General features: G+C 38.4%; 3 protein-coding genes and 4 long non-coding RNA genes across 21 annotated transcripts; 3 read left to right on the top strand and 4 right to left on the bottom strand.

Moving 5' to 3' along the window:
* Positions 1 to 1,220: 1,220 nt before the first annotated feature.
* On the bottom strand, positions 1,221 to 27,441 carry tmem41ab (transmembrane protein 41ab). Its single transcript, XM_008429115.3, has 5 exons — positions 27,302 to 27,441; positions 5,573 to 5,723; positions 5,333 to 5,494; positions 3,779 to 3,917; positions 1,221 to 3,685 (listed from the first exon to the last, which is right to left on the bottom strand). Exons 1-5 carry the CDS (start codon positions 27,439 to 27,441, stop codon positions 3,465 to 3,467), a joined length of 813 nt encoding a protein of 270 aa, XP_008427337.1. The 3' UTR covers positions 1,221 to 3,464.
* Positions 7,081 to 15,058, bottom strand: LOC103476646 (uncharacterized). Of its 3 annotated transcripts, none has more exons than XR_014091325.1 (4): positions 12,874 to 15,058; positions 12,462 to 12,776; positions 12,301 to 12,353; positions 7,081 to 11,944 (listed from the first exon to the last, which is right to left on the bottom strand). It is a non-coding gene; the product is annotated as an uncharacterized LOC103476646 (long non-coding RNA). The 3 variants fall into 3 exon arrangements; XR_014091326.1 differs by having other exon boundaries at positions 7,081 to 12,353; positions 12,874 to 12,963; positions 13,150 to 15,058; XR_014091324.1 differs by having other exon boundaries at positions 7,081 to 12,353.
* Positions 15,168 to 15,501, top strand: LOC145555223 (uncharacterized). Its single transcript, XR_014091327.1, has 2 exons — positions 15,168 to 15,252; positions 15,389 to 15,501. It is a non-coding gene; the product is annotated as an uncharacterized LOC145555223 (long non-coding RNA).
* On the top strand, positions 20,383 to 22,163 carry LOC145555224 (uncharacterized). Its single transcript, XR_014091328.1, has 2 exons — positions 20,383 to 21,914; positions 22,051 to 22,163. It is a non-coding gene; the product is annotated as an uncharacterized LOC145555224 (long non-coding RNA).
* A 52-nt stretch (positions 27,442 to 27,493) lies between the features above and the next one.
* Positions 27,494 to 60,579, bottom strand: gpr155b (G protein-coupled receptor 155b). Of its 9 annotated transcripts, XR_014091323.1 has the most exons (22): positions 60,435 to 60,579; positions 60,283 to 60,338; positions 58,482 to 58,701; positions 58,250 to 58,397; positions 57,244 to 57,373; positions 56,995 to 57,173; positions 56,776 to 56,928; positions 56,620 to 56,687; positions 51,809 to 51,980; positions 45,291 to 45,446; positions 44,558 to 44,641; positions 44,340 to 44,463; positions 44,150 to 44,234; positions 43,862 to 43,949; positions 42,632 to 42,851; positions 42,424 to 42,486; positions 41,590 to 41,744; positions 41,357 to 41,452; positions 40,771 to 40,835; positions 40,552 to 40,689; positions 31,667 to 31,772; positions 31,111 to 31,405 (listed from the first exon to the last, which is right to left on the bottom strand). XR_014091323.1 is itself a non-coding variant. In XM_081616713.1 (21 exons), exons 2-21 carry the CDS (start codon positions 60,308 to 60,310, stop codon positions 27,494 to 27,496), a joined length of 2,532 nt encoding a protein of 843 aa, XP_081472839.1. In that variant the 5' UTR covers positions 60,311 to 60,338; positions 60,435 to 60,579. The 9 variants fall into 9 exon arrangements, 8 of the variants coding, with proteins under 8 accessions (XP_081472839.1, XP_081472840.1, XP_081472841.1 ...); XM_081616713.1 differs by lacking the exons at positions 31,111 to 31,405; positions 31,667 to 31,772 and adding an exon at positions 27,494 to 27,653; XM_081616714.1 differs by lacking the exons at positions 31,111 to 31,405; positions 31,667 to 31,772 and adding an exon at positions 27,494 to 27,653 and having other exon boundaries at positions 58,482 to 58,698.
* A 10,041-nt stretch (positions 60,580 to 70,620) lies between these two features.
* wipf1b (WAS/WASL interacting protein family, member 1b) lies at positions 70,621 to 129,640 on the bottom strand. Of its 4 annotated transcripts, none has more exons than XM_008429116.3 (10): positions 129,489 to 129,640; positions 98,524 to 98,631; positions 84,603 to 84,705; positions 83,159 to 83,288; positions 81,353 to 81,505; positions 80,532 to 81,261; positions 78,927 to 79,027; positions 78,587 to 78,805; positions 77,810 to 77,923; positions 70,621 to 71,831 (listed from the first exon to the last, which is right to left on the bottom strand). In XM_008429116.3, the coding sequence occupies exons 3-10, from the start codon at positions 84,660 to 84,662 to the stop codon at positions 71,779 to 71,781; spliced, it is 1,560 nt and encodes a 519-aa protein (XP_008427338.1). In that variant the 5' UTR covers positions 84,663 to 84,705; positions 98,524 to 98,631; positions 129,489 to 129,640; the 3' UTR covers positions 70,621 to 71,778. The 4 variants fall into 4 exon arrangements, with proteins under 4 accessions (XP_008427338.1, XP_008427342.1, XP_008427340.1 ...); XM_008429120.3 differs by having other exon boundaries at positions 78,587 to 78,778; XM_008429118.2 differs by lacking the exon at positions 129,489 to 129,640 and adding an exon at positions 100,478 to 100,948.
* On the top strand, positions 72,716 to 76,442 carry LOC103476648 (uncharacterized). 2 transcript variants are annotated; one of them, XR_014091125.1, is made up of 5 exons: positions 72,716 to 72,804; positions 73,888 to 74,007; positions 74,189 to 74,256; positions 74,335 to 74,450; positions 76,325 to 76,442. It is a non-coding gene; the product is annotated as an uncharacterized LOC103476648 (long non-coding RNA). The 2 variants fall into 2 exon arrangements; XR_014091124.1 differs by having other exon boundaries at positions 74,331 to 74,450.
* Positions 129,641 to 131,777: the final 2,137 nt, after the last annotated feature.

The following is a 131,777-nucleotide window of genomic DNA, read 5'->3' as shown; positions in this document are numbered from 1 at the left end:
ATCGCTCCACTCCTTGTAGTAAGTTGTAGATGTTTTTATGTCAATATATCCCACGCAAACAGTCAGTGAGAATTGTTATGAAAAAGTAAGAAAATGTACAGAAAGGAATCAGCATTGACTATCCTCTACAGTGCTTAATTTAAAACATGATAACCCCGCTCAGTAATAAAATGCTCTGACCCAGAGCTCGGATGAGGAGGAGGAGAGGGGAAGGGGTGCGGCAAAACAGCTGACATTGATTCAACATTGATGAGATGTTGATCAGACAAATGCATTTCAGTCATTAGATTTCAACGACAAAACAACATTGATTCAATGACACAGTTTCAACGTTAGTTACTTGACTAGAGCTGGATGGTTGTTTGATTGTTGATCCACCGTCATTTGTGGACTTCAACCAAAAATCAATGATTATCTATATATATAACCCCCCCCCCCCCTAATTTGTTCTGAAGATTTTTCTGATTTGTTCTCCCATAATTGATTTCACAACCTGTTCAACAACTTTTCCAGGGTGCCAATAATATCGGACACGGCTGTGTTGCCCTGCGACAGACTGGCGACCTGTCCAGGGTGTATCCCACCTCTCGCCCGGAACGTTAGCTGGAGATAGGCACCAGCACCTCCCGACCCCACTAAGGGACAAGGGTGTAAAGAAAATTGATGGATGGATGGATGGATGGATGGATGGATGGATGGATGGATGGATGGATGGATGGATGGATGGATGGATGGATGGATGGATGGATGGATGGATGGATGGATGGATGGCTGGCTGGCTGGCTGGCTGGCTGGCTGGCTGGCTGTGTTTACTGAGTGTGTCCATCCCCAGCTTTTAGAACCACTGCCGTGTACTTCACCAGTCAGGTTGTTATTATGAGTTTACTTTTTATTTTTCTATGTATTGAGTTATTGCTGAATTCATATTGACTGCCTCTATGGAAGTATGTGTGTGTGTGTGTATTTGCATGACCGATATTGGATGGTTGAGGGTTATACAGAAGACTATTTTGTGTGTGCGTGTGTGTGTGTGTTGCTGGTAAACAGGATAATTATCAATCTGGTTTATAAATGTTCTCAAAACGTCCACCATGGGGAGTGACGGAAGAATAAGAAAATACATGGACGCCAATGAAATATTATTTGCGTCCCAAAATGGCTTAGTTTCGCTTTGTCAGACCGCCAAATAATTATTGTGTCCCGTCCCAATAAAGACAAAATTGAGTGAACTGTATTTTATTGCATTTTCCATAGAAAACAGGCTGAAAGATGCAAAAAGCAAAACATCAAAACAAGAACTTTAAATTGGTATAATCAGAAGAAGACAGAAGATTAATAAGACTGGTAAAAGACTCTCCAAACAAAGTGCCTTGTGTTATATTAAGCATTCTGAAACCATTAAAATTTGAAATGTGGCATTTTTAAATTTCTCTTTAAAAGTCATAATCCCAAACCTATCTGAAAAACTGAATTTCACATAGAAAGTTCTCCATGATGTGATTTTGCAACCACTGAGTTTAATTTAAGTGGCAAAACAAGGTCAGAAGGATGCTAATATGGGAAAAGATCATAAGTTTCTGCAGCCATATTAACGTCTGCAGGGATTAAATATGCAGAGTGAATCAGAGGGAAGTCTCACCTCATGATGGGAGTTCAAAATGTCCAGGTGCTTTTCACCTGCTACTGTTAAAAATACTTATTAAAATAGAATACAAAATAAAATAGAACAGATTCAGATGAAATCAAACCTAAAGTAGCTCAGTCAGAACCATCTATTTAATTTTGTTTAAGACGTGTTTAAGTGGTTTAAAACCCCCTCCCTAAAAACAGTAACTAGACTACACTGTAAATATGTAAACAAACCGAAACAGGATTGCCACTATGAAGTTTAGACAGCTGCAATGAACACAATCACTGAATCATGTAAAAACAGAAGTTTCAAAATCAGAACAGAAGGAAACATCTGGAGCCAGATACATAAATCCCAGAGGAGTTTTACATCAAATGTGTTTGAGCACATTTTTCATAATATATGTTTTTGAACACACTTTTCATTGTACTTTTGCTTTCAGCAATAATCAGTCTATGGCATGATTAGTCATGTTTTAAATAGTGCTGCACAAAATAAAATTCTAACTCCAAGGTTTTTGTTTTTTTAATATAATTACATCTGATTCAACTCCTGATTTAAACAGTCAGCCCTTAAAGCCACAGTAAATAATTATTTTAAGTATTTTTTTTTACATTATATGTGTCGCTCTGTCATGGCAGCCTAACATGAAACAGATAATCTGTGAAAATAAAAAAATCACATTTGTAGAAATCCACCGCTTGGTCAGAAACAACCAATTCAAAAGAAGACTGAATTCTTTTGAATAATAGCTTGATTCACAACGTTAATCAAGCTATTATAATAAACTGGTCGTTTATTATTATTTTAAAAGAACAGATTTCAGACTAAAAAATGTAATATGCCTTTTTCGAATCTTCCTGTAGATTTTAAAGGAAAGTAGCATCTAAAATCTAGATGTCTAAGAGTTAGTAAAATATGTATGATAAATGCAAAATAATAATAATTAAAATACTTTACAACAGTCTTTGTTTTTGAACATGTAGCCAAATAATCGCTAACCGCGATTTACGTAATAAAAATGACAGAAAAAATTAAGTAAAAAAACAACTTACTGAATATTTCTATATGTGAAAAACTAGTCGCTCTGAGTCACTGCAATGAGACCGCTCCCATTTTACAGAGAAAACACATAAACCATTCAACATACTGCAGAATAAGTGACGATGAAGCTAATCATGATTAGCAACCTTAGCACACTGCAAAAACATCTCATATCGTTCTCTAGTTTCTACTGCAAATATCTTCATTTTTTCTCATTTCATGTTACAAGAACTTTTGAGTAAGTTGTACGAGTTTTTGTACTGATTATATATATGAAAAAAGTACTAACTCCCCTGGCAGATTTTGCTACTTTTAACAAGAAATAATTTGCCAGTGGAATTAATCCATTGTTTTTATTAATATTGACAAATTATTTACTTGAAACAAGCTCATATATCTTTTGTGATCTTACTTGTGAGTCCGTGTGTCGGATTTTAAGTTTAAATTACTAGAGAAAAATACGCTGTAATATTTAGTGTTTTTGCGGTGCATGTATGGGATCTTTAACAGGAACAGAAAGATTTGTTCATCCCGAAGGTGACACTTATTCAGCTCTGTGCAAAATAATTACAATTTCTTGCAAAATGTGACATTCCATCCATTCAAGAGGAGGATTTTCACCACAGTAACTTCTAAGATGTTTTAAGGCAATGAAGACTAAGCACAACCTGATAAAAATAGAAGTTCAAAATAAGCACCACCCTGAATGTCTGGAGTCTCCAGTGTGACCTAGCAGAGGTCTAGAAGTCACAAGCGTCCATCTCTACCTGAGCAGCGTTGGCATTCAGTGTCATCTGCTCTTCCTGTCCTGGCCGGTTCCATTGCTGGTGACGGCATCCAGCTTGAGGTGAGCTGAGCCATAGCGTTTGATGAGCGCTCCAGGCAGCAGAGCCATGAGAGCAATGGCCAGCAGCTGAGCCAGCGTCCCCCATGAGAAGATGTCGTCCAAAGAGGACAGTTGTGACAGGACGGAACCCGTACGCACACAGATGAAGTTGTACGGGATTAAACCTTGGAGGAGAAAGATAAGACGGGAACAGCAGCTGTGTCATTGGATCTGCGACACATCTGTTTGTTTATTCATTTTTATGATTTTTAGCTCACCTATTAATACAGAGAAGAAGAAAATGGATAGAGGGATGTTGAGGACAGGACAAGTGATGTTAAGGAACCAGTTAGGAGTCATGGGGAAAAAACGAAGGAAGAGGAGGAAGAAGAATAAGCTGCTACGATTCTCCTCCACCTGACAGGAAGACGTGAAGAGGAGAGTTCAGGAAAGAAAAAATAACAAAGAAAAAGGTTTTGCAGGGATTCAAAGGAAAAGAAAAACAAGACGTTAGAAAGAAGTTGTGAGAAAAATGTTCAGTTTTAATCCACCGATTCTAAGCAAAAAAAGCTTCATTAGTGCAACACTTCAGTCCAACAACTTTATTATGAGTTTAGTTTAAATTGAAAGAGATTTTCATTAAACCAAAACGTTTCTGATGGAGAATAAAAAATGTCAATCTGCAAGCATTGGAACTTATAGATTAATTTGACACTTTTAGATTTATTTTGCATTTTATTGAGTTATTTATAGACCAAAAAGATGAACAGAAAACTCAGAATCATTTTGTTACACTTTCATGTTTTTCCTTAGACCAGGTTTAACCTGGTTATCGTTAGCTTTATCTGCCCCCTGCCAGGTTAATTTTTCAGTCATATTTGCACCATGTTATTCTTTAATTTAAGTGCCACAGCTTCAAACTAAACATTTATTAGCAAGCTAAATAGTTAGCTTCAAACTAAATATTTAGCTCTGAGCAAATTATTTAGTCTGGAGCTACATATTTAGCCTCAAATTTAATATTTAGTTTGCAAACTCTGTTTGCAAGCTAAATGATTCATATTTAGTTATTTTTATTTAGTTATTTAGTTAGCAAGCCAATTATTTAGCTTGCTAACTAATTTTTTAGTTTTGAACTACATGTTTAGTTTGTAATTTAAATATACTGCTCAAAAAAATAAAGGGAACACTTCAGTGTTCACTTAAATGTTAAAGTGTTCCCTTTATTTTTTTGAGCAGTGTATTTAGCCTGCTAACTAACTAACTATTTAGTTTGGAAACAAACTACCTGGCTTGCTAAAGGAATATTTATTTATCTAACAAAATATGTGGTTTGAAGTTAAATATTTAGTTGATATATGAAATATTTATCTTTCTAATTAAATATTTAGTTTGAAACTATGAGATTTATAAATTAATAAGTAACTTCTATTTTTTTTCTTATGACAGGTTAATAATCCAGATTATTGTTGTTCATTATTGATTGTGTATCTTCACAAACTCCTAGCATTATGAACATGAATGAATCCATTTTGATCTGGCTGCAGTTTCAACGAGTTTTGCTTGACAATGTATCAACATAGGACCGGCTGCAGGTTCATCTCAGATATGAGCTGCTTGTATTGTACCAGATGTCAGAATGTCTGTCTTAACCTCCATGTTAGATTCATTTTTTCCTGCTTCATTTCCAGTTGGGTCAACATTTCTGACACTCGGAAAACATCCAGAATATCACCAGAAAACAAGTTAAATCCTTCAACAACAAAAAAAGTGCACATTCTCGTTTACCACGCAAATAAAGGATAACTGACCAATCTGGTGAAGATACCTACCTTCATCTGCAGCAGAGCCACTTTTTCTGGGAAGAAGTGAACCACATACTGCTTCCCAAATGCTGAGGACAGCAGGAAGCAGAACATGGAGCCGAAAGTGGCGAGCAGGCAGGTCAGCATCAGACCCACCCAGGGTCCGAAAATTGCCCCCCCCAACATGTTCTGAAACAGGACAGATTACATGGGGGGAAGTGTTTGTTTCCCTGATTTCTGTTCAGCTTCTGTCAGTGTGTGGCTCACCAGAAAAGAGGAGCCAGGTATGGCGAAGGACTGCTTATAGAGGTAGGCGCTACAGAACAGTAGCAGAACATAGCTGTAGTTCTCTGTTTTGTAAAACTTGAGCATCTTGGCCAGTTCCTGTAGTGACTCCAGGTCTGATGGGAACTTCAGCCTGAATGGAAAACCAGAGGAACACACCATAGTACACTAATGTGAGTTTTTTCATTTGCTACTAAAATCAAGTTGTGATATGACTGATGGAACACAATAACAATTAACCTAAAACACAGCAAAGACATTTTACAACAGATTGACTGAAAAAGAGAACAAAATGGTCCATTCAAAGGTCCAATCTTAACCCGATTCAAATGGAAAATCATATTAACTGTGCAGTACTTTCAAGAACCTTTGCATTTATTTTCCAAAATTTTGGGTTGATTTGAAAATGTTCCTGCATGTTTTAGCATAAACGTGTTATGCTAAACGTTTATGGTAAAATGTTCAGCACAATATTTTCTATTTGTGACGGAAAATCTAAATATAATGTCACCAATTTACAGCAGGGAGACGCTTCTACAAAGCAAAAGTATTGGTTTATCTTAACATACCTGATGGTCAATCTGGAAACTTCAGCCGTCTCTAAATTAGTCACTTTGCTATTTGCAATTGTTAACCTGGTTGTATTTTTCTTTTGTTACAATAACACAAAATGTCTTTTTTGTTTGGTTATTTGTATTGTTCTTTACCTGACTGAAACACCTCTAAAAACTCTGTTGTTTTTTTACTTTAAGATTTGAAGATTTGTTTTTTCTTCTGTGGTTTTGTCTTTAAATTGTTTGCACCCTTTACACACATGGGCATAAACATAGACATGAAAACATCAATGCTTCATTGAGCAGGTCGGTCCGTTTGCTGCGATACGTCACAGCATCCACCATATTTAATGTGGCATATCTGCCAGTAAGCTAATACAAGTGAATGGACTGAACTTCACAAAGTGCCGTTCTACAATACCTATCACTGACACATTCTCTCACACACACTAATATATGTACTAGTCAAAGAAAGCACTAAAGACAGTGTTTCTAACTTTTGATGTGATTATTTAATTGTTATGGGAAATTTACACCCTCCCCTTTTGTCATGTTGTCCTGCGGGAGAGGTGTGTGGTGTTTATTTTTCATCTAAATACATTCAGTTTATTTATAGATCTACTAAGTTAGTTTTTGTATCAATATTGTAATATATTAATCCATTCTGTAATGTAAATATTTAAGTGAAGCTACAATCACAAATTACCAGGAACTAACTTTTGTTCTGTGATGTACTTTTGTGTTCCTTGGAGCAGGAAGCCATAACACGGTTGTTTTTGTTTGTTGTTATTGTTACCAGCACCAGATCTAGGGGAATCTGAGCCAGTATCAAGTGGCACACAGGCAGAAGAATTCTGTGCAACCAATATCTGTGGATCTCAGAGGAAGCGAGTTGTTATAATGTTACTCCGGCAAGAGCTTGTTTATTCTAACAACATTTTCAATTAAAGAAAAAATAAATTAACAAAATACAATTACAGTATAATTCACATTCAGTCAACATCCGGAGTCTTTACAAGAAAATAAAATAAAACATGCATAAATAAAATAAAATAATTACAAAAAATGAAGAAATCTGATCCTAAGTTAATATAACCAAACTGAATACAACATTCCATCTACAAAACACTGAAAATACCAATGTTTGGCAGTTATAACCATTATAGCGGTTATAAAGGAGATTAAGCTTATCACAAAAAATATACCTTTATGAGAAAAAAAAAATACTACACCAAGCATTTCCCAAATACCAATATGGCAATAGTGCCCAAATACAAATATAACAGTTACTAATTAAGTAATTTAAATAAGTTCAAAATCTCAATGGCTTAAACAACAAAAATCAAGATAGGACTGCTATGGTACTTCTAAAGTTTGACACAGGTCAAAGCTTAATTTAAAACTGTCTAAAATTACACAATATATTTAAAGAAGCTGTTTTTATGGGTTTACAGGAGTTGCCTTTTATCCTACCTGTGGATCAGAGGAAGCGAGTTGTTATAATGTTACTATATATATATATATATATATATATATATATATGGGAAAAGAAAGAAGAAAAAATGAAGACAGAACCCAGGACTAATTCTAATTCAAAAATAGGGGTGTATTTTATTTTATTTTTTTTACTTTCTCAACCTACATTATTGTCAAGTATGTTGTGCAAAAAATATTTATTTTGATTACTTAAAAATTGTGAGACATCGTCCCCTTTTGTCATGTTGTTCTGTGGGAGAGGACTTGAAGCGGGCAGCGATAACACGATTGTTTTCTGTTTGTTGTTCTCGTCAGAAATAAATTGAGAAACCATCAGTTTCAAAGAAATCTCGTGTCACAGCCCTGATCATTCAATAAAACCAGCACAACGCATAAAGGATCCGGTTATTCATTTAACTTCAAAAAACAAATAATGTTTTCAGTCTTAGAGATTTTCCGTTATAATAGTTACTGCTCAGGATAACATTCAGTTACCTGCTGAGTAACATTAATATTGGCTATCAATATCGGCCCAAATTTTGACATATGTGCATCCCTAATCTTAAGTAGAAAATGGCTTTCATCTCAGTTTAAATTGTTGAAATTCAAACAGAGGAAAAACTTGAAACCAGACAGAAAAACAGAACTATAGAAGAATAAGTGACCATGTTGTGTGTCTTTGAGTCAAAGAGTAACTGGATACATTCAGTTCAAAGATAGAAATAGCATCACTGCTTGCAGACTTGAGAAGAGACTAGAAGACACTTCTGAAAACTCACACTGCAAAAAGAAAATCTCCCGTCTGTCTGTCGGTCCGCCTCCCCACCCTGACTTGAAACTCAAGCTGCCGACTTTCCTCTGCCACCTGCTTTCACGTCCAGCACAGCTTATTCTTACTAGTCAGAGGACAAACATCCAGCCCTCTTACTGGTCCACTGGGTGGTTGACATGGAAACGGCCCAACACGTGAAACTGAATGGATGTATGTACAGTATTTGAGGAGGGATACTTACAGCTGACTCTACGAAACATGTTCTGCCTCAGCAGAACACGCAATACACACACACACACACGCGCGCGCACACACACACACACACACACACACACACACACACACACACACACACACACACACACACACACACACACACACAGAGGAATGGACAGATGTGGGATCAACCCACCAATCACATCAGGGTTAACATCACTCACCCTAACATGAACAGTTAACCCTTCAGTTTCCTTTGACTAAGAAAAAAAAACTACTAAAGGGAATTTAGTTTACAAAATGCCTGGATCAGTTAGTCATGATCGTGAGTAATATCAATTTACTAGGCACAAGCACACTCATACACACACGCGCGCGTGCGAAAACCCACACACATAAATGCTTTCTGCATTTGGCCTCAGAGAGTCTGGCTCAGTGTTATTCTATCATCCCTCTGCCGTGTCACATTTAACTATACATTTCAACTCCCCAAGTGTTGGGGTTTTATTTAGTGCACAAGATCTTAAAGTTTAACTTTAAGAATAATCCCCTAAATAGCTTAGGGGATTATTTTGGTATTCTGAAATGTGTGAAACATCATTTCTGGTTTTTAAGTTGCTGAAATCTCCTGGTAGTGACCCATTCATTTGGATTACGGGTCACCTTGTCTCAGCTTCGGGGAATCCCCTTCGACTTTTGAAATAGATACAACTGGCTCATCAGAAGATTTGCTGCTTCCTATTATTTACCTTTTTATTCCACTTCAGAAGGTCAAATAGTAGTAAATGTAGTCATTAATTGCGTTTCCATTGACCATGCAGTTGCGCAATTTGACATTTCGAAAATAAATTTAATCATAACGGAAACGGCATTTTCGAAAAATCTTAGTGCTAGAATGAGGTGGGTTTTTTTGTCGTATTGAAATTGGTTTATTCCTCAAAAGTCCAATGGAAACACTTTTTCCACATCACATGATCAACAATCAGATGTTACTGTTAGAAATTTTTTGGTATTATTTTGTTATTACTTTAGTTCATATTCAGTCTAATGTTAATCAATAGTTAATCAACAATAGTTAATCAACATTCAGTCTATAGATTATTGTGATTTTCAATTTAAAGTGTTCTCTTCCTTCTGTGTGTATAAACTGACCCGGAGGCCACATCTGCCTGTTTGTCTTTATGTGAAACAGTTAATTGTGTGTTTCCCAGACCTTAAATTATGTTTCCACAGGTGCCTTCTTATCAACTGGAATACTCCCTACCTTAGAAAATGCCTGTGTGCAGTAATATTTTGTCTCTGCTGTCTTCCTTACCTATCCTCCCTCTTAGTTGCTTGATAATAAAAGACAAGCTGTAACCAAAGGTCTTCAGAACGCTCAGTGAACGGCTTGGAGGAGCAGTTTGCTGAGTCTTCTCCTTTTGCAAAAGCTTGGCCATAAAATTCATATATGTTGTCTGTGGTTCTTCTATGAAGGTTCGAGAAAAATACCTAGCAGTTACCACTGACAAAAACCACAAAGAAGAAGATGACAGGAAGTATTTGGAAGATTGTGGCATACAATGTTTTTTGATGAACAATCTTATTCATGTCTGATTTTAATTGTGTTTCTTATTTAATAGAAACAAATCCGGCTCTGGCTGGCAGAAAGAAGGCTAACACTTAAAAGAATCAAAACATTTCTTGACAGTCATGGTGTGAAACTGATCTAATCTCTGTTAAGCTAACAGAGAATAGAGTTACGTAAAAGGTTTAGGGGCATTTTTTTCTAAGCAGCCACAACTGTTAGTTGGACCAGCTCAATTAACCCACTAATTGAGCTGGTTAATCAGCCAGTTGAACTAATTAGTATCTTATTCTTGTTTGATGGTAACTGGAACAGTAGATAAATGATAAATCTAAAAATCTAAATGAATGAGGTGTTTTGAATAATAAACCCTTGAAAAAAAACTACCAGCATTAAAAGCAGTTTACCATTTATATTTTTAGCTTGCAAACCATAAAATAACAAGAAAATAACACAAGATGACATTAAAAACATCAACTACCAGTATTATCTTTCAGTTTATTTGTAATTACATTTTTTTAGTAGAAACAATAAAAGCGTCCCTTTGTATAATTATTAATGCTGTTATTTACTTTGATTTCAAGTCAAAGTTGATTTGGAAATTGACCCCCAGCGGATTTCTGACCGCAACAAAATACATAAATTTATGACATTGTGAACCATATCTACAAAAATGCCTACAATACATAATAGCACTTTGGCTTATTAAACTGAGGTCTACAGGCTGATGACTTTCATTTAAGTTAAAAGATAAAATCAAAATATCACAATTGAAAGTATGACTTCTATAATAATAAAAAAAGGTAAAAAAAATGTGAATTTTATTTATACATCACATTTTCAGCAACGAGGCAAGTGCACTTTGTAAAGTGCTTTACAGGAATTAAAAGGAAACACAAACAAAATAACAAACCAAAAGAAAGAGCAAAAGACGAAAAAGCGAATCCAAAGTAAATAAACAAGCACAAGAAGAAAAGTGGGATTTTTGACCCTGTATTCTGACGCGAACGCAGCTTGTGAGCGACAGATATCGACAGTTTGCATTTTCACTGTCTCACGACTCACGGGACTCGAAATCTGTCAATTGCGGAATCTCCCACGAGGGGGGAGTGGAGGTGCTGAGGAGCGGGAGGTGTTAACGACTCTACTTAGCATACGAATACCCTAGCGTATGCAAAGGCGCTTCATTGGATGAAAAACAATGACATCACAGTTCATCATTGACATGTGACTGGTTGGTTGATGTGTGCCCATTGGATAGCACTTATGTCTTTATAAATAAACCCCGCCCCAATCATTAATATTTTTAATGCTGTATTTTAAAAAATCTATATAAAAAATAAACGCTGTATTAAAATATATTCATTTGATATTGCTTATATGCAACATGTTCATATATGAGGAACATAAATGAGGCACAGAAGTTTTTTTTCTTTATTTCATTTTTTTTTTACTGTTTGCACACAAAATAAGTCATAAATGCTTGTCTATTTCTGGACCACAAGCAGTGTTTTTTTGTCCAAACAAGATCAAACCTTATGCTGCGTTCAGGACATGACCGACGTCTCTAATGTAGCGTAGACCTGACGTCTCTCCTGTAGCGTAGACCCGACGTCACTGAGCTCCTGGTTGGGGGAACTTGGGGTCTCAACCTCACCACAGTCCATTCTGACACCCCCTCTTAGCTGCCATCTTCCCAGAATGCCAGCTCCTCTGCTGCCAGTACTCTCTGCCTTCCTCTATCCAAACATGGTCAATGATTGTCTGTTCTGTTAACACAGAACAGACAATCATTATGAGCTACAGGCATCTTTTTGTCATTATGAAACTACAGTGAAAATGTTTGGCAACTTCCAGAATAGTATGCACACATAAGACATTAAAACAAAAAAAGAAAAACAACAACAAAAACATTATATTAATACATTCTTACAAAAAATTAAAACTTTAATGAAAAAGAGAAAACACTTGGAAAGAATTGGAAGAAAAAAAGATTTAAAAGCAGTTGGTAATAAATAGTAAAACATAATTCAACAAACTTTGAGGCAGATCATTTGCCTTGATGGATTTTAATAAACCACAGTACTTTAATCATTCAGGGAATCGTGACATCTCTAGATCTTACCTGCTTCTTTCTTGAGCTACATCTGGATGACTGGCAGTAGGTCCTGGATGCAGCTGGAAAACATTTTTGTGCATTGTCAATACACAGCATAATTACATTATGTATATAAACAATATTGATGCATAAAATATCATCAACATTCTAAAATAGTAGATACTCACACACAGTTGCATCTCTGTCCTTATCACGGACATCAGAACGTTCCTGAAGAGTCTGAGTGGCACAAATGTGACTCCCATTCTGTGGTGTCTGTGGAAATAAATGTAAAATTAAAAAAATATTGTAGCAAATATATCGCTTTCTCAAAAATACATAAGTAAATAAGTTAAAATTATTCTCAACCAGCCATTGTACAATTGGGAATCAACGCAGTGACTGTACATAATACATACCGGCTACATGGCTCCGTCCTTATATCCATCCTCCGTCCGCCATGTTGTCGATCTCTACTGCTTACCACACTCTGCCTTGCTGTACTGCGTTATAACAAAATAAATAAAATAACCGGAAGATCAGTTTTCCTTACAAATATGCGAGTGTTCATGATTCACTAAATGTGAAATCATAACTTACTGAATTTCACTTTGTCCTGGTGGACTCCGTAAGAGCGCCTCGGTACCGTGGTCTGAGGCCTGGCTGTTGAGACTTGGCCATTTTTCAGATCTGAAAAAAAAAGAAGATGCGAGTATTTTTAAGAGTTCAGAACATCACATGTAATAAAAAATACAATACAAAATCTCACCCTACACTTGTTTTGACATTATGAAAACGACAGACCACTTTCTGTAAGAAACAAACAAAGCAACTCGCCCCGCTGCACGTGCTCGCTATTCATAAAAGCTTTCTTACCGTAAGTTGAGTCTTGTTGGACCGCCGCGGTGTCATCTGTTGTTTTCCGCCGGGACTTTGCTTAATATCAAAACGATAATGAAAAAGTAACTCTGTGAAATAGTACTTTTTCCACCATTTCACACAACGGACGGGTATTTTCATTCATGTTGGGTTTAGCAGTAGCACCCGTTAGCGACGGTGCAAATCTTCGTCTGGAATTTAATGGCGGCTGCTTGACCGACTATGAAAGCGCATTACTGCCATCAACTGGACTGGAGTGTTACATGAAAGTTGACAGAAGTTATGTGACAGTATATTTTATTTTTTTTTATAATTAATGGCTAAAATGTTTTTAAATGTGTAGATGTTTATTTACTCAAATCTACTTTGAGCTATCTCCTTTTTAGTTTATACAGAATATAATGATTCATCATCTGTGAGTTATATTTAGTGCTTAACTAACAAAACTTTAAAAAAAAGAATACAAATGTTTATACTCTATCACAGTGTTTCTCAACCTTTTTCAGCCCAGCGCCCCCCCAGCCTTTATCCAGGTCCCTCACCGCCCCCCACCAAAGAATTTGCAGGCTACTTTGCACTGACCATTATTTTATCATTAATATTACTATCACTATTGTAGATGTTTTGATTGTTATGCATGTTTCTGCATTTATCATCAAAAATAATTTCCCAGAGAACAAATAAGTCATGGGAATAGAAATTATTTTCACAGGTGTCTAAGAAAAATGCAATGAACATTCAAGTTAAACTTTGATCTATTTGATCTATAATGACTGAGCTCTGCAACATTAAAACAAGGATAGAACTGTAACTACATTAATCATAGCTCTTCTTCTCTTCAGTGTTTCTGTTGGTTTCTGGTGGTGCAGCTCTGTGCTCCTTTCAGGAGAATGGGACATCAGAGTATCATCCATAAAATTTCACCCACATGGCATTTATTGTGCAAACCAGAGCTTTCAGTGGAAAAACAAAAGTTCCAGGTCCTTTTAATGCCATAAAAATATGAGACAGAAACATGGATTATATCTTTATATAGACCTGCCCAAGGGCGTAGGAACGAGGCTGTCATTGGGGGGGACGCATATTGGAAACCTGACAGATCAGTAAATAGCTTGAGCAGAAATGTCATAAACTATTATGCCATCAACACATCAGTAATGCGTTACTCTAATCTGACCCTTGTTTCAGTAACAAGTTTTCTAACATGTTATTATTTACAATCCAATAATCAAATTAAAGTTATGCATAGTATAATGACCGTCATTCCAGGATGAACACTCACTTTAGAATTTGCCTCACAACTAGCAAGATAAATACTCTCGTAGCAAAGACAAGCTACCAGATTCTGATATATCTTATTGGTCAAAAGACATTTGATTATTGGTCATAATGCATTGATATAGATTGACTGGTAACCGAACTGGTTCTACCTCTTTCTAAAATCAAGGTAGAAAACAGCTCATATAATAAGACTCAGCAGTTTTAAACTCAATACATCAGTTTGACCAACAAAACTAAAATCTAAAAAACAAGTTTTGTTCTTATTGAACATCTCTCTACATCAGTGCAACAGTTTGATCTACAAAATAAATAAAAATGATACTTTTCACGTCTATCAGACCTTTAGCTCCTCACTGTTAACTCAGTCTCTCTTTCCAGCTCTGCATTCAGTAACTTACCAAACATGAAACATAAAAACACTGAGGCAAAAAGCCTAAATGTTTTTTTTTTCCTGTCATTTTCAGCAGCAAACATTTAACTAAAATATCTAGATATGTGTTTCTGTCTCTGCCTCCTTCTGACTCTCTGCAGCCTGATGTTCCTGCATGGATTCATGGATTTACAACAGACACTACAGTAATTTACAGGATCAGAATGTGAACTAAATATAAAAAGTATGTGTTAAGTTAAAACAGCGATTGATGTATTTGAGTGCATTACCATCTCCACCCAACTGGCACACGCCTCACAGAAAATCAAGCGCACCCATCTCTCTCATTCAGGCCTTCAGGAGTTTATAAAGTAACCGGGCACACCTGTGTTCAGTATGTACCCTTCAAACAAAGAACTCAGCTTCAAGCTCCTGCAGAGACACCACTGGTATGAGTTGTATATTAAATCATTGAACTTGCTTTCAGAAGAATTAATCGAACGTGTTGAGGAAAGTTTGTTTGTTTGTTCATCAACTTAAAAAAGTAGATTGGAATTTGTAATTAATTTTGTCATTTGTTTGTAGGTTTTCAACCTGCTTGGTGACTCTGTCTACTGTGACCACTTAATATAAAATCATGGTGGTCCTGTATGTGATCTAAAGACAAAAGAGAAGAGAAATAAAAAACATGTCACTGAGATGAGTTGTTCCGGCGTCTCTTTGATGGGAGCAAGCCTTTTCAAGTTTGGGCAGAAGCTGAGGAGGCTTGGGCAGACCAGAAAACTTGACAGTTGAAAACCAATGCAAAACCAATTGGAAACCAGTCGGAAACCAACTGACCAGATGACCAGGAAATCCTGATTAAGGAGGGCTTCGACGGATTAACTCAAGGAGGACATCAGGTCGTCGCAGCTGTACAATTCACAATGGCTGAAGAAATGTTTGGAAAGTCACTGAAACAATTGAAGCTGGATCGCACCATGGCAAAATCTTCCTTCACCAAGCAAGCAAACTTCCTAAGCAGAAAAGCTGCCAACATGACAGAGATGGAACTGCGAGAGGAGTTCAAAAAGCTATGCTCTGATACCAGACATGTAAGTGATTCAAATGATGATTACAAAGCTGGACTATTAGCAGAGCTGGAAGATGAAGCTGGTGAGCTTGATAAACAGCAAGAAGCTGATTTTGAAAAGACTATTAATGACTGTGAATCAAAATTTGATGAAGTCAAACAAATAGTTCAGTCTAATTTGTGGGAAAAATATGGTCAAGATAGGCTCTATACTGCAATCCAGGAGGCAGAAAAGGCTTGCAATGTTGCTTCTGACATAGAGGTCTTGACTGTGAATAAAACTGCATATGAAGTGCAGCTGTCCTTTGTAGAGGATATGATCCAGGAATCTGTTAAAGGTTTTGTGACCTGGGAAATATGGATTCCAGTAAAAGAAAGGGGCAGTATAGAGGACAGAATAAAACAAATTAAATTGATGAAAAATAAACTTCAAACAAGAAAGTCACAGTTTGCTATAGCACAAACAATTTCAGAGGAGAAGAGAAAATCAGATGCAGCTCAGGGAAATCTTGCATCTTTACCTCTACTAGCTCAATCTGCACCCATTGTAAAGATCAGACCTATTTGTCTACCAAAATTTCATGGCTGTAAAAGAAACTTTCACAGATGGAGGAAAGACTGGGAAAGCCTGCAGAAGCAGGGAGAACCAAGTGGCTCAATTGAAGTGAAAAAGTTCCAGTTATTGGATAGTGTAGATGAAAGGATCTGTCATGAATTACACCTGTCTGCGTATGATACTGCGGCGGATATGTTCCGAGTCATGGAAAATAGGTATGGCGATAAGTCAAGTATTGCTTTAGAAATCATTGAAGAGCTTGAGAAGATCCCACCCCTTAAAGCAAACCAGCCAAGGAAGGTGATAGATCTTATACAAAAAATTGAAAGGGCTCTAGTTGATTTAACAGAGCTAGGAAACATTGGAGCCATGAAAAACCCTCTGGTTATTAAATCTCTAGAGAGCAAACTACCTGATGTTATAAAGAGAGACTGGCTAGTTTTTATGGTTAACCCTGCTAATGCAGTAACTCCAGTTAATCATTTTGATAGTCTTCTTAGATTTCTGAAGACACAGGAGGAAGTTCTAGAAAAACTAGAGCAACTTGGAGTGAGTGAAAAAGTTGAAAAGAAGTTTGAGAGGCGACATGCTTTTACTCGAGTCGCAAGAACCAATCATGCCTGTATTGTTTGTGGAGACACAAGACATGGAGATAAGATATTCTTCTGTAAACAGTTCAAAGCAATGAATGTAGCTGAAAAGCTCAATATTGTGAAGACATTGAAAACATGCAAAAGGTGTTTGAGAAAGCATGAAGAGGATGCTGGATGTATAAACACTTACCTTTGTAGGAACAAAGATTGTAAGAAAGGGAGCTTTTCAGACCACCATTTCCTCCTTTGCCCAAAGGGTGAACTTACAAAGGCTGGGGGTGATAAGCCAAAATGGAAAAATAGACTGACAGAAGAACAGGAGAAATTCGTAGCTGAACTTTCACCAGAGCTAGCAGAGGAATGCAGAAAAGCCTTTTCAAATGTGACTGCATCAACAAGCAACATAAAGGGTGAAGTCCCTGGTCTTATGGAGTCATATGGACTAAAAGAGCAACCTGTTATCCTAATGCTGTTGGAAGTTACTGCAAATGCAGGCCAGAAAATTGGCACTTTGATTGACCTGGCTTCTGATACTAATTACATTACTCACCAAGCAGCTCAAAAATTGAACCTAGAAGGTGAGAATATAACATTAGTTGTTCATGGTGTTGGGGGAATGTCAGTCAAAGTTAGAACAAGAAGATACCTGTTAAAAGTGAGAGTTAAAACCCCCAAAGGGACAGTGAAAGCTCACCAACTCATTTGTTATGGACTCAGTGAGATTGCTAAAGTGCATAAAGTCATTCAACCACTGCAGCTACAAAAGTTCTTCCCAGATGTTGACCTGGAGGACCTCAAAAGACCAGATACCATTGAGCTACTAATCAGCCACAGAGAAGGCAGACTGGCCCCTCAAAGAGTCAAGGTTGTTGGAGACCTGGTCCTGTGGAACAGTCCACTCGGCATAACCGTGGGAGGAGCTCATCCAGATCTTTGTGAAGTCGTCGACGTGGCAGCACACAGTTCAGAAACACACTTTGCTCGTTCCATGCGCACTGCTGCTGTAAAGTATGAAGAAATCTGCAATCTCAAAGAAGTTAAAGCAGAAAGCAAAATACAACTGCCAATAAAGAGTTTATTGATTGGTGGAAATGGGAGAGCATAGGGGCCGCTTGTGAACCAAAGTGTGGTGGATGTCGCTGTGGGACATGTCAACCAGGTGGAAAAGAGATGACATTAATGGAGGAGAAAGAACTTGAAATAATTAAACAAGGTCTTACTTATGTGCAAGGAGATGCTCACAGTGATACTCCCCACTGGGACGCAAAGTATCCGTGGATTGTAGAACCCACTAGTCTTCCCAACAACAGGAAAAGTGTTGAGTCAACTTTCTTAAAAACAGAAAGACGATTAAATAAAGAGCCTGAATGGAAAACTGTCTATGCAAACCAGGTGCATGAAATGGTGCAAAGAAAAGCAGCAATAAAGCTAACAGAAGAAACTTTGGATGGCTGGAAAGGACCAGTATGGTTCAGAAGGGGTCTGCATGCTGCCTTGGGAGACATCAAAAAGATGTATAACTCTGTGTGGCTAGAGGACCTGGAGAGACATCTACACAGGTTCCTCTGGAGAGACAGCTCAGAGGAGGAGATTGGTGAGTTTGCCATTACCAGAGTTAACATTGGGGATCGTCCTGCAGGATGTATTGCCCAAGTAGCAATGCGAGAGACTGCAAAACTGCCCATGTTTGACAGCTGTAAAGAGGAGCGGAGGATCCTGGAAGAAGACTGTTATGTTGATGACATCTTAACATCTGACAATGACCCAGAACTTTTGCACAAACGCATTGAGAAGGTGGAAGAGGTCTTAAAAGTTGGGGGATTCTTTTTGAAACCATGGGTCCTATCAGGTCAAAGTGGGAGGCAAAAAATGTCCTTACCTAGCAGAGACAAAATCCTTACACTCCCCAATCAGATGAAAGAGGATGATAATAAGGCCTTGGGAGTGGGATATCTGGTAGAAGAGGATAAATTGTATGTGATGACATCAATCAACTTCTCAAAAAGAAGGAAAAAAATGAAGGTGGGACAAAACCTAGAGGAAGGAGAAGTGAGAGCAAATACTCCAAATCCTCTCACTAGGAGAGAACTCCTTAGCCAAGTAGCTAGCCTTTTTGATCCCATTGGCCTAGTCACACCCACCAAACAGAAAGGAGCCATTCTTGTTAGAAAGGCTTTCCAAGAAACCAGAACTGCAGGCAAAGCAGGTGAGACGTGGGATCAAGCACTTTCTGATGAGCTTAGAAATGAAGCCATTGAATTGTTCCAGGAGTATGTGCGCCTGGGCCAGATTAAATTTCACAGGAGTTTAACACCAATCAGTTGGATTGGAAAGCCCCTAGGGATAACTTTTTCTGATGGGAGTGACAAAAGTTATGGTGCAGTTCTATACTTCAGATGGGAAACAGAGCAAGGGATCCAAGTGAGACTTGTAGAATCCAAAGCAAAACTCACTCCACTTGACCAGAAGGGAGAACCTGTAAAAGCAGAAATTTGTGGTGCAGTGTTTGCAGCTCGTCTGAGAAAGTATGTTGAAAAACACAGCAGAATGGAGATTGGAGGCTGGTTCCATTTTCTGGATAGCCAAACTGTGCTAGGAGCCATTCAGCGCAACAGCTATGGGTACCAAACTTTCTTTGCCAACAGAGTTGGTGAAATACAGAAAGCTGGGCCAGTTGCAGATTGGTGGTGGATCCCAGGTGATCTCAATGTCGCAGACATTACATCAAGAGGAACATGTCCTGAGCACCTCCAAGAGGACTCACAGTGGCAAAATGGACCAAAGTTCCTGTTGCAACCTATTGATCAATGGCCGATGAGATCAGCCAAAGACATTGCTATATGTGCAAAAGAAAGTGTTGCAAAGCTCCAAAGAAAAGCTTTCTCAGCAGTGACGACCAGAGCACAGTCTAAGCAAATTAAAGAAAAAATGTGTGAAGGTGTGACAAAGAATCCTTTAGAAGCTACAGAGTGTAAAGAAAGGGGTGGTCAGCTCAAAATCTCTCCTCTTACATTCATTGCCAAGCAACTAATTCAAGAGAGAAGATACAGTAGTCTTTCTAAACTAGTCAGAGTTATTGCATGGGTGAGAAGAGCTATTGGAAACTGGAAACTCACTTTGGAAAGCCAGCAAAGTGGCAAAAAAGTGAAAGTAAAAATTTCAACAGATGTCAAACAGCCAACCATCCATCCCAGGCTTAGTGTTAAAGAGTGTGAGAATGCAATGAAAGATGTTTTCCTGGCTGCTCAAGAGAGTACTTCGTTCCATGACACAACTTTAAACAGATTAGTTGTGTTTAAAGAACAAGATTCTGGACTTCAGGTTTGTGGGGGTCGTATTCAATCCTTTAGTGAAGACAAAAAAGTTGTCCCCATTTTGCCCTTTGACTCATGGGTATCCACATTGGTTGCTCTTGAAGCTCATGAAGTAAATCACGAAGACATTGCTGGAACATTACTCCAGATGAGAAAAAAAGCATGGGTGGTGAGAGGCAGAAGATTGGCCCAGAAAGTTGTGGATAATTGTGTAACATGTAGGAAAAACAGAGCAAAAAGATGTGAGCAGATAATGGGTGATCTTCCACCAGAACGAACACAGCCTGCCAGACCATTTGAGTTTACTACCATTGATCTATTTGGTCCCTATGAAGTGAGGGATGAGACCCGGAAAAGAGTTAAACTGAAAGTGTGGGGTATCATCTTCTGTTGCATGTCATCTAGAGCTATTCACACAGATCTTGTGAGTGATCAGTCGAGTGAAGGATTCTTGTTAGCATACCAAAGATTTACAGCCTTAAGAGGACATCCCAGGAAATTATGGTCAGATGGTGGAAGAAACTTTATTGGAGCCAAACCTGTCCTGGCTGATCTTTATCTGTTTTTGGATCAACTAAACAAAGAGAAAATTCAACAGGAAGCTTTAAAACATGGAACTGAGTGGAGCTGGAAAATACATCCCGCAGACTCCCCCCATAGGAATGGGGCAGCAGAAGCAGCTGTAAAGATAGTCAAGCAAGCATTGCATAATCTAGGATCAGATGGAGTTTTCACATGGAGTGAATTTCAAACATTCCTGTATATGGCAGCTAATCTAGCTAATGAAAGGCCAATAGATGCAAGAACTCAAAGTAGAGAAGACTGCATAAGCTACATCACACCAAACTCTCTGCTGCTTGGAAGAGCTAGTCCAAAAAGTGATAACTGTGGATTTGACTTTAAAAGTTATCCACTGAAGAGATTAATGTTCATCCAAACAGAAGTGGACAGATTCTGGAAAAAATGGAGTCAACTAGCTGGACCAAATTTGTTTGTCAGAAGCAAATGGCATTCAAAGAAGCGAAATGTCGCTGTCGGAGACATCATTTGGCTTGCAGACCAAAATGCTCTGAGAAGTCAATATAAACTTGGCAGAGTGATCAGTGTAAACAGTGATGGAACGGGGACTGTAAGAGATGTGCATGTACGAACTTATCCAAGTTACCCTGTACCACTTGTGAAAGCAGGAGGACAAACAAGGAGGATGAGAAGAAAACTTCAAAGGAAGATTCCCTCGACAATACTTCATAGAGATGTCAGGCGCATTGTTGTATTATTGCCTGTAGAAGAACAAGAAAACCCTGCAGGGACAGGACCTGGTGAAGAAAAAGAGGTGTGACCTCCTTGGGTTCAAAACCAGGAGCTCAAGTGGGAGGTGTTAAGTTAAAACAGCGATTGATGTATTTGAGTGCATTACCATCTCCACCCAACTGGCACACGCCTCACAGAAAATCAAGCGCACCCATCTCTCTCATTCAGGCCTTCAGGAGTTTATAAAGTAACCGGGCACACCTGTGTTCAGTATGTACCCTTCAAACAAAGAACTCAGCTTCAAGCTCCTGCAGAGACACCACTGGTATGAGTTGTATATTAAATCATTGAACTTGCTTTCAGAAGAATTAATCGAACGTGTTGAGGAAAGTTTGTTTGTTTGTTCATCAACTTAAAAAAGTAGATTGGAATTTGTAATTAATTTTGTCATTTGTTTGTAGGTTTTCAACCTGCTTGGTGACTCTGTCTACTGTGACCACTTAATATAAAATCATGGTGGTCCTGTATGTGATCTAAAGACAAAAGAGAAGAGAAATAAAAAACATGTCACTGAGATGAGTTGTTCCGGCGTCTCTTTGATGGGAGCAAGCCTTTTCAAGTTTGGGCAGAAGCTGAGGAGGCTTGGGCAGACCAGAAAACTTGACAGTATGTTTTTATCATACAGAATGAGAATTTAAACAACTTAATTTTCAGATGTTTACATTATTATACATCTCAACTCTATTTACTGTGTAGCAAAAATTTTCACTAATTTATTTTTAAACCTCTCCTCAAGCACTTTTCTTATTGTCTCCTAACCATTAACCTTATAGTGTGGAAATAATGAAAAAAATATTGAAACGTTGAAAGAAATCAACCTGACATCAGTCTTCACCCGTTCTCCTTTCTGGTTTTATTGAAATTAATATAATGTTTATATCTTCACACTCTGAAACTCCACCTGACTCTCCTATGTCTTCCCTGCTCCTCTCATAATAAAATAGTTTAGTTTATTTAAAAATTAAAAACAGTTAATACATATTTCAATAAACTAAACGAAGACCTCACCAGAGCTTCTTCACCTTTCTTCATCATTCTAGCACTGCTGTTCTCCTAAATATCTAAATAATATAATATAAATACATATTAAGTGGTCAGTATGATCAGGTGTTGCTCACTTTAAATAATAAAAAGGCTCATTTTGCTTCTAAATCATTGTGACTAGACTAGCTAACTTTTAAACAGCAGTAAAATTTTGAACATGTGACGATCCCAGAATTAAAACCGCTTAACCAAAAAGATTTAGTTCTATATATAAAATTAAACTGACAACAAGATGTTATAAACGATCGATATTCATAGCAACATTCCTGACAGATGGTTTACCTCATTCAAACGGAGTTTCTCTGACTCTGTGCTGCTGCTGCCTTTACTTTGAGCCGTTCAGAGGGGGAGGGGGAGGAAGCGCTCTGCTGAATGCGCTGTTGTGCGCCTTCAAAATAAAAGCATGCGAGTGGAAGATTTAAAAATTCTTCGCAACTGCAGTGAAATTATTGGGGGGGGACATGTCCCCCACGTCCCCCCCGCTTCCTACGCCTATGGACCTGCCTATTGATTTATAGATTAATAGTTTTACTGGACAGAAATTACAAAGAACAAATCTTGTTCTTAATCAAATCCTAATGAGTCAAATTGAAAGTGTCATGGAGTCATCAGCCTCATAACATTAACACTGACATGAAAAATAATATTGAAGAAATAAATATCTAAAATCTAATTAAAAACATAAATAAGTGATAAGTTCTTTACTGTTATGGTCTGTAAGATATATTTATTCACAGTACTAGATATGGTCTCAACAAACCCATGGCACTTCAACAATATTATTTTACCTTTTATCTGGAAATAGTGTCTGTTTATTCTTGCCATACAGTCCTCTGTATTAATTATTGCTCGAAAGGTCTTGCCATACCAGTTTATTCCTCTGTATTTACTTTAGTTTCTTAGTTTATTTTTGCATTTTGTTCTTCATTCATTTCCATTTAGTTTCATTTGATTAGTATTATTATCTCTTGGTTTATTGCTATGTCCACATTAGTTTCTTTCCTGTTGCTAGATTTATTTGATCATTTATTGACCCTCTGTAATTTTCACTCATCACCTGCTGTGCCGCCTAATTTTTTCACTGTTCAGAGTCGGATTCTCTGTTTTTATGCCATAATTCACATCTAGTTCATCTCTCCGTTTTATGTCCCGCTTCTCCTGTTTCAGAGTTTTGCGGAGTCTTTTTTTTTAAGCCCCTAAGGTGCAGGGCGGTCGGGAAGCGTATTGATGGGGAAAAGGCAGACTGACATAAACCTTTTAAAACAACGGAAACAATTTCTGCATTCTGATTATTGAAATTTAAAAGTGCTGTGTTGTTCTATCACCTCCGTTTTATACCGGACCACTTACAGCACCGGTGTTAACGCTATAAAATGAACGCTCTCTATCATGGTATCACCCATGGAGGGATTTCTTTATTTAAATGGGTTCATTTTTAAGAGGGATACACAGTGAGGGTATCGTGATTTTAGCTGCCAGTAGCAGGAGAACGGAGCTGCGCCAAGAACCTAATAGAAGCTAACAAACACTGAATAGAAGAAGAGCTGCCATCGATACAGTTGCAGCCAAGCATAATTTAATGTTACACAATACAGTTTTACCAAGTTGCTCAAAGTCTAAACTGGCATTATTATGCATTTAAGGTGTAAAGTTTACCTTCGACCAAATGCACCTATCACGTGGGTTACCGGCTCACAAACTCATGCTAATGTACATTGTGGACTACCAGACCGACAGAAAGTTTTTGCGTCAGGAATCGAAAAAAAATGGTTCTCCATCAGTGGGGTATCTGTACAGGCGATGTCAGGTATCCTGATCGTATTTGTGGAACTAAAATTCACAAATTTCCAAAATCTGAAACGGAAAGCCTTGCTTGGATCAAAGCTTGTTCACGACCACATTAGCAGGTCAACCGTCGTAGAATCAATAAGAACAAAGTGTCTGCTGGCGTAAGTATTATTGCTTTGCTTTCTTTGCGTTTAGTGAATGAAAACAAATTCTCAATAATAAACACATCCATTATGAAAACCTTTTAGCCAAGTACAGCATAATGGCAGTACCGATACAACTTCTACATCCTGAAGTCTGTCTGTTACACAGCCTTACGTTAGCTGAACAGATCAATATGCAATGTGTACCGTATCTGACATACATTAAAGATTTTATTTCACCTGAAAAGGCTTTTTACTAAACTGTAATCGTGTTAGCCACGCTAGCTTTTACTAAACTGTAATCGTGTTAGCCACGCTATCACAGAGTACCGTGTATAAGTCCTAGGCACATTCGAACCCTCAAAACCATGAATGCCCGACTTACCCAGCCTTGCAAGAACAATAGGCATCAGCGATCTTGTCCACAGCTATATTTATGCTGAGGATCTGAGGATCTGCTGTTTTCCTCATCGACTGGTAGCATTTAGCTGCAGCTCGCACAATGTTAGAGGCATTGCGTGGCTAAAACATCTTGATGTTGTCCAAAAAAGATGACCTGAACTTGTTGGTTCCCTTGTCCATTGTCGTGGCTGATATTTTGTGAAAATTCGGCAGAAATACTAAACTAATTGACTCAGAAATACTCTGCAGTCAGTCGAAACGAAAAATCCCATAGAAGCAAAGCTCTGCGAGGAGGTTAATGTGAGACATGAAGTCACGTGGGACTTTTGAGGGGCGTTTTTCTGGGCGGAGCTTGGTAAGGTCCATTGTGATGTGGAATGGTGTCACTACCACTCCAATATAGCATGATTCTGGGACCAATATAGCATGACTCTGGGTCTTTAAAGCAATCAGTGAACATTAACATTAGTTTGAATATTATTCACAAAAATACTTTATGTACAATGAACCACTCAGGAACATGTTTTTTTATTATTATTTTTGATTAAGTTGTGCAATTCCTCCCATCACAAGATAAATCTTCAGATGGGAGAAATGTCAAAGTAAGATCACATTTAACAAAAGTCTACCGTGTGTATTCATGCATATTCTTCTTTTATATCATCAATTCAACCAAAACAAAGTTTTTCAGTGCTCCCAACACACATGTAATATATATTTTAATGGATAAGATAGATTATTGTTTTAATATTCTTCTTCTGCCATACTTCATGGCAGAAGAACATACTTCTTCTGCCATGAAGAAGTATGTTCTCCAAACATACTTCTTCATGGCATACTTCTATAACTGAACAATACCTACAGATGTCTCAAAATGTGTTAAACTGTTTGGCCCATTACACTGCAACACCAACATGTATTTACATCCCCATATGAAGGAGTACATGTTAGAATACAGGCTTTTTTGAGCCAGTATTCCAGTATTTGTGATTAAATACTGAGAATGTTTAATAACAAAGTCCAGATTAGGAGACAATTTCACAAGAGTCAACAACAACTTAGTATGCCATGAACATCTGCCTGTGATACTATAATGACCAAAATTTTATATGTGCAAATGATTGGAACTTTGTCATTATGACACAACTGATGCTTTATGTAAAGCTCAGTGTTTTCACTTTGGCAGAAACACTTCTCTTGGAAATGTGTACAGCGGCGGCTCTATCTGCATTCCACCACACAATCTTGGATGAGCTTGACAGACATGCAGTGTTGACAATATATCAGATTTACCCTGAAAACTATACTTTGATATGCACACTTAAGTGTTAAGGTTTACATCCCTAAGTTGAGCTAAGTGTGTTCTGTGCTGGATGGTGAATGTCACACTAAATTTGTTCCATTTGTGTGACTTTGTAACATTAGAATATTTTCAGCATTAATGCCTGTTTTATACTTAAATCTCATTATTTCTCAATTAATAACACTGAGGGGAATTGGCCAGGTCCTGGGTCTAGTAAACAGGTGAGCAGAAAGTAAAATGGGTTCTACAACAGGAATGAGAGTCAAAAGCCCAGTGCTCAACAGTTGATTTGCATTTGCATGGCTCTCAGCAACTTCATTTAAATACGAAAACCTCTGTTAGGCACAAGGGGAGGGGGATGATAGGGGAACACGGACACACAGCGTTTTTTACCATTCTTGGCAGTGCTCTACAATTTTTCACTCTGACAAAAACCTCTTGCCGATAGCCCTCAATCTCCATGCGCACGGCAGAACTAGGTGTCAATAGCTGTCGAAAATCCCACTTTTCATGCAGTGTAGGTTCTCCTATTCAGCATTGCTAGATAAGTATAAGTAAGTATCCTCTGGTCTAAATACTCTAAATTGGTAAAAGTAAGGAGTACTCCACAGTTGTACAGTAATAACGAAAACTAAGTGTTCCTGTTCTGGAAGATTTTTTTCTGGATTCTAATTTTATTCTAATTCCTTTTCTGGGTTGCAATAAGAGGAGTCTCTCCGCATAATAATCTAAAAAATTATCTAATATTGATCTAAATAGTGAGTACTCTACAGTTTCTAAAGAAATAAGCTAAAAATTGACTTTAGCTTATTTCTAATTTGTTTAGAATTAAGAAGATAAAATATAGTCGACTGAACCTTCTGGCAGACTTATAGAGGTACACTAATGCAGAAAAAGAAAATAAATGAGTATCTGTGTGGCTCTAGTACCGTCAGGATGGACTGTATTTCATTTAAGACAGTGTGTTGCTACCTGTACTCTCGGACGGCCTCTCCCTCCGGCTCAGACCCCGGCTGGAGCTGCGCCGGTCCCGGGGGAAGGTGCGTCGACAGCAGGTAGAGATAGACACTTGCAGTCGCCACGATGCCAGTTAGTCCCGCTAAGGAGCGCATGTTGTCCGGTCCAGAGAAACTTTACTGCTGACCGGCAACTTTCACCAACAACTCAGTTTAAGCGCAGAGGAAGTACGCCGGTGGACGACAGGTTGAAGTGTTCTGGTTTCGTTGGACGGCACCGGCTAAAAGGAGGTGTCACTTTCCGAGAGGCAAGCCGCATATGACGGTTGACATTCTGCCAGGGGTCGGTGCACGGATCGTATAGCAGCCTGGCGAGAGACAGCTTTCTTCAGTACACATGGACATTTTTTTTCTCTACTTAGCTAGCATATACTATTATCCAAAAAATATAGAAATATTTTTCCATTTCTGTGAAATATTAACATATTTTGAATGCAACGTTAACATGCAATTTAACACAACGACCACTAGAAGGCAGAAAACTACCGTACTTGAATTTCCGTTTTAAAGTGAAACATAGTGATATTTCTACGTCAGTCGTATTTTCATTCGACCAGAAGCTCTGTTAAGTGTGTTTACTGTGGAACTAACATATAATTGATAAATATTAACTTAAGAATTTATAAATGAAATAAAACATAATGCTCACTAACATTTAAACACATGCAGTGCTTTGAAAAAGTATTTGTCCTCTAGGACTCCGTGGCTTAGTTTGCTTTTTGTATTTATTCGGGTTATATTTGTCTAGAATAAAACATGTTTGATGATCTGAAACATTTTTCAATCTTTGTGCATTGCAGTGGAAATATAATATCATGGTAAGTGAGGGATCATACTTTTATTCTTATGCCACATTTCATGCAGACAGATCAGGAAGAATACGCAGAAACAGTATAGAACTGCTGTGTAATGAAACCATTGAAATAAACAAGTGATAAAAGCACAACAATACATAATAAGATTGAATAATTAAAACAATAAAAGATACAGGACATGTATTTATAAAGTGTCACAAAGATAATAGACGTTATAAATACTGTTCAAATACTACATATTTGAACAATTTTACATTTTATGGTTTAGTGTAAATGTAACGAGGTATTTTTCTCCATTTGTTAGATTCAGTTTTACTTAATTTATTAATTTAAAGATTTATAAAAATAAAAAAAAACTAATTTAAAAAATATCAAAAATAAATCAAAGGAGAACAAAGACCATTCAGTGTGTCTGTTCCCGCGTGATTTCAGTGTCACATGACTAGCCGAACGTCAGTGACCCGCTCCCAATGTTCATCGCGCTATGGCAAGCCGTTTTAACATAAATTCGGTGTCGTCTGACTATCCGTAATGGGGTATATGCCACGGACTTCCGTCTTAGCACTTCCGTCTTAGCATTTTTTTGCCACATAGAATGGTTCCGGTGCACAGGCAACAGTATGTTAACAATGGCTCCTCAGTCGCTGCAGGACTATTAATGATGCTTACAGAATTATTCAGACGTCCTGAAAAGCTCCAAAAACGACAAAGGATTTAAGCTGGATGTGTCAAGCTTCACAATAACTTTGAAGGTAAGTTAATAAATCGTTTGTATTCACCATAATGCCTCATATGTCTGACGTAGCTAACAGGGACAAGCTTACAAAGGTGCTATCACAGAAAATATTTTTCTCATATTTTCTGTGATAGCATATTTTCTGTGATAGCGTTAAGTGTTCTGATTATCTGTACAGTGTGCAATCTACATATCTATACTTTATAGATATATATCTATATCTATATAAACATATATAGATCTGTCTATATTGTGCCCAAGCTATCAGTCGAAGCTGAATTAGCTTCCGAATGTAGCATCTAATTCGGAAAATAGCTAAAGGGCGATTACTCTTCATTTTTCACTATCTTGAGCTTTTTTAATGTGTGGTACTTTAAAAACTACAACACCTAGATATATCAAAACTAACTATATTATTCTGTACTAACAGCAGAATAAATAAAACATTTGTGAAATGTGTAAAATGTCAGTAATAGATTCCAGAATGCATTAGATCTGAATTATTAAACTGGCATTATTTGTTATTTTAACTTTTCGTTTTCTTTCTCTTTTTTGTCTTTATTATAGTTGGAGTTGGACAGTTTAGTTTGGTGGCTTCCTGGAGGGAGAGATTGGCTGAGCTAATGTTGCCAACAAGTTTTTTCCTGCTATTAACTTTTTTGCTTTTCTTTATATAGAAAGCATTTCTATCAGTTGCTCTTTTTCCATTTTGTATACAATATTTGCTCTATTATTTTTTATTTTTACTTAAATGCTTACCTGGTCAGTTGAGGTGGAAATGTACATCCTCTTGATTACTGACAAATGTCAGAACCACAAGGACTGAGCTGGTTACATCAGATCAATCTGAATTTTTATTTCTCATTAAAACGACTTCTTGTAATTTTAAGACATTGTTACAAAATTGCATATTTATTCTGCAATGACTGCATTCTTGCAATTAAAAATTCTTGTAGCCTGGCCATAATGCTCCCTTATGCAACTCACACAACAGATGGTTGAAATAAAGGCACTTTTTGAAAATATTTTCTGTGATTTAATTACAGAAATAGAGCTTTGGAGCTGACGTAACCGCGTATGACGTTTACGTCGCTCGGCGCCATGTTTGCAGCCCACAGACCAAACCAAACTAGTCAGAACACCGGTGTTGTCATAGTATTAACGACCGCAGCGAAGTTGTTTTGCAAATTGGTTACTGGATATTGAGCCTCATTTTGACTTGTTTTAAGGACATTACATTAAAGTTGGATCAGCCTGTAGTGTGTTTTTTCACTTTAATTTTGTGTGTGGCTCCAAATCCAGGCCTCCATTGGTTAATAAATTTGATTTCCATTGATGATTTTTGTGTGATTTTGTTGTCAGCACATTCAACTTTGTACAGAACAAAGTACTGTATTCAATGAGAATATTTCATTCATTCAGATCTAGGATGTAATAAACATTGCAAGAAACACTGCAGCGAGGCTGAAATAAGAAATGACTAGAGGGATAAAATACAATTAAACTATAGTCATTAAAGGCTTGAGATGGACTCAGACAAACAAGGACAGAACCTTAACTAAAGAATTAACCTAACTAGAAACACTACAAAGGACTGAAAATAAGAAAACCAATAATATAATTCTAACTACACTAAATACCTCAAATAATATCAAAAGAACCATGAAGGGCTAAACCAGGGGTGTAGAAAGTCGGTCCTCTAGCTCTAGCATCCTGCACGTTTTAGTTCTCTCCCTGGTGGTAGCAACAACCTTTTCAGCTTGTCAATGTTCCTTAGGCCATGTAACGAGCCATCATTGGATCCAGGTGCGTTAAACCAGGGAGAGAACTAAAACATGCAGGATGCCGGCTCTCGAGGACCCATTTTGGGCACCACTGGGCTAAACTAAAGTGAACTAAAACATGAAGCTAAATAAAATGAAAAGCAAAACATACCCAAAAACCCAGTGACCTGACAGATGTCTGATTATATAATTATTTACTTTAATCACATAAAATGTTTATTTAAAAATATAATCTATTTTTAAATAAACATAATAATGTGTTTTATAGTACAACACATTATGTATGTTTATTACCTGAAATATTTTAAATATCAAATTTTTACTTTAAATGTGATACATTTCTTCACCTGTTTACATGCCACTTGAAGTGCGTGAATCAAATGTTTCATGAATGTTTACCACATGAAATTATTGAATGAGAGAAAACAGCCACTTCCAACTGTACATATATTTCTGCAGCCTTGCTGTGCTCCTCTCCTGGCGTTTCATCGTCAACCTCTCCAACTTGCTCCTCATCTACAGCCTCTTGTGGCTTTATTGACCTCTTCTGGGGTAAATAATAAAAACAGTCTCTGTAACTTGTTGATCCATCATGGTCTTGCTGTATCGCCTCTTTAATTGACGCCCATGTCAGTCTGATGTTGTGGCGTTGACCTCGCAGTGACCCATATTCAGCGCTGGACCCCAGTCTGGATTGAGCTAATCCATTTCATACGTCGGTTTGCCTTTAAGAGGACATATCAGAACACACATCAGTATTAATACTGTAAATTTGATAACACTAGTAAAATAGTTTACTTCACAATAATGTAATAACCCCGATGTCCACTGACAAAACTCGGACTATGCTACCTAAACAATATTAGCCCGACCTAAGCAAGGTTGACCTACTTAAATGAACTCAACATAAACGGAACATGAACACTCTGACAAAATCATAGCAAAAATTATGACACAACATCAACAAAGCAAATTTAGACACTCACCAGAATGGAAATGTCTGGAAGAAACTTGTAGGCATATGGGGATGTTGGAGAAGGTAAATATCAGGACGTCTCACCACTGACACCCAGGACATTCGTCTTTAGTCCACTATACAGTGTTTCAATACAGAAACAGGGGGAGATGCATGGAATGAATCTAATCTACAAATTGTGAGTTAATCTGATCTAGGGAGAAATTTTTCAGTTTTGGGCTTCAGCAAAATATAAAAGAGGTTAAATTAACAATGATGTTATGTGTCAAATGGATTTCTACAAAATAGTTTTTTAAAACGGAATAAATTGTTTGATTGCTGCTTCTCTCTTGCAATAATTTAAAATAATTTGTTTAAGCAAGTCATGCAGAAAGGTCTAACCTGAACATTATATAATTTTATAAATCTAGTTGTATCAAATTTCTCCCCAAAACTGCCAAAAACATTGATAAATATGATAAATACTACAAAAGAGGGTAATTCAGTCAAATAAATATTTTATAGAAGGGTTTAAAAAGAACCAACTTTTCAAAGGTTAAAAGTGTTGAACTTTTGGGATTTAAAACCATGATGAGAATAAAATAAGTCAGTTAAATATGGAGTGTCAGGGTTAAATTTATTCTTGTAAAAAAAACAGGCTAATCATTATATGAAGTTTTAAAATGAGAAGAAAAATACTAAGATTCAAACTAAATTGGGATTTACAAATGAGCAATTAATGGAACTGCTTAAAACAGGTCAAACAGATTGACAGAATAAAGCTAAAAATCTAGTTCTATGTGTAACTATTGATTCAAGGTCTGTCTAAACATTTCTCATAATCATAATTTACAGTTTTTGGTTTGAGACAAAACAGGGTCGTCTTTTATTACATGAATGGAATATATTACAAGGGATCTTAATTTAACACATATTATTAGTGTTTCACACTATTGATGATACTTAACAAGCCTTTAGTAATAGCGGGTTACTTCTTGTTAAATGAGGACTATTTGATTGAACTTGATTAAAATAACAAAAGCAAAAGATTTATAGATGGTTTAAAATTTCTGGTAAAGTTTCTGTTAGGGATAATTCATATATACATTTCAAATGATATTCCTTTGCTAAAACATGACTGTGGGCAGTTTTGCACATTCATTTTAGAATCTGATCCTTTACATGATTTTTTGTTTGGTTTCTGATTTTGTCTGATCCTGTGAATATGGCAACACTTAAAACAAGCAATGTTGTTTTTGAAGGTTGAAATGTGTTACTTAATTTAAGCATTTCTTTAACTGTTATTAAGAGGAGAACTTAAATAACAGATGCTATTGATATATTGGCTCTATTGGCTTAGTAAAAAAAACCAACAACCTGATCTTCAGCTTCAATGAGCAGCTTTTAAAAAAAGAAGAAAGAAAAAACATTATGATGATGCACAACCTTAAAGAATCTTCCTCCTTGCTCTCCTCACCACCTGTGGATTCTGCTGCTCCCTGCCTGAGGTCCTTGGCTGTTCAGTGCATCACCTCCAACATAGAGAAGAGCAGTGGTACCGATAGAACCCCACCTGCCTATCAGATGGTTTCCCAGAACCAAAAGACGACTGTGGAACTCCAGCTTTCCAGAGTTTAAGGGCAGTACTAGTATCTAGTGACAAAAATATACACTTTAATTTTCTTTATATAATCCATTGATTTCCCTTTTTGTTGTGTTTTTTTGTGTTACAGAATGAAGTCCAATCCTTTCTGGGTGTGCCAGGATGTGAGACTGTGGGCACCTTCCACGATTGGTGGACCAATTTACAGCTGAAACGCCACTGAAGCCTCGCGGGCCTGTCTGGGTTTCCCATCGAGCTGCGCTAGCTCAACATCTGGACACACGCAGAAACTGATTCGACGTTGATAGGTCTCGCTATGGAGAGACTGATATGATTAAAGTTTATTATTATTACATTTTACTTCGAAAGCATTTTTACTTGTTTCCTCATCATAGTTCATTCATACCAGTATATTTTGACTGTGCTGCCTTGATCCTGATTTATTGGTTTGCTGTTTAGTGTTAGTTGTATGTTCTGTGCCTTTCCAGACTCATTACTTCTAAGCTTTTCTTACCATCCCATTTCATTTAACATTGCATCCTTTCTGTGGTTCATTAACTTTTAAATATTACCTTAAAATTTCAAATAAGTTTGGTTTATAAATGTACTAATAGATCGTTTTATGCATTATTCCTTATTGCTTCATTGACATTAAAGGACAGTACCTTAACATTTCTAATTTGACATTTTATTAACGTTTCAGTAATATCTACCTTTTATTAACTTTACCTTTTATTAAATTTGGTTTATGTTTTAGTTCTTAACTTTTAAAACATATTTTAATCTAACATTTGTTGACCTTTTGCATATTACCTAACACTTTATTGATTTTGCATTTTAGTAACTCTTACTCGTTTACTTTTTATTCATTTGAAAATATTAACCCAACACTTTACTTCTTTTGGCATTTTATTAAGTTTTGAAATAATATCCTGTCATTTCATTCAATTTGCATTGCAGTGCATTCTAACAATTCCCTCAATATAACTTTTAACCATTTCATGTGTCATTAAATATAACATTTATCTCTTTTAACCTTTATTACTAAAGAAAAAACAGAAAACATTTTCGGATTTTGCTTTTTTACAGTCCTTTAACCTTCTATGGCATAGCATTGACCTGAGCTAATATAAAACAAAAAACAAACAAATCTGGTTTAAAAATAAATAAAGGATAAAAAAATCAAAAATGAAATGATAATTTACAGTCCGAAATTAAGATTGGTGTGTAATTGAAGATGACGAAGCTCTGACAAAACTGCAAAAAAATATTTTCTCCCACCACAAAAAAAAAAAACAAGTCATGCCATGGTGGGGTGACCTATGTTCCTCCAAACTTAACACTCTAATATCCTTTAACAATTTTCTTTCTTTACATGTTCTTTATTAGCTTGTAAGGGGGACATTGTGATTGCGATCCACCGCCTAAGAGGCATAGGGGTGCCCTGTCCGTTTTTACCCCCAAAATTGACATGAAATGAAATGAATGAAAGACAACATCAATACTTGAAATGAAGCCATGTATATAAACATCTGCAAAAGCCTCGGGGGATGTTTTCCGGAAGGGACAGTGTCTACTCTAGGGTTTGCCTTCCCCTTTTAGGGCTCTTTTAGAGCCCAACAGTGGGAATGTTGAGACGCTTTACCAAGATCGAGAAAGAGTCATACGCTGTTAGACAAAAGGCCCATAGTAAAGAGCTACATGTTTGATTCTGTTAGACACCAAGGTCCATTTCTCACAAAAAAGAAACGTTTTCTCAGGCCACAGAGACATGGTGTGATTTCAGGGAGTGTCTTCAGTCCATATAATCAGCCACCCTCCTCTTTCTCCTCAGACGCTGCACAGACTTTTTTAGAAACTCGTCTCGGATGTAATGGTTAAAGCGTCTACTTTCAGCGCTGAAAGTGAATAAAATAAGTAAAGTCTGAATGCTTTTCTTGGCTGATTTTATGCTCCGTGTGTCAATACAAATTATGATTCATCGATCGGGATTTCCATTCCCAACACTACACAAGTCAGGGACATTTAAACTAGACAGAATACTAATTCAAGATATCAGTAATGTCATTCTGACTAGTCGAAATGTCAATTTAAGATATCTTAAATAGAAAAGCTGTATAATTCAAGATATCTTAAATTCATTTAGAGATATCTTAAAAGGAATTTTGACTAGTCAGAATTATAATTCAAGATATCTTTAATTTAGTTTTGTCTAGTCATTATTTGCTTTTAAGATATCTATAATTTAGTTTTCACTGGTCAAAACTACATTTCTCCTATCCAAAAATACATTTATAATATCTTGAATTATTGTGGAGTCATTAGAGATATCTTTAATAAGAATTATGACTAGTCAAAACCAAAATCGAGATATCTTGAATTTACTTTATGACTGTCATAATTTAATTATAGATATCTGAAATGTGTATTTCAGATAGTCAGTAATTCATTGTAGATGTCTTGAATTAAAGTCTCCATACAAGTCAATGATAAATCTGATGTCATTTCGACTACTCAGAATGTAATTAGAGATATCTTAAATCACTGAAACGTCTAGTCACAAAACAATTTGAGATATCTGGAATGTAACGGCGGTAAAACCGAATTTATGTTAAAACGGCTTGCCATTTATTGTCCCAATTCTCACATTTTCGCACGCTTGTAAACCCTCATGTGCATAGTGACTCTATAATGACTTGATAATTCAAGATATCTTAAATGTATTTTTGGATAGGAGATATGTAGTTTTGACCAGTGAAAACTAAATTATATATATATCTTAAAAGCAAATAATGACTAGACAAAACTAAATTAAAGATATCTTGAATTGTAATTTTGACTAGTCAAAATTCCTTTTAAGATATCTCTAAATGAATTCGAGATATTTTGAATTACACAGCTTTTCTACTTAAGATATCTTAAATTGGCATTCCGACTAGTCAGAATGACATTACTGATATCTTGAATTAGTATTCTGTCTAGTCAAAACGTCCCTGACTTACGTGGCAATTTGAAAGTTTAATAAAACAATGAAAAATAGAGAAAAAGAAAAAAGATGCTTGAAAATGTGCCACTTTCATGTTAAAAATTGTTTGACAATAGTAATTTTAGCTTTTCAAAGATGTTTTTAAGTGCATTTGGTTTGTCAGAAATTAATAAACAGGAAATTCTTTGCAGATATCAGAAGCAGTCTTATAGTTTATAAAGTTTTGCTATCTCTGCATTTCCAACATTGTCGAGCTCTTTCCAATTTGTGGCAATTACTGACAATTTTGTGCAAGAAACAGAATTCTGCAGGCAACTGTTTGGACACCACAAAGGGGCTTCTACATCATTCTTAATTCAGATATCTAAAATTGTAATTTTGACTAGTCATAATTGTGTTGAAGATATCTTAAATCGTAATTACGGATATGTGTCCCGTCAAATGACAGATTCAGTGACGACATTTCAGATATCTTGAAAGGAATTTTGACTAGTCAAAATGTAATTGAAGATATCTTGAATTATTATTCTTACTAGTCAGAATGTAAATACAGACATCTTAAATTACCTTTCTGGATAGTCAAAATGTAGTTTTGTCTAGTCAAAATGCATTTTTAGATGTCTGGAATGTAATCACGGAGAGTCAGACGAAACCCAATTTATGTTAAAACGACTTGCCATAGTCAGTACGCATACATATAATCCACCTTTTAACTCAAAACGTCACATGCAGCAATGACTTGTGGGTAATACACTTCGCCAAAGTCCGTAAATATGCAAGTACACTTCGCTGCAGCAAACAGAAAGGGGCGGGGACTATGGCAACAGAAACTGTTGTCACTAAAAATTCCTACAGTTTACGCTTGTACCTCAGTAACAGCCTCCACACTGAAGAGTGTTAGTACCCTGACCTGGAGCTCAGATAGGGAATGATTGGAAAAGCCTGGATGTTGAGTTTATGACCCCCTGTCAGAGGTCAAGACTAGTTTTGTTGAAAATGGAGAAGCACTACTCAATACTTCTACAGTGCATAAGGATTTTCTCCCCATAAAACAGATTTTGGTGGGTAATGTAATTCTGCACAGAGTCTTTGGGTCTTGCAACAATCCAGCTAGTATCTTGTGGTAATTCCACCATAAAGCACTTCCAGTTTGGCACCCCAAAGTTTCCTGTTCATCCTCTCAGATGTTCCAGGGCCGTCCCTCCTCCTGTAGGAAGTAGTAGGTTAGAGTGGGCTCGTCCCTGAAGCTCTGCTGGCCTGTCAGGTGGCTCACCACTCCCCTTCGCTGAAGACGAACGTCTGGCGCACAAACCTCGCTCCGTTAACCACTCCACCAAGTCACTGCCTCGAAAGACAGGCTGGGGCAGCCTTGAGTAGAGGTCATTGTGTCCCTGAAGGGTAGGAATGTATCCGAGGTGTTCATCTGGCACCTCCATGTTGGAAGGAAGTGAAGTTTGGTTGCATGATTCGTCTGGACTGTAATTCCAGTGCAGATTCTGTGACTTGCCATGTCTCTGAGGATTTGTGTTTAAATACTGGGGATGATGGGAAAAGCAACGTCCAATTCCATTCTCCTGCTTCACTCCTCTAAACCTGTGACAATTAGAGGAATGATTCACCTGCCGAAGCATTCACACTCTCCCCTGAGCCACTATGTGGTGATGAAGAGGAGGGGAGCACAGGAAGCAGACAAGCAAAGGAAATATGGCAGAGACAGGGAGAGAAAAAGCAAGGAAAGAATTAATTAATCTGAGGTGAAAGGTGAAAGAAGAATAGGAACTTGTTTGGAGAAAAGCAAAGAGCATCAGTCAATAAAATTGTAGTGCCTGGGTCTTTTCAATAGGATGGAAAGGTTTCATGTCTAGGCTCTATTTATGTTGCTCTGAGGGAAACAAGACAGTAATACTTGAAGAGTCATGCAGCATCACCAGTAAAAAGTCAGAATCAGAAAACTGGAACCACCATAAGATGTTATGTGAAGATCAGTACATTTTGCACACATTTTCCAAACCTACGATGAAATCCATTGTAATATATACAGCAAATTCCAAACAACAAAAATATTTATCCATGCTCCTTGACCTTTTAGACTTTGCTTCACTTCACAACCTCAGACCTAGCAATCGTGAAGTAGACAGTAAATGAAAATAACCTATTTTTTATTATTTGAAAATAATCAAAAACAGAAATATGTCATACATTTGTGTTCAACCCCCTTTACTCTGTTACTGATGAAGAAAATTAATTTAAAACTGTCCAAGTGTTATTAAGTCTTTGAGACACTGCAGCGGTTCTGAACTCAGGAGGGTGTTAGAGAACATTAGAATCAGGAAGACCAAACAGAACAGCACATAGAGCAGAGGTAACGTCATGAAGAAGTTAAAAAAAAGACTATAGTATATCAAACAATATCCCATAACAAGGGGACAATTCCAACAGTTACAAAGACGTGTCTGTCTCCTTAAGCTGACATACTAAATGAGGAAGGCATCAATCAAGAAGCCCTTGGTAACTAACACCAGGCAAGGCTAATGCTAGCATATCCAAGGCTAACATTAGCACATTCAAGGATAAAGGTAGGAAATCCAGGGCTGATGCTAGCATATCCAAGGCTAATGGTAGCATATCCCAACATTCAGAGTTACTATTGAAAGATTTAGATCAGTGGTCCCCAAACTACGGCCCGCGGGCCGGACCCGGCCCGCCTCCACATTTGGTCCGGCCCCCTGAACAATACCGGAAAGCATTCAGTTTTTTCTGGTGGTTGATTTTTTCTTCAACCACCAGGGGGCTCTTTAGCAGGAAGTGAATCATTGGAAGTCTGGTTACTTGTGCGCCAACATTGAGCCCACAAACATCAAAATGAGTAAGAAACAGATCAGATGTCTTTGGAAAGTTTCTTTGCAAAGGGGAAAAGGCCCAGAGAAGAGACAGGAGAATGGATTCATCCTGGACCGGTAGGTGAGTCCCACATTACAAGCCCGCTCTGCGTAACATGCGGCGACCAGCTGCTAATGAGGCAATGAAGCTTCAAACTGCTTCGCCACGTAGAGACCAAGCAGGCTGTGCTCAAGCAACACGTCAGGTGTTATTGTCTCCCATCACTCCCAGATGGAACCGTCTCGTTGCAGAGAAACAAGCTCAGGGCTCCCGTTAGTCATTATTGTGAGTTAAAATTTTCACGAAAGTAAAATGTTCGTTTTTTGTGGCGCTTCTGTATATTATTTTGAAGGGAAATGTAAACGTTACCATAGCGACCAGAGTCCGAGCGTTTGGGCAGTGGTCGAGAGGAGATGAGCTTTTGAGTCTCAAGTCTGGTTTAGACAGCAAGATTTAAGAATTGTCGGCCGATTCTCTAAACCTCTGTGACCACAAAGCTGATAAAAGTACAACAGGTTCGATCGGTTCGTGTTCAGCCACACGGCACGAACCGATTCCAGTCACGAACATCCCGATTCCAGAGGATAATCCAGTAAAATCCCCAACATAGCGGGAATTTAGAATAAGCAAACACGGATGACGATGTAGAAGCAATAGTGATAGTTTGTGGAGTCATTTTAAGAGATAAAAGATGTAATAAAAAGAAAAGGCGGTGGATAAAAGACGACGGAGCAGCTCTATGATTTGGAGGTGAATGTTTTTTCATAGTTAACATTTTTAACTGAATAAACATAATAATGACCTTTTAGATTTAATAAACATTTCCACATATCATCTCCGATATCCACCGGACTGTGTCAGCTGTTTGGGATTCCCCTCTATTCTTACGTCACTGTGCTTTCTGATTGGCTACCTGTCACATTCAGCAGGTTGTATTCTCGTTCCCAGTCAGGGAAAACCCCACAGGCTGCGATAAAAGGGCCAAGACAACCCAAACAGGGCATATTCAGTATTTAGTGGGAACACCAACATGCAGAAGCCTTATCTGACTGTTCGTCCGGCCCCCCACCAAAGAAGGGAAAAGTCATGTGGCCCTCTCACAGGAAAAAGTTTGGGGACCACTGATTTAGATGCAAGTCTGCCTACAAATCCAACTGGCCATCATTGGGAAAACTTGAAAATTGATATCTAGAGATGCTCTCCATGCAGTTGGACTGAGTTATTTTGCAGAGCAGAATGGACAAAGATATCCCTGGAATACCTTTCGCTGTAATTACAGCAACAAGTGTTATTCAAGGTATTGAATGGCTGAATAGGGTCAGGGTTAGGGTTAGATTGGGGTTAGACTAGGGTCACACTTTTTTAGATTTTTATTTATCAAGATACTCAAACAGTTATGAATACTCTTACAACGCACTACAGAATGTGCCAACTGTGTCCCTCATACCTGTGAGTGTGTACTATGTCTTGTACACACTGGTCTTTGTGGTAGCGGACAAACTGGGTACAGGTGAGTCGGACGTCCTCAGGCACAGCAGACGGACTCAAATCCTCTCCGTCTCGATTATGCCACAGGCTGAGAAACCTGGACAACATCATTATTTCAGAACTTTCTCAAAAGACGTTACAAGAGCAGTGTGAAATCACAGCTGAAGTCTCGGCCCACCTCTTCTTGAACGGCACAATGATGAGGTGTCTGTCCAGACCAAATATTCCAAATGAAAGGAAACCCTGGGAAACAGCAAGCACAAGCTACAGTCTTCCCTACAACAGCACACACATGCATTTCCATTGACTATATAATTGTTCAAATTTGAAATGCGAAAATAAATTAGGCAATTTTGAAAAAAAAAAGTTTTTTTTATAAAAGTTTTTGCACGAGGATGAGGTTGTTTTTGGCTGCATAGAAATTAGTGTATTTCACCATACTTTAATGGAAACATTTATTGCACGAGTCACATGATCAGCGACCAGATGATCAATATCAGCAACGACCATATTGCTCATATTGACCATGGATGTTACTGGTCGCAAAAACGATAAAGACGACGACAGAAAGTGGTAGGATGATGGTGCGGTGTGCTTTCAATGACATCACTCTAAACTTATTCACGTGTGATTTTAATTAGATTTCTTTCATTTGGGAAATTGTTGTTTTTTTATTTATATATTAGCAGAGCATCCACAAAGGTTTGCTGATATTTGTAATAGAAACAAAGCCAGAGATACAAAGCATAATCATGCTGAGGTACCTGCCCATAGTTGGCCACAGCACAAAAAAACTGCAGCTCCAGGTAAAGCCGGCCTGGATCTTTGTTGAACAGCCACCACAGACAGCTGGACAGATTCTACATGACGAGACAGCAATGCGTCTTCCACTGCTTACATTTCATTTATGATCTCCATCCAGTGAAGTTAGCATTTGAAGGTGGTTATTAATTTCTCTTTGTGAAACAATCAGTTGCAATCTGTCCTTTTTGCTTACCGCCAGCAGACTGACACTGAGCAGCAGACAGAGCAACATGTGTCTCACAGTCTGCTTATCATCGCTGCTCTGAAGGCCTGGAGGTGGCAAATCCAGCGGCTGCTCCGAGTCCGATGATCTCGGCTGCTGTCCGTCGCACAGTGCCCCGCTGTGGCCTGGAGCAGGAAAACAGAAATTAGAATTGAGGTTCCTTCAACCTTCCTTGAAGCTGCAGCATATAACTATTACTAAGAAATTATGTTTTTAACATATTTGTTAAAGCTGTGACCATGTTGTTAATGTGATTAAAAAAGTTACAAATTTTAATATGTTAAAAAATATATTAATAATCAAACTCCTTCACCTCCTCCCAGTGCTACAACTGCCACCTTAAGAAATGCACTGCTAGTCAGAAAAAGGAGCCTCGGGTACATGAGGTGAGGGTCTGAGCAGCATGTACACAAAAGTGATCAACAGTGTTAAGACCCTACTCCTGGCTGTGACTAGTTGTTTCTGACCAAGTAGTGTGTTTCTGTAGTTGGCGTTGGAAACACTGGGAGAAGAAAGAGGGAGTACATTTTTTCAAAAGTTTTTTGACTCATACCACACTGTCATGACATAGTAAGAGTTTTAACATATATGTAAAAAACATTATTCATAAAAGTTACATACAGCAGTTTTAATACTACTACTAATAATAATAATAGTGTTGAAATGTTGAATGTGTAAAATTACAGACAGCTATTAGCTGTTTCTTTGAATATCTATCAGAATTACTAAAATGTCATCCCTAAATGTTGACTACGTTACCTTCTAGTTTGTGCATTTATGAAGTTATTACTGTAAGTTTGCTACCTGTGCTCTGTGTGCTGGCCATCATGTCAGGCCTGGTTTGGAGAGGAGAAATGTTGTGGAAATCTCCTCAACGAGACAAGACAAAGGGCAAAAAGAGAACAAACTATTAGCAACAGTTACAGTCACACACTTGTCCATCTGAGGATAAAAACAAGGTCTGAAAGATTCAAAGGTTTTAAAATTAAAGAGAGAAAAAGAGCAGCACTACATGAATTGATGCCGCAGGTGGGAGAATTTGTGGAGTTGGCCTCCTGCTGCTGTTGATCTTCCAGGTCAGCAGGGATCCTCAGTTCGTCGTTGATGCCGGTAACAGCAGCTCGGCTCAGGGCTTCATACCCGACTTGCTCCCGGCCCCCCAGGCTCAGACCCATCAGAGAAACGGCACCGAGGGCCAGGCTCACCGCCAGAACCACAGCAGAGCTGATTATCTGAGAAAGAAGGAAATGAAGGGGATCATTATTGTCAGGATGATAGAAATAAATAAAAATAACACAATTCTGTTGTTTTAGACTGCTATTCCTATCCATGTAACAAACCAACGAAATAAAAACATTTTAAACAAAGAGTGGTGATGTGTCAATAAAAAAACAACAAAATTGGTGTTTGGCCAGTTGAAACTCAAAAATACAAAGTTTTTCTGATTTCTAAATGCACCATATGAAAGTACAACATTCATCAGTGTCGATGTTGTTACTAGACGAAAAGCAGTCAAAGTTAGCTATTTTCAGCATTAGAGAAGCTAAAAAACATCAGAAGTAGAAGTGGGAAGAAAGATCCAAAATATCGATTACATCAATACCCAGTTGGTATCGGATCAATACTAGCATGGTAAAAATAGATTTTATTTTTGGTACTGTAGTTTTCTAACTATCTCATATATTTAAATTTGATTGTTCTCAAATAATGTTTTGCACTTTGTTTATGCAGGAAAACATGTAAACATAAGTTTTGTTTTTCTATTGATTATGGGTGTAATGTTAATATGTTATCAAAGTATTTTACTTTACTTACACATAAAATTTCTCCAAATTTTGTCTGAGGTTATGACAAAAAAGCAAAGGAAAAACCACAACAACACCTAAAAAGTCTGAAGTTCGATGCTACAAAAGTGAATAAAAAGTATCAGTGATACTGGTGCTGTATATCGGATTTAAACCAAAATATGCAATACTGCACGCCTCTAGTAAGAAGCTCTTTATACAAAACCTTTTCTGCATTATATAGAGACATGTCAGCAGTTTGTTCAGCTTGCCAGAGAACAGGAAGGCTGAAGAGAAAAGTTGCTGCTTTTTATCCTGGTGAGCTCACAGCAAATCACCTTATCATTTTACATTTCTTAAATCAAAAATGGCAGTCAAGGCTGCACAAAAACTGGAAATTCAAAATCATTCACACAGTTCTGATCAGTGGATCTCCAATAAAAACGTAAGATTCCAACCTGAGCTCTGCCATAGAAGAAGGCAGAGTCAAGGGTTTCTGTTCTTTCTCCTGATATGAGAAGGAGTCCAACCATCACAAAGGGAATCCTTCAAAAACACACCAAGGACAGAATACTTCAACTAAATTAATTCTCTCTTTCCAGTGGAGCTCCAGATAATTATCTTCAATTCATACAAAGGCACACAGAGTCATCTTCTTCAATCAAGAGAGAAATATAAAACCAAATAATAAATAAAAGATAATCTTTTCTCTGTGGATGCCATGGCTATTGTCCCTGAATTCTCACCCCCAGCCCACAGCCATGAAGACCCCAGGTCTGAGTCTCAGCAGATCATCTCTGTTAGTCAGAGCCAGACACAGAGGGATTAAACCTGGAGACACAAAGAAGCCCAAATGTCTCTGAAGCAAAGAATAAAATGTTTATTTGGCTGCTTTAAAGGAACTGATGTTGTTTTAAGCATCTGGCAAATACAAACCTGTCCAGATGTAAGTGCTGTACAGAGATCCATACAATAGAGTGAAGGTGAGACCTTTACTGAGGAAATTATCTTCTTGTTTCACCAGGAAGTTCCATAGGATCATGCTAATGCACACTAAGAACTATCACACAAAGCAGAGGGTTAAGGTAGCAGACTGGAGCAAATATGAGCAAATATGCATTATATTAATGCAAACAGCATCAAATTTAACTGACCTGAGCCAGGAAAAGATTCAACACGAATAGATGAGGGAGCTGATTAAATTTCCTGCTAAGCAACATCACAGCGATGGTCCAGACCTGAGAGGAACACAAACTGAGTTTCTCTTTTAAAATATCGATGCTTATCCCTGGTAGAGACTCAACTCTTCACTTCTAATACCAAAACCCAAATCTGAGGCTTAGTATCAGTTGATTCCGATCCGATACAGAAAAACAGCTGAATGGACTTAAAACATTTGTAACAGTTATGTTAGAAATGTTTGTAAATGTACAGAATTACAAAATTATTTGCTAACTCTGCACCAGTACAACACATTTAAATCCACCAACAGTGTCACAGGCCAGTCAAACATGGAAAAACAACTTTCATTAGTTTATTCAGTGCAGTTCAGAGCAGAACGATCAATGTAAAATAAATAGTAAAGAAACTGAAACTGTCAAAAACAATATGTTGACTACTTTGGTCAAACATGTAAAAAATAAACAGCAACAAAACTTTCAAATTAAGAGCAAGAGAAAATAGGAAAATTGATTATAATCTACAATAAATAAATGACGCCGCTCAGAGAACAAAGCATAGAACTAGACTGAATAGATTTCACCTTATGGATTGGGCACATTGTCATTGATACCCAATCTATATTGTTTTTCAAACATCGAGACTGATCCAGATATTGATATGATATCTGTGAGGGAGCAGCAATGTAGAAGCACCAAAACCACGAACCAGTCCTATGAGGCTGATGATGCTGATGTTGAAGCTGACATTTTCCAGCTCTGCCACCAGGGGACTAGGGTCCATCAAAGGAATGGTCAACAACCAGGCTGACACGTACATGATCGGAGCCGACAAAAAAGTGCTGATCACCATCCCAGACGTCACCTAGAACATAGAAAAACTGCTTCAAATCAAAAGATTTCTGGTCACAGTTCAAAGTCTTTTCTCTCTGCTAGGCTTTCTAATCGAACAGATTTAAAGAGAAGCAGCAAAAGCAAATGAGATGGATCTGCAGACTCATGCAGTTTAGTTGGCATTAAACCTGTTGCAATAATAAATTGATCGGTTAATCACATTATGAATTAAAATAAGCTTGATAATTAGAATTCTGATGATTAATATTATTTGAAGGATAATTTTGCTTTCAAACTTCATAATCAACTTTATTTAAAGTTTTGGTTGTGTGTGTGTTTTTTATTTCCTTTTATTTATTGTTTTTGATTGTTGTGTTTTAATTTTAATATTTAAATTATCTTCCAGTTCAGTATAAAATTTCAGTATATGAGTCTTTGAGGGGGTAAACTTGCATTATTATGCTGTTATCAATACATTACTTGAAAATGATCTCAAAAATATTAAGGTTGTTTATCGGTAACAAATTGTCCAGCAACATTTGTCTCCATAACAGATCTACTTCAAGATAAAAAAAGTGTAGCAATAAATTAATTTATATTAAAATTAATTTATTGATTAATTTATAATCTATATAGATTAATTTATATAATCTATATAGATTATCTATATAGATTATATAATCTAATCTATATAGATTAGATTAGATAATATTAGATTAGATTATACAGCATCCAACTCCGAGTCTAATTCTACTCTGGACTGACATTTATTTATAAATTATCATATTTCTATGCACATACTTGTTATTTTAGTGGTGTATTTTATATTTAGGTCATATTAAATTACACACACACACAGATAAAATTCATATATATATATATATACACACACACACACACGCACGCACACACACACTTTTGTCATAGTACCCCCAAGAATTTAAAACTACTTTCACCCTGCATGTATATATATATATATATATAAATATAAATATATACACATGCAGGGGTGTATATATATAAAAAAAAAGTGAGTAATGAGAGAAGGGGAAGACCGGGAAGCAAACCCACGACAGCCGCATTGAGGGTGGGTTAAGCACAGCCCACCCTCATATGTGGGCTGTGCTTAACCCCTGCGCCACCACAGCTATATATATATATATATATATATATATATATATATATATATATATATACACACATTTCATTTCATTTCATTTTATGTTGGGCAAACCACCTCTTGCCTAAACATGAACCACCGCTACATGTTTAGGCAACATGTTCTGTTTGCTGAGAACAGTCTTACAGCTGATTTTTTACACTCTAATATTTTACATTCCGGAGGACAAAGCAAGAACAAATGTTACATCAAAATCTGTGACCCATGATTTTCTGTGACTGCAGAGGTCTGGTAAGTACATCTTGAAGATAGATCAGCGAGAAGAAGAGTATTTACGTAAACTGTGTAAATATTGATACAGTTGGGATTGTAAACTTCACAGCTCCTTTATTACCATCACATTAACAGAGAAAATAATGTATTACTTCGTATTTGACTCTGTAAACTATCTGACCATCGCACTGAATGCCTATGTGCTGTCATTGAAATATGTAAACCAACTGCGGCCATTTGATGAATCGTTAAACGAAGAAATTATTCTAAGTGCTCTGGTAGTTTTTAACACGATTTTTAATGTTTCTGCCACTTCTTCATCACAGTCATATCACACTTCTAACAATATTTAACCCTCAAATAGCCAAACTGACACTGGTTGGAGATTTTGAGCTGTATTTCCCTAAGCCCACTGGCTGCAATGTCAACACCATGAGATGCCATGAGACCTACATTCTGAACATCATGGCATGGGGTGCATCCCAGTTTTCCATGTCTGGCATATAACCATTCATTTTAGCTTTTAAACTGGTTATATTGATCCTGTGTCCACATAGAGGGATAATTAGTAGGCCTAGCATCATGACCTGTTTGTTCTGAAGATCCTGCAGCTTCCACTTCGTCTTCCTGAGATGGCCTTAACCTCACTCTCATATTGATAGGAGCTCTGTTAAGTTAAAAGCGCATCTTCTGAAGTTGGGATACTTTTCCTCCAACAGGTTCCAGAGGAATCACCTCAAACCAGGACTGGATTTTATTTCAATGTTATTTGTGAATGTTAGAGCCTCATTTTCAACAGTGAAGTGTTGAAAATGTTAAAGGTTGAAAAAGGTTATTATTTTGGAGAAAGTCTCATCAACATCAATATTTTCACTAAATAAGAAGCAAAAATATTTTGATAGAGGAAAATTGTCTCAGACTCTGAGCTCAAATCAAAGCGAGATGCCAGAGAGCAATAAAACTATTATTTTTAAATTAGACTAGCGGTTCTCAACGTGGGCGGTACCGCCCCCAAGGGGGCGTTCAGAGGACGGCAGGGGGCGCTGGCGGACATTTTTACAAAAGGGGGGCGCTGGGATGCCTTTGGGGGGCGTTTGGTCGAAGGTAAACTTTACACCTTAAATGCACAACAATACCAGTTTAGACTTTGAGCAACTTGGCAAGCTCTTCTATTCAGTATTTGTTAGCTTTTGTTAGCTTCTTGGCGCAGCTCCGCTCTCCTGCTACTGGTAACTAAAATTACGATACCCTCACTGTGTATCCCTCTGAAAAATGAACCCATTTAAATAAAGAAATCCCTCCATGGTGATACCACGATAGAGACCGTTCATTGCGCAAAACTCTGAAACAGGAGAAGCGGGACATAAAACGGAGTGACGAACTAGATGTGAATTATGGCATAAAAACAGAGAATCCGACGCTGAACAGTGAAAAAAATCAACACATGATGTGAAACACATGACGATTAGGCAGAGCAGCAGGTGATGAGATTACTGATGATGACCGTCAATAAACGATAAAATAAATCTAGCAACAGGAAAAAAAACTAAAGTGAACATAGCAATAAACCAAGAGAGGATAAAACTAGTCAAATAAAACTAAATGGAAATTAATGAAGAACAAAATTCAAGAATAAGCTAAGAAACTAAAGTAAATGCAGAGGAATAAACTGGTATGGCAAGACCTTTAGAGCAATAATTAATATAGAGGGCTATATGGCAAGAATAAACAGACACTATTTCCAGATAAAAGGTAAAATAATATTGTTGAAGTGCCGTGGGTTTGTTGAGAGCATATCTAGTACTGAGAATAAATATATATATCTTGGACCATAACAGTAAAGAACTGATCACTTATTTATGTTTTTAATTAGATTTGATATTTTTATTTCTTCAATATTGTTTTTCATGTCGGTGTTAATGTCATGAGACTGATGACTCCATGACACTTTCAATTTGACTCATTAGGATTTGATTAAGAACCAGATTTGTTCTTTGTAATTTCTGTCCAGTAAAACTATCTATAAATCAATAGACAGGTCTATATAAAGATATAATCCATGTTTCTGTCTCATATTTGTATGGCATTAAAAGGACCTTGAACTTTTGTTTTTCCACTGAAAGCTCTGGTTTGGACAATAAATGCCATGTGGGTAAAGTTTTATGGATGATACTCTGATGTCCCATTCTCCTAAAGGCAGCACAGAGCTGCTCCACCAGAAACCCACAGAAACACTGAAGAGAAGAAGAGCTAGTTGCAGTTCTATCCATGTTTTAATGTTGCAGAGCTCAGACGTTTTGCAAATAGTTCAAAGTTTAAACTGGGATGTTGTACATCTTTTATCTGCTCATTTTGTGGAATATTTAACAACTAGAAAATGGCACAAAATAGGAATTTTTTATCCACTCTGATTGGCTGCTGTTAGGCCTACCAATTTTAACTTGAATGTTCATTGCATTTTTCGTAGACACCTGTGAAAATAATTTCTATTCCCATTACTTTTTTGTTCTCTGGGAAATAATTGTTGATGATAAATACAGAAACAAGTATAAAAATCAAAACATCTACAATAGTGATAGTAATATTAATGATAAAATAATGGTCAGTGCAAAGTAGCCTGCAAATTCTTTGGTGGGGGGCGGTGAGGGACCTGGATAAGGACTAGGGGGGCGCTGGGCCAAAAAAGGTTGAGAAACACTGGTCTAAAACCACTGCGCATGTCTCAGAGCGCCGCGTGCGAGTGAAAGGTGGGGAGGGGGAAGGGGAGTAACAGAAACACGTAATTGCTTGGTTTTTAATTGGTGCTTTTCTCATCCACTGAAAACAAAGATGTTAACAAATAAACTGGATAGTATGCTGTACGTTTAGTGATATTTTTACAGTTGTGGTCTCGACTGGTCATGAAATAAAATGCCAAGTCCTCAGCGCCCGAGACCGAGACCAAATGCGGTCGAGTCCGAGACCATCAAAAAATATTATTATATTATATATAATAATATAAGACCAACCTCGAGTACTACAACACTGCCAGAGAATCGTAAAATTTGCCCAGAAGACCATCGGCAGCTCTCTGCATTCTCTTGAAAATCTCCACAGTTTCCACTGCCTCAGGAAAGCCAAGAACATTTTAAGACTCCTCACACCCCGGTTACAATTTGCATTAAAGAAAGAACAAACAGATTATACCTGGTAGCCATAAGGGCATTAATACCCTAGTACTATATTGCATGGTTTGTATAATGACAATAAAGATTATATGATTATGTTTGTACTATAAAGTACCTATTTTTTACTTAGCTTAACCAATTCTGATTATTTTTTTCTTCAAAATCGCTGGATTTTTGCATTTTCCCATTCAAATGCTCAGAAGCGCAGCCGGTGAGGCAGCAGCGAGCTGAGCCTCACCTGGGATTGCGCAACCTCTCGCTAACTGCACTGGCTGCCGTTCTATGGGAGCATGTTTATCCTGTCTGTACGCCGGCAATAAAATGGCTAAAAAACATTTAATATATGGACTGATTTTCCATAATCTAGCTTATGTCTATAATGTACAGTGTTTTTTTCGTCTCCAACTGTGTGTGTATCGTGTTTTGTGTGCGGAGGAGCGATAAGAAACGGCAGAGAACAGACTCGAGGTGAGGCAGGCAGGTCTCTTGCCTCATGGCAGGGAGCGTTCATGTTCCCAGATATTGTGACTCCACAACTGCAGAGTAAAACACAGTGACCTAGTCATGGAGCTAGCCATAGAGTAAATAAGTAAAGTACAGCGATATATTTGTTCTCTCCTCTCAATCTGACATCATCATGAAAGACTACATTTCTAAACTTAAACAGTTTTCTAAAGTGGATTTTCAATTGAAGCAGGAACTAAAGGAAGACCATCACCAGAGCTGAAAGTTTTGCTTCGAGACAGTTTGACGATATTTAAACAGAGTAGAAAAGACATGCCGAGGATAGACTTGGCTTTGGATGAACCGATATTTTTGTGCAGAATTAGCGGTGCATGGATTTCATTGATAAGTAAAGGTAAGACAGCAATAAGATATTTTTGTTTAGTTTTTTAATGAAATGTGCGTTTTGTGGGCTACAGTTTGTATGTCTAAGTAATTCAGTAAAGTAGAAGCGGTAGCTAATCTAGTTTTTTTGGTGTTAATCCTAAAACATCAAGTGGCATTGTCGTCAGTTGCTATGTCAACGAGTCTGCTTGTAGCTTGGCGGATACAGAGCGAGAAAGTGCTTTCTCGCTCCCTTTGCTGTGGATCATATCACGAAATTAATACCTACATTTCTATGTTTCACTGAGTTAACGCAGCTATGGATGACATGTAAAAGATTAGTCTTTTTGCCCCCCAGCGTTGTATGCCTGCGCAAAATTTCTGTACGTCCAATAACATGCATGGTGTCTATAATCGTAAGTCAGTGCCTCACCAGCAATGAACCTCACCGCACGTCACTGATATATATATACATATATATATATATATATATATGATATATGTATATATATATATCAGCACGTCACTGATATATGGCTGCCGTTCTTATAGAACGGCAGCCAGTGCAGTTAGCAAGAGGTTGCGCAATCCCAGGTGAGGCTCAGTTTGCTGCTGCCTCACCGGCTTCGCTTCTGAGCATTTGAATGAGAAAATGCGAAATTTCAGCGATTTTTAAGAAAAAAACCAATCAGCATTGGTTACGCCAAGTAAAAAATAGATACTTTATAGTATAAACCACAGGGTAAAACTAGCAATATAAATTATTTTATTATTCTATAGTATTTTTCCATGATGACAGGTGAGGCTCTGCCTCACCTGCCTCCCCTGACCGCACGTCACTGATATACATATGTATATGCATTCCTTTCGTGAAAAGATGAAAGCTTCATGCTGCTCCTGCTTCACTCCGGATGCATGGATCTTACATGCTTAAATGTTTGAAATGCTGTACGGCATTAGTATTGTAATGCAGTTTGCTGTTTCAAACAGAACTCAAGAACTCACCACCTCCAGCTCCATGTTGTAGTGGCCGGCATATATAGCCACGCTTGGTGCAGTTGGAAAGACTCCGTAGACAAAAGCAAAATTGGATAAACTGGTGTGGTTCGGACTTGTGCTGTTCACCCCGACATCCAGGATGTCCACCATGTCTTTGCAGACCAACGGCATCACCAGGCTGGACCGAACAAACACCACATAGTTATAGAAACACTAAACACTTCCAGATGTTGCACTTTGCAGCTTGGTTTAAGATCTCCACACTTTTCAGCTTATGTATACTTTACCCTGTAAAGATGACAGAGCCCAGAAGGGGGCAGCGTCGAGCATTTTCCAGGTCAAAAATGCCATTTTATAGGACAACCAAATAACTGCGTTAACTTATAAAATGCTGTATATATCAAATATGATTTAAAAGAAATTTCCCTTTGTAATTCAATGCCTTGAAATTGGGTCTCTGTCTCTTTAAGAAGCTTCAGCTCTTTCTGAATCTCCGCCTTCAGGAAGTCATCCCAGCATGGCTCCTTGATTAACCCATTATTAACCCTGTTACCGACTCTTTACAAGCCCGTCACTTAATCACACGACCAGGGGCGCTGCCAGGAATCCTGGGCCTCATGACAAAAAATTTTATTGCCCCACCCCCGCACAACTACTGTTACAGTTTCTTGAGTCTATCTCCATATTTGTTAAAGTTGTCACAATGTTGTGACTATGAGACAGATAATCTGAAAAAAATAAATCTCTTTCACCTCCTCCCTGAACCACTATTGCTAGCTAAAGTAATGCAACATACTGACCAAAAACAACCAATCAGAACCAGGAGGAGGGTCTTACTGTTGTTAGTCAACCTCATTAACTCATTTCTAAATGTGCTAATGGCAGACAAACAACTTATTGTTACAGGAAAACTGTTTATCTGCCTTCATTGGTAGTTATGCGAACTAGACTTTCACAGTTTGAATCTCCATAGCTCTGTGCTATGCTAGTTGCAGCATAGCACAGAGCAAGGGGGAGGGAGGATGAGCAGCCAAATGACATTGTGATTGACAGAGCTAAAACTCACCTCCTGCCTCTGATTGGTTGTTTCTAGATAGCACTCGGAGAAAGGAGAGGAAATAATTTTTTCACAAATTATCTCTCATGCTACACTGTCACAACACAATGACAGTTAAATATGTAACAAAAATATTTTTTTATAAAAGTTACATTTAATTTCAGTGCGTTATAGTTCCACATCGCTTAGGATTTGTTGCTGCGCGTTTGCGCAGTGTGAAGGAAAGAGGAGACCAGCTGCACAGGCAGGCTGCGAAATGAGATGCAGGTGATCGGTATCGGCAACAAGAGCCAATGATCGCCGATCACCGATTATGCACTTTTTCCCGAAAATCGGCCCGATTATGATCGGTGACCGATCGATCGGCACACCTCTACTTGTTACCCATAGAAGCAATTCAATTAAGTTGGTTCAACTTTTTCTTTTTAGAGTGCACGAACGTCCCGATTCCAGAGGATAATTCAGTAAAACCCCCAACAAAGCGGGAATTTAGAATAACCAAACACGGATGACAATGTGGAAGCAATAGTGATAGTTTGTGGACTCGTTTTAAGAGATAGAAGACGTAACAAAAAGAAAAGGCGGTGGATAAAAGACGACGGGAGCAGCTGCTCTATTTGCTGCACTATGATTTGGAGGTGAATATGTTTTTTCATAGTTGACATTTTTAACTGAATGAACATAATAATGACCTTCAGATTTAATAATAAACATTTCCACATATCATCTCCGATATCTACCGGACTCTCAGTTGCACGATATGTCAGCTGTTTGGGATTCCTCTCTGTTCTTACGTCACCGTGCTTTATGATTGGCTACATTCAACAGGTCGTATTCTCATTACAAGTCAGGGAATCGCTACATGCTTGTTGTAACAGATTATGCAACAAAATACCCTGAAGTGTTCCCTTCAGGCCAGACCCACTACATCTTGCCTGGTGCAGTTATTTGCAAGGGTTGGGTTTCCTCGAGAAATATTAACAGATCAAGGAACAAATTTTATGTCTACTCTATTGAAACAAGTATATCAGCTGTTGGGCATCCGGAGTCTGAGGACTTCCCCATACCACCCTCAAACTGATGGGCTAACGGAACGTTTTAACCAGACCCTGAAGCAAATGCTCAGAAAGTTTGTCAATGACCGGGGTACAGATTGGGATCAGTAGCTGCCGTATCTTTTTGCCTACAGGGAAGTACTCCAGGCCTCCACTGGTTTCTCTCCCTTTGAGTTATTGTATGGCTATGATGTTCGTGGCCCTCTCTCTCTGCTAAGAGAGATCTGGGAGGGGGAGAAGACTGTGGCAGGACCCAATAACATTTTGTCTTATGTTATTCAGATGAGAGAGCAGTTGGAGAAAATGAGCGAGCTGGCCCAATCACACGTCGAAAGCGCAGCAGAAGACATGGTATGATAAAGTTGCTCGACACCGCTCATTTGATCCAGGACAGAAAGTACTGGTGCTCCTTCCCAGTGATAGCAGCTAAGTGGCAGGGGCCATATGAAGTTATGAGGAATTTCGGGACAACCACATATGAAGTATCCACCCCAGGACAGTTGCGGCCCAGCAGGGTTTTGCATATAAATCTGCTAAAAGAGTGGGTGCAGCGGGTTGAACACAAGGCAGATGCACTGCTCATATGGAGGGGGGCTGAAGAAGATGAAGTGGATGAGCAATATTTACCACCTTCTGCCTCTCTAGATTAGATTTGGATCTTGGCCATCTACCCAGGGACAAGCAGCAACAGGTGAGAGAACTATGTAACTCTGAAGTGTTTCAACAGAATCCAGAAAGAACAAGTGTGGTGGAACATGACATTGTAGTACGACAAGGTGCTACTGCAAGGCAATTAAGCTATAGAATCCCAGAATGCCTGTTGTCTTCATTAAAGACTGAAGTTGACATGATGCTGCGCTTAAAGATCATTGAAACCTCTAAAAGTGAGTGGTGTAATCCGGTGGTGCTGGTGCCTAAGAAGCATCAGGTTCTGCATTGATTTCAGATACCTAAACTCTATATCTTTGTTTGACTCCTATCCGACACCCAGAATTGATGACTTGCTCGAACGTCTGGGAAAAGCAAGCTACTTGACTACAGTGGATCTGTGTAAGAGCTACTGGCAGGTTCCCCTCACTAAACGTTCCAGAGAGTTCACTGCCTTCAGGATTCCAGGGGGCCTGTTCCATTTTACAGTCTTACCATTTGGGTTACATGGAGCTCCAGCCCCTTTCCAACGGCTAATGGATCAGGTGTTGCATAACTGCTCTGATTTTGCTGCTTACTTGGATGATATTGTCATTCACAGTACCACCTGGGAGGAACATCTGGAACATCTGCGCCTTGTCCTGGGTTCTCTTCAATCAGCGGGGTTGACTGTGAACTAACTATGCATCTTTGCTGTTGCTGAGACAGAATACCTTGGGCATGTCATCGGCAAAGGGGTCATCAGGCCACAAATTAATAAAGTGAAGGCGCTGGAATCATACCCACTGCCCCAAACAAGGAAGCAACTAAGATCTTTTTTGGGCATGGCTGGGTTTTACCATAGTTTTATTCCCCAGTTCTCCAGCAGGGCAGCTCTGCTCACAGATATGACGGGAACCCGCTCTACCAATCATATGCAGTGGACCAAGGAGGCAGTGGCGGCATTTTATGACATCCAGCAGTCGCTAAGTAAGCAACCCGTATTGTACAGTCCTAACTTTGAAGAAGAGTTTATATTACAGACTGATGCTTCAGATAACAGTCTGGGAGCTGTTCTCCTTCAGGGAACAACGGGAGGCAGTCGTCCAGTGGCATACATCAGCCAGAAGTTGTTTCCACGGGAGGTTCGCTATTCCACGGTGGAAAAGGAGATGTTGGCAATCAAGTGGGCTCTGGACTCCTTCCGTTACTACCTGTTGGGAAGAGACTTCACATTGACGGATGTTCCATAGACGGATCAGAAAGCGCTACAGTGGCTTAAAAAGATGAAGGACACAAATGGGCGAATTACCCGTTGGTACATGGCCCTACAACCATTCCAGTTCACTGTGCGCCACATACCAGGAAAAGAGATCACTGCTGACTATCTCTCTCGCTTAGAGAGTCCTGAAGAGGGGGGGTGTGTGATGGCAAGTCACACAGGGTAAGAACCACACCTCATCATAAGTTGGCTTTCACTTTAGTTTGTTTTATAGTTTAAATATTCTTTATATTTTCTTCCACCTTACAATGTTTATATGGAGTACACACATATTAACAATGCAAGATTGAAATTCAATTATGTTGTATTAATATTGTTTCCTTTGTTTGAGTTACCTGGCGGACAAAAGGCGTGGCAAAGGGCTGAGGTTCCTGAAGTACTGCTAATGGCCTCATTGGACTGAACCACCTGTGTCATACTGGGGGGGTGTTTTTTGGGGTTTATTTGGGCGTTGTCAGGTGGCAGCCATTTTGTTTTCCCCTATTGTGTCCACATGGTTTAGCTAAACCAGTATTTAAATCCCCTTAAGTCTCATTTCAGTTAGCTCAGTTTGTTGTCATGTTAGTTATGACTTGTGTCTAGTAATTTGTGTTGACCTCTTTTATTGGCATGCCTGTTTAATTGTTATGTTAACCTTTGTTCATACTTTTGGGTAAATAAAAACCCACTTTTTTTTAATTAAACACTTGTGTTCTGCACTTTGTACTGTCTGGTCCTGACAGTCAGTATTTGATTTTACAAAAAATAAAACTGACTAGAAAAGAACACCCCTGACATCCTCCTCCGTCTTACTTACAGTTTGGCTGTTATGAGGAGAATCAGGGTAACTCCAGTGTCTCTGGTTAGTTTTCTTAGCTGGCCGACCTGCCTCATAAGTACAGAGATAACATCTCGGTAAACCTTTTAGGCTTGTGACCAAAAAAAAAAAAAGATTCAATCTCCAACAGCTCACCATAGTGAGGCCAAGGTAAAACAACGCTGCTCCTCCAAAGGAGTTGGCCAGGCCGTCAATGAACTCAGAAAGAACGGATGGAATCTGTTCTCCCAGGGCAAAATGAGAGATGATTCCCACTATCACCATGAACACTATTGGATTCTTCAACACCTTAAGAGGCAAAGAGACAAATTTAGAAGAATGAACCAAACGTTAATACTTCGGAATTGATATTACCTGTAAAACTACAATTCCCAGAATGCCAAGACTATTGTGTTGCAGATGGCTCTCCTGCCTCCACCTTTGCACTTCACAGAGAGCAAAGCCGATGGGGTTGAGGAGCATGAGGGAAACCGGGGCGACTAGGTAGATGTACTGCAGGTATTCTGGGTACGTGCTTCGATACAAAGCGTCGACTGGAAGAGAAGACACAGCCAGACCTGAGAAATTATCTCAGATCAAATGTCCATGCTGGGTGATTCTTACCAATTGGGTATCCCAAGGCAAAGTCATTACTCTGGGTAGCAAAGATGGCGTAGAGACCAGCCTTGCTGTATCTATTGTCTGGACTGGCCACCATTAGTGTCAGCACACACACCAGTACAAACACCGTAACCTGCCAGCAAGACAAGGTTATTAATTTTCTTCCAATATAGCAATAATAATATAATAAAAATATATAGACACATTGCATGTTACGCACGCGCACAACGCTGGAGGGCAAAAAGGCAATTCTTTTACATGTCATCCACAGAGCTACTGTAGTAGAACCATTCTGTTAACTAAATGAAACCTGAAGATGTTGGTGTTATTTAGTGCAGAGCGCCTCAGCTAAGGGAAAAATAACACAGAAAAACCATTGGGGAATTATTCAAAACCACTGTCATTCTTTGTTTTTCCTCGCTCTGTCAGCTATGTTACACACAGACTTATTGCCATAGTAACTGATTGACTACAGCTCCACGAGTGTATCATAATTCAGCACAAAAAAACACGCAAAAATCTTCCACAAAAGCAACAAAACATTCAGTCCGTCACAGTTTTATGTTTTAAGCTTGATGTTTATTTTGTAGTTGATCATGTTCAGATGATCAACTACAATTAAACTGTTACTGTGCTCACACAGTAACAGTTGATTAGTTAATTTAATCACCTGCTCTATTGATGATCTGTCAGAGTTGGTATGTAGGTCGTCTTTTTTTTTTACTGAAGGAAACACACCAAATTCTGCAGCACATCTACATGTCAAGGTTGTCAAAGTCAAGCTAGCATGATTGACTGGCCTCCCTCTCCTAGTTTTTGTTACCTAGTTGTCGTAGTGTTGACAGTAAGTAGCAAAGCGCTGCATCCCTTTATCTTTTATGTCACGTATACATTTAAGATTTAGCATGTTATGTTGACAACTTGAAACTAAAACCAATGGTAGTCATCATCGGCAGTCATCCGTGCGTGACGTCACTTTGCAGTGTGTCTATAATAATAACAAATAAACCTTTGCAACCAAGACACTCCAAAGAAAAGCCCAAATGACGTCCCCAAAGTCCAACACGACCATGTTTTTAAAGAGCAAAGCAGGAAGAGCAAATTTAGAGACAAAGTTCCCCAAACCCTTTGCCTGGCTCTCCGTGATCATATCAGCCCTGTGGGAAGAAAAAGGTTTAAATATTCCAAGTTCAAATTCTTTGACAAGTCACACACATGTGTCTCTGTTTCCATACACCTACCGTCCAGCTATGTAACCACACAGAATGATTCCAAAGCACTCAAGGAGAGCCGGAAACAGCTTGTCAATGGACATGTGGGGTCCCACAGGGGAGCCAGCCAATGTGTTGTGGGAGATGTTTTTCCCGTGGATGAACACATAGTTGTTTGGAGTCTCCATGGCAACACTGGGTTGAGAATTGGAGGGTTTCTGGTGACGGCTCCAGAATCTGGTATAGACTGCTACAAATCAGAAGATGCTTAGAAGAAGTTGACATCTGAGGTTTATTGTTATTTAAAAAATAACAGGTAAAACAATTTTAACATCCTGTATTTATGGAGTTAAATTTGTTTCACAATTATTCAATAAAAACATCACGTCAAAAAAAATAAATAAATTTGTGATCAAAACTTTTGGATTTGCAAAAAATGTTTTGTTTTGAACAAAAAACTTAATCTCAATCAAAAAAATGTAACAAATGAAACCTTTTGAATTGCAATAATTTTTTATTGTTAAAAAAGCTTTTATTATTAAAATCACTCATTTTGCTTAATAAAGAGAAAAAGTTATTTGCAGAACATAAACTTTAATTTGAACATGTCAGAATTTTTTGGTTGACAGCCTAAGTTTTTAGTTGAGATTCTCAAAGTTTTGTTTGATGATCCCTTTTTTTGGTTGAACTCAACGAGTTTTGCTTGCAATTCTCAAATGAGCATCCTGGGCAGGGCCTAAAGACGAACAATGTAAGACCTGTCCCTATTGGTTAGCGCTGACTAAAGTGGATTACTGACTCCCTGCTATCTCAGAACTCTCCTGAACTGCAAGGCTTTCTGTTTCGCTTCGGTGACAGGACACAGAATGTGAATGGTAAGTAATCTTCACAAAATTACACTGTTTAACAGCTACTAAAATGCCCACCTTTTTTTTCAAAGAAGAAATCTTACACAACTTATGACGGCAGTCACATATCTTGTCTGCCACTGTCCCAGTAATCATATCGTGCTACCTAATGTCAGCACTAGGTAAAGTGTATAAAGAAGGCTTAAAATGAGTGATTTTACTAAAAAAAAAAAAGAGAAAAGTTTAAAAAAAAATTTTTTTTTTAAATATTACAATACAAAAAGTTTTGACCAGTTTCATTTTTTTTATTCAGACTATTTTTGTTGTTTGACACTTTTTTTTTGCAAACCCAAAAGTTTTGATCACACTTTTATTTATTTATTTATTTTTGTTTGTTTGACATGGTTTTATTTTTGATTGAATAATTGTGAAACAAATTTAACTGCGCAATTATTTGTACTGCAAAGTTGAAACTTATGGGTTCAAAGTCTGAAAACACGACACAACACTCCTATCAATTCTCCCATTTTGGCTAGGAAACTACCGTATTTTACCTGTTTCTTGCCATGCTCCCATATTACTATTTTTCCGTAAATTTCCCGTTATAGTTATTACATCGTGAAACAGATCTAGCGTTATGTGTCAACCCTAAACCACCTAATTACAACATCCTAATTTATCCTACATGCATGATATTGGTATCATTTCAAAGGTATTCTAATATTTTTTTTAATGAATGGAATGAGAACATCAGTTTTGAAAAGGTAATCTGTATTGGAAAGGGGTGTGTGGAGGACTGGGGGAAGATGGACAGCAACGGCTGGCGAACCTTGCCCACAGATTTTCTAGTTACGCCTCTGTATTGTCTCCTAACAGGGGGTTGAGTCAGTCTCTCCTATCAATACCAGATCATTTGAAGCGAAATACGACGGTGCAAAACCCAAAGCCGTGGTTGTATAAAATGAAAAGGCGGACAAAGCGACCTGGTATCCTGGATTCCCTCATCGTCATTGCCAGCTGACCGTTAGCGTTATCATACCTGCATGTTAAAAACACATCATGGGGCGCGGTAAGCCGTGCCTTTCTAACCGTCTATGCTGTTTGAAATAATTTATTGGGCGAATATACTTCTTACCTCTGTCCTAGAAGCACGGCACTACACAGACGACCGACATTCCTCTGTCTTTTTTATTCTCTAAGCTCTTGTGTTTGCTGTTTGGGTTGAAGGCGGCTGGTTGACAGCTGCAGCAAGAGACACGCCCCCACAAATGACTGACAGACGTTTCAGCCAATCATCGTAAAGAATGATTTCCACTGGCCTCTGTGATTGGTTCACTTAAGAGGACCGTTCTTCAGAGAGAAATCTACAGAAACAAGAATCTTGAGTTTACAACACAACTACCAGATACTCCGTTTAATCAAATTGCTAGTATAAATTCAACAATGTACACTCTTCTTTTGTAAAAACAGGCTTTCGTAAACATTATCAGCTGTTAATTTAATGACAGATATAATCAGCAGAGCAGATGTTGAACCTATGTGGGGAAGCCCACTCAGATACAATCTCTCCCACACTGTGGAAGCTCGTTTCCGCCACTCTGGTAAATAAATAAATAATCTCATTAATTCGAGATACTTTCTCGAAATACTGAGATACTATTAAGATCCAGGATAAAGAGGGCATCCTGCCTGACCAGCAGAGGCTGATCTTAACAGGTGTTTCCCCATCAGATAGGGTTCCCTCACCGCCCAGACGGCAAAACACGCCTGTATGGCAAGCCGTTTTAACACAAATTCGGTTTTATCGCCCTCACATTCCATCCACCCATTTTCTTACACCCTTGTCCCACAGTGGGGTCAGGAGGGGTGCTGTTGCCTATCTCCAGTTAGCGTGCCGGGCGAGAGGCGGGGTACACCCTGGACAGGTCGCCAGTCTGTCGCAGGGCAACACAGAGACACACAGGACACACAACCATGCACAGACACACTCACACCTAGGGGCAATTTGGAGAGGCCAATTAACCTGACATGTTTTTGGACTGTGGGAGGAAACCAGAGTACCCGGAGAAAACCCACGCATGCACAGGGAGAACATGCAAACTACATGCAGAAAGACCGGGGCCGGAACCTTCTTGCTGCAAGGCAACAGCTCTACCAACTGCGCCACTGTGCAGCCCCCCTTACATTCCAGATATCTCAAATTGTTTTATGACTAGATGTTTTGGCGATTTAAGATATCTCCAATTATATTTCGACTAGACAAAATACATATTTCAGATAACTCTAATTACATTCTGACTAGTCGAAATGACGTCAGATTTACCATTGAAAAGAGTAGAGTGCCTTCTCCGGGTCAGGGGGGTCGTCTTGCCTCAAGTGGAGGAGTTTAAGTATCTGGGGATCTTGTTCACGAATGAGGGAAGAAGGGAGCGGGAGATCGACAGGCGGTTTGGGGCAGCGTCTGCCGTAAAGCGGGCGCTGTACCGGTCCGTCGTGGTGAAGAGAGAGCTGAGCCAAAAAGCGAAGCTCTTGATTTACCGGTCGATCTACTTTCCCACCCTCATCTATGGTCATGAGCTTTGGGTCATGACCGAAAGAACGAGATCACGGGTACAAGCGGCCGAAATGGGTTTCCTTCGCAGGGTGGCTGGGCTCTCCCTTAGAGATATGGTGAGAAGCTCGGTCATCCGGGAGGGACTCAAAGTATAAGCAAACACGGGACTCCCCTGGCTGGGGAGAGGGAAGTCTGGGCCTCCCTTCTGAAGCTGCTGCCCCCACAACCCGACCCCGGATAAGCGGAAGAAAATGGATGGATGGATTGTATGGAGTCTTCAATTCAAGATATCTGAAATTAATTACTATCTGAAATACACATTTCAGATATCTACAAATAAATTATGACTAGTCTGTATTCTAGTTTTGACTAGTCAAAAGAGATTCAAGATATCTCTATTCTAGTTTTGACTACTCATAATTATAATTAAAGATATCTTGAATTAGGCTACTCCATAATTCATCCATTCATCCATCCATTTTCCAACACACTTGTCCCTTAGTGGGGTCGGGAGGGTTGCTGGTGCCTATTTCCAGCTAACGTTCCGGGCGAGAGGCGGTGTACACCCTGGACAGGTCACCAGTCTGTCGCAGGGCAACACAGAGACAGACAGGACACACAACCATGCACAGACATTCACACCTAGGGACAATTTGGAGAGGCCAATTAACCTGACAGCCATGTTTTTGGACTGTGGGAGGAAACCGGAGTACGCAAACTCCATGCAGAAAGACCAGGGTCGGGAATCGAACCCAGAACCTTCTTGCTGCAAGGCAAGAACAGCTCTACCAACTGCGCTACTGTGCAGCCCCTCCATAATTCAAGATATCTTAAATGTATTTTTGGATAGGAGATATGTAATTTTGACTAGTGAAAACTGAATTATAGATATCTTAAAAGCAAATAATGACAAAACTAAAGATATCTTGAATTGTAATTTTCCTTTTAAGATATCTCTAAATGGATTAGAGCAGTGGTCCCCAAACTTTTTCCTGTGAGGGGCACATGACTTTTCCCTTCTTTGGTGGGGGGCCGGAGTCAGTTTGTAACAGAAAAAGTGCGACGATTGCAGGAGTACCTAAATGTAAAAATATATTGTTTTCCAGAAAGCACAATCAAATAACTCTCTCTGGGTTCTTCACAGAAAAAATCCAGGAAGGATTATAGTCCGTATTTTCCGAACTATGAGCCACACCGGATAAGCCACAACCCCAAAGTTTTTTTTTTTTTTAAACCAGTAAACATACACATATAAGCCGCAGATATCTCTGCCGGTTTTCCTCAAAGACGCAGCAGCAGCAGAGGGGGGCGGACACCCAAAATCTGAGTCACGACAGGTCAATTGAATATCACATTTATTATGGTTGAAAAAGAAAAAGTTGCTAAGATTAGATTTAACAGAACTGATTACGGTAGTTTCCGAAGGTAACTGTAACAGTAAAAGTGATGATCCTTCGTGTCTGTTAGCACGTGCTAAATCAGTGGTCCCAACCTGTTTATTACCGCGGACAGGTCAAGACTTGGACATTTTGTTGCGCCCGGGGGAGAGGGAGGGGGATGAACAGTCAGATAAGGCTTCTGCATGTTGGTGTTCCCACTAAATACTGAATATGCCCTGTTTGGGTTGTCTTGGCCCTTTTATCGCAGCCTGTGGGGTTTTCCCTGACTGGGAACGAGAATACGACCTGCTGAATGTGACAGGTAGCCAATCAGAAAGCAGTGACGTAAGAACAGAGGGGAATCCCAAACAGCTGACACAGCGCAACTGAGAGTCCGGTGGATATTGGAGATGATATGTGGAAATGTTTATTATTAAATCTAAAAGGTCATTATTGTGTTTATTCAGTTAAAAATGTTAACTATGAAAAAACACAGTCACCTCCAAATCATAGTGCAGCAAATAGAGCGGCTGCTCCAGTCGTCTTTTATCCACCGCCTTTTATTTTTATTACATCTTTTATTTCTTAAAATGACTCCACAAACTATCACTATTGCTTCTACATCGTCTTCCGTGTTTGCTTATTCTAAATTCCCGCCATGTTGGGAGTTTTACTGGATTATCCTCTGGAATCGGGATGTTCGTGACTGGAATCGGTTCGTGCCGTGTGGCTGAAAACGAACCGATCGAACCTGTTGTACTTTTATCAGCTCTGTGGTCACAGAGGTTTGGAGAATCGGCCGACAATTCTTAAATCTTGCCGTCTAAACCAGTGGCGGAGCTAGACTTTTAAAGTTGGGGGGGTCAAGGGGGGGCCAGGACTACCTCTGGGGGGGCAAAATTTTAAATGTGTGTGTGCACATATATATAATTTTAAAAAATAACCAAACTGAATATTTGGTTAGTTTTTAAGCCCCTCTGTCATTTGACATGTTATAATTAACACCTTTGACTGGCGCACATGGAGACATGATAGACTTTATGCAGAGTTCATCACAGAGGAAACTAAAATCAATCAAATAAAAGATCCTTTCTGAATATCATCTCATGGACTGAACTAAATGTCTTTCTGACCGGGAGCTGACAGCGTGTTGAAGAGTTATGGACACCTTGGTTAGGAAGCTCTGATGTTCGTAGTTTGGAGGAGAGGTGGCGCTAGAGTTTTTTCGTTGTCCGTCAAAGAAAAAAATAATTTTATTTCCAATTTGTAGTCATCAAACGAAACATTTATTATTTCTCTGTTAGAACGTTTTTGAAATCAGGTAACAATTCACGAAATCACGTGATTAGAAGACGACAGAACTCTGATCGTTTCCTGATCCCTCAGCGGGAGAAAAACTCCGCAGAAGCGGATCAGCTGAGCTAGACGCTCCAAAGTCTCTGGTCCGTTAAAGCGTCCAGATCAGAGATGATTCTCTGACTGATATTGTTCTTAATCTGATTAATAATGAGCTCCACGATGTTCTTTGTGCGTAAAGTTGAAACTGTCTGCGCACCAAGTGGTCAGCTGACCACAGTCTGGACAGAAACCAGCGGACTGCTCTCTGTTCTTATCAAGACGAGGCTGAGGAGGGAATCTGACATATTAACTAGTTTTTACTGGTTTTGTTTTTAAAACACCATTAACTAAGCAGTGTAACTATAAATTGTATATTTGGCGTTTGTCATCTCATGTGTGATTAGTTGGAGCGTAACGGTGGAGCATTTACGCGCATTTATTGCCCAGAGCTCTGCGCTTGTTTCTAACGGATCTGCACTTTAAATTCTTTCCTCTCTCAACAGTCAGCTGTTATTCCTCTACTTAAACTACAATAAGTAGATCACATTCTCTTTAGGTTTTCTCTGTGTGCTGCAAACTCATTAAATGTAAACTCATTAGAAGCCCGAACCACCATCAGGCAAATAATTCTGGTCCGACCCGAAATATTGTTACCTGTCAAATTACCTGTCAAACCAGAGCTTCCTAACCAAGGTGTCCATAACTCTTCAACACGCTGTCAGCTCTCGGTCAGAAAGACGCATTTAGTTCAGTGTCCATGAGATGATATTCAGAAAGGATCTTTAATTTGATTGATTTTAGTTTCCTCTGCGATGAACTCTGCATAAAGTCTATCATGTCTCCATGTGCGGCAGTCAAAGGTGTTAATTATAACATGTCAAATGACAGAGGGGCTTAAAAATAACCAAATATTCAGTTTGGTTATTTTTTTAAATTATAGATAGATAGATAGATAGATAGATAGATAGATAGATAGATAGATAGATAGATAGATGTACACACACATTTTAAATGTTGCCCCCCCAGAGGTAGTCCTGGCCCCCCCTTGGCCCCCCCAACTTTAAAAGTCTAGCTCCGCCACTGGTCTTTACACTTATATGTTAAGTATAATTTGCATGATAAGTGGCTGATTTACAATTATATGTCAACCAAAATTTACATGATGATTATTATTAATTGAATTGAACATGATTGTATATAATTACAAAAGGTGAAGTGAAACATATTTAAGTGTGATTTATTTGGATAGAGGAAGTCTTTTATTTTGAAGAATGCTTAACAGGATCTGGTTCTGTCTTTTGTCACTGTCTTGCTTCTGTTGATTTTAGTTGCTAGGTAACGAACAGCTGTTGCCGTTATCAGCATGGGCCGTTTTCTCCTCAATAAAAACTGAACAGAAATGTTCAGTAAAAGACATCCGAGCCCTGTCTTGATTGAAGAAGCTTTCTCTCCGTAACATAGGGACTTATAATATATATATATATATATATATAGTGAAGATTCCTGCACACCTCAACATCCCGGAATAGCACAGTCTGACCCAAACTCTTGCCCGAGTTGTTCTTGAAATCTGCCTTTGAAATACAATCATGAAGCCCTTTTATACCCAAGACTCCTGAATGACGCAAGACAAGAACTTCTAAGTTTTGGACCTCAATAAAATGATGTATAAGTGCAGGGCTGGATCCTGTTGTTTCTTATGTTTCGTAAAATAGTCACAGCATTAAATTGTCTGCGAAAATGTATACAAATAAATATAATAAGTCACAGACTGTTCCTAGCACTGTGCAATTATTAATACATTAATAATCCTAATAAATTTCCGTAATTGTAATTAAAAATTATAGTGGAAAAAGGCTTCAGAACATTTATACCACAGCAGGTATGGAAAACCACAAAAGCAAAAATTAAATCATATACAAATCCTTTAATCTCTTCATGTAAAATAAAAATTATGTTTTATTTAAATATTTATGCCAGCTTGAGTCATGCAGAGCTGAGCTGATCATTTCCATAGCAACGATCAGAAGCAAGGCGTTGCACCAGAAGTCCAGTGAGCTCACTGATGAGGTCATAGGTGACATTATGTACATCACAGTAGATCAAAGAAGTTCTAATGCTTGAATGCTGGAATCTCTAAGCATCAGTCAGGATCCAGACATTTCTACATTTCTTGGAGTTTCACAATTGTGTAAAGCAACAATGTTCAGTTTTGCGACAGCGCTTGTTCCCCTGATATTCCCGGTTGGTTGGGGCATCGGATATGCCGTGACGACTGGGATGAAGAAAGTGTGCGATCGTTTTTTTCCAGGTAAGGATGGCAACAAAGAAAACGATCAGAATGAAGAGGACGATCTGTTTTGGAATGGATTTCCATCCAATTCCAAAGAACGAACCGACCCGGCTGGGGAGGTTTGTTCGCTGGATGTTGGGACCTCGGACTCCATCTCGTCCTCTGAACGAGACAGTACAGAGGACGATGGTACTGTCTCTGGACAAACCGACCCGGCTGGGGAAGTTTGTTCAGAAACGATGGTACAACGTGAGGGTGAGACTGCAGTCGCAGAAAAATCTAACCCGGCTGGGGAAGATTGGTCTGCGGCTGATCTCGCAGCCAAAGCTGTGGCTGAAGTGACAGCCAAAGCTTTGGTTTCGCTGGTCCCATCCTTACAGGATAGTAGTCCTCTGAAGGCCACTTTCTCAGGGTCCTTTGAAATACAACGTTTCCCGGACGGGGATCGTTGTATTTCAGAACACAACAGAGTTGCTTGTTTGTCCGAAAAACCGGCTCTAAATGTAAATGTCTCTGTTGCTGTCGAGGTTTCCTGTTCCCCTGACGTTAATGCAGTGGATGGCGTTGGCTCAGATCTGCCAGATGTAGGGACGACATCTGCAGGACCAGGACAAGAGGAGGAGAACTTCAAGTTCTCCAATGAGCTCCAGAACAGCTGGGTGAATGCTGCCTTCCAGAGCGTCCTAAACTTGAGCGTCACCAAGCGGTGTCTCGCTCAGGAAAGGGTTTTTCTGGAGGCATCGTCCATCCCCTGCTGTGGGAGTCTCCTCCTCTCAGCTGTCCGCCAGCCCGGCAAGCATTTTAGTCAGGAAGACCTTTCCCCAGTTCTGATGGAGCTGAGGGAGAAGCTGCCATCAGGCGGGGGAAAGGATTTTGACACAAAAAGTTTGCTGGAGTCTGTGCTGGTCTGGCTGGATTCGTTTGGTGGCGACACAGATAGAGAGTTGTATGACAACGACTCCTGCTCTAACTGTGGAGCCACTTCCCTCAGGCTCCTGAACGACGGCGCCCTCATTTCACTTCCACCAGTATTATTTTCAACCAGTATTTCTATACTGCTTGAATACTGGTTGGATTTGGCGTGCAAACGCCGTTGTTCAGGCTGCGGGTCACCCTGGCAGAAGAAACACTGTCTGACCGATAACAAGGTCCTGGTGTTTTTTCTGCATAGGTTTACCAGGGAATACCGAACAAAAGCCACTCAGACCATCGATGTGCCTGCAGAATGTGGGACGGAGACGTACCACCTGTCCTCAGTCATCTGTGGGGATCCAAAGCAGACAGACATTTACTGTTACTTAATGAAGGGAGAACGAACCGTGAAGGCAGACAACGAGCATGTCTTCACTGCAGACAGCGACTGCAGTGAAGACATGATCAACAACGGTTTCATTTACATTTACGAAAAGAAGTGATCAGACACCAGAGGTTAGTTTCTCCAGCCCCTCCTCTGGAAGAAGACAAAGGGCCCTTTGGAAAGGAGCTACAAATATTAACATCGGAAGAAGAAAAGAATCCTAGAAGATCTAATTAGTAATCATTTTGAGCTGGAGAAATCTGACTGGGACCAAACGTGTCTGATTTAAATTTATGGGACAAAATGTAAAAAGATTTGACAGGTTTCTCTCCGGGCACTCCGGCTTCCTGCCACAGTCTGAAATCTCCACTGAAATGATCCAGTAGGCCAGGGGTCACCAACTCCAGTCCTCAAGGGCTACCTACCATCCTGCAACCTTTAGATTCACCTCTGCTCCAAAATGTCTGAATTTCCTCACCAGCATTCATTCATCTCTGCAATAGGCTGGAAATGAGCAGCTTATTTGATCCAGGTGTGTTTGAGCAGAGACACATGTAAAAGTTGCAGGACGATAGATAGATAGATAGATGTACACACACATTTTAAATGTTGCCCCCCCAGAGGTAGTCCTGGCCCCCCCAACTTTAAAAGTCTAGCTCCGCCACTGCTCTCGACCACTGCCCAAACGCTCTGACTCTGGTCGCTATGGTAACGTTTACATATCCCTTCAAAATAATATACAGAAGCGCCACAAAAAACGAACATTTTACTTTCGTGAAAATTTTAACTCATGATAATGACTAACGGGAGCCTTGAGCTTGTTTCTCTGCAAAGAGACGGTTCCATCTGGGAGTGATGAGAAACAATAACACCTGACGTGTTGCTTATATCCACAGCCTGCTTGGTCTCTACGTGGCAAAGCAGTTTGAAGCTTCATTAGCAGCCGGTCGCCGCATGGGACTCACCTACCGGTCCAGGATAAATCCATTCTCCTGTCTCTTCTCTGGGCCTTTTCCCCTTTGCAAAGAAACTTTCCAAAGACATCTGATCTGTTTCTTACTCATTTTGATGTTTGTGGGCTCAATGTTGGCGCACAAGTAACCAGACTTCCAATGATTCACTTCCTGCTAAAGAGCCCCCTGGTGGCTGAAGAAAAATCAACCACCAGAAAAAACTGAATGCTTTCCGGTATTGTTCAGGGGGCCGGACCAAATGTGGAGGCGGGCCGGGTCCGGCCCGCGGGCCGTAGTTTGGGGACCACTGGTATACAGACTTCATAATCTGTACTCTTTTGGTTGAATGTAGTTTTTATTTCCACTTTGGTTTTATATTGTGTTTAGTTTTTATTCAAGAGCATTTTTTGTTAACAGAGAGAGTCAGTTTTATTTTTGTTTTTGGTTGTTTTATTTTGTTTACCTATTCCAGTGTTGTGTTCTTTTGAAAAACTTTTTGACAGGATGTGCTTGCATTATTATGTCATTACCATTACATCAGTTTAAAATAGTCTTCAAATGATAATTTATCGCAATAATTTTTGAGACAATCACTCAGCAAAATTTGTTACTGTGACAGGCCTAAGTTTTATATCTTTTTCTTTAGAGTAGAAATGCACCACAAACAGTGGTTTATGACAAACTAAAACTTTCCGTAAGACGAAGTAAAAAAATAAAAAATACATCCAAAGTATCTGGACTATTTCTGAGTCATCACATTCAATAAATTTTTCGTACCATAAAGTTAATAAACACGTTTTCACTGAGGCTTTTTAATGTATGTATATTTGAAATCTAAAATTGACATTTGTGACTGTATTCAAAATAGACCAGCAAATATTGCAGTAAGCATATTGTGAGGGAACGCAAAAGTTTTGGGCGGTAACCCAAAACATTTTTTCCCCGTACCATCTAGGGTTCTGTAAGAAGCAGCTTGTAAATTAAAATATATTTGTGTTTACATCACATATGCAATGTGAATCTTGTTTTGTGCATTTGTGAATGTTCAAACTTTTTTAGCTCCATTTTATGGAGCTCCATATATGTTCACCATATTTTCCATACATCTATAAATGTCATGTTCCAAACTAAATATTTAATCCACAAGCTAAATACATTGGAGCTAATATATTTAGGTCAAAGGACCTAAATATATTAGGTCCAATAATATATTTATTATTGGACTTAGTAATAAATATATTATTTATTGGACCTAAATAATTATTTAGCTCCGAATTAATTATTTCCACTAAATATGTAGTTCGGAAATAACTGTGGAAATTCATCATAATTAACAGGATTAAAGACTGGATAAACAAGTGTGTGTAAATAATCAACATGCCGTTTAGTGATAAAATTCCTAAAATAAGTGGACTTTTTAGTAATATTCTAAATTAAATGAATCTGTATTCAAGTAGAAATCATTTTACAATAAATTTAAAACAATGCCACACTTTTGTTTACATTTATTGTCCTTTTTATTGCACATTTATGTAAAAGAATAATACGGTTTATGTGGTAAAATATTGTTTATTTAATTGACTCTGTTCCTAAACAGTAATTGTCCAGGAATATTGGTGTATAATTCAATAAAAGCGCTCCCCTTTTTCACCTAAAGTAAGCTTAAGTAAAGCATTTTAAACACAAATAGTTTCCTTTCATATGATAGCCTCACAGAAAATGTTTCTTTAAAACAAAACAAAGCAGAACATTATAGCGAACATAATACTGCAAACATAACTTATCTCATAGTTCAATGTTGGCTGATTACATCATACAGATGCATACAGACTCTTTGCTGTGCATCAAGAGAATTTAACAAAATATTCAGTTAACTTTTTCAGTCATGATGTAAAAACTCTGCAGAAATGTCCATGAAAACACATCAAGCATCCTCGCAAAATTAAAACGTACCGCTCCAGTGGTTGTAGCAGAAACAAACTGGTGAAAAAAACTAAGTCTACATTCATGCTGTAGAGGCACATGTGGCTTTGGCAACACAAAGAGGCTGAGATCATTTAAACTTTGTCTTTGTCTGAATCTAAGGCACCTTGATTGCTTTCCTGATGTGTTCACAGTTACCACCTTTAATTTTACCATTTCAAGCAAAGTGAATGGGGAAGGAGGAGGGTGGGTGATGAACCAAAATTGATTTATCAATTTAAAAAAAAGCCACCAGGACATAATTCCCTTTATATTTATGATTAGAACAGAAAGACACAGCGTTCATATTCTCCTCAAAACGTTTGGTTTGTTTATAACATTCTAAAACTCAGTTATGGCATCGACTGAAAACAGAGGAAATAGAATCATTACAAAAACAAAATTTAAGTATCAAACTCAATGAAGCCTTCTAGGAACAGCATGGTTGTAAATATAAGAAAAACCCAAAACAAAACAAATTTCCCCAGAGCATAAATGTACAACGATATAAAGAGATTCCAGGTCACCATTTCTCTACTACAGAGGCACATGGTGTGAACTCCACTGTGCTTTTATTTGAATTTCTGGAGCCCTGCCCCCTTGTGATCCTCACATGAGGACTTCCGGTCAACTGAGAAAGAGAGAGATGAGAAGAGAGGAAGAGGTGGTAGGTCCAAGTGTTGTGGAGACAGCCATCTTTACTTCACCTGGGTATAGGGGGAAGGGGAGGAGCTCCTCGCTCTTTTTTACCAGAACCTGGAAAATACAGAATCAATTAACAGAATGTGTTTTTTAATATTACACAGAATATGTTCTTCTACCAGATGGCGCTGTGTCACAAATATGGAGACATTCATTTTTGTAAAGGTTTCAGAGATTGAAAAAAATGAGACCATAATAATTCACTTCAACACTTTTTCCCACATTTAATGTGACAAGTCCTGCCTCCATTTTCAAAAAGACTGTGAACGTTGCATATCGGGCTTCTCCTCTGCTTTGAAATAAGACATGGTAAGTAAAAAGAAGATAAAGTTTCAACGTGAATAGGATTTTATAAATAAATAGAATTTTTTTTCAAACATGTTTGATATTTATTTTTATGGTTATTTAAATGTTTATTATGGTGGCTTGCTCTGACAAAGAGCTTCGGTGTTGCTACAACACGACTGTTGGAATAAAAAAGATGAAGGGGAAGGGCACAATTTGTCAAGTAAATTAAATTCAGTTGTTTAATATAACCTCAATAATATTTGTTCGTAACTTAACATGTTGAAATGTTTAAAAATTGGTTTAGTTTTAAAAGGAATGATAGTTGACGGTTTGTCCCCTGATTTTCGCTGGGTGCAATATGCGCGCGCATCCTCAGCGGGCTTAGGCGACACCACCAGCAGTAATGGACCTTACCACAGGGTCTGCGTTTCATTGGCTAATGCCCATTTGACGTCACTGCACAGCTATAACGTGCCTTACCGTCTCACAAACTCATGCTAATGTACATTGTGGACTACCAGACTGACAAAGTTTTTGCGTCAGGACTCGAAAAAAAATGGTTCTCTGTCAGTGGGGTATCTGTACAGGCGATGTCAGGTATCCTGATCGTATTTGTGGAACTAAAATTCACAAATTTCCAAAATCTGAAACGGAAAGCCTTGCTTGGATCAAAGCTTGTTCACGACCACATTAGCAGGTCAACCGTCGTAGAATCAATAAGAACAAAGTGTCTGCTGGCGTAAGTATTATTGCTTTGCTTTCTTTGCGTTTAGTGAATGAAAAAAATTGTCAATAATAAACACATCCATTATGAAAACCTTTTAGCCAAGTACAGTGTAATGGCAGTACCGATACAGCTTCTACACCTTGAAGCCCGTCTCTTACAGCTTTACGTTAGCTGAACAGATCAATATGCAATGTGTACCGTATCTGACATACATTAAAGATTTTATTTCACCTGAAAAGGCATGCATGTCTTCCCCTTCTCTTATTACCCTCCTTCCTGTCGAACTACTTTCAAATAAAGGCCACTAGAGCCAACAAAACCTTTAAAAAAAAAAAGAAAAAAGTCTGGTTTAGACAGAAAGATTTAAGAATTGTCGGCCGATTCTCCAAACCTCTGTGATCACAGAGCTGATAAAAGTCCAACAGGTTCGATCGGTTCGGGTCTTCAAGGCAGGAGCAACACTAACCGATTCCAGTCACGAACATCCCGATTCCAGAGGATAATCCAGTAAAACCCCCAACATAGCGGGAATTTAGAATAACCAAACACAGATCACTATGTAGAAGCAGTAGTGATAGTTTATGGAGTCATTTTAAGAGATGAAAGATGTAACAAAAAGAAAAGGTGGTGGATAAAAGACGACGGGAGCAGCCGCTCTATTTGCTGCACTATGATTTGGAGGTGAATATGTTTTTTCATAGCTAACATTTTTAACTGAATAAACATAATAATGACCTTTAGATTTAATAATAAACATTTCCACATATCATCTCCGATATCCACCGGACTCAGTTGCGCGATATGTCAGCTGTCTGGGATTCCCCTCTGTTCTTACGTCACCGCGCTTTTTGATTGGCTACCTGTCACATTCAGCAGGTCGTATTCTCGTGGGGTTTTTCCCAGACAAGAAAAACCCCAAAGGTTGCGATAAAAACTCCAAGACAACCCAAATTGGGTATATTCAATATTTAGCGGGAACACCAACACCGCCGCAGCAAAATTTTCCAAGTCTTGACCGGTCCGCGGTAATAAAAAGGTTGGGGACCGCTGTTCTAGTTACTGAAACATTTTAACACTAGCTTATGTTTGCTACAGAAGAAGATGTTGTCCTGCAGCTGCTGCCAGTACTTCTCCCTGCTCTAACTTACACTTTTGGGAGAAGAGTTTCAGACCCATCAACCTGGAAGTTCAGAAGGCGTCATTGATATCCAGCCTGTAAGTCAACATTCATCTCTGAATTATGCTCAAATTGTTTAAATAAGTGCATCACATTCAGTAGTGAGGTTTTGTGTCAAACTACAATCAGTCAGAAATTAGTTTTTGAGAATGTGGCTCTTTACCTTTAAATTCACTAAAGGCCTGTTTTTGTGTCTTCTCTCCCTTGTTCTCAACAAAGATCTTCTGTATGGGCAAGAAGAGGAAGGAGCGGCCATTTTCTCAACAAAATGGATTTTCTCCCTTAAGGTATTGAAGCTCAAGAGATGTTTTCTAAACTGTTTTTAACATTAAACTTTTTAACACAAGCTTATGTTTGCCAGACAGACAAGATTATGTAGCCCTGGAGCTGCTGCCAGTACTCCTCCCTACTTACACATTTGGGAGAAGAGTTTCAGACCCATCAACCTGGACGTTCAGAAGGTTTCATTGATATCCAGCCTGTAAGTCAACATTCATCTCTGAATAATGCTCAAATTGTTTACTGCAGGACTTAAAGAGCTCCGGCCGGGGGCCAGATTTCCGGCTTTTTACCATACGGTCCGCCTCAACCAAACTGTAGTCTACGGGCTTTAAGAGCTCCGTCTGGGGGCCAGACTTTCAAGCAAAGCGAGCATTGGACCAAACTAAACTGTAGATAATAGACAAAGATGTCTGCCAATCAAAGCTCTAGCTCCCGTGTTCTTGACCAATGATTGTAAAACGGTTTGTAGAAAAAAAGCGCGTGCGTTCGGTTCGGCGATTAAATCAAATGCGATATAAAGAAGATGGAGTTTGTCTCATCCGGTAAAGAAACACGTTTACCTGAAAAAGGAATTAAAAACAAGTAGCGCTGGGCATCGCTAGAGGAAAGGGGACAGGAAGTTGGCGGAAATTTTTCCAAAAGGGGGGCGCTGGGATTCCTTTGGGGGGCGTTTGGTCGAAGGTAAACTTTACACCTTACAATCACAACAATACCAGTTTAGACTTTGAGCAACTTGTTAAAACTGTATTTCGTAACATTAAATCATGCCTGGCTGCAACTGTATCGATGGCAGCTCTCCTTCTATTCAGTGTTTGTAGCTTCTTGGCGCAGCTCCGCTCCTGCTAGTAGTAGCTTGACCGCATCAGGTTACACTGGCTGATGACGTTGCTGAGATTCACTTTGTCTGGTGTCTGATTTTCTAATATTTTATGTTTTATTGAGGATTTTGTACATATTTTTTGGCAGTTCTGTGATCATGTCAAAGCAGCAACTTATATTAAAAAGTGCTTTATTGTCTGTCTGGATGCTGCCCGCTTCCATGTAAGGACAATAAAAAAATCGCTCTTATAAACATGTAATTGGTAAAATCACAATACCCTGACTTTGTATCCCTCTGAAAAGTGAACCCATTTAAGTAAAGAAATCCCTCCATGGGTGATGCCTTGATAGAGAGCGTTCATTTTATAGCGTTAACACCGGAGCTGTAAGTGGTCCGGTATGAAACGGGTGTGATAGAACAACGGTACCACAGCACTTTTAAATTTCAATATTCAAAATACCAAAATTGTTTCTGTTGTTTTAAAAGGTTTATGTCAGTCTGCCTTTTCCCCATCGATACGTTTCCCAACCGCCCTGCACCTTAGGGGGTTAAAAAAAAGAAAAATGACGCGCACATTGCGCAAAACTCTGAAACAGGAGAAACGGGACATAAAACGGAGCGACAAACTAGATGTGAATTATGGCATAAAAACAGAATCCGACGCTGAACAGTGAAAATCAACACATGATGTGAAACATATGATGATTAGGCGGCGCAGCAGGTGATGAGTGAAGATTACTGATGGTCAATAAACGATAAAATAAATCTAGCAACAGGAAAGAAACTAAAGTGGATATAGCAATAAACCAAGAGAAGACAATACTAATCATAGGAAACTAAATGGAAATGAATGAAGAACAAAATGCAAGAATAAACTAAGAAACTAAAGTAAATACAGAGGAATAAACTTGTATGGCAAGACATTTTGAGCAATACTTAATACAGAGGACTGTATGGCAAGAATAAACAGACACTATTTTCAGATAAAAGGTAAAATAATATTGTTGAAGTGCCATGGGTTTGTTGAGACCATATCTATTACTGAGAATAAATATATACTACAGACCATAACAGTAAATAACTTGTCACTTATTTATGTTTTTAATTAGATGTTATATTTATTTCTTCAATATTATTTTTTATGTCGGTGTTAATGTCATAAGGCTGATGACTCAATGACGGTTTCAATTTGACTAATTAGGATTTTATTAAGAACCAGATTTGTTCTTTGTAATTTCTTCTCTTTCCATCAGGTTGGGACAAACCTGGTGGCACATCTACAAAATGTGACAACCCGTATGTCCTCATGCAGGGAGACAGGCAAAAATGCTAAAGTGTCATTAAAAATGCTCCTTGTTTAATGGCTGAAAATTTTACTTGTAATTTGCTTCAAACAGACTTTTTCCATGAAATGTTTTCTAATGTGTAGTAACAGATACTTCTGGAGTTGTAGCCAAATGAGTTGAAGTGATTTAACTATATACTTTTGAAACAACTTACTTATGTTTTGTGACTTTTGTAAATGAAATCTGCTGGCTCTATATGTATCACGTGGAAATAAAAAAAGCTTTAAATTCATATGGTTTTTAATCCTGTTTTTATATAGTGAAATTTAAAATAAATCTTTTTTAATTTTAACCCAACTATAGTGGTACAATAATAACCCTTATGTTTTGTTATGAGTTTCAACCCAATTTTGGGTCAATTTAACCCAACGTTTGGTTAGTTGCCATGATCCAATGTGCTGGATCAAACCCTCAACCCAACCCAGTTGAGTTAAAACAACCCAGCATTGGGTCTGTCCATATATGACCCAGCGCTGGGTTATGAATTGGGTTATTTTTAACCCAGCAATTTTTACTGTGTAGGAAGAAAATTTTAAAAAATCCTGGATGAATAAATGTACAAACCCTTAAAGTAATATTTTGATTCCGTTTCAGTAGTTGGTCTTTTTGAGTCCACACCTTACATCAGTTGTAGTGGGATTGGAACAAAGTGAAAGCAATGTGGAATGACCATAGGGTGGCAATTTGTAAAATCAGTGACAGGACAACACATGTTGAGAAATGTTGAGCAGAAATCACCAAACCTCTGTACTAAAGACTGCTTTCAAAAACAAGTAAAAAGGTTACATGCGTTTCTGCTGCTATGAAACTAAAGAATCCAAAAAGTGTTGCTGTTAAAAACTTAAATACTATTTTGTACCCAACATTTCTCAAAAATGTATGTGAAAACATACAAAGATATTTTGGACAATGAGAAGTTTTGATTTTGAGTTTCCGGTCATATTTGTCTGGAAGCACCTCTTCTATGAATATGATCTCTATTTAGTTAGCTATGGTGTACCTCAAGGTAAAATGCTGGAAACGTCTTGTTTTCACGGTCTATGTTGCCCCTGAGGTCAATTTTTGCACACTATAACTTCTTTTCACTGCTTTGCAGATAACTTGCAGATTTACCTGCCCTTAAAAACACGGAAAGACTTGTGCTGTTAGCTCACTGTCTTGAAGATGTTTAATAGTGAATGTCTAATACTTTTTACCTAAATGAAAACAAAACAGACATCATCATCATTAAGTAAGATAATTAAAGTGCATTGGGTCCTTTATCGTCTTATTGCAAAAAAAATGTTTGGAACAGTCTGATATATTCGACATTATAAATTTGACATAGGAAGTGTTCAAATACTTTGTGAAAAACAAAAACAAAAAATATGTTTTTCGCGTTGTGTTGGTCACCTTTGCTCTCCGTCTTAGAGATCTTACTGGGGTAGGTTTTCTGCGAGGGCACATAAGGGTCGGGTGGAGGAAAGTCCGAAATGGGATGAAAGGTGAATCTGTACTCAAAGTCATCTGTTGAAGGAAAGAAAGCAGAGAAATGATCACAATTAGACTGGATGATCTGACATGACGCAAAACAAATGAAGCTGAACCAGTTTGTGTAAAGGTGCTGTGAATGGAATCAACTCTCTGCTATTTTAAGCAGAACCTTTTTTCCCCCATTGCCTTCCAAAATGAAGCCACCTCTGTGGTTGATTGACGAAAGACAATTGAATTGGAGGTCAGGGGGTTTTCTGCCTTAAATGAAGCATGTGGTAAAAACAACAATGAGGGCAACAGGAATCAGTCTGAAAAATGCTCTAATGGACTTTTTTTAATCAGGCTTTCATAACGTGTACAGGGTCTTACAAAAGTATTCATGCCCTAAGGGTTCTGTCCATATTTTCTTACGGTTCAGCAACTAACCCTCGTCTATCTTATCAGGACTTTAAATGAAATACCAACTCAAAAAAGTAGCTTGTAATTGTGAAATGGAAGTATGCATGCTTTTTAAAGTTTTTTGGTAAATAAGAAAAGGGTAATGTGCATTGGATATGTGACATAATATGAACAGATTCTGTGGTATCAGGAGTATTACACTGGAGTTATTCAACTTAACTCTTCAATTTATGTTGCTCATTTTAATTTTTCAGTCTTTCTCCAAACTAAAGTTAGCACATTGACAGGTTTACAGACCTTGCATTTGGTTGTGGTGAGAGTTTTGGAAGCCATTCCCCATCGGTGGTGGAGGTGGTAGTCCCCCAACGGGCCGGTCCGGTGGCAGGGGGGGCCTACCGCCAGGGCCGCCACGAGAAGGCTCCGGGCCCGGCCGACTGACGGGCGGGGCAGCTTGGGTTGCTCTTACGCTGCCTCCGCCCATGCTGCGACCTGAAGGAGGCGGTGGAGGAAGAGGACCTTTGGATGAAGAATGAATTTTATTCATTAAACATTAACAATTTTCTACAATATTTCTTATCTATTGTTTGAAAAGAAATGATCTATTATTTATGTAACCAAGTGACGTCTGGTGGGTTACCTGTGCGTGGTGACGACTGGTTTCTTCCAACAGATGGCGGTCTCTCGTTTGGAGGAGGAGGGAGGGGTCCTGATCGACCAGAAGGGGTTGCTGGAGTGTGACTGCAGGAGATTAAAAAGAAAAAAAGCATCCATTTTGATAATTTTTTCTTCAAGGAGCAGTATTATGCATTTCCAGGCATACCGTGACATTTTATAGCACAATGAAGTAACTATGTTAACTTGAGTTGTTATAAAAATGCCGTATATATCAAATATGACTTAAAAGAAATTTGACTACAATATTTAACACCTTGAAATTGGGTCACTGTGTCTTTAATAACTCCTGCTCTTTCTGAAGTGCCATCTTCAGGAAATCATCTCAACATGGCTCCTCTATTAAACCTTTAACATTTTTACCAGCATTGCTCTGAGAAGTAGCTCAGCAGTTCCAGCAGGTTAGGTTTATTGCAGCTGGCTAGTCTGAAGGAGCTGAGTGGGGGAGGGGTTGCGTCTTTAAGGCAGGGTTAGGTCCACTAAGGGGTTTTGCAGATGAATGGTTGCAAAAATCATAGCATGATGCAAAGCTCAAAAAAATTTATTTTACATGATACTGCCCCTTAAATACGAAACAAGCAAAATAAATTATTTTTAATTTCTGGGATTATGACTTGCATATCCAATTTTTACAAGAAGTCCAACTACTTTGTTTAAATTATTGTATGCTTAGTTTATTATTGAGAAGGTAAAGAAGACTGATATAATTTTCAACTGTTTTAGAAATTTCTTTCTGCAAGTAATTCTGACCCTATTTGGCCCATGTGACAAAAAGTTGGACACAACTGTGCTGTAATAGTTTTTGTTTTAAATTAAATTTAAAAATACTTCATTAATCCCAAAGGGAAATTATATGTTGTTGTAATATGACTGTGGGGTGACTGTGGCTCTGTGGGTAGAGTAGTCGTCTTGTGATCGAAAGGTTGTAGGTTCGATTCCAGCTTCCTCCTGCCACATGTTGATGTGTCCCTGGGCAAGGCACTCAACCCCAAATTGCCTACCAATCTGACTAAAGACATTTTGTTCTCCCAAGACACTCGTGAAGAGGATGTTCAGGGTTGTCCATAATTTTTTGATCCTATGAAGAATCCTTCTTTGCATAATCATCTCCAGAAGTTCCACAGTTGTCCCAGAACAGAACCAGCCTTTTTTAATCAGGCTGTTTAGCCTTTTTAGGTTCCTGGGTCTGATGCTGCCACCCCAACATCTCTCTCCTCTATGCTATCCACAATGCCTCCTTTTCAACTCCTCCGTGATTCCTGGAGTCAGCTGTGGTATTATTTCAGCTTTTCCAATGTTGACGAGCAACATTGGAAGAGCAACATTGGAAAACAAATACTGTCCAAAAAAGGCCATTTTCCTCCAAAAAGACAGGAAGGAATGTTTGAAAAAGAGAAAAATCTCAATGAGAGTACTGAGCTGCTCCAACTTGCTGCCACCCTCAAGCGGCGCAATTCTAGAATTGTTGATTTTTTTATTTTAATGGATGTTTGGAGCCAAAGTTGAACAATAAATTTAATTTGTTGATCCAGTTCTAAGCATTTTCATCAACTATTTTCCCAAATCTTACCTGTTGAGGGAACTGTTCCTCTGGGGCAGGCGGGGTGTGTTTTGGTCCTCTCCTCCTCCCTGGCCAGGCGGGATTGGAGGCGGGCCCGGTCGTCCTGGAGGCAGAGGGGGCACCCCACTGCTGGCCGGGGAGCGACCCGTTGAGGAAGGTGAGGCAGAAGGTTTGGAGTTGATGGACGGCGGAGGAGGGGGCATGTCGCGGGGCATTGACGGTCGGTGACCTCCTACAGGAGTCGGCGGTGGCGGCGGCCGGTCATCAGGAAGTGGAGGCCTCCCTCCTGGAGCTGGAGGTAACGGAGGTCGGCTGCTATTTGAAGGAGGAGGAGGGGGCGGAGAGAAGCTCGACCGAGGCCCACCGGAGGAGCCCCCTGGCGGGGGAGGGGGGAGAAGAGACCCATGCCTCCCTGGTGGAACACTGGGCGGCACGGGGGAGCTGGCGTGACTGGGCCTGGGTCCTCCGGGTAGTGATGGCGGAGAGGGCCCCCCACGAGACGGGAGGCTCTGGGGTGGTCTGGGGGTGTTGGGTACTGGAGGAGGCGGTCCACCTGGAGTGTCCTGTCTGGAAGAGAAATTAGGACGGCCCTTTGGGAGATCAGGGGCGCCGCCACGAGGCACAGCGGGGATGCCTGGCAGCTTAGGCGGACCGGATGGACTGCCACCGCCGCCGAAAGGGCTGGATCCACCGGAACGGGAACCCGGAGGAAGAATGGGCCCACGACTGGGTCCTGAGTCTGGGAACGAAAATCAGAAACCTGTTTTTGTCTTTAAACATAATGAGGACCTTTTTCTATCATAGTTTTTGCTCTTCACATCTTTTCTTACCATTGTCTCTGTTTACTGCAGACCTCAGTTTTGGCATCCCTCCTGCAAAGAGGCCTCCTAAACCAGCAGGAGACCCACCACCAAAACCCCCACCACCACCTCCACTTCCTCCTCCACCACCGCTTCCACCTCCTCCACTTCCTCCTTTGGGTTCTGAGAAGAAAGAAAAACTACCTTAATGCATGATATTAGTGTTGTCTGTTTCTATAAGGTTCAAACTGGACATATTGGGTAAAAAAAGTGCACTAAAAGCCAACATAAGGAAGCAGTTGGTCATTTGTGCCATGCCATTGGTGATACCTTTGGGCTTTTTCAAATAAAAAGAGAGACATACCGTTTTATGCATCATAAAAGATTGTACAGGGTTTCCTCCAGAAAACCTGCTGTGCCCGGTGGTGGGAGTGTTGGGGTAGTCCACCGCGTTTTTGTATTGAAAAGTGTTCAAAGTTACAAAAATTTAGAGACATCATAATTTGGAATTAATAGTTTGAGGCCAACAGGCAGCAAAGAAGGTTACAGGGTGCTCAGCCCCTCATGCCCCTGTTCAATGCATTAACTAGAAACCTAACTTCATCCATATCTCCTGTTGCTATTAATGATGCATAAAAAAAAACTTTAAAAAAAAAAAATCTAAAACAAACTATGTTTAACTTGGTGGTCCGCCAAGCTTATGATGCACTGAGGGAAACTTGGTAGTCTTTGTCTAATTACACTCCCAAGAACAGAAGCCAATGTCTTTCATCATGCAACAAAAAATGGCCACTTTTTACTTCATTGTCCTGAAGTCATTCTTAATGTGACATAAACTGCTTACTCAACACATTTAGCATGTTATTCATCTTTCTCCTGGTTCTTTATTCAGTTTCTGAGTTTTTCTATTTAATGTAGGGCTGGATCAATAAATCGGCCCTCGTTTCCTTCATTTTGGGGGATCGGTGATCAGCCGATACTTACATGTGAAGCTCATCTTTTCCTCTGATTTTATCTATCTCATCAAAGGTCTGAACATCAGCCACTGTCCTCTTCTGCTCTGCAGTGAGAGGTTTGACTGGCTATCAGAACCACCAGGTAATGTCTGCACGTTTGCAGTTAACAATAGTCACCCCACTGTTACCGACTCAAGAACTTTCTTACTATATTTAGCAACAATTCAGACAAAAAAAATTGGTATCGGCCAAAATCGGAATTGGCAGGACAGGCTTTTTAACCAGACATTGGTGAAGCCCTATTTTATACTCGTTTCAGGAAATGATCTATTCTAAAATAACCAATCCAGAGAGCTTACCGTAGCAAATCCCAGACTGCTCTCCATGCTGAGCTCAGACAGACGGCTGTCCAGAATGCTAACGATTAAGGTTTATCACATTCAAAGAAAAGTGCTAGGTTCATGAAGTAGAAGATTTCATTATTCTTTCCTCACATACAGTTGAGCACAAAAGTAGCCATACCCTGGCATGTCTTGATTTGAAATTATTTTTATTCAACCAACAAGTTTGTTTTTGACAGGAAATGTGATTGGCGTCTCAAAAGATATGTTAAATGAGCATTCATTTCAAAAAGATTTTTTTAATTACATCTGTCTAAGATCATTTATGCACTTCTCAATATGATGAATGATTAAAATGGGTCTAGGAAATGCGCAAGTTAAAAACTAATCTTTGCGTTTCCATATAGAAATGCAAAGACTTCTTTTTGACTTATTGAGCATCAGAATAAATAGTTTTTAATCTAGCAGACATGATGAAAATGAGTTGGTTTTTCTTTGGGATACAGCCATGTTGATGCCAATGAGACGTGCTGACTTACTTTCGAAAACGGGTCCACTGCGGTCATTTGTGGCAGCTTTCTTTAGTCTGGTGCCTTTGCAAATGTCGGACAGAAGAGCGCCTCGTCCCTGCTGCTCCGTTCGGCTCAGAGTCGGCTTCTCTGTGTTGGCCTGAAACACAAACAACACAAAAGATTCAAAGGAAGAAATGACCAAAGCTGCAGAAAAAAATATTTAGAAAATTCTAATTAAAATTAAATTCATATCAGCATCGTTAAACTAATGGGAGTAGACAGAAGCACAAAATCTTGAAAGGGCCAGTATCAAGAGTTTTCCAGGCACAGTTGCATTTTATAGGATAATCCAGCAATGATGTTGCCTTCTGTTATAAAAATGCTATATGCATCAAATTTGACAATGATTTAATGCCCTATGATGGACTGGTGGCCTTTCCAGGTGACCCCGCCCCCACCTGTTGACCTCTGGAGATAGGCATCATTGTCATTGTCTTCCATATAATTGTGCCGAACATAATATAATAAGTTCATTAAAAATGTATATTTTCTAATTGATTTTATTAAATATTCCAATATTTTAAGAAACTGCACTTTGGATTTCTGTCCATCTGTCCATTCCAATTAATAGAAACCCACAGAATACATCAGTGTGCAACTAAATCAAATATGATTTCTTGAGTTAATTATAACAAAATCCCAGACAGAAAAAAAATCTCAATGTGTTCCGTTTTCACATCCAATCCTTGATATTGTCACCTTCCTAAAGTAATGCCCTTGCACATAAAAAAACCCAGTGTAATGGATAGTGAGCTATTTAAAATAAATTGCCTAAATTATTTACATGTGTAGACTATTTATTGTAAATTATTTAAAGTTAATTTTCTAAATTAAGGATGTTGCAGATTATTTAATGATGTATGTCTGTTTTGATGGGCACGGTTGGTGGTTTGTATTTTGTTTTCTTTAATTGTATTTGACCTTTGTAATGTCTGAGGTTCCTTTGTATGTACCTCACAGATTGCCGTAGCTAATGAGGGCAGGCCCTATAAAAGCTGGCAAAATCATTGTACCAATGGTTGACTTGAACAACTGTCAAAAGATGTTTGGCACAAATTGATGCTTAGTGTTTCCCAGTGAAAGCAGCGAGGCACGTTTTATTTTGTTGTTTGTGTTGTAAGTTTATGTTTTGCATTCTAATGTTTGTATACGTTTTAGTTTTCACGATGACTGATGATCCGCATCAAAGAAAATAAACCTTGAAAATCATCCGTTGAGACTGCGCAAATTACTTCAAGTGCTGGGGAGCAGCTATACCCAGCTTCAACATTGAAGCTTTAATTTTGTTTGAGAGAATATATTTTTTTACAGCTGTTAAATCCCAATCCATACATTGATTCTGCCATAAACTAGGTTTGTCCACTAGATGTCTCTGCTGAGCATGACATCTGAGAGGAACAGAGAGACTTACCAGAGCCAGAGTGGGAGGCGGCGGCGGCCCTGGGGGTGGGGGGGGAGGTGGGGCTGGCATCTTCTGCTCTTAGTTGGTCTCTATCTGCGTTGGATTCCTCAACCTGTCACAAAACACACACATCGTCACCAAATGCTGCATTCAAATCCCCACCAAGTCCAATTGGCGATCAAACTAGAGTTAAATCTAGAGTTAAATCCGTCTGATTAAAGAGTAGAGTAATCTGAGACACCCACTTCCAAGGTGCAGAAAAAAGTGAAAACATCTGATAGAACAGAGGAAATCTCTTCAGACTCCGCAGAATATCAATCAGCATTTAAACAGAAACCAACTTCATCACAATAAGTGGAAGTTTTCGTTTCTTACTTCTCATTTTGCTCATGTTTAATGGTAATGATGAATGTTATTTTTTCCCCTGTTAATCTGCCAAATCAACAAAAACACTGAAGGAGTTCTTCATAAACTTAACATGTCCATTAAAGTCCTAAAAATTTGGAGAACTAGTTTTGGATATAAATTTTATAATAATCACCCTGGTAAAAAAAAAAAAAAAACACGTTCAAAAGATTGAAAAGTAAAGTGTGAATGAAGTGTGAGTGAGAATGCACATCAAGGTTTTAAAACCACTACAATGTTCCATCATATGGTTCCTGAGGTTACAATAATTTAAATGAAATGCCTGAGAAAACAATGATGTGAGCAGACTATATTACTGAGAGAAGACAGTCTTTTGTTTGTTGAACACCGAAGAGCTGCTGGTTGAAAAATGGCTGCAACAGTCAGTCACTAACATGAAAGAGAACTGAAGCCATTTCAAATATTTCCACTCAACACTGATGGGCATGTTGTTACGACAGAGTACTAGGGACAGGCTGAAAAAAAAATTTATGAGAATAAAGTCTGCTCATACTGCAATAAAGACAGAATAACATGAGAATAAACTCATAATATTACAAAAAAGAAGTCAGAATACAAGACAAAATTGTAAATGTACATGAGTTTGTATGACAAAAAAAATAAAATGTACGAAAGTACATTTGTGAAAATCTAAGAACCCCCCCATAATAACATGAAATCATATTACCAGAATAAAGTCGTAATATTATGAGAATGAAGTTGTAATTTATAACTCCCACATGAAAAATAAAAGGTAAAATGAGGAATGTTGAGCATTTTGAGAAGCTTTACTCTCATTAAAACAAATTTTTCTAATTTTACAACTTCTGATATTGTGTCTTTCATCCATTATGACTTTATTCTTGCAATTAAAAATAAATCTGTCTGACCCTAACACTTTTAAACCTGCAGAAGGTGTTCTATAAATATTGTATGTAGAAGTGTGAGCAAATCACTGACACTACAACTTATGCAGCTGTTAAAAATCAAAATTCATGTATCAGATCAACTTTTGGCAACTTCAGATCAAATCAACAGTTTTAAGTTGTTTTATTATTTACAAATTTTTCTGTCACTATTTTATGGTATATTACAGTGAAGTATGCAGGTTTTTTTTTTTCCACAGTGTTTCTCTGTTAATGTTAGTTCTGATTTGTCCGACCCGTTAGCATGCCACGACTGTCATGAGACTGTCATTTAGCAACAGTCTTCAGTCACAGTGAATTTTCTGAAAGACTGACTGCTACTGGAGATCCTTCTTGCCCACAGCATCACCATCCACTACAACGCTTCAAAAACACCAGGATGACAAGTTAGACAATGTTTCATTTTCCTTTTGGTTAAACTTTTTTTGTTCACCTGAACTGACCTGCTAGAATGGAGGAAACCTGCAAGTTCTTTGCAACATCTCAGTTCAAGCTTGAGAACAACTTTTCTGCAGTTGTTACAACAGTTGCTTTCAGTTCCTTAAATGATTTTTAGCAACACATTAGAGGAAATGTCTGACAGAATGTAAACGAACATTTAAAGGGTTTACTGACTGACAGGAGTCCTGACAGTGGAATAGGTTGTAGGTTCCTGACAACCTATTCCAGTGGTCCACTATCAGGACTCCTGGAGATCCTTCCTGCCCCCAGCAGTAGCAGTCAGCATTAAATTTATGTGACGTAGAAGCGTCTTTGTTCAGCTTTTACAGTTTAATTTTAACCCTCCCAATAAAAAAACAAATGATAGAATCAATTCTCAGCTGGAAAACTGTTTGCAATGCAATTTTCTTGAGATGCTTCATTCTTAGTTTCAAGTAAATTTATAGAGAAACTGCAGAGAAAAGATGTGAGCAAAGACTTTACTCAGGTAAAGTGTAAGACGAAATAGGGTAATCAATGCAAACGGTTTAAAGTGGAGCTAACACAATGCAATATTCTGTTCAAGTGAGCAGGAACTTGAAGGATAAGTTCCCTAAAACCTGGGTCTCTCTATTTAGTCTGTAAATATTCTCAATCTAGTTTCTGACAAACTGCTCTGGACTTGGGCTTAAGATAAACCAATTATATCATATTAACAATAAACACATCATATTCCTAACAAAAACCACAAATGTTAAAGTTTTAACCCTCCTGTCTTTTGTCACACTAAAAGGCTTAACATCCTTTCATTTTAATGTCAGTAAGATAACCAGAATCGTTTAAAATTCGTTTTTAAATGATGATTTCACCTGCGGTGGTCTGGCGACCTGTCCTGGGTACACCCTGCCTCTCCTCCTCTCCTCCATTGACAGCTATTGGGGCCAGCACCCCTCCTGGCCCCAATAGGATGAGGGTGTAAAAAACTGGATGGATGGATGGATGGATGATTTCATTAAATGAAGTTAAAGAGCAATTTAAACCAACTTGACTGTGTGAAACAGTAATTGTACCCTAAAGCTACTGACTGGTTGTGTCACTGTTGCTGCAACAAGTCAAACTCTGTTAGCTGGAAACTAGTGTCTTATATTTTTGCCCGCTCATCCTTCCAGAGTTGTGTTAGGATGAATTGACATCAGCCATTTTTATTCCGCTTTAATCCAACTCTAATTTGTGTAGAAAGTCTGGTTTGTTTGGATACGTGTGAATGCAAATCAAACTCTGATGCGGATAAAAATAAAAAAAAAATAAAAAAACTAATCTTCCTAAAAATCTCTGTCTGGGTTCGGCTGAAGTGAACTCTGGTTTGGTTTTAATGCATATGTGAACACTAAGGGTACCAGAGATCACTCCAGAAGCAGAAAGTGGAGTACAGCACAGGACATTCTGGGTAAATACAACCAAAACAAACACTCTAAGCTAGCACTAGGGGGAGAAAGGGCTCGTGGTGTTTAGCCAAAAACAAAAGAGAAATCCTCCAACCGCCAAAATCTATTATTGCTCCTCAGTCCTGGAAGAGCCTGAGACCCTCACACCGTAGTAGCATCAACCAGCCGTAGCTGGTTGATGGGGACAAAAAAAAAACGTTCCAACAATAAGTTCTGGTATTTATTCCAACAAAAATAAAATTATATATGAAAATCTAGGCCAAAACCATAATAATTGATATTAATATTTTTTTTCTATGGTTGATGACCTATATTTACCATTATAGTTATTTTATTACTCTTTCAACATCTTTAAAAAATGACTGCACTGCTGATGATGCTGCTCTGCTTCAGTAAAATATCCCATAATTCTGTGCTATATCACTGTTACAATCACATGACCAAACAAATCACAGATGGCTCCTCCTCCATCCCAATTCTGCCTGGATTCTAAACTTCTAAATCAAACCTTTAGAATAGCGTTTCTCAACTGAGGCATTCAGAGGAAGGCAGGGGGCGCTGGCCCATAAAAGGTTGAGAAACACCGTTTAGAACTTACTTCTTAGACAGTTTGAAGAGAACAAAAGCAAATGAAAAAATAAAGTCTGACTTCAGCTTTTTATTTAATACCAAAAACAACAAAATGAAGAAGTTAGCTATAAATGCACAGAGCTTAATGCATATGCATCCATTTTCACACTTGAATCACCCTGTTCCACCAAACAAAAATACTCACAACTCTGCTTCACACTTCAGACCATCCTCGAGGGGCCTCTTACTTCCTCTATGCAGCAACAAACAGGAAGTCACATCGTGCCTGCAGCACCGCAGCCATCCGGCTGCCAGGATAATGTTGATAGCTTCATTGCAGCTACACATCATTTTCCGATTCTTGCTCTTTGTTTTTTGCTTTTCCTGACACATTTTTCTTTAGCACTTTACTTTTTTCTTTTTCCTACTCAATTTCTTTAACAAACTTGACACTTGGGTGAAATAGTTTATTTAACCATTTTACTCCTGTTTAATCTCACTTGCTCTTGCTCAGTTGGACCAACAAAAACATTTCTGTTGCTGCTTAATTTCTGACAAACCCAGAGATTCAGAATTTCTTAAAGCAAAAGGAGAAAATAGAAGCTTTGGTTGACAAAAATCTAACCCTAAATGTATTTTATGTGAGAAAAAAGATAAAGTAGAGCCTAACTGTGAAGCTCAACGGTAAACTTTGACCCCAGCCTCATGTCTGCTGTACATAAACAAATGAGATTTTAGTGGTTTAGTAGATTTCTCTTTGGCCTTTGGGAAAAGCCCACAGCCATTTCTCCCACTAGATAGATTTGTTTTTGCTTTGGTTGCATTTACTCACAATACCCTGCACAATAGTACACTTCCTGCTTTTGGAGCGATCTGTCCAATTTGCGTTCGCACCAGCGTTCACTTCAAACTGAGACTGAGGTTTGTAGACGTACCAGAGTTTGCTTTTTTTGGTCTGTATAAGATGTTTTAAAGCATCAAACCAGACTTTCTCAGGAAACAAACTAGGGCTATATGAAAGTTGACTAAACAGGGCTGTTAATGTTCTTCACATTTCTGAGAAGTTTAAATTTAACATCAGAAGTCTCTATGATTCCATAAACTCCAACTTCCTCCTAAGACATCCTGGCCTTTTAGTTGCCAATTCAAATATTCAGTCACAATCTTATGCACATGTCTTTAAGCTTGGATCTGAAATTAAATTATATAGACTAATTTGTAAGTAGTCTGTGTGCAGACAGGAGATTGCATTGGATGTCCATCCATCCATTTTCTATACACCTTCGTCCCTAGCGAAGTCGGGAGGGGTGCAGGTGCCTATCCAGCGAGACATTTTGGGCGAGAGGCGGGGTCACCCTGGACAGGTCACCAGTCCATCACAGGGAAACACGGAGACGGACAGAACCCACACGCTTTGAGAAGCGACAAGTTTCCCCCAGTGCACCTTGATCTAGAGTTTTGGAAATTGAATTACTTTTTTCTCATGGTCAAATAGAAGGATAAAATATCAACAAAAACCTGATCTATTTTGTGGAATGGGTTTGTCCTAGATTGTGCTGAAACAATAATAGATGGATTTATGATTTTCTCTGCTGGTTTGTGAATGATGGTTTTGAAACCTCAGCTAACATTCTGCTGTTTCAACAGAAACTTTACAAAAATGCATAATTTTCTAATCCATTATCTTTTAAGTCATGATACTGACCAGATGCGAGTACCATAAGTGACACCATAAAGCCTCAGCAGAGGTGCAATGCTTGCAGTTTTTTTAATACCAAAATGGAATTAGATTTCTGTAACATTTGGACCATTTGACAGATTTTGAGTTTCACAGATTTTCTTTAAAAATTACAGCTGACAGCATTAAAAATAATTAAAAGAAATAACATGTTACTGTTCACAATGAAGGTATTAAGAGATCTAAAAATAATTGCAAAAAAAAGTAATTTATTAATTTCAGATGGATCTAGTTAAACGCTAATTTTTTCTCCCAGAGCCAAATGATTTCCACCAACTGCATTTTGCTAAATGCCAAAGCAATCCCTTTAGACTTTCTCTATAAAAGTGAATTTTCTATATATGAAAAAATGTCGTTCAAATTTGAGAGTTGAAGGCTGAAAGCTCAAGCATTTTGCTAGAAATGCTCGAGCTAGAACAAAAATATGCAGATACTAGAAAAAAAATATATTGTTCTAGCATCTGCTAACAGATGCTAGAACAATATTACTCTGTATAGGTGGTGGCCGTGAACAGCAGTCTTCCCACAAAAAACTTAAAAAGTTATATTCAATGCAGCATCCAACTTTCTGAAAGAAAAACCATCTGATAGAATAACGGTTGTTTCAGTGTTTTCACTCTGGTAAATATAGCCGTTTTACTAATCACCAAACTAAAAGTTAGCACTTCCTGTAACTTTGTGCCTAAAAAAATTGAGCCAGTACTAGGAAATATTTACTCCAGGCAAATTTTATTGTTTGTGTAGTTTAAAGGAATTGTTTGGAGTAAAATTTATTTAAATTAATTATGCCATGTATTTCTGCACAATATACTGTAGAAATACTATTATGACAATTACATTGTGTGCAAGAACTGTTGAGTGCAGTAACGTTTGATTTAATAATTCCAAGTGCTATTAACTTGCATTTCTTATGATTATGTAATATTATGTGAGAGTTTCAAACAAATAATCCAAAATGCAAAAGGTCACACAGTGATAACATGTCTGGTATCTTCATCACAACATTTACATTTATTTTTTCCATTGTAAAATTCTTTAATATATTCAGTTCAGCTTATATCACCCTTTACTTTGTTAGAAACCCAATAAATTCAGTGAGACATTTTGCAACTACAATAAAAGATTAATTTATCTTCAAGATTTACTTTACATACCAATACCAGAGGTGAGAATAAATATATCTTCAGCTGTAATAACATTGCACCTGAAGTGTTCATATTTCTCTGTGGTTTCCTGTTCTGTAAGGGGAATAATATACTTATTATTTTAAACTGAATAAAATTGGTCAGCATCAGAGAATGATGGAGACTTGAGGCCTTTCAGCCTGACTTTAATCTGCAGTTAAAATTAGCGTTACTATGACTCACTGGCTTTCACAGTTTTACTGCAGATACTGAGGGTGACATGTCGACTCATTTCCTGTAGCAGTCATGAAATGACGCATGAAACAGCAGAAGCTTGGACTCCGGATACCAGCATGCTCTCAGGTGAGCAGGCCTGTGCCGGAAAGCTCCTCCCTGATTTTCCACGGCTAATGACTTGCCATTTATTCATTTTAAGCAGAAGTCAAAGAGCGGCTGCAATTTGCAGATGAACTCTACAGCAGTTCTGAGCGAACGCAGAAACTTGCAGAATATAAAACAGGCCAGTGTGATGAAATGACCAAAGGAAATAAACCACTTCTCTTCTTCTCTTTCTGAGATGCAGCCTAATATTATAAAACATGAACAATGGTTTCTCTGACAGAGAGGGAAGAGGACCAGAGGAGACTAGATTAAAGCCGGTGAATACTTTGAAGAGACAGTCATGTGACACACACACACGCACCCACACACACACACACTCCATATGGTTAACATATGTTTCCATTTACAAGTGGCTATAATAAGACTCGTAGCCTTCCACTGAATCCCTTTAGCAAAACAACGCAAAGATTCATCCAAATATTAAATTAAGTTATTAAAGTTATTCATACGATGAAATAAGACTACTGATGGTAAAGTATCATGTAAATTAAAACCACAACTAACACAGACCAAAGAAGTTTACTTTGTAACTTTGATTTTTCATACTGACCATATGAGAGTTTGTGTAATTTATGTAGTTAAACAGTGTATAAATGTGCTCATCTAGAATGTATTACATTTTTTCTGAAAAAATTATTCCAATGGGGATTAGTTTCTTTGCCAATTTCAACCCCCAGTTTGTATCAGTTCACTGCCATTTTATTTCAGTCTACTTTCATTGTGTCCCTGTAAATTTAACCACCAAGTGGCTATAAATAATGAACATGTTATTACGGTCATAAAATGGTCTCAAATTAATTTAATTTAATGTTTTTTGTGTGAAAAGTTTGTATTTCACTCTATTCTTATCTTAATGCTAATCACAGTTTAAGCTTTATAAAGTAAAATATTACTGTTTTGATTCAAATCAAAACAAAACTAATAGTAACAGTAAAGTGAATCCTAGCCTGTTTGAGGTTCAGTATTCACAAATTCATATATTTGTGGAACCTTAAATTCTCCTATTTACACATTTTTAAGAGGTATTCCACTGTGACAGCATTTCATGTCCATAAAGTTTATCAAATGAGAAAAAAAAAAGAATGACATACAAAGTATTAAAATGACCAGCATCTAGTCATAAAAATATTCACAGCTCTTCACTTTTTCCAACTTCTTTTACAGACATTTTCCAAGATGGATTAAATTCACAATTTACCTTAAAACTAACCAAAACACCCCATAAAGACAATGTAATTCCTTTTAGTTAAAAAAATTCGGGAGGATTTGGAAAAGCAGACACATGTCTAGACAAAGTGTCACAGTCTACAATCTGAGCACAAACCAAATATGAAGTCAAAGGATCAATCTGGGAACTGGTAGGAAAAAAAGAAGAAGGAAAAAAAAAACAAACATTTGCTGCTTTGAAAGTTCCGATGAGCAAAATTGTCTCGATTATCTATGGAAACAGTTTGGAACCAGGACTAGAAAGAGCCAGTGGGGAAACCAAAAATCTGATGGCCACTGTCAGAACTCCAGCTTCGCTCTGCACAGACTTAGCCGTTTCTTAGTGAACGGCTCACCTGAACGTTGCCAAAAGGAACCTGAAGAATGCTAAATCCATGAAAATTCTAATTCTCTGGTCTGCTGTCAGCGATTGTGGGTAGAGAAAACCAGGCATCAGGAAAAAAAACCTCTTACAGTGAAAAAGAAAATATATACTGCTCAAAAAATAAAGGGAACACTTAAACAACACAATATAACTCCAAGTAAATCAAACCTCTGTGAAATCAAACTGTCCACTTAGGAAGCAACACTGATTGACCCGACGAGAGTCACCGTTGTCAGTGTTGCTTCCTAAGTGAACAGTTTGATTTCACAGAAGTTTGATTTACTTGGAGTTATATTGTGTTGTTTAAGTGTTCCCTTTATTTTTTTGAGCAGTGTAGTTGGACCAACTGAATGGGGTATATGCCACGGACTTCCGTCTTAGCACTTCCGCATTTTTATGCCACATAGAATGGTTCCAGTGCACAGGCAACAGTATGTTAACAGTGGCTCCTCAGTCCTGCAGGACTATTAAGGATGCCTATATAATTATTCAGACGACCTGAAATGCTCCAGCAACAACAAAGGATTTAAGTTGGATGTGTCAAAACTTCACAATGACTTCGAAGGTAAGTTAATAAATCGTTTGTATTCACCATAATGCCTTATATGTCTGACGTAGCTAACAGGGACAAGCTTACAAAGGTGCTATGTAAACGTTAAGTGTTTTGTTCTGTGCATTGTGCAATCTACATATCTATGCTGTGTAGATAGATAAAGATATAAACATATAGATCTGCCTATATTGTGTCCAAGCTATCAGTCGAAGCTGAAGTTAGCTTCCGAATGTAGCATCTAATTCGGAAAATAGCTAAAGGGTGATTACACTTAATTTTTCACCATCTTGAGCTTTTTTTAATGTGTTGTACTTTAAAAACACCTAGACATTCCAAACCTAACTAGATTATTTTGTACTAACAGCAGAATAAATAAAACATTTGTGAAACCTTCCAATTGATTTGTGAAATTTGTAAAATGTCAATAGATTCCAGAACGCATTAGATCTGAATTATTAATTTGTGATTATTATTTTAACTTTCCATTTTCTTTTTTTTAATCTTTATTATAGTTGGAGTTGGACAGGAGTTCTGTTTGATGGCTTCCTGGAGGGAGAGATTGGCTGAGCTATTGTTGCCAACAACTTTTCTCCTGCTATTAACGTTTTTGCTTTTCTTTATATAAATTATTTCCTTCAGTTGCTCTTTTTCCGTTTTGTATACTGTATTTGTTTATACAGTATTTTTTTATTTTTACATTAATGCTTACCTGGTCAGTAGAGGTGGAAATGTACATCCTCTTGATTACTGACAAATGTCAGAACCACATGGACTGAGCCATGAGCTGGTTACGTCAGATCAATCTGAATCTTTATTTCTCATTAAAATGACTTATTGTAATTTTAAGACATTGTTATAAAAGTTTTTTTCTGGCTCAGGCAGCCTTTATCTGAGAATACAATAGTTTGAATTTTGAACTTGAATTTTGGGAAACTGTAGCTGTAGATGCTCTGAATGCCGTCCAGGAACGTGATGAATGTGTCAGAGGCTGTGCAGAAACTGTGCTGAGTGGCTAAGCTAACATCCTGTGGTGTGTGTGTGAACTCACACACACTTCAGTTTTACCATTCAGCAGTTGCTGTTACTTTAGTACTCGATCGAGCAGGGTAATGTTGAACAGTTTCTTATGCTAGCATGCAAAACCTACATAACTGACTGCTATGTAGCCAACAAGACAATACATGTGAACTGTGTCCTTTTCTTTGCGGTTATCTGCAAAGAGTAACTCAGTACAAGCTTCTTGAAAATCTTGTGATTTTCAAGAAGCTTGTACTGAATTAGACTCAACTGCAATGTCCTTATGAAGCAACAATACGCGTATGCAAGAAGAGAACCAGATCTGAAAATCTATTGCACACATTAGAATTATAACTGAAAAAACAATACACTGAAAATATCAAGCTGTTAGGGGTAGCAGAAGTTCATTTCCATCTTGAAGGAAAACGTCAAAGTAAAATAAGTCAAAAGAACTCTCCAACGGGTATGGATACCGACTTGAATTGGACTGAATTTCTAGAATGCTTTTCTAGTCTTAGTTCCTTGGTCAGGAGGAAACTGGTATGAAACCCACAACTTTTGGGTTGGGTCATCCAGTTATCTTTCAGAAGGACTGATTGCATCCAAGTTTACAAATATACAAGTTTAGTGAAACAGCAGAATGCTGATTAATTACTTTGTTTAAAGTAAAAGAGAAATTGTGATAATTTCTGATCCTAGGTGAAATTAAACATCAAGCTCAAATCAGATGATGTATCGTCTTATGTTCATGAGAACAAGACGAGATATTAGCACGGATTTTGGAATATCTAATGATCCCATTTTTTTTGTTTCTGCAAATAAATTAACAAATTACAAATTTTGTCTTAAATCTATAATTAGTTCAAAATATTCCAAAATAGTTTTTAAAAAAACTACTAATTTCCAGTTTTATTTTGGCACTTTCACCTGCCGACAGATTTTTCTGTTGAATGTGACTTTGATTTTTCCAAATCCCTTTTTGATTTTTCTGTGAAGAATCTGAAGAGATTTTTCACAGTAAAATCAAATTATTTGTTTTTCCCCCTTATCTAAAATATTTGAAAGAAATTCCAGTTCAGAAAGCACAAATAGCAAAGCTAGTTGAAATGCTATTGGCTGGTGTTTGCAAAGCAGCCAATCCAGTAGTAATTTTCCTTACCACTGTTGAACCTTCAAGAGTGGAAATAAGAAATAAGAAAGAGTGTATGTAGCTAGTAAAGTAGTCTAGGGAAGTTTCTACTGTGAGAATTAATTCTTAAAGTATACTTTGGGTTTGAACTATCAAAATAGACAGTTATGTTTTTCAAAAGGATCTTTATCCACATATTTTACTCATTCACTGGTGGCAGTCGTCCATAATAGAGGCTCATAAATGTCAAGCTGTGTTGCCTGTTTAGCGTAACATACCATCCACACTTCAACTTTAATTAGTTCAAGTGTAAAATTTTTAAGCTAGAGTCCAGATCCCTTAAAATCTTTGAAATAGCCTTTTAGTTTAGCCTAGCCACTACAGGAATTTACGAAATGCTTTCTATGCCAACTTTAGTATAGTTGGCGATTAGCAAAGAACATGTCAATAGTTGTCCACAGGCCTAACAAGAAACCTTTATTAGCCAACTGTGTCAACACAACATCCCAACTCAAGAACTACTTCAATTCTTCAAAATAAGAGTCTAAATTATCAGGACAACTAGATATCAAGTACAAAACACACACGTGCACATCTGGGAATCATAATATCTTATACTTCCTTCTGCAGATATATTCATGTGCAGACAGTGACTGGATCCCAATCCATCCATTTATCCATCCATCCATTTTCTTCGATTTACTCGGGGTCGGTTTGCGGAGGTAACAGCGTAAGATGGGAGGCCCAGACTTCCCTCTCCCCAGCAACTTGTTCCAGCTCCTCTGGGGGAATCCCATGGCGTTCCCAGGCCAGCCAAGAAACATAATCCCTCCAGCGTGTCCTCCCAGTGGGACGTGCCCCTCCCAGTGGGACGTGCCTGGAACACCTCTCCAGGGAGGTGTTCAGGAGGCATCCTAACCAGATGCCCAAGCCACCTCAACTGGCTCCTCTCAATGTGAAGGAGCAGCCTTGAACTCTTTGGCTGCACCTAAAAATTATGTCCATGAAAGTAATGAACAGAATCGGTGATAAAAGACAACCTTGGTGGGGTCCAACTCTCACTGGATACGAGCCCGACTTACTGCCAGCAATGCGGACCAGACTCTGACACCAGTCATACACAGACCCCCAACAGTCCGTATCCTCATACTCCCGGAGTGACTGGATCCCTCTAGAAACATTGTGACATTTGAATTGGGAGGTCGTGTTACACCTTACTGAGTTACTCTAATCCTTAAGCTTTTTAAAACAAATATTCTTATGGATGGTGTCCATTGTTGTTTTTGGACATTTAAAATCAAGCATTGAACGGTTGCATCATGTGGACCTGTCATCCGTTTACATCACTTATCACACCTGCTATTAAGTATCACTTCTTAAAATGACTCATGAAAGCAATTCTCAAATACAACCAGACATGCTGCCTATGGCGTGTGTGCACATAAATGCAACTAGCCATTATGACACCAATAAAACAGCTACTTGTTCTGAAAGCTCTCAGAGGAATTGGCAGCCTGGCCTCTATTCCTTTTTTTGCACCATGTTTCATCGTTCAGCAGGGTAATCAAACAGTGCCAAGTATCGCTTCAAAGCTTTACTTAGCAGATTTAAAGATAAAGAGTTGGAATGTTTTTCACTTGGGGAAAACATTTAAGTTAAACTGATGAATTTAGGACTGTGAGGACAATTTTTGCTGGACGATACATGTTCCCAGAAGTTGAAATAAATGATAACACTATCGTTTAAAGCATTTTCAACCAATATAATGATACTAATAATGGCATATTTATGCAAGTACACCCTCTCACAGATCAAACATTGTTTTCTAAAAAGAATATTTAAAATTCTAACTGGATAATATTTTACATCTCTGTAACCAAAATTGCAGTTAAAAAAAAAAAATCATTCAGCTCAGTCAGGCAACTAGTGCAAGCTAACCATTTCGCACTAGATGTCAAATGTCTACAGCATTTCCCAAAATGACAACTTTTCAACAACATTAAAAGAGAAGCTATTCTTTAGTGACTGATGACCAAATGGAAATGATCATGCTCGTTTTAATTTATAACGCGATTAATTAATTTATTGCTTATTGTGACAGGCTTAGATGAACAGCAGACTAAAAAAAAGTGAAATGTCACAGCAACCAATTGATGAAGACCGTGCTGAAGTGAAGAAAATCACAGGGTTTGTGAAGAGAAAGTCACAAGGATTGTTTTTATTTTTTGCGGAAAATACACCAAAATAAAACATTTAAATTTTGTTAAACTTCATTTGTTCCTACTTCTGCAGGCCTGTCTTCTGGGACTGCTTCTCTTAAATAGCTCCTTCTCACAGCGCAGAAATTTGGCTTTTAAATAAAAGCTTCATTATTAGACTGAAACTGAACCTGCAGTGCAAATTATGTCAACACAACTCTCCAAGTACCAGCCTAGAGCAAGAATGCTTGGAGTACAGACCTGAGCTCAGCTCTTCACACTTCTGCAACACACAGTTGGGCATGCATTGCAAAAAATAAAAAATAAAAAAAAATTGCCATGTTTTCAAACTCGTTTTTGCATTTACAAATGACTGAACATGCGACAATGGAAGGAAATTAAGGTAACTTACTCAATCTGAGTCCATAGAAGAATAACCAGTATGTTCAGAAGACAGTAGAAGAAGCACCTCAGTTCATTCCGCAGAAAAAGTCAAAAGGCGAACAGCAGCCATATGCAGCTGAAAATGGAAAGAGGCAAAAGTTAGCTGAATCCAACAAGTTTTAGAATGGCACTCAGAGTTGCAGAATTTCTTGATTCCTCTTTCTCTAATCTCACAGCATACACTTTGAAAGAACTGTCACTTCAGCAGCCACTTTATATATGCTGTGCACCACTTCCTTTTTCTCAGTTCCCTGCCTGTTGGAGGGGGAGGCGTGCTTACTAAAGGCTGAAGATTAAAACAGGCATTTAGAAAAAAAAAAAAAACTAAAAAAGGGCCAGATGTAAAAACAGAACATACTAGATAAAAAAAAGTTTAAAATAATTCAGTCAAAATTAATAAAGTACATGGGAACCATTGTTCTTTTGTAGATACATCTGTAATTGAATTTTAAATGGAAATTATAACTACAGTTTTGTAGATCTGGCTACAAAGGCACAAAAAAATTTATGTTTCAAAACGAAACACACTTTAGGTGTCAAAAAAACACATCTGAAAGTGAGACACAGTCGTGATTAAACTAAAAGGTGCATCTTTGCTGAGGTGCATCTTAGCAAATTAAAACAACATTTATTACTGCAATCCAACCAATTAACAGTTTTCTGCAACACTTTCCTTCCACTCAACTTTCTATTGATAAGTATGGACTCAATTCAATAAACAGCCAGCTTTCTTTAACATTAGGGTTTTCTGGATTAACCATTTACTGCACAAGTCTCAAGTCAGCACATTTCGGCATAACATTGCTAAAATACCAAACTATTTCCGTTGGTCTTATGTAATATTAGAAATTAATTAAATAATCTTAGATTTTCAAGTAGTTGTAGAGCCTTATTAAAATTTACAGAAATAAAAACATGCTGAATGCAGCATTCAGCATGTCATCTCTCTGTAAAATCCTATATATAAAATACATAGGACATTATGAGTCCAAGATGTTTCATAATGCCTCATGTTTTCAGCTCCTAAGATTTCATGCTTGTTTGTGTTATGACCTGCACTGTCAATCATGGGATCAGGTCTGGCTTTCTGAAAAGCTGGAGACGCAACTCAATGAGAACCTTTTGGGAGCAGAATGTAGAATTACAAGAGAAAAATAGATTTTCTGTAATACAGACCAACAACAAAATATGTAAAAAGTAATCTCCAATCTCTCAAAAATTAAGTAAATTGGACCAATGTATCAACAAGTCAACAAGAAATGCAGAAATGAATAAGGTAAAAACCTTTTTAGTTGTGTTGATTTGTTGTTTATCAGTTTAAAAACATGTTTAAAATAACTTAGAGAAAGGAATGTGCAGTTATTCAGCATTCAGCTCCAGATTGATCTCCAAACAATCATGAAAACAATATACTCAAAAGAAATTATATTACTTTGTCATAGTCCACTTTGAAAGAAAGTTCTCATTTTGTCACATTGTAACAATTTTTATTTATTTATTTTTTTTACTATGTATATTTATGCAGTCATATCATTTTTAGTTTTTTACTTTGGAGTCCAGATCAGACATCCATCCATCCATTTTCTATACACACTTGTCCCTAGTAGGGTTGGGAAGGTTGCTGGTGCCCATCTCCAGCTAACGTTCCAGGCGAGAGACGGGGTCACCCTGGACAGGTTGTCAGTGTGTCGCAGGGCAACATATCAGACATGCAGCACGCAATTCTCACTATAAAACTACAAGTTAGCTTGAGATGGCTATTATTCATGAAAGCATGTTCACACAAATCTATATAAAATTTATGTACTTTTAAAGGTGCACTAATAAATCAGCCCATTTAGCCCAGGGGTATAGTTGCTATGTACTATACCCCTATTTTTTTTTTCATCTGCACATGCACACATAATAGTCACCACACTTACCAACTTTGCTGCAAACATTTGCAATTTTCAGACAAAAACGTCAATCTGTGCTCCTCAAAAAACAGACACAAAAACAAACAAGCACTTTAAATGTGTAACCGGCCACATTATTCATCAGTTTTTCTTTTTTATCCACATTTTGACATTTCAAAACATGTAAACATTTGCTTCAAATGTTTGAGAAAAAGCTCTTCAGAGGATCCACAGATCTTCAGTTCCATTATGTCACCGTTTCTGCTGACCTTGTTGTCATCACCACTTCCCATTTTTTCCCTCTTAAATTCCCTCCAAATTGACCGTATAATGAGCTTGGTGCTTCGGTTGTCCTCCGTTGTTGAATACTTCACTGGTCCTAAGTCTGTCTGGATGCTCTGTATTTATCATTCCTTATTCCACCAGACAGAAAGAACAGGTTCTGTCTGAAAGTCAACAGCTTAAACCCTATAATGCTGCTGGGCATAAAAAGGGGAGCACAGCTCCATATCAGTCACTTCCTGTACTCTCAGTGTTACACTTCCTGCTTTGCAACATACAGTCCGAGGCAATCTGCCAAAACACTGTCGTATTCATTTCAGTCCACTGCCTGCTGCTCCGTGTTAGCAGCCAACTCTAGCAACACTGAAGAGACATTTCGGCTTTCTCTGCTGCCCACAGCTGCTTTTCTTTACCAGAATCTGGTATTTGTTGAGGGGAAAAAAATGCAGGAGCTGGTAATGTAGTTATAAAAAGACCAGTGTTTCCCACACTGCCTCTGGCTAATGCACTGAGGAAAAACAACACCAGGCCTTCACAGAGATCCTTCTGGCAATGTGTTTTTATCATGTGAAGCTACAAAGGCTTTCAGAAACACTGCAGGTAGAGGAAGATGCAACTAAATGCTCCAATCTGGAATGGGTTTGTAACCAATTTGAACAGTAGAAGGCAAGAAGATAAATTTACTGGACAAAGTGACTTTGACATTTGATCCAATATGATAAAACATCATGAGTCATGAAACAACTGGATCAGAGTCCGCAGATGTAGACATTGCACAAAGTGTCCTTCACTACATGAGCTCTCATTTCAACCTTTTCTGAAATGCAGGATTTTTTTTTCTTGTTTGCGTACTACATCATGCTGCAGTCAGCTGCATTATCGGCATTTCACACTGTCAATATAGTAAACTCCAACCAAAATTCACATGCAAGTTATATTCAGCTGAAGAGTGACTTGAAAGAAATGATAAAATCCTTAATGATTTAAAATAAGCAGGGCTGATGAGTAACTCATCAATTTCTGAAACTAACACATCCTGGTGTCACTGTACATATGAAGGAAGCAGAAAAGGAACATTGTGGCAGATCAGGATCCCTTTCAATAAAGGTGCAGGACTCACTTTGCAACAGTACAGTGACTATAATTTGCTATGTACTATACCCCTTTCAGTGACGTGCGGTGATGTTTATAGCTGGTGAGGCACCGACTTCATCATAATCGGATTTACAAATCTAGACCCCTGCATGTTATTCTTTACATAAGGAAATTTCGTGCATGAGTACAATGCTGGAGGGCAAAAATACCATTCTTTAACATGTGATGCTTAGCTGCGCCGCCGCTGCAGAATAATTCCGTTATCTCAATCAAACATAGACATGTAGATATTATTAATTTCGTGCTGTGCTTAACAGCAAAGGGAGAAACTGTTAAAGTACAACTCAAAACCACATCTTTCTTGCTCTCTGTATCAGCGCAGCTACTGTATGGCTCTGTTACTGTCTCTTACTCTGCAGTTGTGGAGTCACAATGTCTGGCGAGAACTGCCTGCCTCACCTCGTATCTGTTCTCTGTCGTTTCTGATCGCTCCTCAGTACACAAGACACGTTACATACACAGCTGGTGACGATAAAAACAGTACATTAAATACATAAGCTAAATTATGGAAAATCTGTTCATACATTAAATGGTTTTTAACCATTTTATTGGCGACGTACAGACAGGAGGAGCATGCTCTCATAGAATGGCAACCGGTGCATTAGCGAGAGGTTGCGCAATCCCAAGTGAGGCTCAGCTCGTTGCTGCCTCACTGGCTTCGCTTCTAACCATTTGAATGGGAAAATGCGAAAATTCAGCAATTTTGAAGAAAAATATCAGATTTGGTTAAATAAAAAATAGGTACTTTATAGTACAAACCACAGGGTGAAAATATCTTTATAAATGATTATATATTATTTTTCCATGATGACAGGTGAGCTCTGCCTCACCTGCCTCCCCTGACCGCACGTCATTGACCCCTTTGACATCTCAAGATATAAATGGATATAAATAATATCTGATTATTATTATTCTAAGTCCTCTCCCTCATTGCCTAATGAATTGTATCCACTTTGGGGTGTAACAGGCTCTCCATAGTATATCTACTAGTGTTACGTTGGAAAAAACAAACAAAAAAAATATTTTACAACAATCTTATTTTTCAGACAAAGACAATTAACATATATTAAAGCCTAGAACTATGACAAAAATGGCATTTCCATGAAGAACAGTGGTGGACATACTTTGGCTAATTGGCTAATTAATGTACCAACCTAATTTTTCATTTAGCCCTTTTATTAACTTTGAAAACATGTCACACACTTGGCATCCCCTAAACTGTTTTTCGGGATAAATTCTGAAGTGCTAATTTACTTGGCAGTTTTGTAAACGCTTGGTTGAATAAAGTTGTACATCTGTGTTGAAGTTTTTGTTATCGACTTAAGAATTCTTCTAGTCGTTACGCAGACATTAGGAACAATGTCTAAACATAAGCTCAATATCTATGGGCAGGGGGGCCGCCAGGAATCTTGGGCCCCATGACAAAAAATTAAATTGGGCCCCCTATGCAACTGTTAAAGTTTCTTTAGTCCATCTCCATATTTGTTAAAGTTGTCACTATGTTTAATGCAAGCTAAGGTAAAACTGTGTGGACTGGCTGCAGTCCAGACAGGAGGCTGTTTTTTATTATAATTTTATAAAGATCATTTGAATTTCTGTCAGCAACAAATATAGTGTTTTTGTTGTATAATTGTAAAAGGAGCAAAGATACAAAGAAATCCATAAAGATTCCCTGGAATGATGCCAACTAGGTTGTCATTTTTATACAGTGTTGCTCACCTTTTTCACTGGGACGGGGGTAAGGGGTTTATGTTGGTATCGGGGATTAGAGCTGCTGCTAACTGACTCACCTGTTAAGTGTGGTAAAAAGGTACAGGGACAAGTTAAATATATGAATATCTTGGTATTTCTTTTCCTTAATTCATTAAATGCTATGGAGGCAAACAGTAGTCTGTAGCTAAGCTAAATATGCTGAGTGGTTGATAATCTCACACAGTCTACTCGCCGCTCGAGAAAAACTGCGTTACAAATTCACACTCGTCTTTTTCTCTCCCTTACTGCTGTAATTTTTTAAAAACTTGACTTCATTATTTTTCTAGGCAGCATAGTAGCCTCCACAGTCGTTCTTGTCTTATACTGACTGCTGTTGAAAACGTCACCATCAAGTGCGCCAAGCAGGAACGACCCATTTCATGCAGATCCAGGGGGGTGTTCAGTGTAAATGTAGATGTGCGCTTTTTGGTCTGGAAGGGATAACATTTAATTTTACTGCTAAAAGCAATTTTTTTAGCAGTGAGTAATTGACAGGGCCCCAATTTTTTTTTTTTTCTGTAATTTTATTTTTTTCTTTTTTGTTGTGGAGGGCCCCCTGTCGTCAAGGGCCCTTAGAATTGTCATAACTTTCCCCCCCCTATATCACGCCCCTGTCTATGGGCGTAATTAGGGTTGCCACCTTTCATAAATGAAAATAAGGGACGCCCACCACGGCTTCTCAGGGTCATGACCAGCATGGCTCAAGTTGCCTGATTCACATTTTATGTTTGTTTTTTGTAAATGGGAAATCAATAAGGTAATCAGCCATACATGCAATTAAAGACACTTTTTGCAAAGAAGGCTTTATTCCAAAAATATTGCTGCATATACAGTGCTGTTAAATAAAGCTACATTACATGCATCCTAATTAAAAAAATTATAACAAAGTGCAAGGGAACAGAAATTGCACACAAGTTATTGCACAGTTAACATAATAATTGATATACTGTATGATCTACCACAATAGTAGTAGCACTAGCACCTAATCAGATCTGTTTGCGTAAAGTGTGTAGTAATGAACTCATAAAATATAAACTAAATAAGTTGAAAACTTAAACTTAATGTAAACATAGCTGTTCTTGCTGTTGGAGCTCTCGTTGTGGACCGTGATGACACCTTTACCCTAAAGAGGGAAAATCTAAGCAAAAACTAAAAGAAAATAAAATGACAAAAACACTTTTAAACATGCCTAACTGTTTATCAAATAGGTAAACAGTGCATAACATTACTCCTTCCATTAACATTTTTGGGAATATTTAGAAGCCTTTTGTTTCTCTTGTGTGTGAAGTAAAACTGAGTTTCAACACTCAACAAGTATGATACTCTTCTTCATTGAGTTACTTCTTTTTCCAAGTGTATTTGTTACTCCTTGCTGCAGTCTGTCTTTCAAATTGCTGCTGTAAAACTCTGAACTTGTTTGCTCAAAGTTGAGAGTCATCAGAAGCTCACTTCTGATGAGCTCAACAGAGCACCTATACCTGCAGTCAAACCATTTGTTGAACATTCTGGACAATATTCCAGAATGTCCAGCGGGATGCTCAGGATGTGGCTGTTAATGGAGAGCGTGTTAGACAGGTCAGCTTCTTTAAACACACACACACGCACACACACACACGCACACGCACACACACGCACACACACACACACACACACACACTAGAGATGTGCCGATCAGGTTTTTTCCTGCCGATACCGATCACCCATGAGGGCCGATCACCGATACCGATCACATAATTATTTTTATTTTTTTTTATCATAAACACTACCGGTTACATTATGTGGAAAAAGGAACCATGAATTCACCTTAATTTAGACAAAAACTTGTTTTTAACTTTTTCCAAGAAGAAAACTAAACAAAACAGGCATTGTGCAAATTGTACTGCTATCAATTTTACAATCTTTAACAGACTGATAACATATGAAGGCTCTGAAGAGACTAAATAATGCAAAGAGCCAATATAAAACCTCTCAACATTGCCAAAAAAATCCAAGTATAAAACTTAGCATTCAAAGGCAAATGCAGGCTCCATTACAATAAACAATCCTGAGTTACTGAATGAAAACTTCCTGATAGCATGGCGGCTAGCTGATTACTGCTAGTTCTGAGTGGCTGTTTCTGACTGAGCGGAGTAATTATGCAAAACAGGGAGGAGATCGATTATTTTTTTAGAGATCATCTGTCTCATGTTAGGACAGCGAAAGTTTTAATACGTATGTAAAATGTATTTTTTAAGTTAGATGCTGCAGCTTTAAACAGAGGTTCGGTGTGAGAGTCACTACCAGGTGGAGCAGAAGCGGCGCTCCGTCTGTGAAATATTACTACATGTAGCGCGTAGCAGCGGTTCAACAGCGAAAGCAGAACCAGCGTCTTACATCGCAGCTCGAAGACTTAAATAATTTTGTGGGTTATTTGTTTAGCTTTCTGACCGTCATGCTAATAATCCGGGTGAGTGTTTGTAGCTCACCAGGATTATTAGCAGGTGCGCTGCTTTACCCGCTATCTGATCCTCCATATGTCTTTTTTACTGCAGTCAGCCTCGATGTAGCCAAACTCCGTCAAGTATGCCATTGTTTTTATGTCGTATTAGCTTCGTCGTGTTGATGCATTTTGACGTGCTTCAATTTTCCGCCGCAACACGCAAACGTCCCAATTCACTCAGTGGGTTATAGTTCCACAAGTAAATCAAACTTCTGTGAAATCAAACTGTCCACTTAGGAAGCAACACTGATTGACAATCAATTTCACCAGCTGTTGTGCAAATGGAAGAGACAACAGATGGAAATTATTGGCAATTAGCAAGACACACTCAATAAAGGAGTGGTTCTGCAGGTGGGGACCACAGACCACTTCTCAGTACCTATGCTGTCTGGCTGATGTTTTGGTCAGTTTTGAATGTTGGTGGTGCTTTCACACTCATGGTAGCATGAGATGGACTCTACAACCCACACAAGTGGCTCAGGTAGTGCAGCTCATCCAGGATGGCACATCAATGCGAGCTGTGGCAAGAAGGTTTGCTGTGTCTGTCAGCGTAGTGTCCAGAGGCTGGAGGCGCTACCAGGAGACAGGCCAGTACACCAGGAGATGTGGAGGAGGCCGTAGGAGGGCAACAACCCAGCAGCAGGACCGCTACATCCGCCTTTGTGCAAGAAGCAACAGGAGGAGCACTGCCAGAGCCCTGCAAAATGACCTCCAGCAGGCCACAAATGTGCATGTGTCTGTACAAACAGTTAGAAACCGACTCCATGAGGATGGTATGAGGGCCCGACATCCACAGATGGGGGTTGTGCTCACAGCCCAACACCGTGCAGGACGCTTGGCATTTGCCAGAGAACACCAGGATTGGCAAATTCGCCACCGGCACCTTGTGCTCTTCACAGATGAAAGCAGGTTCACACTGAGCACATGTGACAGACGTGACAGAGTCTGGAGACGCTATGGAGAGCGGTCTGCTGCCTGCAACATCCTTCACCATGACCGGTTTGGCAGTGGGTCAGTAATGGTGTGGGGTGGCATTTCTTTGGAGGGCCGCACAGCCCTCCATGTGCTCACCAGAGGTAGCCTGACTGCCATTAGGTACCGAGATGAGATCTGACTGCCATTAGGTACCGAGATGAGATCCCCAGACCCCTTGTGAGACCATATGCTGGTGCGGTTGGCCCTGGGTACCTCCTAATGCATGACAATGCTAAACCTCATGTGGCTGGAGTGTGTCAGCAGTTCCTGCAAGATGAAGGCATTGAAGCCATGGACTGGCCCGCCCGTTCCCCAGACCTGAATCAGATTGAGCACATCTGGGACCAGTGGCGGAGCTAGACTTTTAAAGTTGGGGGGGCCAAGGAGGAGCCAGGACTACGTCTGGGGGGGGGGCAAAATTTAAAATGTGTGTGTGCACATATATATATATATATATATATATACATATATATAAATAATTTTAAAAAAATAACCAAACTGAATATTTGGTTATCTTTTAAGCCCCTCTGTCATTTGACATGTTATAATTAACACCTTTGACTGGCGCACATGGAGACATGATAGACTTTACGCTAAGAGTTCATCGCAGAGGAAACTAAAATCAATCAAATAAAAGATCCTTTCTGAATATCATCTCATGGACACTGAACTAAATGCGTCTTTCTGACCGGGAGCTGACAGCGTGTTGAAGAGTTATGGACACCTTGGTTAGGAAGCTCTGTTTGGATAGGTAAAAATAGTTCTGGTCGGACCACAATTATTTGCCTGATGGTGGTTCGGGCTTCTAATGAGTTTACATTTAATGAGTTTGGAGCACAGAGAAAAGCTAAAGAGAATGTGATCTACTTATTGTAGTTTAAGTAGAGGAATAGCAGCTGACTGTTGAGAGAGGAAAGAAATTAAAGTGCAGATCCGTTAGGCAGAAACAAGCGCAGAGCGCTGGGCAATAAATGCTCCATCGTTACGCTCCAATTAATCACACATGAGACGACAAACGCCAAATATACAAACAATATATAGTTACACTGCTTACGTTAATGGTGTATTAAAAACAAAACCAGTAAAAACTTAACTGAGTTAATATCTCAGATTCCCTCCTCATTCTCATCTTGATAAGAACAGAGAGCAGTCCGCTGGTTTCTGTCCAGAATGTGATCAGCTGACCACTTGGTGCGCAGACAGTTTCAACTTTACGCACAGAGAACATCGTGGAGCTCATTATTAATCATACTAAGAACAACATCTGTCAGAGAATCATCTCTGATCTGGTCGCTTTAACGGACCAGAGGCTTTGGAGAGCCCAGCAGCTGATCGGCTTCTGCTGGTTTTTCTCCCGCTGAGGGATCAGGAAACGATCAAAGTTCTGCTGTCTTCTAATCACGTCATTTCGTGAAATGTTACCCGATTTCAAAAACGTTCTCGCAGAGAAACAATAAATATTTCATTTGATGACTACAAATTGGAAATAAAATGATTTTTTTCTTTGACGGACAACGAAAAAACTCCAGCGCCACCTCTGCTCCAAACTACGAACATTGTCGGCCCCTCTTCGGTTTTTTCTCTTTTTTGCGGAGGATCAATAAATAACTTATTGGTGTTTTACCATCACCACCAGGTATGAAGTGCTTTAGCCTTTGAATTGCACCACAGCGCAGCAACTGAAACACCCAGGAGAAGAATATCAGCTTGTTATGAGTATAAAGGAGGCTGGCATCGCGTCTGATAAAAATCTATTTATTTATATCATCACATGGACTTATATAAAGTTTTATACATTTTCTTTTGATATATTATTGTTTTTCTTCTTTAGATTTTAGGATGACTTAGAATGATTCCAAATAATGTACAGGAATGACCTGGTGCTGTTACATGTCAATCATCAGGGGGGGCCACTGGGGGGGCCAATCAGATGACAGGGGGGGCACTGGCCCCCCTGGCCCCCCCTCTGGCTCCGCCACTGTCTGGGACATCATGTCTCGCTCCATCCACCAACGTCACGTTGCACCATAGACTGTCCAGGAGCTGGCGGATGCTTTAGTCCAGGTCTGGGAGGAGATCACTCAGGAGACCATCCGCCACCTCATCAGGAGCATGCCCAGGCGTTGTAGGGAGGTCATACAGGCACGTGGAGGCCACACATACACACAATACTGAGCCTCATTTTGACTTGTTTTAAGGACATTACATTAAAGTTGGATCAGCCTGTAGTGTGTTTTTTCACTTTAATTTTGTGTGTGGCTCCAAATCCAGGCCTCCATTGGTTAATAAATTTGATTTCCATTGATGATTTTTGTGTGATTTTGTTGTCAGCACATTCAACTTTGTACAGAACAAAGTATTCAATGAGAATATTTCATTCATTCAGATCTAGGATGTGTTATTTGAGTGTTCCCTTTATGTTTTTGAGAAGTGTATATATATATAAATATAAAAACACTTTTTTTTTTACAGAAATAAAAAACAATTGAGGCCCTGTCAATTACTGTTAGTGTTTTTAAATTGTTTTTAGCAGTGAAAATTAAATGTTACACCTCCTAGAACAAAAAACACACATCTATATTTGTACTAAACACCTCACTAAATCTGTATGAAATGGTTCGTTCCTGCTTAGCACACTTGATGGTGACGGTGTTCAGCAGCAGTCAGTACAAGACAAGAACGACTGTGGCAGTTACTATGAGGTAAAGAAAAATAATAAAGTCATGGTTTCAAAAACATTTGAGACATAAGGGAGAGAAAAGGACAAGAGTGTGAATTTGTAACAGTTTTTCTCCAAGAGAGGTGAGTAGACTGTGTGAGATAATCAACCATTCAGCATAGCTGGCTTAGCTACAGACTACGATTTGCCTCCATAGCATTTAATGAATTAAGGAACAGAAATACCAAGATATTCATATATTTAACTTGCCCCTGTACTTTTTACCACACTTAACAAATGAGTCAGTTAGCAGCAGCTCTATCCCCCCCCAATACCAGCAAAACCTTTAACCCCCATCCCAGTGAAAAAGGTGAGCAACACTGTGTCCAATGACAAGCTAGTTAGCATCATTCCAGGGGTCCCGGATACAAGCGGCCGATATGGGTTTTCTCCGTAGGGCGTCTGGGCTCTGCCTTAAAGATGGGGTGAGAAACTCGGTCATCCGGGAGGGACTCAGAGTTGAGCCGCTGCTCCTTCACGTCGAGAGGAGCCAGTTGAGGTGGCTGGACGCCTCCCTGGTGAACTTTCTGATATATATATCAGAAAGTTGCAACTAGATCAGATGTATAATTTCAAAATAAAAGCCCATCTAAAAAGTCCTTTGTATCAGTTCCCCTCAAGTTGCCATGCCCATTGCTGAGAAACTCTGTTTCCAATGACTGCTACCACTTCTGGGTGATAGAGGGACACCTCTAGAACAGAACCAGAAAATGGCAACTAGAGCTGATGTATAATTTCAAAATAAAAGCCTATTAAAATAGTAGTTTGTATCTTTTCTCTCTTAAGTTGCCATGCCCATTGCTGAGAAACTCTGTTTCCAATGCCTGCTAGCACTTCTGGATGACAGAGGAACACCTCTAGAACAGAACCAGAAAGTGGCAACTAGATCTGATGTATAATTTCAAAATAAAAGACTTTCAAAAAAGTACTTTTTATCTTTTTCTGTCCAAGTTGCCGTGTCCATTGCTGAGAAACTCTGTTTCCAATGACTGCTACCAATTCTGGATGACGAAGGGACACCTCTAGAACAGAACCAGAAAGTTGCATAGATCTGATGTATAATTTCAAAATTAAAGCCTTTTTACCTTCATTTTCAAAAATAAGTAGAAAATGTAGTGAAGAACTGACTCACTCGTCATTTCGGATTTAACTCAATCATCTTATTTATACACAAATTTCACAGACAGACAGACAGACACACAGAGACAGACAGACACACAGAGACAGACAGACACACAGAGACAGACAGACACACAGACTAGTTATATACAAACCAGATTCCAAAAAAGTTGTGACACTAAACAAATTGTGAATAAAAACTGAATGCAATGATGTGGAGATGGCAAATGTCAATATTTTATTCACAATAGGACACAAATCAACAAATCGACTCAAAGTAGACCCACTGCTCCTCCACGTCAAGAGGAGCCAGATGAGGTGGCTCGGGCATCTGGTCAGGATGTCTCCTGGATGCCTCCCTGGTGAGGTGTTCCGGGCACGCCCCTCTGGGAGGAGGCCTCGGGGAAGACCCAGGACACGCTGGAGGGACTATGTCTCTCGGCTGGCCTGGGAATGCCTTGGGGTTCCCCCGGAGGAGTTGGAAGAAGTGGCTGGGGAGAGGGAAGTCTGGGCCTCCCTTCTGAAGCTGCTGCCCCCGCGACCCGACCCCGGATGAAGCGGAAGAAGATGGATGGAGGACATAAATCACAGATCAAGAGTTTAAACTCAGAATGTATCATTTTAAGGAAAAATTACGTTTCAAAATTTTATGACGTCAACAAATCCCCAAAAAGTTGGGACAAGGCCATTTTTACCATTGTGTGGCATCTCCCCTTCTTCTTACAACACTCAGACGTCTGGGGACAGAGGAGACCAGTTTCTCAAGTTTAGAAATAGGAATGCTCTCCCATCAGGCCTTTAACTGTTCAATCGTCTTGGGCCTTCTTTGTCGCAACTTCCTCTTTATGCAGGCTTCTGAACGGAGCGTTGATAACAACTTGGGTTATCCTTGTCCTCTCTGGTCCGGATGACATGGCGTCCCAGTGTTCCAAAAAGAACTTCAAATCGTGACTCATCTGACCACAGAACAGTCGTCCATTTTGTACTCACTTCATTTTAAATGACTCCTGGCCCAGTGCAAACGGCTGAGCTTGTGGAGCTTGCTTAGAAATGGCTTCCTCTTTGCACTATAGAGTTTCAGATGGCAGCGGCGGATGGCACGGTGGATTGTGTTAACTGATTATGCTTTTTTTTTTTTTTTTGCCATTTTCTGGTTCTTTTCTAGAGGTGTCCCTCTGTCATCCAGAAGTGGTAGCAGTCATTGGAAACAGTTTCTCAGCCATGGGCACGGCAACTTAAGGGGAAAAGATAGTCATGGCCAAAAGTTTTGAGAATTATTCAAATGTTAATAACTTCATTGCAGCCCTCCTCAAAAGGACCAGCTAACATCGTTTCAGTGATTGCTCCATTAACACAGGTGTGGGTGTTGATGAGGACAGGGCTGGAGATCAATCTGTCATGATTAAGAATGACACCACTGGACACTTTAAAAAGAGGCTGGTGCTTGGCATCATTGTTTCTCTTCTGTGAACCATGGTTATCTCTAAAGAAACACGTGCAGTCATTATTGCACTGCACAAAAATGGCCTAACACAGAAGAGTATCGCAGCTAGAAAGATTGCACCTCAGTCAACAATCTATGGCATCATCAAGAACTTCAAGGAGAGAGGTTCCATTGTTGCCAAAAAAGCTCCAGGGTGCCCAAGACAGACCAGCAAGTGCCAGGACCGTCTCTTAAAAGTGTTTCAGCTGCGGGATCGGGCTACCAGCAGTGCAGAGCTTGCTCAGGAATGGCAGCAGGCAGGTGTGAGTGCATCTGCACGCACTGTGAGGCGGAGACTCTTGGAGCAAGGCCTGGTCTCAAGGAGGGCAGCAAAGAAGCCACTTCTCTCCAGGAAAACCATCAGGGACAGACTGATATTCTGCAAAAGGTACAGGGAGTGGACTGCTGAGGACTGGAGTAAAGTCATTTTCTCTGATGAATCCCCTTTCCGATTGTTTGGGACATCTGGAAAACAGCTTGTTGGGAGAAGACGAGGTGAGCGCTACCACCAGTCTCGTCTCATGCCAACTGTAAAGCATCCTGAAACCATTCATGTGTGGGGTTGCTTCTCAGCCAAGGGAGTTGGCTCTCTCACAGTCTTGCCTAAAAACACAGCCATAAATAAAGAATGGTACCAGAATGTCCTCCAAGAGCAACTTCTCCCAACCGTCCAAGAGCAGTTTGGTGATGAACAATGCCTTTTCCAGCATGATGGAGCACCTTGCCATAAAGCAAAGGTGATAACTAACTGGCTCAGGGAACAAAACAGAGATTTTGGGTCCATGGCCTGGAAACTCCTCAGATCTTAATCCCATTGAAAACTTGTGGTCAATCATCAAGAGACGGGTGGACAAACAAAAACCTAGGAATTCTGACTAAATGCAAGCATTGATTGTGCAAGAATGGACAGCTATCAGTCAGGATTTGGTCCAGAAGTTGATTGAGAGCATGCCAGGGAGAATTGCAGAGGTCCTGAAGAAGAGGGGGTCAGCACTGCAAATATTGACTTGCTGCATTAACTCATTCTAACTGTCAATAAAAGCTTTTGTTACTCATAATATGATTGCAATTGTATTTCTGTATGTGATGAAAACATCTGACATACACACATGAAAACCAGAGGGCAGCAGATCATGTGAAAATATAATATTTGTGTCACTCTCAAAACTTTTGGCCATGACTGTACAAAGGACATTTTTGATAGTGTTTTATTTTGAAATTAGACATCAGATCTTGTTGCCACTTTCTGAATCTGTTCTAGAGGTGTTCCTCTGTCATCCAGAAGTGGTAGCAGTCATTGGAAACAACGTTTCTTAGCAATAAGCATGGCAACTTGGAGAGAAAAGATGCAAACTACTATTTTAATAGGCTTTTATTTTGAAATTATACATCAGATCTAGTTGCCACTTTATGGTTCTGTTATAGAGGTGTTTGTTCCTCTGTCATCCAGAAGTGGTAGCAGTCATTGGAAACAGAGAGTTTCTCAGCAATAAGCATGGCAACTTATATATATATATATATATATATATATATACACAGAAAGTTGCAACTAGATCTGATGTACATCAAAATAAAAGCCTATTAAAATAGTACTTTGTATCTAGTAGAGAGAGAGAGAGATATTAGATATTAATTTTTATTTTGTATTAGTTTCTCAGCACATATTTTCTTTTTTCAAATGCAGCAGCTGGAAACCTATTTTGAGTAGCTCAAACATGGACCGGGTGTGCGCTTTTATTGTGAAAGCAGCACGTAAATGGGTGTACCATAATGTCTTGAGCTACCGCACACTTGTATATTGTGTGCTGGGCCGGCTGGACGCTGAGCCGGCTAGCTTTACCGCGGTGTTATTACCGTTCCGCCGCGCTCACTTCCGCCTGTGTTGTTGACGAAAGCTAAGTGTTAGCAGCATAACGTCCAGTTTTCAAGTACGGCCTTGGAGGATTTTATTGATTCATAATAACGTTTTTGTCGTTTTTTCGGGTTACCAATACACATCCTTAAAATGACGGGAGCGATGCTTGCAGTACTGCAGCTTTTCTCCTCCCCGAGTGCTGGTTCAGAGCGAACGGCGGGATTATTTATACAGGTGAGCGGATAGACTGAACTCTGCGGCTTTGCTTTAGATGCGTAGCTTTACTGAAAATACCGGAAAATAAATTTAATCCCGGTCGCAACAAATGGGTGGCGAAGAGCATCATGACGTTGCATACCTGGGAGATGTGTTTCTGTGTGTGACAAATGCAGACAGTGTCGTATCCCATCGCTAACACACACAAACGCTATAAATGGCTGTGCATGGTGAGAGTTCATCTATTAAACTGATCGAAAATGAATACATAAACCAAAAGCTGGAAAATAGGCATTTTTTTTATAATAGACCGCCTATTTGTGAGGAGGCTATTTGTGAGGCTGCCTCTTAATTATACATTGAATATAATTTCAGATTTTTGTATAACTTTTCTTCACGTTAACTTAAAGTGAGCCATTATTGTTACAAGTTAATTTTCTAAACTACAGAAAAGTAATTGTTTGGGAAGCTCCAATGTGGAAAAAAATGAACTGATATTGATATGTGATAGTAATACTGCTGTCATGTTAGATTTACCAATGTTTTATTTTATCTTTTTTTTTATCCGATTACCCGATTAATCGTAAGAATAATCAATAGATTACTCGATTACTAAAATATTTGTTTACAACAGCCCTAAATAGCACCATAGAAGACTGCCTTGGCTATCAGACAACATAATGGTGCAAGTTCATAATTTTGTGTTTTGCCATAAAAATCCAGAAAATACCTTGAACCATTTTGTTACCATTAGACAGACGTTGATGTCCGATAGTGGTGACAAAACACACCTTTAGAGGCATAAAAAAAAAGAAATTGTTCACAGAAACTTTTCTTTGACCTTTGCTGACAAACATTACTAGTTTCCATTAGTAATTCACATATTTTTGCAATAATTTAAATAAAGTCTTCCTGTTTGAATTAGTTGGTACTGGCACATTATGGTTTCTGCAATATAAAAAAAATATAATCAAATTAATATTCTTATAGGAAGTTAAATATTCTAATTCAAAGACAAGTCAAATAAAGGGAAATTTAAATAAAATTAAAGGTTAAATAAATGCTTCACAAATCACAAACTTGTTTAGATATCTTGTTTATTTGCATTATTTGTTCTTTCAAAGGTCTTGTATATTTACATTAATTCTACTATATATTAAGTTAATGATCATTCAGACTTACCCTAAACAATCAAACCATAATAGTCTAATAAAAGCAAAGTAAGTAACTTTATCGATATATACATACGTATACATATACATACATATACATATGTATGTATATGTATGTATATGTATACATACGTATACATATAAATGTGTACTTTAATACACATTATTCAGTATTAAACATCATTTAATCATTTGTTTCTATGATTGTATTATCTTTTGTTTATTTCTATAAAGACATATCGATATCCATCCATCCATCCATTTTCTTGCACCCTTGTCCCTCAGTGGGGTCGGAACATATTGATATTACTAAACATATTTAAAAAGATGACTGCTTGATGTGCTTTGCAAAATTCTCATCAGACATGAATATCAAAATATTCTATTCCGAATCTATTCTATTTTCCCCACTAAGAATATTTAAATATGCTAAACCATTCATCAGTCAATTCAAAAATACTTTAAAAATATTTTTTTTGCAAATGTAGCTATGATAGCTGTTAGAATAATGGTTACAGCAAAAAATTGTGAAAATCTGTTTAGTATTTAGCGAGTTATGGTTGATTAAATGCGCTGACACGTCATTGCACCTGTCAAACATATAATCCATGTTTGACAGGCTGAGTGGTGTGGTCGACCGCTCCAAGATGGCCGCCCTTAATCTCTTCAGCAACAATAGGCAAGAGCGGTTTGGTTGACTACCAGGAGACATCCATCCATTATATACACCTATGGTGGGGGTCCCAACAGGATCCCGATTTCCACCACCACAATTTTGCTGGCCGTGGTATTTACTATATTCTATTTTGCTTAATAGTTACATTTAGTTTTTATGTGTCAGTCAGAAGTGAGACAAGTGTTGGACATTTTTGAAAATACAGAACAAATTGCGTCCTGTACTGCTTCAATACTGGACGCAACATTTAATTGTCAAATATGGGATGATTCCATATTTTACAGGACGGGTGGCAATGCTAGGTGAAATAGAACATGTAAATTATGTCAAAATTAAATTGGTGCTCCACAGAAGTAGTCTTTCACGTGGAGATATAATTTGAATTGTATGTAGTGCTTTAGTACTAGCTTCGCTAAATACCATGTTAGTGTAGCATTTTAACCCTAGTGGAACAGATGTTTAGGATTAGTGCTCGATTGGAATTGATTCTATTGATTCACCCACATGTCCCAATCATTGTGTCAAGCAACTACACATTAACACTACAATGAATCTAGTGTTAATGTATGTTTACATTTATACATGGAAACATACATGCACGTAGGCCTGTCACAATAATCACTTAATCGCATGATAAATGAAAATTATCGAACCCATTTTAATTTATCACCGTTATCGTTTCTTCCTATTGTTGACACTGGATGAAAAAAGGCTCACCTCCGGGACTCTCCACGGACCCTTCCCTTCTTCATTTCCTTAGCGTAAGGGAGGAGATTCTCTGTCTAAACCTAATGATTATTGAAGGGCAATATGGTATACAGACTTCATAATCTGTACTCTTTTGGTTGAATGTAGTTTTTATTTCCACTTTGGTTTTATGCGTTTAGTTTTTAATCAAGTGCTTTTTTGTTAACAGAAACTGAGAGTCCATTTTATTTTTGTTTTAAGTCGTTTTGTTTACCAGTACCAGTGTTCTTTTGAAAATAAACTATTTTTGTCAGGATGTACTTGCATTATTATGTCATTACCATTACATTAGTTTAAAATGGTCTTCAAACAATATTATTGTTTATTGCAATAATCGCTCAGCAAAATTTGTTATGATAGGCCTATATACAGGCATAGTAGAGATGTGCCGATCAGGTTTTTTCCTGCCGATACCGATCACCCATGAGGGCCGATCACCAATACCGATCACATAATTTTCTTTTCTTTTTTTTTTTTTCCATAAACACTACCGGTTACATTATGTGGAAAAAGGAACCATGAATTCACCTTAATTTAGACAAAAACTTGTTTTTAATAACTTTTTCCAAGAAGAAAACTAAACAAAACAGGCATTCTGCAAATTGTACTGCTATCGGTAATACTATCTTTAACAGACTGATAACATATGAAGGCTCTGAAGAGGCTAAATAATGCAAAAAGTTAAAAATAAAACCTCTCAACATTGCCAAAAAATTCAAGTATAAAACGTAACATTCAAAGGCAAATACAGGTTCCATTACAATAAACAATCCAGAGTTACTGAATGAAAACTTCCTGATAGCATGGCGGCTAGCTGATTACTGCTAGTTCTGAGTGGCTGTTTCTGACTGAGTGGAGTAATTATGCAAAACAGGGAGGAGATCAATTATTTTTTTAGAGATGATCTGTCTCACGTTAGGACAGCGAAAGTTTTAATACGTCTGTAAATATATTTTTTTAGGTTAGATGCTGCAGCTTTAAGCAGAGGTTTGGTGTGAGAGTCACTACCAGGTGGAGCAGAAGTGGCGCTCCGTCTGAAATATTACTACCTGTAGCGCGTAGCAGCGGTTCAACAGCGAGAACAGAACCAGCGTCTTACATCGCAGCTCGAAGACTTAAATAATTTTGCGGGTTATTTGTTTAGTTTTCTGACCGTCATGCTAATCCGGGTGAATGTTTGTAGCTGTGCGCTGCTTTACCTGCCATCTGATCCTCCATATGTCTTTTTTACTGCAGTGAGCCTCGATGTAGCCAAACTCCGTCAAGTATGCCATTGTTTTTATGTTGTATTAGCTTCGTTGTGTTGATGCATTTTGACGTGCTTCAATTTTCCGCCGCAACACGCAAACTTCCCCATTCACTCAGTGCGTTATAGTTCCACATCGCTTAGGATTTGTTGCTGCGCATTTACGCAGTGTGAAGGAAAGAGGAGACCAGCTGCACAGGCAGGCTGCGAAATGAGATGCAGGTGATCGGTATCGGGAACAAGAGCCAATGATTGCCGATCACCGATCATGCACTTTTTCACGAAAATCAGCCGATTATGATCGGTGGCCGATCGATCAACACACCTCTAATGCATACTCATACAGAATTGAAGATGTATAAAAATAAACTGTAAATAAATTTATAACAATCAATACATCTACTTTAACGAAATGCACACAATAAATATATACCCAGTATGAACACATCTATTCATACATACACAACAATATACATAACACAAAAGTCCCATTTAACATATCTGAGAAGGGGTAGAAAGTAGTAATTTATTTAACCCTATCCGTTCCCCAATACACCCTAAATACAATAAACATACACCTATAATTAGTACCCAAAATAATCTAGTATTGTTCCATTGCTAAATTTTATAGCTCAAAATTCACTTCCAGAGACATTCACATCCATCTCCATACCAATACTCGTAGTCATTCACACTCCCATACATTGTGCTGCACTCTTTACACCATAACCACCAAAGTCCAGTCTGCCCCCACCCAACCCCCAAAATGACAGTTCAATAGCAGACAAAGAGATACCAGGAAAAGCTAAGGATTCCCAACCTGCATTGTGAACCATTCTGATAGCTTTTTTCTGGAGTGTGCACAACAGTCTGAGCGAGGACTTGTTTGCATTTCCCAGACTTCCACACAATAATTAAAATATGGCAAAATAAGTGAACAATATACAGTATATAGTGCGTTATTATTCAATAAATGTCTAGCTTTACTGAAGACTGCAATACTTTGATACTTTGGCTTGAATATGTTGAAAGTGAGGTTTCCAGCTGATCAATTTTGAGCCCAAAATTAGGGATATACAGTCTATGTCTGTGTACTCCAAGGCTTTGTAGAAACTAGTATGGTTGGGTGTGATGTCTGCCCAAAAATAAATAAAATCTAAAAACTTAACTCCAAATCTTCCCAGAAATAATAAAAAGATCATTCTGTCCTCTATGATTTAGAAACGAGGTTTTGCACCCAACTTGCATTTTAAATGTATAAACAGTAAAGAGCTGTGTGTTTACAGACATTAAATAAAGAACTTCTGCTTTAAAGACTTGGATGTGCCATTTAGCCTTTGCCATTTTTGCTATTAATAGACAAAAACAAAAAAACAAAATGAAAAAAAAAAAACATAAAAACTGCAAGGACAGATTTGCACCATCAGCAAAGCTTGTCAGTTGCATGTGTGAAATGTCATCTTCTTTTGACTTCCATGTTTACACATCAGAGCATCTGCATAGACTAGATGTCCTCACACCTCAGTAATTCTGCCATGATTTAAATAGAGTGGCCTTTTACAAGCTTTGTCGATGTTGATCAGATACAAAAGAAAGTAGAATTTTAGGTCACAGTTGGTTTATTGCCAATTTTCAAGCATGGTCTGAACATTAAGGGAGCAGTTTTCTGCCAAACCAACTGCAGAAACAATTGTCCAGGCTCATATTGGCCTTTACAAGAGGTCAAATCTCGTCAACTCTTTGATCTTTACTTCATAAATTATCAAAGCAAAAACTATGCGCTTTCATGGGAATTATTAAAGTCACTACAGTGATGCAACACAAAGATCTTCAGTGGGAATACAAACTCACAGCAGTTACAGAGAAGCTCAGCATGATTCAAGTTGGTGGAAGAGTCCTCTTGGTACCAGTCATTCTAGCTCACTGTACGAAGCCTGAATTAGAATTTTTGGCCGGAATAGATGAGGAAGTTTCCCTGTCAACTCTATACAGATAAGCTAACAGAATAAGGTTGTAAATACAAGTTATTGAAGGAAACACAAAAAATACATTAATGCACGTGGTCATGAGTGTCGCTGTAGGCTGGACGGAGTGATGCAGAGGTCACATGTTCCATACAGGAAACTGAGCTCCACAACAATTTGTTTCTACCACTACTGACACACACTGAGCAGCTATGAGAAAGTTTACAGACCACAAGCCAAAGTGTAATCTAAAATACTTAATGGAACTCATGTTGGATTTACTCTCCATATCACAATGAGAAGCTCTTAAGTCAAATTTTAATAAAACATAACTGAAACCAACACTCCCTTGTTGGGATGCCAACAAGTGCTGGGATCGTCCCACTGTGACGCACCAAGACCTTAAGCCGTTTTCACACCTAACAGTCTGGTAGACTCGGTTCAATTGCAGACAAAAATTATAACGTCTGTTACATTTTCAGTTGGTGTGGTTCACACTGCACCATGTCAAATTAACCAAACCATTTAAAAAACCTGTGGTGGTGCTGTACCAAGAGCCACTGCAGGAAAAGACACAAAAACCTCTGAAGACGACACTGAACCATACCCGTCAAGTTTTGGGCTTGAGAATATCGGAAATGTCACCATCCGGTGCTACTGTCGGTGTGGGATGGAGAGACCAACAGGAGAGCGGGGGCTTGGACGGAACTAGCAGGCAGCACAATACAGAATATTTACAGGAAAATAATGATGGAGCATGGCAGGAAAGGGAGGTAAAACAAAACAACTGTAGTTTCCCAGACTAAATGGGAGACTTGACAGGTATGCACTGAACATTTCTTTTTCAGGAAATTTTAGCAAAAAGGAAATGGCATGAGATTTTAGCGGTTGTAATCTGTGGTCCATTTGCATTCATATATGCATTTGAACCACACCAGAGTTCACGTCAACCGAATAGAGACCGAGGGGTACCAGAGTTTGCTTTTTTTTTGTCTGCATCAGAGTTCGATTGTGCATTCACACTTCAGCAAACAAACTAAAGTTGGATTAAAGTGGACTAAACAGGGCTGGTGTGAATGTCCCCTTAAAGCCACAACAAGCTCAACTAATTCCATTAGCAAGCATTTGAGTTAAAGAAGCCACATGATCTCATCCTTAAGAGTTTTCAATACTATTGCATAACAACCAAAACATGACTGATGAAACCCTACCACAAACTATCTGGTGAAATAACTGGAATGCCGTTACATGCCCAAAGTTCTCACCGAGTTTCAGCCAATGTAGGAACAATCTTAATTCAAAATAAACTAACTACAAAATGTGCAAGTAGACCATTTGTTTATCACTCACAGCTCGATGAGGTCAAGTCATACTTTGATGAACTGGTGTAAACTTCCATTTGTAGGCAGAAACTAGAATCCCAGTTAAATCTCGTGTTTGAATACAGAACAGAAGCAACTTAATAAGAGTGTTATTTTTGTAATTGGGGGACAGGGGAAGGAGAAAAGATGTCTGCTTGAAAATAGCAAACCAGATTTACAAAATCAGCTCAGCCACAAAGGCCAAACAGAGGTGGCTCCATAATGTGTCAGTGTATGACTACATACTTTAAACTGGCATTGCAGAGTCAGCCGAGCGTCATTCATGTCAATGCTGAGCAAATGCATCACTTCTATCTCTACAACTAAAAGTTACAACATCTCTTGTTTTGGTCTTTAAGAAACTTAGTTTCTCGATGAAATGATCACCTGCACATAGATAGGCACCAGCAACCCTCCCGACCCCACTAGGGACAAGGGTGTATAGAAAATGGATGGATGGATTTTAATGCAGTATTAAACATGTGTCACCACATTATTGGCACAAACAGCATAAATAATTTTTAAAAATCCTGGAAGATTATGTGCAATAACACTATATTTGCAATAGATTGTGCGTTCCTAGCAGACTGTTATGAACCACTTAGCCCATGGTACACGAAGGTCCTTGGCTTCATAAAAAAAATCAAAGGAATCAATTTTTAGAGCAACTAAAGGTGAATTCACACTAGCCCCATTTCATCTGCTGACTAATTTGTCTGGTTACAAAGTCAGGTTTGTTTGGGGAAGCATGAATGCGCCATCGATCCTGGATGTGGAACAAAAAAGTTAACTGTGGTCCGCCTAAAGACTAAGTGGTTTGGTTGAAGTAAACTCTTGCTCCGTTTGAATGCATATGTGGGGATCCCTCCAAAAGCAGGACGCATACTACTCTATCAATACAGTGCATTCTGGGCAAATGCATCCAAAACAAACAAGCTAGCAGGAGAATTTGCTTGTGGATTATTATCAAAGATAAAAGAGAAATCCTACAACTGCTAAAATCTCACACCTCTTCATTTTTGTATAATCCATCCTGATCATTGAACTGGTGATAATTTTGGAAAGAACTCTGCAATTACATAACAGACTTCTAATTGTCTTCTTTAATTCCTGTTCCAATTCAAAACCATTTCACTCAGGGGTGTGACAGTGGACACATCTTAAAGATGCAGGATACCAACCCTTGAGGACTGGATTTAAAGACCTCTTCTCTAGAGTTTGTAGGAACAGCTAACTCGGCGATGTCCAAAGTCAGTCATTTGGTTCTCTCCCTGGTTTAACACACATGGATCAAATAATAGCTCATTTGCAGGTTTCTGCAGAACATCAACATGCTGAGGAGGCGCCAACTACCACTGGGGAGAGCACGAAAACATGCAAGATACCAGCCCCTGAGGACCAGGTCTGGAATTATCTAGATCTATCAAAGAAACTCAACATATTCCATTTTTCAAATCTACCGTTTGTTGGCTATCTGTGTTCCGTTTTGCTCAATGCTATACTATGTGTTGCTTTTGATGACCAGCTAAGAAAAGATTTTTTTTAAAGTATTAATGCAAATCATGTGGCTTTGAAGCAATTAAAACCTGAACAGTACCAGAAAGTTCTCAAGATACTTGTTGCTTAGAGCAACAAGTTCAATGCGGTAAAAATCTGTTACCGCATTGTAACAGAGGTGACTTTCTGATAAAGCTTTCAATCCATGTGCATCTTCAAGTCCAACTAAATGCAAGTGTTATACCATTACTTGAAACATAGTAAGTGCCACTTTCCTCAGCTCCTATAAGGTGGCAGGAGCAAAGACACTATGCCTTCTGGACAGGACTTTTGCAATTTCATAAGAAATTCCAGGAAGTCCTGATAGTGGAAGGGACCTGTCAGATTACCTTAGCAAAGGTTTAAAAATCAGTCTCTGCCCTCTTCTGCTCTGCAGTGAAAGGTTTGTTTGATTGACAGACCGGCCCACCAGGTCAAGTCTGCACGTTAGCAGTTAACAATATTCATCCCACTGTTCCCAACTCAGTGCTATATCAGTCACTTTCTTGCTATATTTAGCAATATTTCAGACAAAAAATAATATCAGCCAAAATCGGCAGGTCAGGCTTTTAAAAGATTGGTAACCAGGGATCGGCCAGAAAACTGCAATCGGTGCAGCCCAAATTAAGATGGAATATATATACACACATATTCATGACATTCTTTGATTTAATACATTTCTCTTAAGCGCAACTAAAAATTTTATTTATACCAGGTGAGTCTTTCTCCCCTGAGAATGTGGATCGGTACTGGACTGATTCTGTGCCTTCAAATGATTTTAACAGAAGTTTCACATAACTTGCCACTGCAAAAAGTCTCCTTTCAAAAACAAGAAAAAGTACAAAAATAGGGTATAATTTTCTTAAAATAAGAACAATTATCTGCCAACAGAACAAGAAAATTTATCTTGTCAAGATTTTTCAAAACGAGAAAAAATATCTAACCAAGATGAACCTACAAATATCTTAAAATTTGTGTATTTTTACTTAAAACAATCCAATTTTACTTATACGAGTAAGATCTTATTTTAAGAAAAATAATCTCAAGAAAATGTTACTTGACATTGTATTTCTTGAAATCAGCACGTATATGCCCAAAACTAGTTTACTTTTATTGTTGCATAGGATTAAAATATATATTTTGTCATTGTTTTACTTAAGGTTCTTATGCTAAGGCAAAAATTCAAAAATTTATCCTGGCAATACTGAAACAAGAGATTTTATTGGCTTGCTGAAATGAAGACACGAGTTCAATTACCTTTAACATCTTTATTACGTTTAAGTTTCACATTAACACAATAAAACATGACTACTGGTCAGAATTTAAAGTCTGGATGGGTATCTGAATCTGAAATAATCCTGTAAAATGACAGAACAATGAAGATCTGACACATCTGCCACACTCATAAGATGCCCTAAGAGTCAAACAAACCAAATTGTCCAAAGCAAAAATAAACTTGGGATTAGATGTCACCAATAGGAGCTTACTCCGCTATGAACTTCTTCCAATCAACCATAGCCTTTTATATGTGGAAGTCTTGTCTCAGTTATGGACACCGTAACTGAGACAAGACTCAGTCTTGTCTCTGTTACGGCCACTCCTCTCTGTCAGCAGCACAGAGGGGAGTGGCCACACACACACGCATGCTGAAAGGTGTAGTAGCTATGATGTCCTCCTTTCAGAAGATCAGGGCAGGTATGGTTCCAATGGCCAGTAGAAAGTTGGTTTCATGATCACCACAAAGCTGGAAAGTGGTGTTGTTTGATTGAAGTTGTTGGGTCATCTGCTAATTGGAGCACAGACAGAAAAACAATCACAAAACAAACCACGTTTTAGGGACTAATCGGTGTAATGTTGAATAATCATAAATTTCTTACCTCAAGAATGTGAAGGACAGTGTCACTTGCAATTCCCAAAGTTTCTTGTAGATGGTGCAATATGTGATTGGAGACGTGTCTGGTATAGGCTTCGCCATTCGCAACAGTTTGGTTTACTTGAAAAATAAAACAAGTCTTATTTTAGTTCATGTGCTTAATTACAATATTACATAAATTCAAGATAGCAAGACAGTCATTTTAATTAAATCAAACTAGGACTAGTTAAATTCACAAATCAAAAATAGTGTTTAAAATATCCTGGTAACAGTGTGGAATATCTAACCTAGGCTTTTAGACTCATTGCATTTAAGTTTTTAAATTACAGCACATCAAACACCCTCAAAGTTAGTGAAATACTAGGCGGAATTTCCCTTTAACCATTTCCCGAATCAGAAGCTACGAATGAGAAGCCACCTTAGCCATGTTAAAAAAACGGAAGCTACCAAAAACTCGTGTCGATATTATTTTTAAGCCACAGCTATTGTGGTTAATGACTGTTCAAAGCTCATATTCACAAGAGCGGCTCTTTAACCCGCGGGTGAAAATTGGCATATCACGACATGCTAACTAGCTTCACAGTTAGCTCATCTTAGAAAGACAGACAACTTTAAACTTACCTCCGAGTACAGCAGCTGTAGGGCCTATACACGTAAAAAAAGTTCTCCATTTTCATCCATGTCTAACCGAGATTAGAAAATTTACCAAAAGAAAACCTTATAAAAGTACAGTAGATAATAGCTTAGTTAAGCTGTTACAACTGAATTAACTGTTAATGAGGGCAGTTAAATATCTGGCGTAGCCGTTAGTGATGTGCGGATCGATACTGAAATATCGATTCTTCCGATACCAGAACTTAATTCTTTAAAATCTATTGTCAGATCCAAGGATCAATACTTTCAACACTTTAGTAATTTGAGGTAATGTAGATTAACAAGAGCACGTTAGAAAGTAACTAAATTATTGAGATCTTGCCTAAATGAAACGTTGTTAATGAGAACTACTTTTTCTTCCGCCTGGTAAGTGTATAATGTGAAAGAACGTAATCCCCAAGCGCAGCGTGCTGCTGATGCTCACTCACTCAGAAATGAACATGTTGACAGATTATAAAAGTGACATGGAGCCATTTCAGATGTCATTTTATAGTAGTTTTACCAATTAAACAAGGATGTATTTAGTAGGGTTATTACTCTACTAGTTTTCTTTGTTTTTTAGTTTGCAACACCATTTTCACATATTTTGTATATTTCTGCTGAATTAAAATAGCTTATAGTAAACGAGATTGTTGTCTCAATGTACTTCTGAGTTTAAAATGAGTGCATCAGAGTACATTGTGTTCTTTTTATAAAGCAAAGATATGGATTACATTTTTTTATTTAATTAAGAAACAAATTAACTGCCTTTGCACAAAGTATGGGTTCTGTATTGCCAATACCAGCTTAAATTTTAGACCGGAAAGAAAATCTGTTGTATAGAACATTACTACTACCTCACTGACATTTTGGGCGCTTTCCCATTTGGATTGTATGTCATAAAAGGGATGACAAACATGATGAAAAAAATTTTGTTCAAACTTATAAAGTGAGAATTTGAAATATAAACCAAAAATTTAAATATTTATCATGACATTGAGCTAATCAATGTTGTTGATTCTAATCTCATTGTGTGGAATACCAGCCATTTCAAATCACATCAATAGAAATTTCATGACATGTCAGTAAGAGGTCCCACATCTTGCATCAAGAAGATCAGATTAAGGTCCATAGCAGATGGAAACATGCCAAGAATTATCTTGATATATAAATTGATATTGTCTCTGAAATTGTGTTAAATGTCAACCGTTTAAATATTAAATTATAATTTCCAGTACACTCTGCCAACTTATACAAGAGTATAAGTTCATGTTTTTTTGTTTTTTTTTTCATTGACAATAACACAAAGGATTCCATTTGGACATGGTTTGTTTTAATTATCCAAAGACATTTTATGAAGTAAGTGATTTCTCTTTGTGCTTGAAATAAGAACATTTTACTTGTATAAAATAAGTTCTAGACTTGAAGTTTGATTGGTAAATATTGATATTCTAGATTCTAGCACATATTTACTCATAATAAGTAATATTTTCTTAATATCAAGCTTTTATATCTTACTGAGATAATTAAGTACAAAAACACTTAAAATAAGAAAAATATTCTAACATAAACCCCTTTTGGTGAGAAAAATGATCTTGTCAGAAAGAAAACAAGAAAAATCTCCTTAATTTAAGATATTTAATCTTACTAAGATTTCAGTTTTTGCAGTGAGAAGTTGATGCAAAAATAATGTTTGTTTCAGCCACAAAATGATTATGCTCAGCAGCAAACAACATATTCTCCAACTACAGCATAGAGTAGCTTATCAATGTAGCATCTATGTTGCCTGACCTAAAAACACTTAAGGTCGAGCAACATAGTCAAACATTGTCAATATTTGACAATGTCAAATATTGAGAAGTTTTAATTATTGTTATCAAACTGCATCAAACACGGCGTTCTGAAGCCAAAAATACCTCAGAAATATACAGAGCCAACCATGAGAATCAACTCATTTAAAATTTAAACTCAGTTTCACACAAACACAAAGACCCTGTTGAACTGGACCGTTACAGTTCAACAGGGTCTTGAACTGGACCATTCCAGGTCGGCATCAAGCTAATTCTCTATTAGCAGCATTACAAATCTTTTACATTACATTACCAAGGCACATTAAAACAAACCTTTATCTTGGGTTTTTCTATTCTTCCTCTTTCTTTTCTCCCTCTCTGAAGAATAAGTCCTTTTTTGAGACATTGTTTTGCTTACTTAACTTTTGACCGGAGCTTTGGACGTTTGGATGCGCACTACTCATTGCATGGCAGCTCATGTTACCAGTGACGCGTGCGGTACCTACCCCTGCCACTAGGGGCCTCCAAGAGCTTTTTCTTTTTTCTTTTTATCCATAAAATAATGATTTCTACATACATTATCAAATATATATTATTGTAAAAACAAATCAATTCATAGTGAAAGTGTGTTTTTGATATTATAAAGACAGAAATTACTAAAAAAGAAAATCAGCTCCACTGACCCTTAGTGGCCCTGGGGCCCTTAGCGGTTGCTTAGTTTGCTTATGCCTTGGGCCGGCCCTGCTTAAGAGTAAGAATAGATTCATTGCATTCCACAAAACTGTGCTCTGCAAATGGATGAAGTTATTCATTCATCAGCAAACTTTATTAACAGACTATGGTCCATAAATCAAAAACAGGGCAAAAGAGAATAAAAAGATACTGAAAACCTTTTTTTATTAAAAAAAGATTAATTTAATTACAGAGATTATCATCTCTGTAATCTCTGGAGTTTAAATAGGACCATAGTGCTTCCTCTGTCAGAGGATTGACACAAAGTAGGTTCTTTGAAGACAATAAAACTACCATTTTTAATACAATTACCCAAAGTTAAACACAGTGACGTAACTACATATTATTCAGGTGGATGGGAAAACATAACAGTGCCCCTCTCCCCCACCCCCCCAAGAAAGGTTGAAGGAGCGTGGAAAACATATGCTCGCTCTTCTATGTAGGGTTTGTACATCTACTCTGGGAGTCTGTCTCAGCAGTCATGAACCTCAGTGCACATCACTGAGGGGAACAAATGTTCTGCAAAGTAGGGGGCGCTGACCCAAATGCAAAAATCAAACTACTGACTCAGGAAACGCTCATTTAAGTATTTTATAACCTACTTTTTATGCAATGCTGTGAGCAGCTGATAGGAAACCATTGTGCTGCAATCCATTAACGTAATGTCTTGGCATGTGATGATTGTTAAGCAACTTCATAAATTTCATGATTACAGAACTGTACATGATTGCAAACCGATTTTTCACAGCTAAAGCAGCATTTTGTCTTGGAGGTTGGGAACAATCAATGCAACTTGCATGCATTACATTTTAAAGCATTCTAAGCCGATTTATCCTAAGGGCGGTTTTTAATATATACCAACCAGAAAATGTCAAAACACTGCCACCAAGTCTGACGCTTACATGGCAATTCAAAACACATGCCTTAGCCCAGCCACGTCGTTCCGAACAATCATGGAGTTTAAATAGGACCATAATCTTTATGCAGACAATATTTATGGGTGGATAAAAGCAACGACAAGCTAGATAACTCTAATGGTTTCTAAACCCTTCTAAAAGTGACCTCAGAGTTTTTCAGTCTCTAATAAACAAGCCTTAGTGACTCGCCATCACCGCTGGAATTACTCCCAGCTGCTTTCAAGAAGTTGACAACTTCTCTGGCTTGTTGAGGCGAACTCAAGTCTCGCCTTTCCGTTTCGCCGAGACTACGTTTCGCTGCCTCCCCACACCAAGACCTTCATAAAAAGTCAGAAATAATGTCTTTTTTAGCTTACCTCTGTAAGTATGAAACGCTCGGCACGGTTAATAATCCTCCATGATCGTCAGTGATGAGGAGCTCCGCGCAACCAATCCTGAGGTCTGCAGAGGAGAAGTGGCAGGAGGCGGGCGGCCTCACCCACAGCCCCACATAAACTAGGCTGCGCGCTGTTAGCTGGGAGTTTTAATGGGAGGACACGTTCAGCCTACCCAAGATTAAGGGCAGTTATGTCAACTCCAGTATGTGCTTTACAAATAGAATCAGGAGAAATGCCAATGTATCCGAAGACAACAGATAATGATTTTTTTTTTTATTTCCTTTATTTAACCAGGTAAACCCCGTAGAGATCCAGATCTCATTTTCAAGAGGGACCTGGGAAGAAGTCTGCAATACACAGCAACGGTTAATTATTGGATACATTTGAAAGGACATAATGAAGATCATCCAGTATTAGAAAATTGTTGGGAAAGAGGAAAGGAACAAATTAATAGATTTGGGTGGGTTGGGGATGACCCAAAAACATTTAATGCATATAACAAATAATTTAGTCCAATAGTACTGTGGCCTTTGAGACCTACATGGACATGGAAATACATTAGACAGATCATTATCAAATACTAAGAAAAGAAATATTACAGATATTTTCCAAGAATTTTATAATTAAATCCAGAATAAATATGATTATTTGCACATTTATACCCAGATAGCACAGAGTGATTGAAACAACATTGAATCAATGTCAGCCAGAAACATTGAATCAACGTTGAATGCTGACATTGAAACATTGAAAGTGGTCGGTGACTTGTATGTTGAATCAACGTTAGCGTTTCAACCATAACTGACATATCAATGTTGATTCAACCATCATTTGTATGTCAATTTACATGCATATTTGTGTTGATATTGGATTGAATCAGTTAGGAATCAACATTGAGTGTGCAGAACCTTCATCTGAATGTGGTTCTGCACACATATTTCTGTTTATTTTACATTGAATCAACACTCATTTGACTGTGGATCTGCATGCATATTTGTGTTGATTCTACATTGAATCAGTCAGGAATCAATGTTGATTCAACCATCATTTGAACGTGGATCTGGACACATATTTCTGTTGATTTTACACTGAATCAGTTACAAGTCAATGTTGATTCAACCTTCATCTGAACATGGATCTGCATGCATATTTGTGTTTATTATACATTGATTCAGTTAGGAATTAATGTTGATTCAACCTTCATCTGAACATGGATCTGCATGCATATTTGTGTTGATTCTACATTGAATTAGTTAGGAATCAACATTGATTCAACTTTCATCTGAATGTGGCTCTACATGAAGATTTGGGTTGATTTCATATTGAATGAAAGCTAAGGATTTATGTATATTTTTAGGTCTGATAGGTCTGCATCATAACCATACCACTAAAAGTTTCTTTACTGGTGTTAAACACTATATTATTGACAGATCATGGGTAAACTGTGTACAAAAGTTTAAAAATGAAATGACAACATAGGTTTGATATAACATTTTATACAAGAAAAGAAGGACAGATCTTTTAACCTATTTGACTCCTTTTTGACTGTCAGAATAACAGTCTATTGTCCACAGAAGAACAGAGTCCATGAGGTTAAGCCTTGTACTGCATGAACCAGGGAAACAGTACAAGTTGTGGTAACCCCAGTTAGACTCTGGTTGGCGTCACTTTGATTCCTTGTGATGTCTTCCTCTCATTCTGGCATGTAATGAAGCCACTTCTTGACAGTTTTACTGCAGTCCTCAAAAGTCAGCTTTTGGTCAAACTGCAGAGCAACGGCTGAAAAACAAAACTAAAAGTGAGGAAGGTGCCGGTTAGAAATATGATAAACATTTGAAAAGTTCTGAAAGACATTGAAATATTAAAGTGTAGTGGTTACAGGTCTGAGAACAAATACAAACCATATAGTTCCCCATGTACACTCACTGTTCAGTAAATTTTTATCTTAATCTACATTTACCTATGAAGCTGCAGTCGAGTGTAGGATTTATGACGCTGCACTCATGTTAAAATGAGGGAATCAATATTTAAAATAAAGGTCGTTTATCAGAAAACCTAAAGATAAAACTCAGGGAGGATTAAGGTTTATTTAACACACCAGAGACAAATAGAGCAAAAGGTGATTTATACTGTAGTTGGAAAAATTATAATTTATACACAAAACTTCCATCAAATAGCTGATTTAATCTTCAATCAACTACAAATATTTCCAAATAAGTTTATTAAATTCATTACAAAATGTCCACGTGCTGATAAAGATCCCACACC

Source organism: Poecilia reticulata, chromosome 15, assembly GCF_904066995.2.
Source record: "Poecilia reticulata chromosome 15, P_reticulata-male-v2, whole genome shotgun sequence".
In the NCBI taxonomy this organism is placed as follows: Eukaryota; Metazoa; Chordata; class Actinopteri; order Cyprinodontiformes; family Poeciliidae; genus Poecilia; species Poecilia reticulata.
This window is presented reverse-complemented; position numbering and strand designations above follow the sequence as displayed.

Bases quoted from the DNA above. Each gene is read 5' to 3' on its own strand.
- tmem41ab (XM_008429115.3), bottom strand. From the start codon at position 27,441: ATGCGCTCCTTAGCGGGACTAACTGGCATCGTGGCGACTGCAAGTGTC. The intron at 5,495-5,572 runs GTGAGCCACACA...GTCCTGTTTCAG, and splicing joins TACCTGGCTCCTCTTTTCTG to AACATGTTGGGGGGGGCAAT. The intron at 3,686-3,778 runs GTGAGCTAAAAA...TTCTCCTCCAAG, and splicing joins CTTCTTCTCTGTATTAATAG to GTTTAATCCCGTACAACTTC.
- wipf1b (XM_008429116.3), bottom strand. From the start codon at position 84,662: ATGCCAGCCCCACCTCCCCCCCCACCCCCAGGGCCGCCGCCGCCTCCC. The intron at 83,289-84,602 runs GTAAGTCTCTCT...TTTGTGTTTCAG, and splicing joins CGCCTCCCACTCTGGCTCTG to GCCAACACAGAGAAGCCGAC. The intron at 79,028-80,531 runs GTAAGATTTGGG...AATCTCCTGCAG, and splicing joins AGGAACAGTTCCCTCAACAG to TCACACTCCAGCAACCCCTT.
- gpr155b (XM_081616713.1), bottom strand. From the start codon at position 60,310: ATGACGATGAGGGAATCCAGGATACCAG. The intron at 41,745-42,423 runs GTAGCAAACTTA...TTCCTGCTCCAG, and splicing joins GGCCAGCACACAGAGCACAG to GCCACAGCGGGGCACTGTGC. The intron at 40,836-41,356 runs GTACCTCAGCAT...GCTGTTTCCCAG, and splicing joins CTGTGGCCAACTATGGGCAG to GGTTTCCTTTCATTTGGAAT.